The sequence below is a fragment of the Vitis riparia genome, chromosome 8 (assembly GCF_004353265.1).
Source record: "Vitis riparia cultivar Riparia Gloire de Montpellier isolate 1030 chromosome 8, EGFV_Vit.rip_1.0, whole genome shotgun sequence".
NCBI classification, from domain to species: Eukaryota; Viridiplantae; Streptophyta; class Magnoliopsida; order Vitales; family Vitaceae; genus Vitis; species Vitis riparia.
Window position 1 is genome coordinate 11,591,927 of NC_048438.1, and position 120,617 is coordinate 11,712,543.

General features: G+C 34.8%; 10 protein-coding genes and 1 pseudogene across 12 annotated transcripts; 6 read left to right on the forward strand and 5 right to left on the reverse strand.

Moving 5' to 3' along the window:
- Positions 1–2,470: 2,470 nt before the first annotated feature.
- Positions 2,471–3,808, forward strand: LOC117921037 (bifunctional pinoresinol-lariciresinol reductase 2). The gene is made up of 4 exons (XM_034838793.1): positions 2,471–2,811; positions 2,892–3,132; positions 3,239–3,442; positions 3,540–3,808. The coding sequence occupies exons 1-4, from the start codon at positions 2,482–2,484 to the stop codon at positions 3,701–3,703; spliced, it is 939 nt and encodes a 312-aa protein (XP_034694684.1). The 5' UTR covers positions 2,471–2,481; the 3' UTR covers positions 3,704–3,808.
- A 2,925-nt stretch (positions 3,809–6,733) lies between these two features.
- Positions 6,734–8,490, forward strand: LOC117920619 (annotated as a pseudogene).
- Positions 8,491–10,808: 2,318 nt separating this feature from the next.
- Positions 10,809–25,155, forward strand: LOC117920877. Its single transcript, XM_034838549.1, has 13 exons — positions 10,809–11,251; positions 11,334–11,368; positions 11,467–11,548; positions 11,663–11,741; positions 13,577–13,660; positions 13,746–13,924; positions 14,120–14,176; positions 15,054–15,213; positions 19,203–19,443; positions 20,492–20,599; positions 21,828–21,953; positions 22,150–22,201; positions 23,859–25,155. The coding sequence occupies exons 1-13, from the start codon at positions 10,958–10,960 to the stop codon at positions 24,009–24,011; spliced, it is 1,650 nt and encodes a 549-aa protein (XP_034694440.1). The 5' UTR covers positions 10,809–10,957; the 3' UTR covers positions 24,012–25,155.
- Positions 25,156–26,621: 1,466 nt separating this feature from the next.
- LOC117920187 (probable E3 ubiquitin-protein ligase RHC1A) lies at positions 26,622–29,552 on the forward strand. Of its 2 annotated transcripts, none has more exons than XM_034837572.1 (2): positions 26,622–26,744; positions 28,171–29,552. In XM_034837572.1, exon 2 carries the CDS (start codon positions 28,256–28,258, stop codon positions 29,195–29,197), a length of 942 nt encoding a protein of 313 aa, XP_034693463.1. In that variant the 5' UTR covers positions 26,622–26,744; positions 28,171–28,255; the 3' UTR covers positions 29,198–29,552. The 2 variants fall into 2 exon arrangements, with proteins under 2 accessions (XP_034693463.1, XP_034693464.1); XM_034837573.1 differs by lacking the exon at positions 26,622–26,744 and adding an exon at positions 27,041–27,249.
- Positions 29,553–30,698: 1,146 nt separating this feature from the next.
- On the reverse strand, positions 30,699–34,548 carry LOC117920188 (nascent polypeptide-associated complex subunit alpha-like protein 1). Of its 2 annotated transcripts, none has more exons than XM_034837575.1 (4): positions 34,425–34,548; positions 32,472–32,546; positions 31,429–31,569; positions 30,699–31,296 (listed from the first exon to the last, which is right to left on the reverse strand). In XM_034837575.1, the coding sequence occupies exons 1-4, from the start codon at positions 34,482–34,484 to the stop codon at positions 30,964–30,966; spliced, it is 609 nt and encodes a 202-aa protein (XP_034693466.1). In that variant the 5' UTR covers positions 34,485–34,548; the 3' UTR covers positions 30,699–30,963. The 2 variants fall into 2 exon arrangements, with proteins under 2 accessions (XP_034693466.1, XP_034693465.1); XM_034837574.1 differs by having other exon boundaries at positions 31,429–31,556; positions 32,459–32,546.
- A 598-nt stretch (positions 34,549–35,146) lies between these two features.
- Positions 35,147–48,058, reverse strand: LOC117920184 (transcription elongation factor SPT6 homolog). The gene is made up of 17 exons (XM_034837569.1): positions 47,879–48,058; positions 47,702–47,788; positions 46,809–46,938; positions 46,645–46,732; positions 46,378–46,531; positions 46,141–46,264; positions 45,782–46,028; positions 45,486–45,686; positions 45,274–45,399; positions 44,793–45,179; positions 44,600–44,710; positions 43,702–44,481; positions 42,731–42,872; positions 41,473–42,650; positions 39,229–39,438; positions 38,193–38,694; positions 35,147–35,936 (listed from the first exon to the last, which is right to left on the reverse strand). The coding sequence occupies exons 1-17, from the start codon at positions 47,910–47,912 to the stop codon at positions 35,461–35,463; spliced, it is 4,977 nt and encodes a 1,658-aa protein (XP_034693460.1). The 5' UTR covers positions 47,913–48,058; the 3' UTR covers positions 35,147–35,460.
- Positions 48,059–49,783: 1,725 nt separating this feature from the next.
- LOC117920186 lies at positions 49,784–69,411 on the forward strand. The gene is made up of 10 exons (XM_034837571.1): positions 49,784–49,985; positions 57,467–57,689; positions 57,783–57,940; positions 58,040–58,185; positions 62,788–62,850; positions 62,954–63,046; positions 63,382–63,543; positions 67,730–67,821; positions 67,939–68,108; positions 68,789–69,411. The coding sequence occupies exons 1-10, from the start codon at positions 49,901–49,903 to the stop codon at positions 69,103–69,105; spliced, it is 1,509 nt and encodes a 502-aa protein (XP_034693462.1). The 5' UTR covers positions 49,784–49,900; the 3' UTR covers positions 69,106–69,411.
- Positions 69,412–76,071: 6,660 nt separating this feature from the next.
- LOC117920185 (E3 ubiquitin-protein ligase Arkadia-like) lies at positions 76,072–81,920 on the forward strand. Its single transcript, XM_034837570.1, has 5 exons — positions 76,072–76,526; positions 78,681–78,793; positions 78,900–79,268; positions 79,681–80,494; positions 81,368–81,920. Exons 1-5 carry the CDS (start codon positions 76,301–76,303, stop codon positions 81,436–81,438), a joined length of 1,593 nt encoding a protein of 530 aa, XP_034693461.1. The 5' UTR covers positions 76,072–76,300; the 3' UTR covers positions 81,439–81,920.
- Positions 81,921–87,299: 5,379 nt separating this feature from the next.
- Positions 87,300–88,628, reverse strand: LOC117920620 (aspartic proteinase CDR1-like). The gene has a single exon (XM_034838224.1). It carries the CDS (start codon positions 88,626–88,628, stop codon positions 87,300–87,302), a length of 1,329 nt encoding a protein of 442 aa, XP_034694115.1.
- Positions 88,629–91,914: 3,286 nt separating this feature from the next.
- Positions 91,915–93,267, reverse strand: LOC117920621 (probable aspartic protease At2g35615). The gene has a single exon (XM_034838225.1). The coding sequence runs from the start codon at positions 93,265–93,267 to the stop codon at positions 91,915–91,917; it is 1,353 nt and encodes a 450-aa protein (XP_034694116.1).
- Positions 93,268–97,522: 4,255 nt separating this feature from the next.
- Positions 97,523–99,437, reverse strand: LOC117920622 (aspartic proteinase CDR1-like). Its single transcript, XM_034838226.1, has 2 exons — positions 99,378–99,437; positions 97,523–98,242 (listed from the first exon to the last, which is right to left on the reverse strand). The coding sequence occupies exons 1-2, from the start codon at positions 99,435–99,437 to the stop codon at positions 97,523–97,525; spliced, it is 780 nt and encodes a 259-aa protein (XP_034694117.1).
- Positions 99,438–120,617: the final 21,180 nt, after the last annotated feature.

Genomic DNA, 120,617 nt, shown 5'->3' on the forward strand with positions numbered 1-120,617 from the left:
GAATTTATTTTCTTTAAGAATGGAAATAAAACTAGAATTTCCATTTTGAAATTTTATGGATTTATTTTAGATTAATTTCTTATCAAAATTAAGTGATTGTTATATTATGGTGTTTTGTGAGTAAAAATTCATAAATTAAAAAAAATAGATTAAATATTTTTTTTTGAGAAATGAGAAAAAATGGACAAAATAATTATAATTGGATTTTTTTTCTTGATAATAACTTTATTTATGAAAAATTCATTTCTTTTCCCAAATTTACAAAATTGAGTCAATATAATTTGTTTTTAAGACAAGAATTATCTAAAATTTTCCAAATGAAGTTGATGAAAACAGGGTTTAAGTAGTGCAACAAAGTTAAAATGTTAAAAAGAGAAGGAAAAATATTCATTCAGATAATAAGTTAAAAGTTTTCACTTTTTTTTCATTAAGACAAAATTATGTTATAAAAAATAAAAAATAAACTACTCTAAAAATATCTTTAAAACTCGAGTAAAAAATAAGTAAATAACCCCTGTGTTTTATCAATCTTTAAACACACCCTAAAGTGTTCTAGATGACATTTAGATGATGTAAAGGAAAGTAATCTTTTCTAAAAATAATTAATTTTTATTCAAAAAATTATTTGAATTCAAGTTTTTTCTTTCTTTCTTTCTCTAGGGTTGTAAATTGGGTGTGTTGGTCGGGTTCAATTTGATTTCAACCCAACAAAACCTTCTAACATTATTATTCTAAGCTCAAGTTGATCAGATTAATCATGTTCATAATTCAAAATCAATCCATTATGTTTTTTAATTTTTTTTGATATATTTATACCAAAATTTAAATAGTAAATAAGTATATATATTAAAAACAATGAAAAAGTATATGATATGACATAATTTGATTTTTTTTTCTTAAAAATCTAAAAAAATAATGAATATTATTGTATAATATAATATATATTATAAATATTATAAAAACTTCCAGACTAGACATAGGTTGTTTGAATCTTGATTTGAATTCAACTCAAATTGAGTTAATTGAAAAGACCAAATCAAAGTCCAATTTGAGTATCATAAACGAGTACCCAAATTTTCCCAAATACTAGGTTGGGTTAGGTCAATCCATTGGAATTTCACCCATACTTTGAACATTCCAAATAAAAAAAATAAAAAAATAAAAACTTTTGAAGGAAAAAAAAAAGGATTATCTAGAAATTGTACTAATGTACTGCAAATCAATCAAAATTATAAATTTATCCCACGACTTTTCACAAAATCAAAATTCGTGTCTAAAATGAAAGTATTCTTTGAAAGTTCATGTTAATTGCGACACAAGGTTCTAATGTTTCTGAGAAAGCAAAGCTTATGTTGCATCAGAAGTGGCCCTAAAGATACTGCAGGTGTAAAAGGGCTGGACTGGGCTCAAGCTCTGGTCCATTTCTCTGCACCTGGTGGGCCTCTAAGCCTGGCTGGGAATTATATTGGGAAGCCAGTACCCTTTTATGAGGAGGGAGCGACTCCCGCTAGGAGCCCTAGCAAGGCTTCTTCGGGGATGAATCCGAGCCCAGGCCCAAAATTTGGGGGCCATGGCCCAATTAACTCCCTAACGGATGCAATTTTGACAAAATGTAGACACAACCATCACTCCTTGTATAATAATAGTTGAAAGTCTGCCGCCGCCGCCACCACCACCAAGGGGCACCACCACCTTGGTGTGGAAGGTGAGAAGCTCAACCACCACTGTTACCTCCATGTGGAAGGTGGAAAGCCCAACAAATTACACAAACTATACCCCGTTATCAAAGAAAATTTCTTTGCACAACTACTCTTGTGTAACAAATTCAAACTTTTCACGACTCCCCCAATCATTCACTGCAATGTCACCAAATCACAGACCTCTCTTCTTTAAATCCTCTAACATTCAAGACAGCAAATGCCTGGAAAAAGGGAGGAAAAACTTTGATAAAACATAGGTTTTTTTTTTCCCTCAGAAATGTCGGAATTAAGCAAATAATCTTAGAAGTTAAAATGAGTGTGGGGCAGTGACTAAAAAAAGAAGAATGTGGATGAGCAGAGAGGAATTAGAAGGAGAAGAGTTGTGTTTAAATAATAGCTTGGTTTTGAAGATAAAGCAACAAGCACCTCAACCAACAGTTAGCACGGCCAAGGTTGCCTCCCAAGCCAATCTTCAACACTGCAATTGGACCCGAATATGCATATAAAAATCATTAATTCTAGGCAACAGTTTACTTCAGTGCTTAGTTTATTGCTAACAAGTAAAGTATTGTGTGGGAACTTAAAGCTACAAAAATCAAACATAAGAACAACAGAGAGCCATGAGGGACAGAAGTCAGAGATTAATATTATATAATAGAGCCACGAGGGGATTTCCTTTGAAGCATTTCCAGAGGGATTCAAACATATAGGCATTATATAAAGCCATGGGGGAGATGCCTTTCAACACCACCACTAAAGAGAGAGAAAGAGAGAGAGAGAGATGGAAAAGAGCAAGGTACTCATCATAGGAGGAACTGGGTACCTGGGGAGGAGATTGGCGAAGGCAAGTCTAGCTCAAGGCCATGAAACATACGTTCTCCAAAGGCCGGATATGGGTGTGGACATTGAGAAAGTCCAAATGCTGTTATCATTCAAGGAACAAGGAGCCCGTCTAGTGTTGGGTTCTTTCAATGACCACCAGAGCCTTGTTGACGCCGTGAAGTTGGTAGATGTTGTCATTTGTGCTATATCCGGTGTCCACATCCGGAGCCATCAAATCCTCCTTCAGCTCAAGCTTGTAGATGCCATCAAAGAAGCCGGAAACATCAAGGTACAACATATGATAATATTGTAGCTAACATCTCTACCACATTTATAATATCTACCAAGCCATATATTGATATGTTGCAGAGATTTTTACCCTCTGAGTTCGGCACTGACCCTGCAACAATGGAGAATGCCATGGAACCAGGGAGGGTGACATTTGACGACAAAATGGTAGTAAGGAAAGCGATCCAAGATGCTGGGATCCCATTCACCTACGTTTCTGCCAACTGCTTTGCTGGTTACTTTCTTGGTGGCCTGTGCCAACCTGGAAGCATCCTTCCTTCAAGGGATCATGTGGTTTTACTAGGAGACGGCAACCAAAAAGGTGCTTGTACAATAATCTTTGATTTTTAGATATATACCATACCATATATATTTGAATCAATATTATTGCAGAATTCCATTTAATATTTCTCATGAAAATGTGGCAGCCATCTACGTGGATGAAGATGATATAGCCATGTACACTATCAAAACCATAGACGATCCACGAACCCTGAATAAAACACTCTACCTGAGGCCACCCCAGAACATCCTTTCCCAAAGAGAAGTCGTGGAGGTCTGGGAGAAACTGATAGGGAAACAGCTCCACAAGTCCTCAATCTCCAAGGAAGAATTTCTAGCCACCATGAAAAGTAATTATCAAGCCTTTTCTCTTTATACCAATCTTACGTGAATGTTAATTCAAATTAATGTTTGCCTAATTCCTCTATTGTTGTTGATCCAAAACAGCCCAAAATTATGCAGAGCAAGTGGGATTAACCCATTACTATCATGTTTGCTATGAGGGGTGCCTTGCAAATTTTGAAATAGGAGATGAGGCAGAGGAGGCTTCTCAGCTTTATCCTGAAATCAACTACACTACTGTTCATGAATACATGAAAAGATATCTGTGATCCCCAACATGTTTGCTCTACTTGCTGTTGAACCCTGTAATGCTTCTCTCTATGAGTCTATCACAATAAAGACTGTTATGTTATGATCATGTATTTGTACTTGAATCTGTTGGGTTTTTTTATTAATCGTCTCAAAAAAGTCTGAGAATTAATATGCATGTAACTAATAAGCATGCAAATTGGAAAGGAGGTGGATGAGAATCATTTTAATATCAAAGCTGTTTGGTGAATGGGAATTATTCAGAAATAGATAGAAGAAAATGGAGAAGAAGCAAGAAAGTGATTTTTGGAGGAGACTTGAGTGGATAGGATATGTAGGATTGAATCAGTGGTGTTTTCAAGCTCCTCATATTTTAAGCCCAGAATCAAATTTGATCAGAGATTTGGTTAATTCTGCCTACTGTTTAAATTAAGTAAATTGCTTGTAAAATGCAAAATAAATTTTTGAAGAATTTTCAATCATTTTTTTTTTTTGTTTATATTATATTTTTCTATGTTTTAATTGATTAATTTATTTTCTTTCAGGAAAAGTGATGAGAGTGGACATGACATGCATTTATAATTTAAAAAAAATATTAAATACTATATTATAATCAAGTTGTGGTTTTGATAATATTTTTTGTTTTTAAAAAATAGAAAATAATTATTTTATATCTTTAAAATTTATTTAAAATTTAAGGTAATGAAAATTTATTAACACTCTTTTTTTTATTAGTTTTTAAAAGCTATTTTCTTTTTAAAATAATTCTTAAAGATTTTTATATTTATATAAAAGTTATTATTATTTTTTATTTTTGAAAACAAAATCAAAATTAAACCAAAAGGGCACCTAAGATTTCACATTCAATAATTTTTTAAAACTTTTATAAAAACTCAAAAGCAATTAAAAAAAAAATCATGTTCCATACCTCGTTTTTACTTTGTGTTTTTAAAATTTGGTAGCAAAAATTAGAACAATAAAGCTATCCAAATTTGTTTGTACTGATCGTTACTTACCACTCACCCATATTATAAAACGTTGTTTCATATTTTGTTTGTCAGTTTGTTTGTTTTTGCCTTTATCAAATCTATGATAGCAAGTCTTTCACCGGTACACTTCGAGGAATCATCAAAACTTCAAAAGTTTTCTTCTATTTGTTTTAATTGTTAGTGCAGGAGAGTGGTTAGGGAAGGTATTTGTTTTAATTGTTAGTGTGGAAGAATGGTTGGGGAAGGTCCTTATTTTATTATGGATGTATATATCACATCCATAATCTATATATGTATATATATCACAATCTAACCAAAATTTGAGTTGTTAGATTGTTGCTAATAAAATAACAAGATTTTAAAATACAAAGTTAAACATAAAACATATCTTTATAAATTGCATAACCTCGTATATCCTTATCATCCACCCTTAAGATGGGTTTTCGATAGAGGCACCGATTTTGATGTGCAGTTGTCGAAGGCATGGTTGAGACATTGGTTTGGTGAGCACAACACATCAGCGAGTTTGGTTAGAGGAGGAAATATGAGAGACTCAAAGCTCTCCATTTTGGACCTTATTGTTAGAAATAGAGCTTTTGAAAGTATAAAATAATGTAATAAACCTTTTAATTTTATTATTTATTAATAAATTTTGAGTAGGGTCATGACATACAATCTTGCAAGTGTTTCTTATTTTATTTTATTTTACTTTTTTATATTTCAAGGTTGACCTAAAAAACACGTGCAAAATAGATATCATAAAATACTTAAAAACAATAATTATCATAAGCTACAAAGTTGTTAATTATTTTTCCTTTTTTTTTTTGTGACAAACAAATACCATTTTAGAACTTTGTTTTGGTGAATTATTAAAGTATTTTGTAATTTAATTTTTGTACATTTTGAGCAATTTTAAATATTATAATTGTTGTAAGTGATATTTCACTTTGACAATTATTGTGAGTAATTTTGTAAATAATTAATATATACATAAACTATTTATAGACCTCATTAACACAATTTCAATAAAATAAAATTTTAAAAGTATAAAAAAATAAAAACACCTTAACATTGAAAGAAAATTAATAAAAAAAATACTAACCTTAGAAAAAAAGCAAAAAAAAGTGAAGGTAAAAAATAAATATAGAAAACAAAAAGAACCCATTAAGCCTTCAGTAATTGAGTGATGTGTGAAGTTCATCTTGTCCAATTACCGACTCTTATCATAGTTTAAAGTCGCGGTATCGGTCATTGACTTGGGAGGTCTTGAGGCACATCTGTCTCGGTATCTCGGATCTGTATCGGGCGATACGCAAAAAATTCTAATTTAAGAGCTTAATTAAAATAATTTTAAAAAATTATGAAAATTATTTTAAAAAATTAAATACAAATAAGTAGAGTGAAAAATTAATAAAATAAACTTCTATTATATTAAAATTATTCAAATTATAATAAAAGCATACTTTTGAGATGATTTAAAATAATATTAAAAATCTCCAAAAATATTTTAATTTAATCACTTGATAATAAATGTTTCTTGTTGAAGATGAAAATAATAAAAAGTAATTTTTTTTATAAAAAATTGTTTAAATTAAATATTTTGAATTTAAAAATATATATTTTTAACTATTAAAAAAATAAAACTATTATTCATCTTTAAAAAAATAAATATAATTTTTCTTATAAAATATATTCATTAATTTTAATTTTTATATAAATATTCATTTCCTATTTATTTGATATAAGTCTAATATTCATTATTAATTTTTCATCATTATAATTTTCATCAAATTATTTAAAACTCAAATTCCCACTAAATACTCATTATCTACTTAAAAAATAAATACATATTATTTAAATCCTAAATCCTCACCTATTTATCAAAAAAAAAAAAAAAAAACTCAAATCCTCATCTATTAAATACTCATAACCACCATTGATTGGTCAAACACCCATTTCTCCCTACAACCAGCTCGTACGTCCACTTTCTCTCTTCTCCTACTTCCATCGGCCACCTCACCGTCGTTCTCCGTCGATAACAGCGGTGCTGGAGTCCGCCTCATGTCGCTCAATTCCATCTCTGGCAAGAACTTGGGGGATCCGACCGGCAACTACAAGATGCAGTCCATCTCTGTTTCGTGGGTTTTGATCCTCTCATCTTCTCCACCATTTCTACTCCAATATTACTTTTTTTTTTTTCCATTACTAATAACCCAAATAGCTTAGTCTCAACATGATCTTGGAGTTGTCTCAACGTTTCCATGAGATTCACTCTTTCAATTCAACTGAGTTTGTTCATCAAAATATCCAACTCGGGTATCGGTCCGGTACCGGCCATGGTTGAGGCGGATACGACTCGACCGAGTCGTACCGGTATTGACCGAGAGTTCCCCCTCCATTCCTCCTTTATGCCCCAATCAAATTATACCCGTAAGATTTCTTCACACCTACCAAATCCCAAATCCACTACATATTTCTAGAACATGTGAAATTCACATTAAAGGAAATCGACACTAAAGGGTGGGAGAAAGGAAAATGAGGTCTTAACGTAAGCTTTCAGCAAAGAAAAAGATAAACAGAACTATAGATCATTTTTTTCCATCAACATGATCCAACTTGCCATCTATTTGTTGGGCAAAAATAATTAACGTTTGAACTTTGAAGTAGTATCAGAGAGATGGAAAAAAGCAAGTTCTGATAGTGGGAGGAACTGGGTATCTGGGAAAGAGATTGGTGAAGGCAAGCCTGGCTCAAGGTCACTCCACATATGTTCTCCAAAGGTTGGATGATGCGGTTCACATTGAAAAAATCGAACTCCTTCTGTCATTCAAGGAGCAAGGAGCCCATCTGGTGTCTGGTTCCTTCGACGACCACCAGAGCCTTGTGGATGCTGTCAAGCTGGTAGATGTTGTTATCTCTGCTATCTCAGGCGTCCACCTCCGCAGCCACCATATTCTTCTTCAACTCAATTAAGCCCGTGGATGCCATCAAAGAGGCTGGAAACATTAAGGTAATTTAACTTAATTTACTTAATTTAATTTGATGGTTTCCGGCCATATGATCATCTGATCATGTACATGGGTTAAGGCTGTGGATTAATATGGTGCTGTAGAGATTTTTACCCTCTGAGTTCGGAACTGATCCTGCAAGAATGGAGAATGCGATGGAACCCGGGAGGGTGACGTTTGATGACAAGATGGCAGTGAGGAAAGCGATCCAAGAGGCTGGGATCCCATTCACTTACGTTTCTGCAAACTGCTTTGCTGGTTACTTTGTTGGTGGTCTGTGTCAACCTGGTGGCATCCTCCCTTCCAGGGATCATGTGGTTTTATTTGGAGATGGCAATCGGAAATGCATTTTCGTTGATGAAGATGATATAGCCATGTACACTATCAAAACCATAGATGATCCACGAACCCTGAATGAAACACTCTACCTTAGGCCACCCCAGAACATCCTTTCTCAAGGAGAAGTTGTGGAGATCTGGGAGAAACGCATCGGAAAACAGCTCCAAAAGTCTTCAATCTCCAAGGAGGAATTCTTAACAGAGTAAGTACTGTCTCTTTTTGTCTGTATATATACCATCTTCTTAACTCAAAATATTGCCTGATTCATTAATTCCTCTATTAATTGTTTTTCATCCGATCCAAACAGCCCAAAATTATGCAGTGCAGGTGGGATCAACACATTGGTATCATGTTTTCTATGATGGATGTCATGCAAACTTTGAGATAGGAGATGGAGCAGAGGAAGCTTCTCAGCTTTACCCTGAAATCAAGTATACTACAGTCCATGAATACATGAAACGCTACTTATGATCCCAACCATGCATTGAGTTAAGGCTTCTTCGATATTTCTCTGTTTTGGCAAAAGGATTTTCAATATTTAATGTAATGCTGTGTTCTATTTGTATTTAAATCATCAACCTTTTCTTTCCGTTGAGTTGTTGGTTACCAAAATAAAAGTTTCAGAAATGCATAATTTGTGTTGTGTCAATGGTTTCAAAATATCTCATATTTCTCAACTTCTTGTATCCATACCTTGAACCATGAGCAGTATTGCTCCACTACGTATCTTTATTCCCCACTTCTTGTATTCACACCCTGAACAATGAGCAATATTGATCCATCAGGTATTTCCTGTTCCCCACTTCTTGTATTCACAACTTGAACCACAAATTTTCTCATTCCAATTCATCTATGGGCATTTCGGTTATTTCACCACCATAGATTTTCATCTATGGGCCTTGATTAATTTTCACCATCATAGATCAAACATCTATAGGCGTTTCAGTTTTCATCACCATGGATCAGACATCTATGAGCATTTCAGATTCACCATTATAGATTTTCATCTATGGGCTTTGATAAGTTTTTATCACCATAGATTTTTATCTATGGGCATTTCGGTTTTCACTACCATGGATTTTCATCCATGGGCATTTTAGATTCACCACCATAGATCAGACATTTATGAGTTTTGATTAGTTTTCACCACCATGAATTTTCATCATTGGGCTTTCGAGATTATCACCTTCGTTTTTTCTTATATCTTTATCAATCTTGTATAATCTCTATAAGTTTATCTCAATCTCATGTACATATTTACAAAATATTGGCTCCATTTATCCTATTTAATTTCATCAAATTCGGGATGTGATATGGGTCTAAAGGATGAACAAAAATCCATTTTTTGATTTATTTCATCTATTCCATGATCGGAACATGAAGGATACATGTTACATCACAATTTTGAATCAGAAGAAAGATTTCAAGAAATGATAAATCGATTTAGATTTGGTGTATCATAAGAACCTTTCATAACATAGAATATTTATAAAGTTATTTTTAATAATTTTCCTTATTTTATAAGAAACTCTAATATTATAATGATATATAAAATTAGGAAATATTTTATACAATATTTTTTATAAAAAGAAATTTTACTAATTAAGAATTTAACATACTTCCCAACAATTTATTCTATGACATAGAATCAAGCCGGAAAGGTAAGACGAATGGTTTGATAATAGGCTTTGTGGTAGAGATGGAAATAAATGGAGCTATAGCATGAAAAAAATTAGGATTTTCTATTTGATAGCAAAATGGAAATAGCCTTGTTTAATAAATGTTTTTAAAATAATTCTCTATTTTGAAAAGAAGGAAAACTCCTTTGATAGCTAAAAAACAAAAAAGCAATTTAATAGAAGCTTACCATTTTTTTAAAAAAATATTTGTGTATAGTTTTAAAATTTTAAACATAGTCCCGATATTTATATAATATAAAAAAATGATAAATTTTTTTTATAATAATTTTAACCTTAAAATGTAAAATTGTATTATTAAATAAAAATTTAATCACTTCATTTAAATAATGTATTTATATTTTTATGAGATATCAGGTATAAAATTTAAAATTTTAAAAATATCATATAATAAATATAGGATCAAATTTATAAAAAAAGAAATTAGCTATAAGTATTAAGATGTCACGTCACTTAAACACATTAATTAGAAATAATTATTAAAAAAAAAGTGAATTAAAGGATCAAGAATCAAATCCCAAAAGTGTTTTGGGCCTATTTGGTAATATTTTTTAAAATGGTTTTTTATTCTGTAAATTTAAAAAAAAAAAAAGAAAAAGAAAAAGAAAAACATATTTAATAATAAAAAAATTATTTTCTATTTTCTGTTTTTATTATTAACAATTTTTAATTATTTCATATTATTTTCATTTATTTTTTGATAAATATTTTAAAAAATAATTATACAAATATCTATAATGATTAAAAATAAAATATAAAATATAAAATTTATTTTAAAAATTTTAAAAATGTTTTAAATTTTCAAATAAATTTTTATTTTATAAAATATTGTAATAATTTAAAAAAAAAATGGTTTTCGGAAACAATTACCAAGCAACGCTTTATTATTTCACCACTGTATTAGAGACTATACCTTAAAATTTGATTTGAAAGAACCTCAGTCCTAACCCCCTATGTTATCGCTCTCCCACATCAAAACGCCGCGTTTTGAGTTTCACCGTTTTTCCATCAGACCAAAATGATCTAGTGGGCCCCGCTTGATGATGGGACCCGATTCTCCGTTCTCTGTTTCAGATACGAAGGGGAAAAAAAAAAAAATCCGAAGACAGAAGCCCTAGGTTGGGGGGATTGGGCTATGAAATTGTTCCTTGGAGGACTCCGGCGATCGTTCACTTCCCTCTTCTTCAGTTCCGTCAATTCACCATTCCCTCCAAAACCCTTACGGCTTTCAAAGTAGTAGTATGAGCTTTGCTCAGCAGCCTCAGCCCGGTGCCCTATTACATAGCACGATGCAATCCCATCCTGAAAGCAACGGTTCCCAACTTCTCCACGGTGGGCATCAAACAGCAGCCGATGGCATTGGGCTCCGATCTCTGAATCAAACTGGAACGGCCGAGGCAGTGCCCATGCACCACTACGACCAAATACCCCAAGAAACATCCGCTAGTTTCGGTTGGGATAACCGTGTTTCTGGAAATGATCGTAGTATGGGCGACATCGAAACTGCCGCTTGCGATGCCGTGCTGAGAGAACAGGTTTGTGGTCTGAAGTTGGTGGGTTTCTAGTTGCCCAATTGGATTCTCGTGTTATTAAATGGTATTTATTTGCGAATTTCAGGAAATTGCCACTCAAAGAATTATACATAGTCAAAGGTTAGTTTCAAGTTTCATCTTTTAATTTGGTTCTTGAATTGGGAGGTGAAAAAGGTGATGGCATTGATCTAAATGTTTTTTTTTTTTGGTGGTTTTAGGCAAGCCAAAGGTGAAAGTGAGCCTTCTATGGATAACACAGACATTCTATCGGGCAGACGCCATGACCCTAATGCTCTAAAGGTGTGTATATTGGTGTATCTCCTTGAATTGTATATTCGATTTATGTTGTTTATGGTTTCAACTTTTCTTTTAATGTTTCCCTTGCGCTTATTCAGCTCATGATATTTTTCATAGGAGCATTTGCTAAAGATGACCACAGAACATCGTGCAGAAATGGCCTTAAAACGTGGAAAGTCTACACTTCGTGAGGAAGGTTGATTCTCATTTCTTTCACAACACAGATTCCTTGGATTATATTTTCTTTGTGTTTCTACCTATCAAAAATATTTTCTATGTGTTTCTGGCCAACTGTTGTTCTCTTGATTTGTATGTTCTCACAAAAATCCTTATCACATTGCTATGTGTAAAAAATGGCTTGGTTGGTACTTTTTTTTTTTGATAAGTAAACACACATATATTAGCAAAGGCAAACGCCGCAAAGTACACAGGGAGTAAAATAGAGTTAATATGATTGACATGCTTCAAGCTTGCATCTTGACAGAAGTCCCTCCTAGGATATTTTTGTCGTATATAAGAGAAGCAGCAGGACTATAAACCATCTGTTTTCGCTTTGCCTTTATACGTTAGCATTGTGGCATATAATATTTTTAGAAGCAGCTTCAAGTTGGGTTCCTTCTTTTGCCATTTCATGTACTGACCATCAGTTTTAGGTTTCTGTAGACCAGGGAGAGCCAAAGTGGTATGTTTTTCATTGTTCTTGCTTTGATTTGGAGCATATGGGTTGAAAGAAAGTGTGGAGTTTCAGAAAATTATAACCGAGAGTAGTTATGTGGTGAAAGAAAGTTGCTTGTCTTAAGTTAGAAAATGGCTTAAGCCAGAAAAAGTGTAAGTTAAAAAATAAACAATTCTAAAAATGGCTAAAGTCTTAAAGCAAGTTGCTTTAAGACTTCAGTCAAAAAATTAACAACACCTTTTTCATATTAATATTACAACTTAAAGTTAAAAATAATTTAAAGTGATAAGTCAAAATAATTAACTTTTCCTTAACCCTAGATATCCTTTGCCTTAATAACCCATGTTTCTTTTCCCTTGTTTTTCTTTCATAAATCCTGTCTTTAATATCAATAATGGTGAATAGCCCTTGAGGCTTGGCTTAAGTGGTAAAGGGATGGGGAGGGTTTGTGGGAGGTTTCAAGTTCAAGCCCCAATGGGGACAACAAATTTACCTATAAAAAAGAAATATCAATAACAGTATATATATCAATTTAATTGTTTAGAAAAACTTTTAAATTAGTTTTAACAAACAATCTTAATACTTAAGAGTAAGAATTAAGTGATATGTTTTAAGTCAATAACTTAAGTATTATCTAACTTAAAATTATCTTTAGTTATTTTCATATTACATATTAAGTTTTACCAAATGCCCACATATTTTGGGAATAATAAATTCTATTAGAGCTAAGGTTCTTGATCCTTAAGAAGATTTTAACTCTTAAGGAAGCCAATCTTTTGGGGCATTCCATGTTGATAAGGGAGGGGGACAGATGACTACTCCACTATTATTAAATAAATTATAAATAGGTGGTGATTATGCTTAAGCTGTTGACTTAAAGAGTAGCCACAACGCTTAACGACTTGTGGGGTGATTGCCTTTGTTGGATGGCCTTATTCCCAAAATAGATGCCATTATTTCTTAACCCCAAATTGTGGCAGTCACCACCAGCCAAAAAGAGGTGGGAGAGGGAATGAGCATAAAACATCTTAAGTCATGTTGGATGGTCTCTCACCTTGTGGGAGTGGTTGTGAATCTGTTGCTTATTGCCTCTGTTGATGGAGGTCACCACCACATGGGGTCTGAGATCTGTGAGTGGAGAAGTGGATTTCCTAGCCAAAAGGAGGTGCCACAATGCTCAAGGGATTTAGGAGGCATTTCTATCCTCACTAGTTGTGATTTCTGAAATGGTGTTTATGTTATAATTCCCCCATTTTTTAAACTTCCCCTTTTCCCCCTTGCTTCCTCTCCTGAAGCACGTCTCTTCCATTTACTTGTTCTAAATTACTTTCAATGAATTCTTTGCTTTCTGTCAGGTAACATAGAAATTGGAAATGGGTATGGTGTACCGGGTGGAGGTGCTTATTATGGTGCTTCGAGGTCCAACATTGCTATGCCCAGTAAGCCTGAGGAATACATATTGGTTCTTTTCTCTTTTGGTATTTTCTGAGATGAGATAATATGTTTTATATTTCAATTCTTCAGAAAAATTTGGAATTGGAGGTAATGAAGGCCATAAAAGTCCTGAGATTAATAGAGAATCTGAGGAGAAATCTGAGTCTAAAGAGTTGCCCGAGTATCTCAAGCAGAAGTTGAGGGCAAGGGGCATTCTTAAGGATGACACAGCAAAAGGGGATCCTCACATCAACACATTTAAGGCCATGGTTAGAAGTAGCATATTCTAATCAGCTAAGCTATTTATAGCTTCTAAAATCTGTCAACTTCCTACAATTGAACCTAATTTACGCCTTCTAGTTGTCAAAATCTCTGTTCACTGTGTAACTTGTGCCATTTGATTGCATCTTTTTGTTTGCTTCTGCAAGAAATCTTCTTTAATGACTTGTAACTTTGAATTTCAGAAGTTGGAAGCTCAGTCAACTCAAACCACTGCACCGGCGAAGCTTCCTACTGGATGGGTGAGTTTTAGTTGTTATATATGTCTTCCTACTTTTATTTCAGGGCCTTATTGGTGCACTTTTTTAATCACCTGAGATCTGTTTTGGATTTTTAAAAAACCCTTTAATGGAGTGTTTGGTTGTGACACTGAAGCATTTGAAAATAGAAGAGGTTTTGTGTCTAAAAGTTTTTTTAGTAAAGTTAGGGTTGACATTCTTTTGTAGGAGAGTTCTCAGGAAGGGATTTAAAAATTTGAAATCTGTTAGATATTTTATATAGCAACCTCTTCCTTACTCAAATCCTTTTGGAGAAGCACTTCATTAGAAGCTACGGCTGAAACAGACTAGCCCTTAATTTGTATTTGACCGGAATAGCCAACAGATCTTATGTGTGGAACTATGTGGATGGAATTAGGCATCTTGGATGACTGATGGACTCTTATGTCTTAACACATGTAGCTATGATGTTTGTTTCTGCTTTATTTGAATTTCTCAAGGTTTCCAATTGTCACTCAAAATTAATGATGATCTTGTCAGCATCTTTCTGTATATTCATGCAAGAAACTGGATTTTGTTGAATTTTTGGTCAGCAATTAAGTTTGCCAGTTTTTTCTAATTGTATTTGATTGAAGATATATTTCTTATTTTTATTTTACATTTTGGTTAATTGAATGCTTAAGAAAGAAATATACATTTAAGACATGACTTGATACAAAGCTATTGGTGGAGGATTAATGAATCTGTCTTTTTCCCTACAAAGTGGGGCTAGTGGGTTTCATGTTATACAAAGAGACAAGTAAAATAAATAAAAGTTGTAACCCTTTTAGAAAACTTTTATTTTTATTATTTACTTGAATGTATTTCATGCTGTCTTTAAATTCTGTGATGCATCATGTAGGTGGAGACAAAGGACCCTGCAAGTGGTGCTTCATATTATTACAATGAAAACACTGGGATGAGTCAATGGGAAAGGCCTGTTGAGACTTCTTTTAGTTCACAACCTCCATCTCCTTTATCTCTTCCAGAAGATTGGGAGGAGGCATTAGATGTAACAACGGGTAAACCATATATATCTCTATCTTTCTTATGATTTTTTCAATAAAATTGAATAAATGGACAACAGAACATAAAAGAAATTTATATATGTGTGAGAATCAGAAGAAACAGCCTCCCTTTGTTTGATGCACCTCAAACTGGATGGTGATTTCTCAGTTACTGTTTGGGCTTGAATGTAGAAAGGGAGCATGCTAGATATATGATCATATCACTAGGAAGATTATGGATGGGATAGCCTCTTTGAACATCAATATGGATTGAGTGCATAAATGAGGCATAGTGAGGCTAATTTCTTGGCTCAAAGAGGAACAATTATTTTTATTTTTTTGATAGACAAAAGATTGTATTAAGAAGTGCAAAAAAAATGGGGGCGTACCCAATGCATACAAGCAGTATACACAAAAAAACAACCCAAGCACCAGAAAAGAAAGAAGAAGCCTAGAAAAGAGTAAGACTAGCCACAATAAAGAGACTTCAGAAAATTCAGATGAGAGGGGATCTCCAAATCCAGCAACTGTTTGGATCACTCTACAAGGGATCTGAAAAAGAGAACCCTCAGCCTTTGGTCCAACAATTCTTTGTCTTTGAAGGATTATGTGTGAGCACTTTGGAGGATACATTTACCTGCTTGGATATGGTTTTGGGCTTGCAGTTCAATGGTTTTGCAGCCTTTTATTTGTTTATTTTTATTTTTCAAATTTACTTTCCAAAGTTGGACACCTTGCCATTTCTTGTTTCTTATAAAACATGAAACACAAAAATTGCATTTTTTGTTGAAACATCAAGCGAATTATTGGAGAGTGTTGTTACAATGTGTCTTAAGCATGCTTTATTAGATCCAAAGAGGTTACATATTATTGATTAGTTCAATTTTTATCCCGTTATCATCTTTTGGTGAAATAGGACATACTGTTTGTCAAGCTTCTCAATGGTTTTCTATTAGTGACTGATTGCAATATAATATTATTCAATTAAAAAACAAAAATGAATAGTTGTTCCCCAAAATTATTTTTAAATAAGAAGGTTGTGTTATCATAGAAATTAGTGTAAGGCACACATAAACTGCTTGGGAAATCTCAGTCTAAATGCATATGACAAGTACTCTTATTTAAATTTTTTTGTTGGCTTCTATTTTTAAATTTTAAACTTGCAAGAATGTGAGGATGTGGTGGAGAGAGGGGGTCTAGAGAGGGATGATATTTAATGATGAGGGGGCAGCAATTGACAGTACATATGAAAGGAAAACCATTTTGCATATCCATGAAGCACATCTCAGGTTTCTTTTTAATAATAAAGTACGGATAATTATTTAGGACAATGGATGAGAAAACCCAGAGGGAAAATTCCTTATTTTTGACACACAAGGTTGTAACTGTTGAAGGGGATGGGCGTTCTTTCAAACACAAATAAAACAATTTGATGAAGTTAAAGTGAATGGTGAAAAATAAATAATCCAAGTTTCACCAATCATTATGGATATCCTGTTTATAGTACCTCTGTAAGAGGGAAAAGAAGATCTTCTGGTTTCCACCATTTAATTTTCTATGGAAGATAGAGAAGAGAAGAAACATGGTCATTAGAGGAAAAAAGAAGTCCATTGGAAGCCTAGTGGCACTTTTCCTTCCAAAGTGTGTTAATTCGAAGAGAAAATTTGAACAGGAAGTTGTGTTTCCTCCAAAATGGGGTGATTTTGGAGAGGGAACTTGTACATGAATTTGAGTATGATGTTTCTGTTCAAGGTATAACAGCTTTACAATAGGGTTGGGGTGGCGCCCTTCCTTTCTCTTACTTTTGTCCACTTTCTCGTAGGCAAACTGAAGAAAATGGGAAAATTTTCATGTTGTTCCTTCTCTTCCTCTTTTTAGTAATGATCGAGCAGTGTTAGATTTATCAAAGACCACGGTAGGCAATACTTGGTGTGGAAACTAACAATTCAGCTTGGTTCATCAGGGTCATGGGATTGTTCGTTAATATCATGACAAATGTATTCCACTGTGACTTTTCCGTCCACAATGGGTTGATGTGAAGAGAAAATTGGAAGTTGTACATGTATTTTCTCCTTCAAAGTGGGATGATTTGGAGCGAGATACTATACAGAAATTTGACCATAGTATCTCTGTTCAAGGTATAATGCCTTACAATAGGGATTGGGTTGGATTCATCCTCTCCCTTCCTTTTTCCCCACTTCCTCTGAAAGACAAACTAAAGAAAATGGGCAAGGTTCTTGTGTATTTTCTTATCTTCTTTTGAGTAAGGACTCCAATGAAGTGTTACATTTGTCTGAGATAATAATGACAATAGTTGATGTAGAAAGTACAGTTCAACTCAAAGGTTTATCAGGGTCTATGGGATGTTTTGTCAATGTCACAACAAATGTATTTGAAAAGCCACAGGAACTAGAAAACAGGATGTTCCTTCTCTTTATTATTTTTTTTTCCTGGTCAAGATAACTATTTGATTTACTGAAAGTGGAATAGATGTACAGAATGTACCTGAATACAGTCAAAGAAAAACCATGAGCTGAACTGTTTATGCAAGATGTAAAAAGTTAACTAATAACCCTAAGATTCCTTGGTCAAAACTCAAGCAAAGGTCTTCACTTTTGGCCAGTAGACTAATAGGTTCAGCAAGATGGGATTGGGAAAGTTAAAAGTTATGTTGATAGTATGCTATGACCAAAAAGACCTATCATTGTTTACATGATTGTCATGAACTACTTTTATCTTAAATTTCATGTTTTTTAAAAGATTATTTTTTTTGTCACTTGGTGCTTGAAGTGTCTATAGTTGATATGAACATGGAGAACACATCTAAATCTTGGCAATAAATGACCTTGCTCCTTGAGGGCCACAACTGTTTTGTGTATGATCTTGTTAAATTAGGCACAAATGTAAAGTGAGTTGAGAAAAGAGAATTGCAAACTCTATTTATTGTGGTTTGATAGTACATCTATACATACTCTCCTCAAGCTTCTAACCGAGTGAGGATTCCACTAAACTTCAAGGTTCCAATGGACCTTCACAAATACCTCAAGTGATCGACTTCACATGAAAACATTTCTCACAAGAAGAAAGGATGGTTAGCTGAACACTCTCAATCCTAGTGAAGCAAAATATCCTCACAATACAATAGAAACTAGGATTGACTTGAAGGTGCACTTATGGTTGGCAAGTTTTGAGAATAAATGCACTAGAATGAGTTTTGAATGAGAGAGACTAGTATTGTAAGCAAGTTAAAACTCAAGGTTTTGTTATGCATAAATACTCTTAAACACCTCAATATATAGGTCGAGCAACTAATTTGACCAGTCTAGTCGTTGTGCATTAAATGCACTTGCAAGTGACAATTGGGGTTGTAGACCTGAACTAGTTGAGCAATTGGTCGAGGCTCCTGCCTCAACCACTTAAAGCAAGCTATACCGGAGGTTTAGGGTGCACAAAATGCATCTTGACCTAGGCTCAACCAGTTCCACCCTTCCTCAACCGATTCCACCATAAGTGAAGCAATTTTGGCCGAATCAAGGTCAGGAACCTTGAAAAAGCTTCTTTAAATAGACCCTTTAAAGCATATTTTGGAAGAATTAAGGACAAGGTTTGATAAAAAAACATTATATTGTCCAATTGTATGAAGATATGATCAATTTATAATCAAGAGAGGATGATTTTTAAAAGTCTTAAGTGCATGAAAAAATTTTAATGACTCAAGTGCTCCAAAAAATACAACCTTACATTGGTTCCTAGGTCTTCTTAAGTCTTCAATAAGCTCAACTCTCCATTGACAAGAATCTTCTATTTGAGTTGCTTGAACTTTCTTTAACTTTCAAGAAAACTTGTAACAATTAACTTGATTGAACCAATAGTAACTTTAACCTTGTTTTGTTATCATTAAAACTTGATTAGGAGAACCCTTGGGCTAACCTTACGATATACCAAATTCTTTGCCACACCTTTCTTTTCAACCACTTCTTAAAACTCTTTTGCTTCCTATACAGGTCAAAAATATTACTACAATAGAAAGACCCAGGCATCACAGTGGGAGCCCCCTAATACAGTGCAGCAGGTCCCTAATACAGTGCAGCAAGTTGCCTCAGGACACTCTGGCAACATGGTTTTCAGCAATGCAGTTAATGGGAATCAGGATGATCGGTCAGCCATGCTCAAGAGATGCATGGGATGTGGTGGTTGGGGAGTAGGCCTTGTGCAGATGTGGGGTTACTGCAATCATTGCACTCGGTATAGTGATGCCTTGTTCTTCACCAGAAGCAATCTTTTTAGTGGAATTCTTTACTATGCCCTTTTTTCTATAAATGTATGCAATTTTACAAGAAAAAAATTAGATTTCAACTAGAGCGCATTTGGAGCTGGTCTGTTTATAGATTGAACATGCCTGCATGAACCGATGCAAATTGCAACACAGAAATAGGAATCAACAAGGCCCTTGAGGTCTGTCTCAAGTGGCTAATCAGGGGGCTACTAGGTTCATTTCCATGTAAAAGGAAAATAGGTACCTGTCAAAAAGGGGGGAAACCAAGAAATAAGAATAAGGAACTATAGACATGGTGGAAGGCTCAAAGAAGAGCATGGGTTACTGGGCTAGCAATATAAGTCCAGCTGATTGCCTCCAAGTTTGGTTTCAAATCCATTTAAACATAGAGAGAACTCAACTTGCTTCTTTATTCAGTTAAAAATCTTTAAATTGTGGTGTTTCAAGATTTATGATTGATTATCAGATTGCAGGGAGATTGGAATAGCAAAATAATGGAAATCTTGTAATAACAGTCACTCCTTTGACAAAGGTCTTACCTTAAGAATCTTAGTGACATATCCAAGGACCTAGAGTATCATCAAACAAGAGAGAGTTGGTTACATCAGAGTGCGAGAGGATTGGAAAAGCAAAAATTATAGAATGTTATGATAACATAATCACTCCTTGGTACAGGTCTGACCTCAAAAATCCTTCTTTTATTTTTTTGGATACGCAAAAGAATGAAATGCATTAAAAGTGCCTGAAAAGGACACACTAAAATACGTCTGACCGCAAGAATCCTAGTCACATCCTCTAGGGCCAAGAGCATCATTGTTGGGCAAGCGGTGTACTAACACAAATTTCTATTGTGTTCTGATGGGTTGATCTTATTTCGATAAAAAAAAAAAAAACATTTTCATGGGTTGATCTTATTTCAATTAAACTTTTTTTTATTGAAGCATATTGGTACTTGTGTATGTTTTGTTTTTTCTATTTTAATTTTTAAATTTTATCTAATAGCTATTTCAAACGCAGAGTTCTCAACCTTCCTCAAAGCCAATACTTGGCATCCAGTTTGCAGCAGCAATCCAGAAGTAATGTGAATATCAAAGGAGATTCAGAGAGAAAGCCTTCTAAGCAAAGGTATCCTATCTTCTGTTGAAGCATATATTTTGCTTAAATGGCTGGCTTTTTGAGAACCTAAAATACACTTAAAAGTTTTTTTGAAACAATCATTTTTACATCTATGCCTGATCTGCAAGTATAACCTTGCTTGAATTTCCACCTCTTCCCCTTCTTGAGGTTTGGATGTGGAAGAAAGGATCTCCATTCCAAAGGGATCAGGCAAAATTAAGATGGTAGTGATCTTCTGCTTCGCTGGAAGTTCTAAAACTATAGGACTGCACTCTTGATAATTTCTTCATTAGTATTCCTTTGTTTTAGTCAGAAACAAGAATATTATTAAAGAAAGGAAAGATTTCAAGAGCAGAGGAGAATTTTCCTTGAGAAAAATATAAACAAATAACCAAGTGGATCAAAAAAACAAAAGCAGAACCACCACAAATGGGAATTGACTGAAGACTTAAGGTTGAATATATTCCCTGAGGGACAATATGAAAAGAAAACAAATTACCAAGGGCACCTCATGGGTGAGCACTCTTCATTCGATTGGGCTAAAAATTTGTCTGGAGAATGTGCTTCTTCCAAGCATGTAATTAATTGACTGAAGCAATATCCTTCAGATGTCAACAGTGTCTTTGAGGATGGAGACTTCCAAGAACTTTATATGCCTTCTCTGACCAATTAATTACATTGTAACTATTATCCTTAAATATGTTACTGATATTTTCCCTGAGCCTCGTTTGGATAAGACAAAAAGGCAGTGATACATGATTTTAATGGTATTCACTACCAGAAGATGCAGAGAACAAGAAAAATGCATTGTTTTGGGTCTTACCAATACTTGGCCTGAGGTTTCCTAGATAACTTTTTTCAAAGAATTGTACTTGTTTGGAGTCCTATAGCCCTGAGCAGGACACAGTTGGGGCTCCAGAATTTGCCACCATAGTTACTTCTCACATTTATATTCTTGAAAAGGAATATTCACTGCCACCATGCTTTTAAAGATGGAAGAAGTTTAAGTAGTCCATCAAAATAGAGTGGAGGAAACTTCACTGCTTGAATCTACTGCCCAAGTCCTTACTCTATCACTCAACTAATAAATGGAAAAGCTGAGGTTGAGAAACTCCTCAGGCATCCTTTTTCTTTTGAACTAATAGATGGTGTGTGAACTGGAACCTTCTTGGAGCTTCACTTTTGCCAATATATATATGTACATTCTGAACCGATTTGTCTCTCTGTGGGTTTCCAGGTCCAACTTAAAACCCCCAATAGGAAAAGGCAGTAAAAGGGACAGCAGGAAACGGGCCTACACAGAGGATGATGAGTTGGATCCCATGGATCCAAGCTCTTATTCAGATGCTCCCCGGGGTGGCTGGTATGTCATATGTCTCACTCAACTAACTTTTTTTGGCACTAGCACTGTGTGTGTGTGTGTGTGCGCGTGCGCGCATGTGCATGTGTGTGTCTATATATATTTATATATGAACTGCACAGTTACTGCGTTTTGGCCTACATAAGATTGAGGAAGGTTTTAGTAGTTCACTATTGATTTTATGTAATGCTGATTGTAGGGTTGTAGGGCTGAAAGGTGTACAGCCACGGGCAGCCGATACCACAGCCACGGTAAATAAATTGATTTTTATGAGTTTATTCCTTTGAAATGACTTGAAATACGTTGCTCTTCTTCCTGTTTGTAGCAGACATGTCAAGAGACCAGATTATACATAGCTTAATTTCTTTTCCTTGCGTATGCTATAAGCTAAACTAAAGTTGCCTTGCAACTTAAATCTTATTTTTAATGGGGATGAAAACATAGGCAGCTTATTTTCTTTTCAGAAAATATATGGAAACAATCCAGAAGTTTCTAAGGAACAGTTAGGAAATGCTTGGAATATTCCCCAGGAAGTGTTTCAGAAACATAGGAACATTTTTTAACTTCTGGTTGAGAACTTCAAAATTTATAAAAAACATGCTTCCTTTTTTTTTTTTTTCTAATGATCCAAGAACTCCTATTGCAAGTTTATTTGTCTTTTTTTTTCATACTGGCTACTGTAGTGGCAATGTTTTGCATCCTGATTGGTGACATGGTCAGAAGTGAATATAGGCATTTGGTTTTGCATAGGAACCAGGAAGAAGTACTTTAATATATCTATCAGCAAAAGCAATAGGAAAATCTCCAGAAACTTGTTAGCTGTGAGAATCTGAACTTTGGTAGAGTGGAACCTCTTCTTCCTCACATCTGCAGTGGAGCAGAATGAAAAATAGCTAGAAGTTCTGCTTTCTAGTATTAATTTGTTTTCTTAAATGGAAAAAGGGTGTGTTTGATGAAATCATTTTAATGGAATAAGCAATAAGATACTGACTTGTCGCTTGAGTTCTTCAAGTTCCAACAAATTGGCAAAGAGATTTTTTTTGTTCCTTTTCTCTACTGTAAATTGGTCAAAGTTATAAATTGTTCTTGCTAGCCGATTTGATAGACCCTGCTTATTCATATGGTCTAACAGATTATTAAGGTTAAAACTTCATATAGGGTGTGTGCATACATATTCCAAGCATTGAAGTGTAGGACCAGAAACTATGGGCCAGTTAATATATCTGTTAGACACTGTTTGTCTGCTGCTGTCAAGTATGATTTTAAACTAGAACTTCCATAGTGTGCTATGAGTTGTGATCTGTCCAATAGTTTGCACATGTTTTGCAAGCATAGAAGACTAGGATCAACACCCATTGGTCAGTTAAGACATCTGCGTGAATGTCGTTTTGAGTTTTGGCATGGACAATCTCATTGGTAGGGCCCATCCAATGGCAGATGATTTTATGCTTCCAAACTTCTCTTTATTTCAAACAATGGTCCACTTACTATTTTTCTGTTGGGCTGTAAAAAAAAATGAAATTTATATTAAAGAAGAAAAAAGAACTACTGGACAAGAAGTATGTTCAAGCAAGGAAGAAAAAGGAATATGTAGAACCTTGAACATTAAAGGTAAACAAAAACTACCATCACAATTAGATGGGAATGCAAGATGTTCAAGCAAGGAAGAAAGAGGAAAATGTAGGGGAACCTTTTAACATAAAAGATAACAAAAGCTTTTATCATAATTAGATGGGCATGAGTCAAATGACGTTTCCTCTTAATCCTCCAATATATACACACACATAATGCATGCATGCACATGCCTGTGGTTTTTTTAATCTTTGCCTTTTAGTTGAAGCTTACTGTCTGACCATAAAGAGGATGCTATGCTTCAAAGTAAAACATTATTGTTTCTGTGGATTTCAGGGTCCCCTCTTTCAGCAGCGTCCATATCCCTCTCCTGGAGCTGTCTTGCGAAAGAATGCTGAAATTGCTTCACAATCAAAGAAACCAGGGTCTCATTATGCGCCTATATCCAAGAAAGGGGATGGAAGCGATGGACTTGGTGATGCTGACTGAGAATCTCAACTATGCAAATGTGCAGTCATTAGCATCTTTGATTCTGCAGCATTCATCCAAGCCGTGTGAATTGTTTGCCCTTTGACCAAGCACAGTATACCATAGTTTACCCTATTGTCAGCTGCACAATACGCTCTTCAATGCATGGAAGAATTTCACTCTTTACCAGAATCAGAACCGTTGAGGAACTGGATGGCTGTTCAAGTGAGAAACTTAATAGGGTGACTTTCTAAGAAGAAGCTTGAACCAATGTGAAAGTGGTTTTTGTTGATGCGGCTATGCATTTTTGGCTTCATAAGCCCAATTTCTGCAATGTTGAAATCAGATCTCTTCAGCATATCACTGTGAGCTGGGGCAGGATTGTAAGTGGTTTTGACATGTAGAAAGAAGGGAGTATACCGAATTGACTATTTTTAACTGAAAAAACAAGTAGGGCAACCTTTAAAGAAGTCTGTTGTATTTACCCTTAAAGTTTGATAGCTATTCTATGATTTTGGGGGCCTTCTCCTTAGAATGTGTTCTTTTACCCTAATAGTAATAAATTGGTAGTCCTGCTACAGCAGTAAGATTTGTGTCTTTCTAGATTAAGAGGGCATGTAGGTGTTCCATGATTGTAAAGTATTTTGGGGTTGTATTTAACGGATTAACTTGTGGTTTCATCTGGGGATGAGATATAAAGACTTGGGAGCATTCCATGTGCATTCCGTCGGTCTTCAGGTTTAGCCTCTGAGTTCTGCATCCTAAATTCAGATTTCCCTCTAGGGCAAATGGCCCTTCAATAATGTCTAGTAGGGGTTTTAGTCCCCAGTGGAATACGCCATTCCCCAAATGCTAAAAGACTTTCCTCCTTGTCTAGATAAGTATTGTTTAGAAAGCAGTAGGCAAATTTAGGTCGGGTAAAAGAACCCACTGAGATATCTAAGAAAAGTTATGATTTCCCAAACTGCCATCATCTGGAGCCTTGGGTGTAAACACATTTGTTGGAAGTAAAAGCCTTTGAGTGAGAAATCAGCCTAGATGGAAATGCTACTGCACCATTTGGAAGTATGTATAACCAGTTTGGGAGAAGAGCTCAGGAAAGAGCTGCATGTAAGGTTGGTGATTCTTTTGATGGTGGAATACAAAAGAAGAGTGGCTACATTGAAATGTCGGTTCTTAAACCTGCTAGCTTTTGGTTCGGTCATATTGTTTTTTTCTCATGCAGTCTACCCATGCCACCTAAAGTAAAGAGAGAGTTCTATGCAGGGCAAAAGTTTTTCAAGGGTCTTTTGAGTTTGGAATTTGTTATTGAACTTCATGGTTTATCTTTGCTTCATATTTTTTTCTTCTTATCCATTTAATATTGTAACAACATATTTTTCATCAACAAACATTAAAACAACCCGGATGTTTAGAAACATTTTCTATTTTTTATTTTTAAAAATAAAAATATAAAATGTTCTAAACATCGGGGGGTAAATTCAACTTTGTGTGGGCAACAACCTTTACCCACTTCACATCAATAGGGGGGGGGGAATGGAGGGTGAACGAATGATGGGTGGATTAACAACAGTACTCGTTGATTTGTTGAAGTGGTTAGACACAGCAAGCTTGAAAAAAGGGGGGTTGGGTTGGTGTTTGGTTAGAGGTAGCTGGATAAAACCAGAGATATATTCATGGGCTTCAACTCGAGATTCTGGTTAGGTCATTAGGAGAATCCGCCGGTGTAGAGGGTATGTAGATGGTCTCCAAGCAACATTATCAAGTGTAGACAAAAAGGCAAGTAGACAGCATGGTTTTACAAATAAGAAGCAAAAAGACAAGGATGCACATGCTCATCACCATTATTGCTTCTGCCTTTTTATCATTTATTTCACACCATATTTGCTACATTCAATAATGCCTTCCTTTTTATCATGTTAAGCTTTACTACTAACATTTACCAGCCTCATACGCCACTTTTGAATGACGGGGGTCTTTTATAAATAGAGAATAGTATAAGAACAAAATGCAAAATTGTTCACGCTCAAGCCTTCCCAGGAGCAAAAGTCAAAATATCGATAGGTTGGTATTTACCGACAGAAGACCACCAATAAGGTGATGACATGTGTATGACTTAAGTTGTACTGTTTTGTATTGTAGTCTCTGTCCTTTGTATCATACATCAATTCTTATTATTTTATATTTTAATCTTATTTTATTATTTTATCATATGGTATTATTATTATTATTATTGATTTGATGGTTGGCACTTGTGGCAAGATAATAACAGACCATGTAGCTTAAAAACAAATTATGGCATCTCTCACCCTCCTCATGGTGAAAGAGACAAGGGCTTAAATAAAATTGGTACAACTTCTAGAAATTAGGCATCTGAATTCCTTTCATTTATTATTGAATTTCTATAAAATAATAATAATAATAATAATAATAATAATGATAAAAGGAAACTCATGGTGAAAAAAATTTTCTATTATGGGCGGGTATGGTTTTTGGTTTTACCTTTCCACATACGCAGGGTAGATACATGTAAAGAGGCGAACTGCAGGGAGGGTATAGTTGGCGCAGTACGCACCACGTGTATTTTAGGACAGCCTGGCCTGTTCCGATGTTTAAAACTCAATTTTCCACTCAAAGCCAGGGTTTTCTAGGCAGCGTCTTCTTCTTCTGCTCTCCCTTTCCTCTCTCCCTCCCTCCTTCTCTCTCCTCACCAGAGCCGCTGGATCCACTCGTTCCTCGCTTGATCTCCTCAAGGTCCCTTCTCAATTCATTTGGCTGATTTCATTCACTTTGTTACTGTTGTTGTTGTTGTAGTTTCGTTTCATGTATAAATTCTGTTGATTTTACCACATTTTTGTGTTTCGTTGATTATTTTATTTATTTTTGTGTTGTATCACTTCTGATTCATTCTCTCTGAAATTCTGTTCGGTTGCTGAGAAAATCTAGAAAAAAGGAGAGATTAAATATGTGAGTTTTTTGTCGTATGTGTTCTTTAATATTTTTGTTGAGGTATGAAATGGTGAAGTAGATCTGGTTTCTTATGTGGCTAGGGCTGTGGGATGAATCTGTAATTTGCCGAAAATAATGTGATCTCTGGGATTGGATGGCCTTGTTTAGGTTTTTTGAATCATTTGCTGTTGAAAATCGATGGGAATCAAATGGATGCGTTTGGCTTTTACATGTCATTTGGAGGTGGAATTCCATATTTCTATCGTGGGTCCATTGAAGAAAATTAGAACTTTACCACAATTCAACAGTGGTAAAATGCTAGCTTTACGATTTTATGAGATGTTTGTGGTTCATATTTTTGCAATTTGGCTGTCTTTGCCTGTAGTAGCCCATGTAGAGGATGAATGTGTAAAGAATTACGTGTTGAAAAAATTGGAATTGTAATTTTTGTATTTCTGTTCTCCCTCTCTCTCTCTCTTAATTTTCGGCCTATGCTGAGATTAAAAGATCTGGAGTTCTCTGCATGACAATTTGCATTTCTTCGTGGGGGAGGGTGGCTCTTTTTGAGGAACACACAACAGATGATCATCCAATATGGGGCAAAATGGATATCTAGGTGTAGAAGAGATTGAAAAAAAAAAAAAAGAATATTAATACCTGATATCCTTTTTCCGGTAGGTAATAAACTTTAAATCCAATGGTAACTGCTTGCGAATTTTTGAGGGAGAATATTATTACCTGATTGCTTTTTCCAATAAGTAGTAAAGGGAGATATTTGATATTTAATTAAAAAATGAAATTTTGCCTACAGCACTGAAAATAATCAGTTTTTTGGCATATCGGGGATTGATTTGCACTTTTATATTGCAACTTTTCCTGGGTGCTATATCCATCCATATAATTATGAAGGGAACCCCAAAATGTATGTTTCATTCTTCTCTATCTGTGTGAATGTGTGTGATTGATCTTGTTTCTGCTGTTATAACTATGAATATCAGGAATTTGACTATTTTCTTGCAAAGATATTATTCTATGTTTTGAATTTCAAATTTGACAAAGCAATTTGTAGATCCATATGTTCTATTTTTATTTTTATTTTATTATTATTATTTTTAATTAAGAAAAGGGGAATTGCAATCTAACTTCATCTCAAAATGTAAGTCTTCTGTAATTATTTTCAACATTTTCTCATGAGTTGTATCTTTATGAATTGACTATTCGTCTTGCTCAGATAACTGTTAAAGGCTGAGGAGTCCTTGAAACGAGATTTGGGTTTTTGGTTTCTAGATTTTGTGGGGAGAGAGGAATAGGCAGAGATGTCGAGTGGTGGGAACACTCATTGGTGTTACAGATGCCGGCGGCCAGTTCGACTCCGAGGCCGAGATGCAGTTTGTCCCAACTGTAATGGAGGATTTATTCAAGAACTGAATGATATGGTGAGTATTAGTCCAATAGATTTCCTTGGACTGGACACTGATGAAGATCGTGACCGTAGGTTCGGAATTATGGAAGCATTCTCAGCTTTTATGAGGCATAGATTGGCAGGGATAAACCAAAACCATGATATCAGAGGGAGATCGGGCTCTGTTCCTGAACACGGTCAGGGGTTCCCATCATTGTTTTTTGGGGGTCAGATTCCTCTTAGGTTATCTGACACTGGAGGAATTGAAGTTCTTTGGAATGGACCCCATGGAATTGGTGCGACACGGGGTAATGTTGGTGACTACTTTATAGGTCCTGGACTGGAAGAATTGTTTGAGCAGCTTTCTGTTAATGATAGACGGGGTCCTCCTCCAGCATCCAGATCTTCGATTGATGCAATGCCCACAATTAAGATCACACAGAAGCATCTTCGCTCAGATTCTCATTGCCCAGTTTGCAAAGACAGATTTGAGTTGGGTTCCGAAGCAAGGAAAATGCCATGTAATCATATATATCATTCAGATTGTATTGTCCCATGGCTGGTTCAGCACAACTCTTGTCCTGTTTGCCGCCATGAATTGCCACCTCAGGGATCGAGTGGTCATAGTCATCAAACCTCAAGCAGTGGAAATAGAAGTAGCAGTTATAGTAGTAATTCCAATGGAAGGGAGAACAGTAGGGATAATCAGGGAAGACGAAGTGCATGGTCGCTTTTGTGGCCATTCCGCTCATCTAACTCTAGTTCTCACCACAACGAAACAGGTGGAAGCAGCTCAGCAACTGTGCATGAAGATATTCACCAACAGACGGGGTATCATGGATGGCCTTTTGATTAAGGTCAGCATGTTTAGAACATGGTTTGCCTCTTTTCGTTTTTTTTTTTCCCTTCCCGTATCTGAGATCGTACTTTACGGTCAATGGCTCCAATCCAACCAACTATTGCTTGGAGGTAAGTGGTTTCAGACCTTGGAGCCTAGCAGACTGGAATCTGTTTGAAGGTAAATGAAAGTCTTTGTGTGTTATAACCTAGATCTTTTCATGTAAATGACCCTCTTTTTGGTGAATTACATCTTTTTCGTAGATGCTTCATGGATGTTGGTCTGATGTTGCCATGAGCCTATGAGAGCTTGTAAGGTTTTTTTAAGGTCTGCAGAAGCCTGTGTTTCTATTTATCTTGTTTTCTTCTTGTTGGATTTTGGATCTACGCATGGTTGGACCTGAAACTGCGGGACCCAACTTGGTTAGCTAATTGGATTTCAAAGAGTCAACATGGGCAAGTCTTAACCCCCCCAACCCCTCCCCCCATCTTCTTCCTTTTTCTTTTTTTTAAAAAAAAAAATTTTCCTGGCCGTTTATTTGTGTTTGGAATGTTCATGGATCCAAGTTGAGTTGAGTTTTGAGGGTATCCATAGAATGGAGGTGAAAAAAGACCTAGAAATTTAACTGCTTTGATTATTTATATCCATGGGTTTTACGCATCCCCCTCTATTATGAGTTTTGGTGGTGGATTATATATAATTGTCTCGAATAATGCGTTGCACGAGTAGACTCAAATTGCTTTTTTTTTTTGTGCAAGATCTTCAGTTTCCTGAAGGCTATTTTTGGTTATTGGAAATTTTGAAAAAAGTGCAGGGAAAGAAAATATAAAGAAAAAAAAAATTTGAAGGTAATGAATTATTTTATATGGTGTTTCAATTTTTTTTTACTTATTTAACTCATCTAAAGATTAAATAATTTAAATATATATATATGTATTTAATTATATTTGATTATCTTTACTAATTTTTTGTTGTAAAATCATTTCTCTAATATTTTTTTTCTTTTTATAATATTTTCCAGAAAGCAAATATAGCCAAAATGTTTGTGCATCATCATAAAGCTGTTTTTAATCCACATGAAAGTATCTGTTTATGATTGAGCTCCTCAACCACAACCCCCCACCCCCAAAAAACCATCTGGAGTTCTACCTAAAGTTAAAGTGACCTACAGCTCAGGTTAGGGTTCAGTTTGGACTGAGCAATGGACTTGGATCGTCTGACTCCAGGTTTAATCCTTGAGTTGTTGCCCTCATTGACCAAGTCACCTTCATAAGTGGGTAGCGCCAGTGGGTGAGGATAGAGTACATAGGTTGGAAGTCTAACTGACGCTATAATATATTATCTGTTTTTAGCGTAACCAGTTCTGAGTCGGCCAAGTTTTGTAGCGCCTGGTTTGTCAAACTCTGTTTTTGCAGAACGGTGTATTTGGGTTGATGGCAATGGGTGAACTCGATTATTTAGAAAGTGCTCTAAACCCTTTCCCAAAATCGATGGGCTCTAAGTTTAACGAATCAATAGATTTGTGGTCGAGCCACTCCAATCATTTCCTTAAATTAGTATTCTGCACCCGTTTAAGCTGCTGGAACAGCCTTGGCCTACTTCAATAATTATCCTAAAAAAGCGCAAATGTAAACAGTGTTTGAAAGAAACCAGAAGGAAAAATAAAGATGAATTTAACATCCAAAAGGACCAAAACTTCAACCTAAAATCCTCCCAAGGAAAAACATAGAAGAGAAAATGTTTGCTGCTCATCTGAACAAGACCAAACCATACGAAATTGAGTCTCAGTTTGTTAGTTCCATGATTGCAGAAACTATGTCCCCATCAGTAGCCTTGAGAGCCTTGACAGCCTTAGATCTTGAAACACCAGCCTGTGTCATCACCAAGTCTATGTCCTTGGGCTCCACACCAGTCTCATCAACCTCTTCATCATCCTGAACCACAGCAGCTGTCTCTGGCTGTGCAGCCGCAGGATGCACATTGGGAGCCTTGAACTGCTCTGCAGCCTGAGTCTGCAGTTGTGAACTCAAATCCTCAATCTTTGCCTCGCCAAATATTACATATGTGTCTGAAGTTGGGCTCTTGAACACATCTGGCTTCGAGATGACAAAGAGAATCTGAATAATAAAAGCCATAGTAAACTGCTTTCAATAGATTGTAAAATAGAAAGAAACCTGATATTAAAGAGGTGACAATAGGCCCAACATGAAAAATAAAAAGTAATCAACAGTGGGCAAAGAGAAACTTACATTCTTGCTTTTTTTTATGGTAACACGACTGACACCTGGAATTGTCTTCATTCCAAGTTTCAACATTGCCTTGCGAGACTTCTTTTCACTTCTGCTCTGCTTTGACCTACCACTTCCATCATCTTGTCCTTCAGCGTCATCATATCCAAAAACTTAGAAGAGCAAAGAATTATACCCAACTTTCTACTCATTGTTCATAAGAATCCAGAGATTGTACAGTAATTTGAATAATTTGGTACCAGATGAAGCTTCATTTTTCTAAAATAAATAGTGCTTCAACAAGCACACCCCCCACCAATATAACAGCAATGGGTGTAATTTAGGACAAACAATCATTTTTAGTACTCAAATTGAGCTTGCATTAAGTTTTTTTTCGACTTGAACTCAATTTGGGAGGGGGCTCAAGCCAGGGTTTGGTTAATCCGAGTCTAAACTGAACTGGTTTAATAAGTTTATTATATTTATAATTATATTCTTCTATTTAATAACATTCATTTTATTTATGTTCTTTCTTGGATTTTTAAGGAAAAATATCAAATTATAATAATATCATTTACTTTTTCACTTATATATATATATTATACAGATTTTAAATTATATAGCTTGATCTATCCAACCAACCCAAACTTAATCCAAGCTTAAAAAAAAATGAGGGTGAGTTGAATAACTTGGGTTAGAGATCGGATTGGTCTTGAGTTGGCTATCAACCCAACTCAACCCGCCCAAGTTGCAACCCTAATACAAACAAATAGTAATAATGGTAAATAAATAAATAAATCATTCCACCCATCTTCTAGATTTGCCCATATAAATTCAAATTTGAATTATGTCACCCATCTTCAAGTATAAAGTTCAAATTCTATGCACACTCTCAAAAATCTCAGATTCGGATTTCCTTACACCTTAAAACCATCCAACCAAATTCATTATTAACATTCATGTATAGCATATGCATTCAAATTCAGGCAAAAGGACCTCAAAGAACATTAAGAAAAATTCTTCCCAATTCACATTATAATAGCACACTCACCTTCAGCGTCATCCTCATCCTTGTCATCATCATCATCATCATCATCATCATCTTCATCATCTTCATCCTCAACCACAGGCTCATCAGGCTGCAACATATGTCATGCACAAAGACTTCAATAGAAATATAGAAAAAAGCATTGGCCCCATCACATTCAAAGCCTGTTCCTGACAAGTTAGTGCCCATTTTGGATATTATTATTGTTTTTTGTTTTTAAAATAAGAAACTTCTATATAAAAATAGAACATCTTTTGTATAAATTTACTTTATGTCATTAAAAATCACTTTCACAACATTTAGAATTTGAATTTGTAAAATTTTTTTGATACCTCAAAATTTTTAAATAGTCTTTCAAACCAATACTTTTTCAATCTTACATAAAAGTTATTACTATTTTCTGGTTTTAAAAACAAAAAATAGGAAGTTTATCCAAACGAGCACTTAATTATTACTTGCTCAATCAGCAAAAGGGAAAAATATATAAAAGCTTCACCAGCAGGAATTGGCGAAGAAGTCTGTAAATTACGAAAAGTGCAAGGGAACATATGCAACAAGTTCAAATTTCATAATTTCTCTTCCCTTCCATGTGCATATTTAGATTATTTAGCATATTAGACCTCATTCTATAAATTGCATACTTTCACAAACTAAATTGGGGCTTATCACATGTCAAATTAGAACATATATAAACCAAAAGCAGAAATTTTCTACATTCCCAAGCCTTCCCAAGATAATTTCAAAACAGGCTAGAGTGATTTATCCCCAAAAATTAGATTTCATATTCATTAGAATTTTTTTGAAGCAGCACAAACCAAAAAAATTAATACATATTTTATTAATAACTATATTTTTGACAAAGGAAAAACCAAATACAACAGGGAACAAAACTAGCCCAATCATTAAAAGAAAAGAAAGAAGAAATCAAAGGAAATGCTGAAAATAGGTATCATGCCATAAGTAATCAGAAATGCAATAAACGGAAATCCAAAGAACTCTCATGGTGTGTAAAGCAGCCCCCTAAAATGTTCACCCATAAATACCTTCTCTCGGCCAAGAACTCTGAAATCCTTGGCTTTTCCAAATCTAACCAACAAGTCAAATATAGCATACAAAGAAACAATCCTGTGAATAATTTATCTAACAATGAACTCATCTTCAGCTGCTCCTCACTCTTCTTCTGAGTAGCAAAGACTCAACTGAGTCTGCTTTGATTGTATGTGTGTGTGTGTGTGTTTTATTTATTTATTTATTTTCAAGTTTTAGTAATGGAACAATAAAATAAAATAAAAAATGAAACTAACTAAATGCCTGAGACTAAAGAAATGATGGTTTTCTTTTAAACTGGTTATTACTGTGATTTTGGAATAGGGAAGGATGGGAAGCAAGCCTCATATTCTATACCTACGAGATCAAATGAATACCCTGTAAGAGTCCAAATCAAATAAGATCATTCATCCACCCAAATAATCATACACTCCCTTTTATAGAGCACCCAAATACTTTACACTTGAGGGACGCTGCTTACTGACAACACAATTTATCAACATTTCCCAACCAGAAAATTAAAAACCAAGAAAGAGGCCTAATCGACAAAACAAACATGCTCACAGGGGGGGCTCCAGCAAAACCCCACCATACAAATAACAGTCTCATAATCATACATTCAGAACTGCCTATCCATTCTTTTCTAGTTTCACATCTGTTACGCAAGCCCCTAAAATCTCCGTTTGGTAGCTCAGAAAACGTCGGAAAATACGAAGAAAAACAAATAAAAATAAAACAACAAAAAAATTTACAAGGAAAAGACAAGAAAAACTTCAATCAATTGACGCCAATACGACCATCAAAGGGATATAACCAAGAAATATTTGTTCTACCGGCATAGCAATTAGGAAAAACACCGACAAAAAAAAAAAAGAGAAATGAAAAAAAGAGTGCAGATGAGAGAGAGAGAGAGAAAGCATACATTAATCTTTTGTTCTTCGAGATGAGCTGCCAAGAGCTCTTCTTGGGTCTGAGCAGTCATGGTGTGTGAGTCGAAGAAGAAGAAGAAGACGAAGACAATAAAACCCTAGATTTCAAAACCCCCTACAATTGAAAATGAAGTTTTATAGGCACGTGTGGAAGCCACTCCGGGTCGGATCGGGTCTCTCACTGGTCCGGCCTTAACCCAATTTAGGTAAAAAAAAAATGATAACAAGATAAAAACAAGAGATAAGTGAAATAAATTTATGTATGTGGGATCATATCATTGATTCTGCTTTTCAATAAGTATGAATGGTATTGAAATTAAAATTAGATTCAAGTTATGCCATAAAATTTATGGATGGGCTGGTCTAGACATGATATATTTTTCCTTTATTTTTTTTGTTTTTGTTTTTCCAGGACAAAGGTGATGAATAAAATGTAGAATGGAATTAGAATTAGGATTTTCAGGGGTTGGGTGAAGATTGGTAAAGGAGGCAATAAGCTCATTCCGTACACCTTTTTATATTTTAAATAATTTTTAAAAAGCAATCATTAGATGTTTCCACCATCCATAGTCCATACCCATCCATCCAAACCCTAAGACCTATTCCTTCTCTATTTTCTGCTTTTCTTTCATCCACCCCCTCCTCTCCCTCTTATCCCTTTTTTTTTTATTTTTTATTTTTTTAATAAAAAAATAAAAAAAATAAAAGAAGGAGCTTTTCCCTGACAAATAGCTTTAATAACATGAACCACAAAGGCGATGGGTTGCTCTACTGCAAGGTACCGAGAATTAAGTGGAAGCAAGACTACCAGTGAATAGGCACGAGCACCAATTCTTGAACAAGCTGATACTCCTACTGCATGTAAAATCAATGATAGATACAAATATATAATTCGGACTTCACTAGAGGCAGAACCAAAATTCCTTTAAAATTGTCACTTCCAACATTTGGGAGTGTAAAGATATTGGGAGCAGGGCCAGAGCTGAGATGTGTTGCTTCACCAGCTGCCTCCAGAGTCCAGACCATCCATTACCAGCTTGTGCCTGCCACGCTTCTCTTAGGTCCACTACCCCATCCAGAATTTCCGGTCTCAGTCCCAGCATCATTTGCACCCGCACCATTCCAACTTCCCCCTCCCCCTCCACCACTGCTTCCTCGGCCCCATCCAGCACTGTCGCTGCCACCACCGCCACCGCCACCGCCACCCCAATTGCTACCACCAGTTCCACTTCCACTTCCACCTGCTCCCCAACTGCCGGGGAAAGATTCTTTGCCAGGTGAGTTTTGGACTTTAGCACCTGGAAAACTGTTCCAACCATCCTCCCCATCCTTGGATCCTGAATCCCATTTGGGAGTACCATACCCCGAATCCTGCCTCTCATTGTTTGCACCATAGCCTCTGTTGCTGCCATATGAACCTCGTCCCCGTCCTCGCCCACCATATGGCCTAGGCAGTCCACTTGGATGTCCATCCCGACCACCACCATTTCTGTAGTCATTTCGGCCTACAAAAACGCACACAGACACAAAACATATTACAAAATTTATATAAATCAAATCAGGACCAAACCCAACCATGTTTGATGCAAATTACATACATAAAGCAAAACAATGGCAACCAATGGTAAACCCACAATAAGAATCTAACACATGAAACACAGGTAATATAACCAAATGAAAAAAGGGAACAATAAGTCCAGCCCCCATTATAGGAGGAAAAGAAAATTTTGAGGGAAAAAAGATCATGTCACGTGATGCAAGCTCAGTGATTGCGCGGGTGAAAAGGACCCTATTTAAAAACCGTTTCTTTTTATTTTTTATTTTTACTTTTTTTATAGACAAACTCACAGAGAAAAAGGCGCCTAAAAGGCAACCCACAGCATATAGGGAGGAGTATACAAGAGGGTGCCAAAAGACAAGAACAAAAAGAAGGGGGATACAAAAACTCATCAACCCTCGTCTAGAACCGAACTAATCAAAAAAGTTGATTAAAGGTAAATGTCTTACATCTAAACAAGACTTAGACCAAGACTAAAAATTACAAACAAATGAATATTTCATCATTTGAATCGAGATATCCTCATTTTCAAAAACTATCATGTTTCTTTCCTTCCAAACCGACCAAAATAAACAAAGAGGAGCTGCTATCTAAGTCTTTCTACGCTTGTTGCCCACAAAAGAACCATGCCAACTGTCACACCCTCGAAAATCACCCTAAAATTTTCACCTGGTGCACGATGCTAAGAACCCTTCCTTAGCCAACCTTCTTTCCCAGCCTTCTCAAAAAGCACACAAACAATAGCAAACCAAAGGAAACAGGGACACAACGAGGTTACAGGAAATCCTTCCCAACTTGTATTATTCTCAACTACAAGATACAAAATTGTTTCCTTGAATCAAAGAGCAATGCTTACATCCCAAGCATTCAAAGACTACTTTCCCTCTTTTTCTCCCTCCTCTCAAGGCTGCAGGAGCCCTTTTAAAAGACTCACCCTGCAGTTTTTCCCTTAGTGGTTATGCAACCGCCCAGAACCGCCCTGAACTACTTGCACAACCACCCACTGTGGGATCCTCCCTAAAAAGTGTCGCGTGGCTCCCTCTCCCTTGGACACGCAGACGGCCCCTTGCGACACGTGGCATCGCTCATTCCACCCGGACAGGAAATTCTCCCTCATTCCACCCGGAATTCTGTCCGGCCAGCGTTCTACCTTATCCGAATGTCTCACAGCCGCAATTCTGTCCGGTCGACATCTCACCTTCTCCGGATGTCTCACAACCGCAATTATGTCCGGCCGACATTCCACCTTCTCCGGATATTTCACATCTGCAATTCTGTCCGGCCAACGTTCCACCTTCTCCGGATATTTCACATCCGGCACCTGCCGCTGGATGAGAGAGGAGGACGATTTAACTTCCCCGGGCAGACATGTCCGGATCCTTCGGTAACGCCTATCCGAAGTGCGCGCTTGACTTGTCCGCGATCCCCACACTTAGCTCCTGGGGTTTGAACCACCAAACCTCTAGGCTTTCCTTGCTTTCCGCCTAGGCTCTCATGGGTGCAAGGCCTACCCATAAGGCCTATTTCTCCGGGTCTGAATCAAGTGGCTAAGGGGCTGACACCAACCTAGAAGGGCATCTCTAACCGAACGTGGAAGGACCCACATCATACCAAACAGTGCAAAACAAGCTCCTACAAAACCCTAGCCTTTGAACAATGGATAAGAATGTGATTAAATTGTCTCCTCTTCAGCACAACAAAGGAAACATCTAATAGCTATGTTCCACCCCCTCCTTTTGAGTTGATCTAGGGTTAGAACCTTCCCCCACGAAGCTTCCCAAGCAAAGAAACCCATAGGAACACATTTGAGAACTGTTGACAAATTCACTTCAGATTCACTTGAAAATCAGTTCAGTAGACAAAGAAACGGACTGGAAGGAAGAGTCCAGCATAAACCAACAAACCAGCACCAATTTACAGGACAATTTACTGATAAATTTGGCAATATTGTTGACCTTTGCACAAAGAATTCAGAAAACAGCATAAACATGTTTCTATGTTGATAAGCATACCAAATTAAATTATAAGAAAAAAATTCAGGCAGCATATTAATCAAGTAACCCTAGGTTACAAGCCATCTTGAAGAAGGTGCAGAACTTAATCAAGCAATTTAAAAGCAAACCAATATACAACAGGACTCTTTTGATTCATCTAAATTGCAATAGCAGAAAATTCAATTGCATCCATGTTTTTGAGAGCCTACCTGTTCTGGAACCTGGTGTGGAAGATCTATCTCTGTCTGAAGACTGTCCCCTCCAGCCACCTTCACTGCTGTTTGCTGAGCCACCCCAGCCACTGCCTACAGATGCTCCAGAAGAACCCCCAGTTGCAGGGCTTCGCATAGGAACCATAGCAGCAACAGATCGGATTGAAGGAGCAGATTCATGCAGGGGATCATCAATATGTCTCTGAAAGTATGCCACAAGCCGATCGATGTCCTCAAACATCCTTTTCCTGAACTTGAATCCCTTCGGATATAGACCTACATACTCATGGTGAGGATTTGAACTCCGAATATAAGTCAGGATGAATGTGCCCGGATGTTCATGAGAAATGCCAAAACAATAAACTATCCTCATAGGATACTCTGATTTCTCAATCCTCAATTGCTCATCAACTTCTGCCTTTGTTCCCCTCCTGAACTTGCGATAACTTAGCATTGCCTTTAAGTGAGTCACTAATGGATCAACATATCGATCCATTACCTACATTTTTGGAAGTCAAAACTGATACATTAGATTTCAGTCCTTGTATGCCAGATGAAGTTAAAATAAATTAATACTAGAACAAATGCTTACAACTCCAACAACAAATGCATGAGCAACAATAAATGAATAAAACAGTATTTTGCTTCAACATAACCACAGGAAGTAATAAAAATTAATTTTTCAAAGTATTTAAAATGTCAATGTTAGAAAGAGTTCACTGAGCCCCCACTGGAAGGTTTGCAACATATAAAATCAGTTAAAAAAAAAGGTCTATTTATCGAGGAATCTAGCACCCATCAGCACCAAATCTTTCACATCTTTCCAAGAAGAATAAGAGCTTCCTACAGTTCCTTTTGCCATCAGGCAACCATTGAACAGATTTACAGCAGAATTTCCAAGAATATTGAAACCCAATGCATTCAGCTCAATCCAATCATCAGTGTTTCAAAGAATTATAAGAGCTTAAGTGTAATTGATATTGACAAAAGGAAAAACCCACTGTAAGCAGATGCTGTAAACAGGTATACTGACCTCGTCCAAATCCTCAAAGGTATCCTCTCCTATTTTCAAGGTTTTCCCAATGCGAAGCAAGCTTGTAATGTCCTTGTGTTCCTTTCCACCTTCGACTATATCTTTGTGCGCATAAACTCCATCATAAACTTTAAGAGTTAATGTCAGAAAAGAAGGCCCACGGGAACTAGGACGGATGATACTTTCGCCTGGATCCTTGTCCGATAGGAACTGTAAAACATAATAGAGAAGTGTTAGGGCTTAGCAAAGTTATTATATAAGAAAATACTCTAAAAATCAAATCCTAATAAGTATTTATAGAAGCAAACAGTATTATTAAAATAAAAATTCAAATCCTAGCAAGCTTCTATAAATAAAAAATCTATTATTAAAAAAAAATTTTAAATAAAATAAAATAAAATCCTAGTGTAATCCCTTCAAGGGTGGTAAGGAATATCCAACAGTTCATGTCAAGTCCGAGCCCTAGGCATCTAGATTGAAAGACAGTCAAATGTTTAGAATTTAAACTTAACCCCAAAACCTGCAAATTGCCATCGTTTGAATGGAACTACCATTTATGGTCTCAAGTAAACAACCCTATTTTCTTGCACACAAGTTTCCTTTTCTTCATAAAAGATCCTCAGAATTCCCACATAATGCACATCTCAATTATAATGCCTGTTAAACACTAATGCTACTCTTTTTTTTCTCCTTGTGTTTTTTTTTTAGATAATGTGGAAACTCCCTAGCCCTGCTTGGAGAACAAGGGAAAATCCTGGGGACACAATCACGTCTCTTTAATATTTTGCATGCATATGCTTTTTTAATCAGAACAGCATCGTTCATGCATGTTGGACCCAAAAATATGAAAATTGATATTGGGAAGTATTGAAGGGTCATTACTCCCTTGTACATTTTTTGCACTACACGGAAAGAAAGGAATCAAAGGTCTTTTGATAATGAGGATCACTCTAATACTGCCCAGAAAAGTTTGTTTCTTAGTAATTTGTTCTCGTGGGTGAAATTGTTCATAGATGTAGGTGTTTGTGTCTTTACTCAATTTTCTTTATTGGTTGGGTCATCATTAAGGAAAAGGGAGTTGTATTTGTGTCTTCTCTTTTTTAGGTGTGCCTTTCGGTGCCCATTGTATACATCCTGTATACTTTAGTGCATTTTTTTTAGCACTTTACATAATTTTATTATTTTCCTATAAAAAAAAAAAAGTATTAAAGGCTTATTTGGAATAAACTGAAAAGCAGGATAAAAAATCAAATGCATTACCAACATCATGAGACTACGCCTTAAAAATCCAGTGCAATGAAAACCATGTGAAGCTTCCTAAAAAATCTACTGCTCACTTAAGAGGAAGAAGAAGAATGAAAATGATGTGAGACTTTGCAGATTTTAGGTGGCTCAGTCATATGCATAGCCTAAACCGAAAAGCAGGATAAAAAATCAAATGTGTTATCAAACAACATCATGAGACCATGCCTTAAAAATCCAGCGCAATGAAAACCATGTGAAGCTTCCTTAAAAATCTAGTGTTCACTTAGAAGGAAGAAGAAGAAAAAAAATGATACGAGACTTTGCAGATTTTAGGTGGCTCGGTCATATACATAGCCTTTCAAATTTCTTTTTCCTCATTTTCCCATTTAATGAAGATTGCATATAGGTTTTTTTTTTTTTTTATATAACCGTGGATGTCCAGGCCAGCTTACGCGCACCTCGACTAATCCACGGGGCCCTAAAGTTAACGACCGGATAAACTCCCAGTGGCCCTGAGGAGACTCGAACTGATGACCATTAGGGAGCAAACCCAAGGCCGGACCAACTGAACTACCCCTCAGGGTTAGATTGCATATAGGTTTTCTTCATTGAGATCAAGCTGAACCACTTAAATTGCATTATCAAGATTGCTGTATTAGCCCTACAGAGCTAGGTTAGCAAGTTATTTTTTTCCATTTGATGTCCAATCCTACTCACTTCTACTCCTTAGCAATCAATCTGTCTGATTCCTTTCTCTGACCTTGTAAGTCCATCAGTGCGGGAATTTCACCAAGAACGCTAACTTCTTTTCTTATCAATATCACATAAAAGAGTTATAAAACATGAATTTTTGAAGTGTGTTGAAGATTCATGATAAAGGTGATAAGAAACTAAATAGACCATCTCTTAATTTCTACTATAACAAAACCAACCTAACCTTCATAATTTAATTCAATCTAGTAAATGCATACTAGAAATTTAACATCATTAAGAACACACCTCCATTGCTTCATCAGCTGTAATATTTTGGAATCGGGGATGAACAATCATCCTTGGCTTGAAATGTTTTTTTGCAAGCTCCTTTTCTTTGCGAGCCTTTTCTTGCTCACTCTGCAAACTGCTCCGATCTTCACGGTAATAGGGATCAAGGTTTGGAGCATTCTGATATCGGTTACTCCTCATCTCACTTTCTTTGCAAACTAGGAACACCTGAAACCTATTCTTTTGGATCGTTTTAATCTTGCATGTGAGTATGTCACCTTCATGCATGCTATCACTCAAATCAGAAATATCCCTCCAATCATCTGAATAATCTTCCTTTGCCAGCATCCCAGTTAATCCAGATTCAAGCATACAAATTGCCCTTTGAGCCTGCACTTTGCGAATTGTTGCTTGAACAATTCTTCCTTCAGCAAGGGTATCCTCAGTTTCTCCAGTAACCATATAAAATTCCTCATCTTGAGTTGGTTCTTCATACTGTCTACGCCAATCCTGAAATCCTTGTATTAGTTCCATTTTGATAGCATATAAAGTCTCTCTTTTATTCTCAAGCTTCTTATCCTTAGCATACTGATCAACATCAAGTGCTTTCAATCTATTAGGTCTGTCTCTAACATGCTCTATTGCCATCTCTAATGCATCATCATCATCATCATTTGCATCATCTTCAACATCTGCTCTATAAACATCTTTAGCCAACTCCTGAGCAAGACCATAGGATTCTGGATGAATTCTTGTATCATCCAACAAGTCAATGATTTGGCTGCTAGCAGCAGCCAATCCACTCCGCCGCACACGCAGAAATCCAGCTGCATTTAGAAACACCTTTTTACCAAGTCCATGCAAGACCACAAAGTCTCTTCGAGTGGAAATTGTTCCAGCTCTTACAAGAGACCTTTGCAAAGATGCTGCCTTTCTGGGTCCAAGCCCAGAAATAAATTGTAAAGGAGAAAACAACCATTCATGGCTTGCAGCCAAATTGATGTCAAGACCCACCTGGTTGGTGGCATCAACCATAACCTGTTCAATCATTCCATACTTCTCATCAGGAGTGATAAAGTCCTCTAGAGAACAAAGTTTCCAAGACAATATTTCCCTCCCTGGTCCACACAGTGTGGAAACCATTGCTAATGGATTTTGAAGATAACGCCCAAGAGCCACAGCCCGCTTGACAATGCCTAAAACACAGAAGAAGATAGAATCACTATAACTTCCCCAAGCCACTCATGAAAGTGAGAACTGATGACTGTGCACTTACCTGACTGTCCAGGTAGTTGGTCAGATGATATACGTGTATTCTCATAAAGATGAGGGAGAGATTCATCTCCATATACAACACTTATCCCATCCATCTCATGGCCAACATCCCTAGGATTTTCCTCCACCATCTTAAAAATGATCTGAGAGAAGCATAGAAAAAACCAAAGACCAATATGATATGAGATTGTATTTCCACAAATGAACAACAAGAAACAAAAATGAAAACTTAATAAATGAACCTAAACAACTTTAATCACTCTGCCACAAACAACATTTATCAGTGCATAACTCCAATATCCAGAAACAAAAGCACCAACCCCTCTCCATTATGCTCATCAAGTCATAAATTACAATGGAAATAGCATGTACTTTGTGCAGGTAAAAAGATGACCTAATAAAGCATGAGGCAAAGTTTAATGAGCAAAATACAGCAAAAATGCATCCATCTAATAAAAATAACAAATCTTGAATAATTTGAGAAATGGTGATGATGATGAGGTTTGGAGGCACGCTTGCTAGTTTTTCTTTCTTTTTTTTCTTTTTCTTTTAAATTAAAATAGAAGATTCCATAACTTTAGATGATGAGCGGGCATTTTTTTTGGTGTGTCTCAGAATAAAATACACCAAGAGCAAAAGCACAAAATACCATTTTCTCAAAGATATGATGTTGTATATAGGAAGTGGAAGCATTGTAAAAGGTAGTTGCATTGAGGCCACCCCAATCAATATTTTCACAAACAGCATAACATAGTGATCACAAACTTGAAACAGCTGGAAAAATAAATAAATTGCCATCCAAAAACTAGAGATTCTCATGCCAGAATAGTGAATAGCAAAGTTAATCATAATCACTTCCACAACTAGGGCCATTATAAAGATGATCTATACTAAGCTAAAGCAAGCATCTGAAAATAACTAATCCCATTAGCAATGGCTCAAAGGCTAAAAAGAAGTAATTTAGGGCTTTACCTCGTAAATATCGTCCTTCAGCTTGTTACAAGACAAATTTACGGCTCCTAGGACAACAACATGCGGTTGATGGTCTGTCATGAATTTCAGAACACGTTGCTGATCATTTTTCTTACGTTGCTGATCATTAACATTTTGAGACCTAAGAGTAAGGGACCCAGTATACAACACATCCAGCACTTCTCCTGATGAATCCAACATCACAAAAGAGGTGGCTGGCTTTCCAGGGCCCCAACAGCAAGCCATGACCCTCAATGCAGCTTCATCATCTGAGCTAACATCATTTTCCTTCCGCTGATATGGAGCCACAGAGACTTTGTTCCACAAAACCTTTCCATATTCCAAAAGTAACCAGTTTTTTGATCTACTGGTCAACAAGGATCTAGCCTCCTTCTCCATTGAAGGCAAGAGAAAACCAAAAATTGCATCCTGCAGAATCAGCTTCCTCTGCTCATTCCATAGTTGAGCAGATTTACTAACACCATCACTGAGATAATAATCATTAGAATCACTTATTAACTTGTTTAGCACATGTTCTGGCAACTTAATAGTAACTTGGAGAAGCTTCTCCTCCTCAGCCTTTTGGATTAGGAGCCACTGTGCATCCTCAAATTTGGTCACTGGCTTTTCACGTAACCACTTAACCCCTGCAAACTGATGGAAAGCATCTATAACCACATTCCCATCAGATGTTGGACTTGTCGATACAACAGCATTATCCATATAGATGCTGCGAACATGTTTCCTGACACATGGCTCACAACTGATCTCAACGGCTGCCTGGAAAAAAACCACATCAAATTGAAAATCAACAAAGACAATATGGATTTATAAATCAAACATCATATGGCAAAACATTTTAAACAGGCAAGTAAGCGAAAAAAGCAAAGCAGCATACCATGTGCCTAGCCCCTTTGAGCACAGCCTGAGGTGTCTCAAACATCGCACATGTGAAATTTGAAGCCATCTCCTCTGGTGTTTCTTTGGCATCTTCCAGCTCATCCATTCTCTAAAATCAAATGAAGTAACAATCTTATTCTTTCATTCAGAAGAATCAGAACAATTACAATTAGAAATCAAAACAAGCATACCATCTTTTCTAAAGATATCTGCAATCCAAATTGTTCAGAGCTATAGCCAAACTTGTTTGCAACCTCCCATAGGCCAGCCTTACTGCAGATGCTATATTGTGACTTTCTTTTAGGTCTCTTATATTGTCCTTCATCAACACCAACCTCACCAGGAGGAAAATGCAAATTAAACTTTGAGTCAGCATCATCGACCTCTCTTTCTGATTCTGCAGCCTTGAGTGACTTAATAATTGATTCAAAAAGTTGCTGGTTCAAAGAGAGCCTTGTTTCATCATATATTCTCCTAGATTCTTCTTCAAAACGTCTATTGTAATATGACTGTAGAGCACTCTTTCGCTTCTGAAGAAGCAGCCACTTTCTGTCCAAGTCCTGAATAGCCCAAAGTACCTGCAAAGGATCATATTTGGCAATTATTTCATTTTAAAAGTTCATTTAATCCCCATGTTAATATAGTTGCTACTAGTTTAGTTACATGTACTACCTTGTGCCACTTTAGCTTAGGTGTTTTCTCAGGGTTATCTAGATTCCCATCATCTGCTTCCAGTTGATCTGGGTCTTTCAATAGGCTTAGGCACTCCTCCTTTCGGTACATTGCAATAAAAGGGACCTAGAGAAAAGAACGAAAGGTGGTTATACTAATATAAAAAATTGATACAAAAAAAAAGGTTATTAATCATGTAAGCAAATACTAACATCTAATTTTTGCACGTGGACCAAGTCCAAGAATCTCATAATGTCATCCTTGTTTATTGACAGATCGTGACCTGCTTCAGATGTCCCTTTGCTTCTCAACAAAGGAACCATACCAGTTGCAAGCTGATTAAAAATCCAATTGCACTCTTCTTCTATACTGATTTCATCAGTTGGAGGAGATCCAGTGCTTTCCTCTAATATCTACAGAGAAAATAAGATAAAGAACACAAATTCATGTCAAGGAACCTAGGTTACATCTGGAATAAAATCATAAACCTTAAGAAGCATCAAACAACCTGCATTCTTTCCGGAATATCAATCTCCCGCATCCGATCATCCTTCTCTGTCATATATTTTTCAGAAAGAATAATTGGTTCAAATTCATCTTCAAGCCTTCTTTCCCTCCACTCTCCAGAATCTAACCCTTGTTTGCGGAGCTGCAGGAGTTCATCAACATCACCAAATATTTCATGTGCTTCCTGCAAGGCAGATGATGAAACTCCTGGTGCTTGCCTAGACTTCTTTTTGTTAGGTTTTCTCCTTCTACACATAATTTGATTGACAGGTTAGTAGCAATTTCAAAGTAAAATACATGCTTAACTACATATGCAACCAATTACACATATGCATCAAATACACATCAAGGAAAATTTACCTCACTGGAGCACCATGCTCATCAACTTCTTCCTCTTCCACTATGAAGTCTGCCATTTCATCATCTTCACCAATGTCCCCATCCTCTTCAAATTGTTCCTCTTCAGCAATATCATCAATTGGTGCTGCAGCAACATCAATAAAATTAATGATAAATTGGATCTGAACAATAAAAGATATAGGAAGAAAGATATTTTCCAATAGGCAATAAAGAATTTATTTTTTTAAAATTTATCACCTTCATCATCACCAAATAAGCTCCGCTTAAGCTTCTCCTCAGCAGTCCTTCCACTCTTCCCACTTCCATCAAACTCCTCCTCATCAGAAAAACCAGAGCCCTCCCCCCTAGTGTCCCTTTGAGCTTTTTTCAGCCGCTTGAACCTTTTGCTCTCCTGACAACAATTCCAAGTGAGAACCTCAAAAATGTGAACAACAATGAACCAATCAAACAAAAATAATGTATTTCATTAAAGAGAGCAACCAAAGGCAACACCAGAAAACTCACCATTTTTGGGCGATGAAAGCCTGTAATGTTATTATCCTCAAGAAGCTCATAGTCATCTTCATCCAGAACAAAATTCTTCTCCGACTCTCTATTATGGGTGGCAAACAAAATTATTAAGGACAACTTCTTACCTAAAAAGATAGCAGGTCACATAAAAGAATTACCTTTTCTTTCTTTTTTTCTTCTTCTGCCTCTCCTCGTCACTGTCTGCTCTTTCTTCTTCTTCATCCTGTTCTTCTTCATCAACATCATCTACTATAAATCCATCCTTCTCATATTCATCCTGCCCTTCGTCTGCTCAGCAACAGATAAGGTAATTAAATATTCCGTACCTACCCATCTGAAAAGATAAGTACTCTCGAAGCTAAAAATATAGCGAGTTCCTTAAAAATCTAAATCGAAGAGTGTGAAAAATACAAACAAGAAAATAATACAATGGCTTTCAAAAGCACCTCCATGAAGCAAGAGTATTGACAGGATAAGAGTTATTTACAGAGCATAACATGTACAGACATAACCTGCGTAACCATACCCACATCATCTGGTTGCAAAAAAACCAGTCAAAAAGTCAAATGAGACTAATGTGTTCCCGGTGCAATCTAAAGGACCGTGGTTTAGAACCTTATATTTCTATTCGGTTACAGAGAAAACAGAGGAAAAGAAACGGATAGTTTCGGTCTCATAAAATGGAACTCTTCAAATCTCTAACAATTGCCAAGCAGTTGTTGCAATAAGCACAGCCAAGCATACTTCTTTTTCAGGAGCCAAAAAATCAATTTCCAAAATCCAACATTTGCAGTTCTCTACTTTTTTTACCTTCACACAGCAGTTAACAAAAAAAAAAAGAAGGTAGCTAAAACAATTTCATTCCCCATCGAATCAATCAGAGCCCTAGCGCAAGCACAAAAAACCCTAGTCGAATCATTCAAACTCCAGAAAACCTAAACACAACCGATCCATCGAAATCCCCAAACATAAAAAAAAATAAAAATAAATAAAAAATAAAAATCAAAAGGCACAAAAAATTAATCGCGTGAAACAATAATGAAACTCGCACCATCCTCTTCGTCCTCGTCATCGTCATCGCGACGGCGGTCTTCTTCGTCAAGGGGCTCTCCCTCGTTATCTTCAACCTCAACATCCTCTGCAAAAATTGAAAGAAAACAGCAAAAAATGTGAAAACGCAATCAAAAATCAGGAAAATGCACGAAATTCAAGATTCTAGGGCTCTCACCTTCATCGTCCGAGACCACAGTTTTTCCAGCCATTTTCGGGACCAAAAATCAGAGCAGAGAAACCCTAGCGAAAGCTGAAGCGACTACAAACCCTAAGGTTAGATGTTCCCGGGAGAGACAGAGGAGGTGGGTCTTTGCGGAAGAGAGAAGTGAGGCTTCTCTGCTGTATGCGTTTCTGCGGCTCGTGCTGCGCTTCTTTAATTTGGGTCGGAAATCGAATGCTGTGCCACGTGGAACGTGGGGGGTGTGTACTAATGACCGAAATGACAAAAATATCCTTTTGAGTTGTAGTAATATGATGTTGTCAATCTTTGTATTTATCCTTCTGGGAAATTCTAAATTGGAAAATCGAAATGTCAAATTCTTTTCCGTTCCCTTTTCAATTCAATTTGCTCCTTCCATGCTCATGATCCAATAGTACAGTTCCTATTTTTTCACATTATAAGAAGGCAATGGGTTTATTTTTTATATGATTTTATTTTTATATTGTCCAATCCTCAAAAAATTCCTTTGTCCAAACCGTCCTTAATAAACACACCACATTCGTAAGTGTAAATCGTTATAATTTGCCTACTATTTAAGTAAGATCCTATTTAGATGAATTTCTAAAAATTCATAAACTATTTTTTAAACTTAAAAATAAATTTTATTCAAAAATCATTGAAGGTGAAAACCAAGCCTCAACCTAAGTTGAAGGGCCATCATACCCAAATTTATAATGGTATCGTGCTACAAATATTTTATTTTATTTAGATGATGTTTGTTTTTTTACTTAATTCTAAATAGAATATTAATACTTAATAGTGTTAAATATTATGTTGTTGGTTTTTTTAGTATTTTATTTTTATTAAATATTAAAAAGTAAAGAAAAAACTATATATTTTGATTTTTTTCTATTTAGTAACAAATTTATAATAAGTTATGAAAAAAATAGAAAAACAAACAACCTAAATTTTAAAAATAAATTGTTTTACAAATATTTTATTTTATTTGTTTGTTTTTTTATTTAATTCTAAATATAATATTAATGTTTAATAGTGTTAAATATTAAATTGTTTGTTTTTTTAGTATTTTTATTTTATTAAGTATTAAAAAGTAAAGAAAAACCTATATTATTTTTTCTATTTAGAAAAAACTACATATTTTAGTTTTTTCTATTTAGTAAAAAATTTATAATAAGTCATGAAAAAATAGAAAAACAAACAATTTAAATTATGAAAACAAATTGTTTTCAGCAAAAAGCTAAAAAAAAACAAATACCACTTGAGGCTATGTTTGTTCCCGGAAAATTTGAGGGAAAATGTAAGGAAAAGTGGAACGAAAGAAAAAAATTAAGGAAAATAAAAAATAATTTTAAAATTAATAAATTGTTTTTTCCTTCCTTATATAAGGATTAAATAATTTCAAAATATATAAAATTTTAATTAATTTTAATTATATTTAATTTTCTTTAAAAAAATTATAATAAAACAAAACATGAGAAAACTATTTTATTTTGCATTTTTTTTTATTTCCTTGGTACTCTCCAGGAACGAAACATAATTTAAGGTTTCATTTGATTTTTGGAAATTTTGAAAAAAAAAAGAAAAAAATAAAAATAAAAATAAATTAGATTTAAAATGAATAAATAATTTTTTTTAAACACATTTCATTTTTTATTTAAAAAATTAATTTTATTTATATTTAATTATTTTTATTATTTTTATAATAAAATCAAATACAAATAAATTATTTTATTTTTAATATTTTTCGACAACCAAATATACTGGTTTGACCATTCATAGTGGCACCCGCCCACTTTGATGTGGGTTTTGGGCCTGGGCCCAAACAGACTTCCTTAATAAACAAGTTACGAAGACGAAGGGCAAAAGAACCAAACCGAAAACGGCACCGTCTCATTGCTCAATCCATGCGAATAAAATCCGCGAGAGCGCGCGTCTCTGATTCTCTTTAGCGTTCACTTTTTCAGAATGAGAAACTGAGTGAAGAGGCCCAAAAAATAAAAATAAAAATAAAATAAAATGAAGGGCTCTTCCTCTGCACTTCTTCTCTTCTCCATTCTGATTTTGATGATTTCTTCTTCCAGCCAAGACTCCTCATTCAAAGGTATCGTTTTCTATAAATTTCTATTCTCATTCATCTGTCTTCGTTCTCATTCATCTGTTTTCGTCGTAGATCTGTTTGATTGCCCTGAAAATATAATTATAGGGAAGCTTTTGAGTCGGTTAGGTTGCCGAGTTATAACTTATATACAGTTTTTTTTTTTTTCAAAGCACTAGATACGCTGGAGATAAAGTTCGAAAGTTTGCATTTTTTAATCCTCTGTTTCCTCGGATGGTACTGTGGTTTGATGTGGTGGTCTGAGGGTATCGGTGTTTCTAAACAATTTTATAGCAGAAAAAGAACTGTAAATTTAGGGTTTGTATGACGTTAAATATTTACTTATTATTTATTCTTTGCTTAGATGCGGGGGTTTGCATCCGTGGTCGCATGCAGTTAAGAGTTATGATAATTGAAACTCCTTTTTATTGTATTTTTCTTAGGCTCCGTTTGTTAATTATTATCCTGGAAGATTTTTGTGGAGATGAATATAAATTTTCAGAGTTGAGACTTTGCATGCAACTAGTAAAGTAGACATCATTTGATAAATGAAACCAGTAGAGAGATGTTTTCTCATGAAATAAAAGTTGCATTGTAAATATGGAATCTTGATTTGACTGATTTATTTAAAATATAGAAGCGAAGTGAACAAGTTATTATGAAATTTGATTCAATAAGTTTATTCTGAGTAATTACAAAATAATTGTCTAAGTTTTGTTGTTTAAGCTAAGATTTGGTTGGTTGGGGGAGGTGGGATGCTGTAGTTTAATTGAAATGCTTTTGTGGGAGTAAGGCTTAATTGTGATAGCAAATTAGTGTTTAGACAAAGTAGTGGACTCCCTTGGGTTATTTGTAAATTTGATGCAGGGAAGGCATGTTATATTGCAAGTTATCTCTTTTTAGAAAAATGTGTAGTTGTTAAGGAGGATGGGATATGTATAGAGAGAGAGAGAGAGAGAGAGAGAGATGGAGACGTGGGTATTGATTTCAATTTCTTCATCTTAATGAATGGTAGCTCCCAAAGTTGATGAGATCACTATCTTGTTTTGCAAGGCCAATCTGTTGCTCCATCTAGGATTTGAACTAGTTTTGGGACTTGGAATTAGTCTTAGTAAGAGTGAGCTCATTCTAGCAAGGAGTGTGTAGTGAACTTAACTCATATGTCTTTATGGGTCGGTTGCAATAGTGGATCCTTGTCTTCTACTAATTTGTGTGCCTCTAGGTGCATTTTTAAGCCATCCTATGTTTGGGTGTCTATGGAAGAAAGGTTGAAGAAGAAACTTTGCTATAAAAATGGCAATATTTGTCAGAAAGAGGGAGACTTACACTTCTAAAGAACATCTTTAAGTTTATCAATTTATTCTTTGTCTTCCTTCAAGATTCTAAGTAGAGTAAGGAAAAGAATGGAGAAGTATTGACATGATTTTCTATGGGGAAATGGGTTTTTGAGGGGAAAATTTACTTGGTGAAATGGACTTCTATTTGCTTTTCAAAATCTAAATTGGGGGAGGAGGGTGGGGGCGCTGCACTTGTGGAGGGGTTTGAGGTGTAGAAATCTTTCTCTACTTGATTCAACATTGTTTGGAAAATGGTACTACATGTTTTCTATGGAGCATAATAACTTGTAAAGAAGAGTCATTATAGGCAAGTATGGGGAAGTGGAGGGGGTTTGGTGCTTTAGGATGGGAAGGGAGATGTATAGGATGGGTCTTTGGAAAGCCATTAGTTATGTATGGGATATCTTTGTTAGAACTATACTTAAAGTAGGCAATCAAAGGAAGACTAAATTTTGGCATGATGTGTGGTGTAGGGAGAACCAACTTAAAAGGAGGGAATGTATGATTCCAAATAGATGCTATATGTGTAAAGAAGAAGAAGAAACAATGGATCATATCCTCCTTTACTACTTGAAAGCGGTAATATTGTGGCAATTGAACTTTACTCTATTTGGAATAGAGTTGATACACTCCTTAATAAAGAAAGTCCTTTTGAGTTGACATGAATGTTTTGTAGGGATCAAGAGGAAGAAAGCTTGGAGAATTTCGCCTTTATACCTTTTTGGACCATATGGAAGAAGAGAAATAGGCGAATGTCTAAGAATACCAAAAAAGCATATTAAGCACTCAAACAATCATTTATGTATAATTTTTGGAATGGGCTAGAGTGTACATAGAAGTTGATTCCTTGTCCATGTTAGACTTTATTGACTAGTTGAGCTCTATATAGTGGATGGGGGTTGTTTTTATGTACCCCTCTACTTGGTTTTGTGGTGCTTTTGTATACACTGTTTATTGTAGTGTGCTCTTATGTTTGGCACTATTAATACAATGAATATTTACCTATCAAAAAACAAAGGAAGGGATCTCTAAAGGATCAATGACCTCACCTTTATGTTTTAGCTTTACATAGAATACTTGGATTGCGGATTTGTGGGTGGAAAGAAGAGGGTACTTGGTTATTGGTTGCATCGATTCAAAAGGAGCATTTAGTACTTAACACATGTGTAGTCTTTTTGCAGCTTATCCATCTTTTTGGTACTAATAAGCAGAATTGTGAGGATAAGTTGTTTTGATGAGAAGCAAAAAAGGGTATTTTACCTGTGAAACCCTTCTATTTTCTCTACACTCAGGAAGCTCTCTCTTTCTGCTCTAAAGAAATTTAGCTTCAGTGACTCCTAAAGTGTACCCTTCTTTTGGGGAGGCTAAACAGGGGAAGATTCTTACCATGAGATTCTTTTATTTTTCTCTATACTCAGGAAGCTCAATTTTGTGTAGGCTCCCACAAAAAATTAAGCATGCTTTAGAAGGGGTCCTTTTAGCTAAATTTCTTACCATTGATAGACTTATGATTAAGAGGTGCTCTCTTTTGAATGGATGTTGTATGTGTAAAAGTGAGGAAACAACTAATGGAATCCTCATTCATTTTGCTCGTGTGGCATGTTAGCTTTTTGAGAAGGAGAGCAAAAAATAAATGTGCTGTTTTGCTCGTTTATGGTTATTTTGGTGAGTTTGGAAAGAGAGAATGGATCGACTTTTGAAGTTTGAAGTTGTCAAAATTAGCATTCAAAGACCACTTCCTCAAAACATTTTTCTTTTGGGTGGAGGGTGATGGGAGCAAGGTTCAAAGTATCAATCAAGTTGTAGTTGTATCTTGAGTGGCCATCGCCCAAATGTGTTTGAGATCCATTCTAAGATTTTCGAATTCCAACAATGAATTGGTTGGTACTGTTTTCATGGCCAAGTCATGACTGATACATTTTAGTCATGGTCAACTTGTCCCATGCTGTCAAACTCGTACAACTTCTAAAGCCATACTTGCCTGACTATGGATTGTCAAGCAATCGACTCTACTAGATCCAAGTTTTGATAATTCTTTCAACCATATTCTTACCATGGAAATTATCATTCTGCTTTCTATACTCATCTTAAGACCGATGATGATAAGTTTAAACTTTCTAGTGTGTATCATTAAATGTGGGTTGCATGGAATTATTTTCTTTTTAAGTAGAAAAACAATTCAACTTGAAATTCTTCTATTTTGAATTTTTTATTTCATTGTAGACTAATTCAAACACATGCCTATATGGTGTTTTAAATTGAAAGAAAGTCAAATATGATAGGTGTTCTTTTTTGTTTAGGACCTCTAGATTTAGCGATTGATTTGACAACTTTGAACTATGGATGGAAGGGAGAGGTCTTATTCCTCTTTTGTGGATTTCATTAATTGTTTTGGTGTGTGTACCTATCAAAAAATATATAAATAAATAATTGTTTTGGCGTGTGGTAGACTGCACCTTGGCCTATTGTATTTTTTTTTAATTTTTTTTTTCTGGTGCTTCCTTATGGTGCTTTTTGTATACTGCTTGTGTATGTGGGTGCCCCCTCTTTTTTAGCAGTTTTCTATAATAATCCATTGAGCTATCAGATTTTGGGGTAACATTGTGCCCCAAGCCTTGCATATAATGTTCACACATTTGCCTACAAGGCATCTCAAAAGTACTTTGCCTTAGCTATAGTGGATATTGGTAGTAACACTGAAGCAAAAGAAATAATCGTCTCAAGCTTGTCTTGTGTGCACCGAGCCTTGCATATAAAGTGCACACTGTGTGCCTACAGAGGTGCCTCAGAAACACTTTGCCTGAGCTCTAGTGAGTTGTGCTGATGTTTGCCTCACTGCACCTGGATTCTTTTTTTCGCCTAGCCACACCTCAACTATTATGGAATGATTATCATCAAGTCCTTTTACAGTTGTTGGAGGCCACCAGTGTGTATGAACTTTTTTCAGCTGGGAGAGTTTGGTGCTCACTAGCTTCATTTAGGTTGCCTGCTTTGTGGGAGGATCTGTGAGAGATGTTGTCAGTTGATGGCTGGGTATTGGGCATCCTTTTCATCATCAACAGGTTGGTTGAGTGCTTTGGGTGCTTATGTGTTCCTTATTTGTGAACTACTGGGTCATGGCTATATCCATGATTCCATGATAGGCCCATTTTGTCGTTGGTTGATCAAAGCTGGAAGTTTTGGTTAGTTTGTTTGAAACTGTGCTATTTCTTGTCTTCTTTGGTATACTAAGACAGTGCACAACAAGGTTTTCCAAGACTAAGGACTTTCTGCTCCTTTTTATGCTCACTTTGGTCTGAGGCAAAGCTGTTTATAATAGAATGCCCTCAAACTTTGGTGAATTTTATAGATTGGTTGGGATCATTGTAAGGTTTTTGGGCCTTTTGGGTTTGGGTCTTTTATGTGTCCTTGGCCTTTTTTGGTGGTGGGGGTATAGGTTTGTATACTTTGCATAGGTTGTATTCCATGAGTCGCTCCTTTGGCGTCTCTTTATAAATGAATTTTCTTTACTTATCAAAAAAAAAAAAAAAGACTAAGGACTTTCTGATTTCTGTGGTTGAATCTTAAATCCATGTACTTGTAAGCTTCCTTTTTAAGCTTTGTTTGGAGGTCTTGTTTTGTGATTTTCTTAGATATGTTTAAGTTCCATTAATGTGTTTGTTCTGCTTTCCCTTTCTTATACCTTATGTTTACCTCGGTTTTTCCATTTCTCCTCCTAATGAAATGGATATCTATTCATTTTTTATTTGATAAAAACAAATTTAACTTTTATATATTGTAATTAGGTTTGCTTAATGTGATGTTAGAGGTTATTTATTTATTTTGATAAGTAAATAAGATTTCATATATAAAAGAGACGCTAAAAAAGCGACTCAAAGTATACAATACCTATACACCCGCCTTCAACAAGGCCAAAAGACAAAGAAAACCCAACACCACAAACCTACTTAGAACCCAACCAATCAATAAAATTAGCTATAGTTAGAGGGCAATCATCTATGAACAACTTAGTCTCAACCCAAAAAGTAAGAATAAAAGAGTGTTTCAGTCTCTGAATTGACAACGAATCATCCTTGAAAGCCAATCTATTCCTCACCTTCCAAACCGTCCAGAAAATGTGAAGAGAAGCAGCTCTCCACGCCTTCTTGCGTTTTTTGCCTAGGAAAAAACCATTCCAATTTAGAAGGGTCTCTCTAACTGAAGAAGGCAAGACCCAAGGCACCCCAAATAAAGTAAAAAGTAGATCCCATAACACCCTTGTTCTTGAACAATGAAGGAGAAGATGGTTTATGTTCTCCTCTTTCTCAAGACATATAAAGCATCTATTTGCCAAAGCCCATCCTCTTTTTTGGACCATATCCAAGGTTAAGGCTTTGCCCCACATAGCCTCCCATGCAAAGAAACTAATCTTGGGCTGCACATTCACATTCCAAATATAGCTTGAAGGAAACAAAGATGAACCACCCGCTTCAAGGGCTACATAGAGAGACTTGACCGAGAATTTACCACTCTTAGTTTCAGTCCAGGACGCCATATCCTCCACATCCTCAATAGCTCTCTTACCCTGTAGCTTCTCCAAAAATCTTTCTGCCTCCTCTACCTCCCAATCATTGAACGCTCTTAAAAAACAGGGGTTCCAACCCCCCCAGCCCCCCTCAGCCAAGGGGTCCCAAATATCTACCACCCACGCTTCCTTCTCAACAGTCAAAGCAAAAAGAGAAGGAAAGGACATACATAGAGGAGAATCCCCACACCATCTATCCCTCTAAAAACTCACCCTTCTCCCATTACCAACTATGAAAACCTACCTATCGCTCACCAACTTCCAATCCATCCTTATTCCTTTCCACACCCCATACCATGAACCTCTCTCACTTCCCAAGAGCATCAACCCCCTCTATCTTCTCCATACTTCCTCTAATCACTTGATTCCACAAAGCCTCTTTCTCATTTGTGAAACGCCAATTCCATTTAGCAAGAAGTGCCTTGTTGAGAAGGGAAAGGCATTTGATCCCCAATCCTCCTTTCGACTTACTTAAACACACCAACTCCCATCTTACTAAATGAGGCTTTTGCTTCAAATTGCCCCCACCCCAAAGGTAGTCCCTTTGGATTTTCTCTAATCTCTGTCTACCTAAGCTTGGTAAGCACAACAATGACATTAGATAGATGGGTAAATTCGATAACGTGCTTCGAATAAGAGTCGCCCTTCCTCCCTTGGATAAATATTGTCTCTTCCACATGGCTAACCTTCTTCGGAAGCGCTCTTCCACACCATCCCAAACTGTAACTGACTTAAAAAGAGCACCCAAGGGCATCCCCAAATAGGTGGTTGGAAGACTACCCAGACTACAACCAAATTCTCAAGCAAGATCATCCATATTCTCTACCCTCCTTACTGGAATGAGTTCACTTTTTTCCAAATTTATTCTCAATCCCGGAGCAGCCTCAAACCACATAAGTAGCCAACTGAGATAAGTCAACTGATCTTGTGAAGGTTTACAGAACACTAGTGTATCATCAGCAAACAACAAGTGGGAAATTAGGACCCCTTCTTCACTTTGACCCTTCACCCTACAACCTGATAAGAAATCTCCCTCTACGGCCCTTTTGAGGAAAGCACAAAAGACCTCCATAGCTATGACAAAGAGGTAGGGGGAAAGGGGATCGCCCTGTCTCAAACCCTTGGAGCTTTGGAAGAAGCCCGTAGGGGTTCCATTGACCAACACGGAGAAACTTGCAGTGGATATGCACCACTTAATCCACTTGATCCATTTCTCCCCAAAATCCATTTTTTGCATAACTGTGAGAATAAAATTCCAGTCCACTTTATCATACACCTTCTCTATATCCAGTTTGCACAAAATGCCACTCTCATTGTTCTTAAGGACCAAATCGATGGTTTCATTAGCTATTAACACTGCATCTAGGATTTGTCTACCTTCTACAAACGCCCCTTGAGCCTTGGAGACCACCTTTCTAACCACCTTTTTTAGCCTATTGGCTAAGACCTTGGCCAGCCACTGATGTTAGAGGTTATGTTATGGAACTTGCACTATTTTGTTCATATCTTGTTATTTATTTGTTTCTCATCACATTCTATGGATTTGTTTTAATATTTGAAGTTTATATTACCTTTTGAAACTGCAGGTGTTGGCCTAGGAAATCCAACTTTAGATGTCATTCCATCCACACTTCCCGGGCATTTATCCAGTCGTGGTTCTAAAGATGTTTTATTGTGTGAACGTGTCCAAGTTGCTGGTCTGTCAAGATTGAAACTTGGGCATTATGCAAGTTCATTTAGGGTTACTGTGGCTCCATCTGTAGTAATACCTGAGAGATTACACAGCAAAATTCTGGTTTGTTTCCATGGGTAAGTGAAATATCTTGGAATCTCTGGTCTTTGTATGCTCCCTTTAGTTCTTTTTGATGTAGAGTTGTCACACTTCTTTTTTTTTTTTTGCAGGAATGCTTCCCTTGGATCATGTCAGTGTGAAAAGGATGAATGGAAAACTAGTCAGAAGGGACTTTGGAACTTTGTCATGTCACCTTATGAGGACCGATATGTTGATGTGAAGTTCATTGGTGAAATATCTGGTTCTGTCACTGTCTCAGTTGAAGAAGGTGAGCCATTTTCTCCTCATGACTCAGTTTGATATTCTGTTATGCTCTATTATTTATCTTAGATGTTTGTTTTGGGCCTTCAATATTCACTTTCTGCAGATTTTCAAAGATGGCGCCTGTTTTGCCTTGCATTGGGATTTTTCTTACTCTTGCTAGCACCAGTTGTCAGCAGTTGGGTTCCCTTTTATTACAGCAGTTCAATGGCTATTGGGATTTTGCTTGTGATCATAATCCTTCTTTTTCAGGTATTTGAGCTCACTTATAAACTTTCATGGATCAATAGAAAGAGTTTGTTTGTATTTTTATTTTTTATGCATCAGAAAGATAATTGAAATGTTTGTTTTTCCAAACATGAATCTCTGCAAGATTAGAGAAAAAGCAGGTTAGAGTCTCATAGGTCTACCAACTCCATTTTCAGCTAATCTAACATCAATATTACGACAAGAATTACAACAAGAATGCCTCAAATCTTTCTTTTAGCAGTAATGTATAGTCCAATGTGCTTTAGTTAAGCTTTCTTTATTTTTTCTGAGGCATAAGGAAGCCAGTCAATTATTAGTAATTAACCAGGACAGTATTTTTAAAGAGCACTCAATTTTTTTTTGACTGACTTCATAAGAGGCCAAGTGAGAAACCTTGAAGGATTGAGGGTTTGGTTGTTCTCCTATCTCTGTGAAGAGTATTGGAGTGTCCTTCTTCTGAAAGAGAGATCTAAGAAGCAGTCATTCAAATGAACGAGTGAGAAGCACCTGGTTGTCATGGTATTTCTTTGATTCTTTAACCAGAAATTTTGGGATATTACAAAGAGACAATCTGTTAGGAGTTCACAGAGTTGCATTACAGTGGGGTTTTTTAGTAAGAGTACCACTGCTACCTTTATAGAAATCGTTCCCAAGAAGCGCTCCGCCAACTATTTCATATATTAGGGCCATTAGTTTGGCGATTGGTCTCTACAAAATCATTGTTAATGTTTTACTTAAGCATCTTGAAGACTCAAGAGGTACTACAAGAGCCTATTTCATCCTTATAGAGAGCCTTTATTAGAGAGAAAAGAAACACAGAATGTGCTATGTCTAATGGACTTGTTGATAAGAAACTATGTTTGAGAGAGGAAAGGCAGTGGTCTTTAAAGGCAATTTGGAAAAGCATGTGATGATGTGGATTGGGGTTTTCTGGATCATATTCTTTTTTTAGAAATTTTTGTTCAAATGGAGATCATAGAATCAAGGCTGTCTATTTTGGTTAGATTTTCTGTGTTAGTGAGTGGTTACCTCAAAAGATGGGTTAAGGCATCTAGAGGCACACTTAAGGCAAGATGATCGCCTTTTCTACTTCTTAAATTGTACCTAAGGTTTTAAGTGAATTGATGCTTAGGGCAGTGTATAGTGACATTTTAAAGTTTTTTAGTGGGCTGAAGTTGTATCGAGGTGTCGCCTCTATAGTTTGTGGATATTACTGTATTCTTCCCTAAGCCTGAGCGGAGGATGTGTAACATTAGGCTTAATTTTTTTAGTTTTTGGATGAATTTCAGGGTGCTAAATAAATGTAAATAATAATACCCTTTTAGACATACATGTTTATCATGATCATCTCCTTAGCCTAGCTTCACTCCTAGGTTGCAGGACTCAGATTGGACTCATACTGCTGGGCTGCAGGGAATCTCTTAATCATCTTCTCACATGGTCTCTTTGCACTAGGCTTTTGCAGAGGTCATTTTATGCTTGTTGGAATTGCTTCTATTTCTCCTAGAAGTGTTGTTTACATTATCATTCTCATTTTAGTCTTTGAGGGACAAGAGGGGGTAAGGTTCTTACAGGTGTTATGTGAGAAGCAAGGCTTGTGGTTTTCTCTTACTCTTGGATTCCTTGTTTGGTTAATCAAACAATGGATTAGTTGACTAACAAAGGAGCATCATAGCTAGGCTTAGTTGTTTGTTGTTGGTGTTGTTTTTGTTTTTGTTTTTTCCTCACGTATTAGAAGCAACCGTTTCATAGCCTTGAATAGTAACCAGGTAGAAGGATGAGAAATCCTTTTAGCAAGTACATGGCTGTACAAATCTTGATTAAAAGAAGGAAAGTAGATCTATACTAGTCAAAAGCAACTCTAACTGCACAACTCTTAACTGCACAGCTCTTAACTGCACAGCTTAAGATGGTGACATCAATGCTTAACTCATAGGGGTAAAAAGCCTTGTACTAAAGAAAGAAACTGCATACTTTTCTGCTTTCAAATGTTAGAAAAATCAACTTTTTAAATTCAGAGTTTTTGTTCGTTCCAAAATAGTCCCTCATACTTTGAACTTCCAATTGTTGCAGATAGTCCTCTCTCTAAAACAGCCTTTGTTACATTAATCATTCCTACTCTAAACTTACAATTACTGCTTACAATCCTCTCCATGAAACAGTCTTTCTTCTTCTTACTTTTCCCCCTTTTTTGCATGTGTTTCTTGTGTGTGCGCGCTTTTTCTTTTTCTTTTTTTCTTTTTTTGACAAGAAAACATAATAGAGTAGGCTCATTATGTGGCTTCCGGTTATGTCAAAGGTTATTTCCTTGGAAGAATTGTTTACAATCTTGGGTCACACAATTTAGAATAATAGCCCAACTATTGAGCACATAAATGGTCCCAAAAACTTTTTTTACTTATGGAAAATCTTCTCTTTGTAGATTAGCCAAATTGTTTTTTGGTAGGGAAGCAACAATCTTGCATTTTGGTGAAAGACAAGACACTAGAACTGCAAGTTGTTTAGGGAGAGAGAACATGGTTAAAAGATTTCCAGGTTGCATGTACTAATACCCCTGAAATTTGACCAGTGTCCCATTGTGGTTGTTAAACTAAAAATTGTGTGAATTTTCCGTTTATTTTATATGAATAGTGCCTAGTAGATCCATCTGTTAGTTGATTGTTGAAGAAACTAAGAGAGAACGTGCCTTTTGTACATGATGTGGCATACTGCTAGGGCACTTTTGGAACTTCACATGCATTCCTTCAAATATAAGTAGCTGCCAGCCATGTTACTCCATTCCTTACTCCCATCCCCTTCCATGTGCTCACTGTTTCCTACTCCAACTACTCAACAGTAGGGTCCTCATTAACAATTTGAAACTTTCATTTCAGTGTAGAAATGGATCCATTGTGAGTGAAGGGAAAACAAGTAAATTGTGGGAATAAGACTTGTTTGAAATGTTTTGAATACCGTGATCTATGTTGAAGATGTTACGACACTCTAAGAAATGAAATATTATATAAAACAGAACAAGTTTACATGATAAAAGTGCTTGCACTGAAAATCTAATATATGGGCTTAAGGAAGACATAAATCAATCATTTTCAATAATGAAATTCACTAGAATTACTGGGAGAAAGAGGGGCACTAAAAGCTAAAAAAAAAGTGTGAAAAAGAATAGGAATAAAAGGAATATTACAAGCAAAAAGTTTAAGAATATGGTAAAAGTTTCACAATTAAATTAAAAAACAAAAAACCAAACATTCATTTTGTCACCAATTAAGAATAAAATATATAGAAATAGATTTATGATGCTCCATAACGAAATGAGTGGAAATGAGAACAGCCACAGCCTCTTCAAAAATCACTCACACCCATTGTCCGATTGCATAAACCAAAAAAAAAAAATGAAGAATTAACATTCATAGAACAAACCCATAACCAAAACCTGTTTACTTTTTAAACAAATAAAAATAATAGTGCACTAACGACACACACAATCAAGCACAACCATAGCTTCTTTATTGTTGCCCCATACTTCATATTTTCGTTCTCCATTCTCCTCATCCCTTTTAGCATCCGGGTATAATGTGCATTGAATGCTCACAAGTTGGAAGATCAACCATGGAAAAACCCACGATCATCATTGCTACACATTTTAAGAGGAAATTCAGTCAAAAACACCATTAATGGAGAATGATATTGAAAAGGCTACAAAAGGAGAATGATATTGAAAAAGCTACAAAAAGACAGGTATCATGCTGCTCACCTTTTTGTTGTCACACCTATTGAATATTCCCTTCTTTTATTGATAATCGTTCTTCTTCTTTTTTGGGGGGGCCCTTGCAGGACTAAAACCTGGAACGTCCTACATTCCCACTCTAATCCCTTGCCACTTGAGCTAGGCCTTAGAATATTGTCCTTGGGTTTACATATGTCCTAGAAATTTTTTGTTGGGCAACTTTCTCACCATAGCAATGGATTGATTCCATTCTGACTCTGCTGAAGTGTGACTCCAGTGCAATGAGAATTAATGGAGAAAATTGTGAGTGAAGGATAGTTTCCACACGAAAAATCATTCACTGGCCACCAAAATTCCCAAGGTCAAAGTCTTTCTTTTAAGTTTTAATTTTATTCCTATTCTTATTCTTATTATTGACATATTATTATTATTATTTTATTTTTTTACTCAAATCCATGTTATGCCCAAAATGTCTCCTTTGTTGGTTTCTTAAGTGGTTGACCAACAAAAAGGAATTATTAGTCATTGGTCCTATGATTAGAGGAAAAATGGAATGATTTTTAGTTAAGGGATCAGAGTGGGATGCGCATTGAAGCACAAGAGGCATCGGTACATTTAACCCCAGATTTCTTAAGAGATCTAATTGAAATTTTCCAAACTTAAATCTCCCTCGTTGACTAAGAAATTCTTAGATCTTCCTTAGATGCATTAATTAGTGGATGGTCTTGCACTTTTGCATGGTGATGATGAAGATAGGCTACTTATTTTTGCAATCTGTATCTTTATGGAATCTCATAAAAAGTTACTTTCATTTTAGCATTTTGATTTGCCATTGAATCTTCCAACAGTTCTCATTTTCGTTGTTTTGCATAATGATATAGGGAATGAAATTATTACCCACAGGGAGGAAAAATTTCTTCTACCTCACTATTTATGGATCAGTTGTAAGTCTTCTTTCACTTGAACCTTATGTTGCAAGAAAGTGATTCTCCTATGTTTCATTCCGTATCTAATGCGTATAAACATACTTTCTATTTGATTATTCAGCTTGGAGCTGGTTCTTTTCTTTTACATCAATTCTCAATGCTGGTGAATACAATCCTTGTCAATTTTGGGCTGAGTGAAGAGATGCACAACCCTGTAAGTTCTTGTACCTGATTATTCTTTTTCCTTGTTTCAGTCGAGATAATTATTCTATGCAACACGAAGATATAAGGATTGTCTACTGCAGTTGATCTAATATATTGTTTATTAAAAATATTTAATTTTTATACTTATCAAAAAAAATGTTTAATATTTATCAATTAACAAGTTGTGCATGTGATTTTCTTTTGTTATGACTTGTTGGTATTTCGTCTTATTTTGGGTTAGTGCTGTTTCTGTTAACGATATTTCTATTAACAACAAAAACATGGTTAACAATCATTTTCTTAAACATTGTTAGGTTTTCATTTTTCTATTTTTTTTGTTTGCAGGTCTCCATATTTGCATTAGTAGGTCTTATCCTCGCAGGAGCAGCACTTGGGTACTGGATTGTGCGAAAATTTGTTATTTCAGAAGATGGAAGTGTTGATGTTGGTGTAGCTCAATTTGTTAAATGGGGAATGCGCCTCATTGCTACCACATTTATTTTACAGGTGTGCTATTCCACTCATGTTGGTTGAGTTACATCATAATGTTAGGAAGGTTTTGGTTCAACCTTGTCACTTGATTGTACATGCTCGTTGAATTTCTTTGATTTTTTGTTGTTTTGCATTTTTTTCCACATGCCGATACAAACTCAAACAAAGATATCAGTGTATGTGTTTTTAGAATACTTATAATATGCTTACAAACATATATACTCATCAGGGCGTGGCCTAGTGGTGAGGGTGAGTGCCAGGATGTGTGGTAGAGGCACATGGTCTTGGGTTCGGGAGGTTCATATATATACTTACAAACACATATGTGGCCATGTGGCAACGGGAGGGTCTAATTGACTAGTCCCTCTTGCTCCATCCCATACTGTACAGGATGGGAATCACTTAGGGTTTTGGTACCCACCATAAAAAATGCTATTTGGGCTCCACTTAGTTCATAGAATGAAATAATGGGAATGGGCTATCCATTTGTGGGATGAAAAGATTAGGAATGAACTATTATTCACTAGTTTGGCGATGATAGGTTTCAAAACTATAAAATTCTTTACATTCCCTATCATGTTTGGTGTGTATAGGAGTGGGAATCAAATGTATCCTAAGCTTCCAATAATATCCTTTTTAAGTCCATATAAACCATCTGTGTAAAACCTTCAAAGAAAACTATAAAACATGGCAGAAAATGGTAATCACCTGAAAGCTATTTTCTAAAATTGAATGAGAACAAGGGACGGGGTGGAGGAAAGAATGAGGAGAAGACTTGCCCTTTGGAAAAGACAATACTTGTCTAAGGGCGGGAGAATCACCCTTATTAAGAGTACCTTGGCCAGCATTCCCATCTATCAAATGTCCATCCTTAGAATGCCTAAGTCAGTGGTTAAAAGGCTTGAGAAATTATAAAGAGATTTTCTTTGGGGAAGGGGAAGCACGGGTAGGAAAATCCATTTAATTAATTGGAAGGTGGTGTGTACTCAAAAGGAGAAGGGGGGTCTTGGTATTAGGAGGATGGGGTTACTGAACAAGGCCTTATTGGGCAAGTGGATTTGGAGATTTGCCGTTGAAAAGGATGTCTTGTGGAAGAAGGTGATCGGGGTGAAGCATGGGTTGGAGGGTTGTGGTTGGGAATCTAAGGAAGTTCGGGGGCCCTTTGGAGTGGGAGTTTGGAAGGAGATTTTGAAGGAGATGAGCTGGTGTTGGAATAACATGAAGCTCAAGGTGGGGAGGGGGACTAAGATTATGTTCTGGACTGATCATTGGTGCGGCAATGAAGCGCTGTCCCAAGCGTTTCCCCAGATTTTTGCCTTGGCAGCGTGCAGTAATGAATTGGTGAATGATGTGTGGGACCCAAGGCTTGGCCAAGGAGGGTGGAATCTCAGATTGGCTAGAGATTCTAACGATTGGGAGTTGGAGTTAATAGAAGACTTGCTCTTCTTGCTAAGGGACATTAGGGTAACCCCAGAGGAGGACTCAGTGCTTTGGAAAGGAGGGGATTCTGCCAGTTTTCGGATTTGGGTGGCTTACAATCTGCTAGCAGCCCCTAATCCTCTCGTCTTTCCGGGAAAAAATATTTGGGTGGATAAGGTCCCAACCAAAGTGGCTTTTTTTGCGTGGGAGGCTACTTGGGAAAAAATCCTCACGTTGGATAGGTTGCAAAAGCGTGGATGGCAGTTTCCAAATCGTTGTTTTTTGTGTGGTTGTGAAGAGGAAAATGTAAATCACATTCTTTTACACTGTATAGTGGTTAGGGCCCTTTGGGAAATCGCCTTTGCCTTATTTGGGGTTCAGTGGGTGTTTCCAGAGAAGGTCAAAGAGGCGTTGTTCGGTTGGCGGGGCCCTTTTGTGGGTAAAAAAAGGAAGAAGATATGGAAGACCATTCCGTTATGTATTTTTTGGACGGTGTGGAAGAAAAGAAATAGGTTAGCTTTTAGAGGGGGTCTTTTGGCTATTCAGACTCTTAAGAATTTTTATGTATGTAGTCTGTGGAGTTGGGCTAAGTTGTATAGGGAAGAGGAGTCCTCTTCACTTTTAGGCTTCTTGGAGTGGGTAGCGGTCCCCTAAGGGCTGGTGAGGTGTTCCTGTTTTTGTTTTTTTGGCCTTGTGGCTGCTTTGTATACTTCCTGTATGCGGTGCGGCCTTTCGGCTTTCTTTAATATATATTCTGCCCTCGCTTATCAAAAAAAAAAATTGAATGAGAACAAAACTATGAAATTTATATAATAAAACCAAAGAAATTAATGAACTTTAAAGCATGAATAGATAATTGACAGCAAACTCAGTAAATTGATAGGGAAACAATCTTCATATAATTGTTTCTTTTTTAACTTAAAATGATTTATTTTTAAAAAATAATAAACATTGGGTGAATGTTTTACAAAAATCAACAACTTATATTTCAACCCATGTATTCATGCCAAGTCAAATTTTATTAGTAGCAATAGTAATTTTTCATCCAATAAGAATGGGATACGTAATCAATAAAAGAGAAATGATTGATAGTAGTAAATGTAATGATTTTTAATTAGTAAGAATTCTAAGATAAGGATATATTTGTAGTGATAGAATAAAATTAAGAATCCTAAGTTCATTATTTTGTATTTTTGTGTGATGAAATTAAGTTCTCATTGAAATGTTGTGAAAATATATTTTACAATGAGATTTTTTTTGTCATGATTCATTTATCTTTGTACATATTAAGTTGGAATTGATGTAATAAAATTAATTTGTTTTCTAAAATATTTTTGTAATTTGTGATTTATTTTCTAGAGAAGTTAACAAATTTAGTTTCTGAAATGATAAAATTATATTTATTTTTTAAATGAATGAATGTCATTTTGAGAATGATGATACACTTTTCCCCTAAATTATTATGTATTTTTTTTTTCTGGGACTCATTTTTACAGACCAATGTCTCTTGGTGGGTTCCAACCTCCACATTTTATAGGTGTAGCAAACCTATTGGAATTCCAAAACAAAACACCTTTGTGAATAACCAAACATTTGAATGGGTGGAATGGAATGCAACACCCACCCCATTCATGGACCAAACATTGCCAAAGATTTTTTAATTGTGGTTAAACATGATCTTTCATTTCCATCAGCTTTGCTGTGGGATATGTTGAGAGTAGAATATTATAGGCCACTTGGGTAGTTGTTCATATTATTCCCTTTAACATCTCTCTTTTGACTATAGAGTGAAAATTACTTGATAGTTTAGGCCTGTAACAATTGCTTACAGATGTCACGAGACAAACCCTGTCTGTAAATAGTAGTCTTCCCTCCTTACCGTATGCTCCTTTGTGTATGAAAGAGCAATTCTAGATACATTTGAACCAAATCTTATGTATTTGAGCCGTTAAGTGATTTTATTTAAAAAAAAAAACTTTATATTATTTGTCAAATTATATCTAATGAAAGATCAACTGCAATGGGCCCATCCTGCTATATGTTACTTGCCTATTGCACCCAACTTGGGTTAGTACAGGTTTGTGGAATCATGCTTTTATATTTCAATCAAGGAGGAGGGTTGAGGGTTGCGGTTTTCAGCAGCTCATGTTTGAGTTATGTATACCTCTAGAGATTAAAGGTTAAGGGTTTGTTTGATAACTGTTTTAAAAAATAGTTCTCTATTTTTCAGAATAAAAAAAAAACGGAAAAACTCATGTGGCAATAAAAATGAAATAAAAAACAGTTTTCTGTTATTAAAAACAAAAAATATGGTATTTTCAGATAATATCTTTTAATTGTTTTTACTTGTTTTTTAGGGTGTTTAAAAAATGATTATACAAATATGAAGAATGATTAAAAATAAAGCATTATATATAAAAGTTATTTTTAAAACATAGAGAACATGTAAAAAACATTTCAGGTTAGATCTCCATTACATGTATGCACACAAAGCATGTGCTATCTTTTTGCTCTGTATTCATTTCAGAAGCTGGTTTTATTTTACCCATTGTGTGGCAACTGGCAATTATTTATCTTTTGAACCCACTGTTATTTAAACTGATAAATGATGCTGTAGCAACTGTCAAATTTTTTTTTTTTTTTTTGCCTATGAAAAAAGAGAATGTCTAAAATTTTTTATGATAATTGATGTGAGCATCAAATTTAATGTGATTAAATTATATTCATATATATTTGTACCTAAGTTTATCACTTAAAATAGTCTGATTTTGTACTGTGTCAGAGCACACTTGATACTCCTCTAGCCTTGGGGGCATTAGTTTCTTGTTGGGCCATCTGGATTCTTATTACATCCCCAAAGTGGCGACGTCGAGTGTAAGTTCCAATTATTCTCCTTTTTCTACTCTGATTGAGGCCTTTTATTTCATCCATTCAACATACAAGATTCAATCCAAAGATTGACCATGGAAATGCATCTGTCGTTCCATGCAGGTATAAAAAATATTCAGAGAATAGAAGTCCTTGGGGATGGAAATCTAGACAGGCAACTGCAAAGCACAACCGTGCTGAGTTTCTTAGCAGGTCAGGAAAGACAGTCCCTCGTGGGACACCATGGGATAGCCCAAAGAGTTCATCTGCTTGGTCTGATTCACCGGTTAGAGGTAAAAATATTGCTTTATCCCCACTAGTTTGTTGCTGTTCTTTACCATTATGTTTGTGTTGCTGGTGATGCTAGCCATTGCTTAGAAGTTGATGCATGTGTGCGTTTTCTTTTCACCCTGAAATACATATATACAAAAAAATGTTATGTTCAGAAGAAACTGACTCAGTGCAACCCTAGAAACATTGATATTTAATTGAGTTTGATCATCAATTGAAAGGTTTTCCCTTAGTAAATTGAAGAAGCAAAATAGTATCTGCTCACATGCAACCCTGAGTTAAAATTATTGCAGGTTCCCCCCAAAATATGCCATATTTTGGGGAGGAACATCTTCCAAAGAATGAGTTTTGTGCCCAATAAATGACTTCTAGTAGCCTATTTGCAGTTTGCATTTTGGCTATTGAGATTGGTGATTGAAATTTTCTGTTAAATTAATAGCTCCATCTGAATCTCCAAATGATAACTTGGAGAGACACATGTACCATAATGAACTTCATCACAACTGAGTACTGCCAGGGCAGTTCATCCAGATGCTTACCTTCCAAAAGATTGTGTAGTTTTAAAAAATGTCATTAATATCTCTGTATTTAGGATTTTTAGCAGGGATTGAGGCGTGGCATTTGATTTTAAACATTGACCTCTACTAGGATTATGGCATTTACTTGCTTTTGGCTGTTGCAGGTGTGATATCTAGACACAAAACTAGAGGGATAAGAAATCAACAGGATTACTATTCGACCTTTCACAAGACACCTTCACGAAAGAAGTTCTCGAAGAAGGATTGGGAGGATTTCACACGGGAATCAACTAGACAGGCCATGGGAGACATGGTATCCTCTCCAGAGTTCACTGATTGGATTGTTGAGCATGCTGACCGAATACAAGTCCTTCCTGACGACAGTTCAGACGAAACCATTGGAAGCGGGTCGGATTCTACGGAGGAGACTGCTGTATTGAGTGGCAATCGGCCTGGTTTATTCAAGTGGCAGCGAGTTTAGTATAACACATTCAGGACGCTGCATCCTTTCATGGAAACATCCTTAGGCTGTGGATCCTCCATATTAACATGTAGCATTATGGAAACTCAAGTTCAAATTGTGGTACAGGTTTAGGAAATAGTTTTTTTTTTTTTTTTTCCCTAGGTTTGGTGACTATGAGACCCCCGTCACACTGTTTTGCATCAAACTATAAGCCTCGTGGCAATTTTGTGAAAATTACAGTTAGTGCTCGCCGAATTCTCATTCTTAGACTAACTGTATTCCTTGTAGCAGTTTTGTTAAAATTGCATTTATAGGGTTCTGCTCTCCAAATTTTCATTTTCATAAATAACATGCTTAAGAATCTAAGATGAGAAAAAGGAAATAAGTAAATACTTTCCAATGTAGTTCATTCATAAATACTAATCTTATATTTGGTTTTTGGAAAATTTAAAGAAAACTATGGTTATGTTTGGTTTTTGGAAAGTATTAAGGAAATAAAAAAATATTTAAAAATTGATTTTTTTTATAGAAAATTTTAAAATATATATATAATTAAAATTAATTAGAAATTTATGTATTTTTAAATTATTTAAATTTCATATCAATGAGTTAAAATAAATAAAATGAGTTTGAAGTACCAAATAAAAATAATTTATTGACTTTAATTCTATTTTTTATTTTTCTTCACTTTTTTTTTTATTATATTTCCTCCCTATTTTCTTTTCCTCAAAATTTTCAAACATAACCTAAAAGAAATAAATAAATGAAAATAAAAATTAGATTTAAACTTAATAAATTATATATATATATATATATATATATATTAATTTAATTTTACTTAATCTTTTTAATTAAGGATAAATTGATACAATCCGTAGAAATGAAACACTAATCTGATCATGCTCTTCGTCCTTGTTTTGTGACATTACTAAGATAAAATGGTTTTGTCATGAAAACATTGAACAAGAAAGAAAGAAAAAGAAAACCTATCAAGTGCTAAAGCAAAATGAAACAAACATTCTTACAATATCGCACAAAATAAGAAATTAAGAAACAGTAACAATTACAATTAAAATTAAAATACTTAAATTTTTTTAAAAATAAAAATAAAAGAATCGGTACCACTTTATATAAAAATTGAATAAAAATGAATAAAATTATAATATTTTGGTAAAATAAGCTCATTTCACCTATAACACCTAAGTTGAGATTGGGCCCAAAAAATGAGTTGGAGCCCAATCCTTTTGTGGTCGGTTGATATCTTCTTGTTAAGGTTTAAATAAATCTTCTTTAAATAGAAAACAAGATAGTCTAAATCCATGTATGTAAAACAGTCAACATCAAACTGGTTTCCTTGTATTATCTCAAAAATGTCCCAATAATTTTAGTTTTAGTTGTCTAGTAATTAATTATATTAATGACTATATTTATATAAAACATTAGTTTTGATTATTTAATAATTAATTGTATTAATGATTATATGTATAGAAAAAAGAAAGGGGGGTAATGCCACGTTTGTTTTTTCTTAACAAACTTCAGATATTTGTAGAATATCATTTTTTAAAATATTTTATTTTAATAAAAAATAATATATTTTAAATTTTATTTAAAACCCAATTTATAATTAATAACATTTTTTCATTAATTTTATTCAAAATATATACATTTAAACTTATTCATAAAAAGACAAATATTAAATAAGATTCAAATTAAAAATACGGTTTATTTATGATTTGGTGGACTTTTTGGATGAATTGGTATGAGCACGATTGAACTAAATTCAAAAAGTCATACTTGGTGGAGTGGCCAACCTATCCAAAATCAATTTCCAAAAAGTCCAAAAGGAAGTTTGAAACAAAATAATTTGATTTTCGTATAAAAAGGGAAAAAGTTTTGACTTTTGGAGAACATTGGACGAGTAGAAAGAATTTGTTGACTCAGATTATAGACCTACCAAGAGAGATGTCCTCATAGTTGATGCATACCCACCCACAAAAATCCATTTCTTTGAACACCAGGTACCATATCAAAGTTTAGATTGTGTAAATCATTGAGTAATGGATTAATCATACATTGCAAATTAACTCACATTTTAATTAATCTTCTTTAACGGAAAATGTCATTTCTATTGTCGGATTTGATTTTAATTTATTTTAGAGATAACTCGTTTTATTGTTAGGAAAAATGAAACTACAAAAAGTAATATCCACACGTATTTCATACTTTATATAATTCCTTCAAAATATTACAACAAATGATGTAAAAGGGTTTTTAAATCTATTCATATATTTTTATTTTCATTTAATTTTATGCGATGAAAAATTAAGTATGATTAGACAAAAAGTATGAAGTTATTGGTAGAGTTGGTTTCAATGAGCCATATTTGTTTTTTTTTTCTTTTTTTTTTCTTATGCTCTACCATCTTCGTGTAAATGAAGTTAGTCTTAGAGAAAATTTCCCTAGGAAAGATCCTCGAATGCTAAATTTAGTTTTTTCTTCTTGAGAATTCTTTATTTTATATCAATATGTATTTAAATTATAGGGTTGTTATATTGGAAAGAGTCGAGATAAATATAAAATAAAATGGCTAAGTTATTATTATTAGTATGCATAGTTTAATTTCACCGGAAAACAAGGTTTGAGCCTTATTTCATATGGAAAATGGATTTTGCTTGGTGGGTATAATGTGTCTCAATGGACATCATCATATATTTAAGGAATAATGAGTGCTTGAAATGAGCTTTAGTTGTTAATGCCTTACCATTATAGAATTGATCACATGTCCTTCTTTTAGAGGTAGTTATCAAACATGTGTTAGTAAATGTGTTTGCTTAATTGCATGCCGACAGGGAGGAAATCTACCCCATTGTGGCTTGCCATCATTTGCAATTTAAAGAAATTTGCTCTAAGGTGGTTGAAAGATTGCTAGAAGCTAGACTTTTTAAAAGAGGTTAAGTACCTAGATTGGCTGTCTAATGTGGTCAGAGTGCCAAAAGAAAAAGAATGCAAGATGACTTAAACTCAATGAGTCATGCTTAAAAGATACTTATTCTTATGTTGACACGGTCATGGGTTCACTAATGGGGTTTAAGATGCTCTATTTTATGGATTCATTCTCAAGTTATAATCAAATAATTATGTATCAATCGAAGGCTATTGCTACTAAGCTATGTTGTTTTGGTTAAAGAATATTTAGAGCCACTTACCAAAGACTTGTTGATTTTGTAACTAGCGAGGAAATATTATGGAAGTATACATTGACAACTTATTTGTTAAAACTCATAAGGATATTCAACATTTTGAATACTTGGATAAAGCTTTCGAGATCCTTAGTAAATATAAAATGAAGTTAAATCCTGTGAATTGTACATTTGTAGTAAGATTACGAAAGTTTTTAGGATTTTTAATAATCAAAAGGACATTTAGACTAATATCAAGCAAATTTGAGTTATCCAAAAATTTCCTTTTCCCACATTTGTGAAGGAGGTGCAAAAGATGATTGATCGAATTATTGCATTAAGTAAATTCATCCTGAAAACTATTGACAAATGTCATTTTTCATCAAAATCTTGCAAAGGGGTGGTAAATTTGGATGGGATAGGCAATATAAGAATGCTTTCAAATTAACCTCCAAACTTTACCTTTTCAACACTTGAATTTTAGCTCGCCCTATTAAGGATGAGGATATTTATCGTTACCTTTTCTTTCAAAGGGTAGCTACAAGTGTTGTCCTAATTAGATAATGAAGGTGCTCAACAACTAATTAGTCATCCTTTGCTTGATGTTGAAACACATTATTACACATTTAAAAAGAGTGTCTTGGCTCTACATATGGTTACAAAGAATCTGCCCCCTTATTTCCTAGCCCATAGCATACACGCATTAAGTGATTAATCTTTTCAAGCAATCCTTAATAAGTGAGATTTCTCTAACTGACTCAAACAAGTGAATAATTTATCTAAGTCTCTATGACACTAAATACAATCTCGTAGGCCTATAAGGGTTCAAGTCCTTATGGATTTCATAGTGGAATTGACACTTATTAACAGACTTCCTCACCCCTAAAATAGAGAAGTCTCACATTTGAATGTTGATAAATTTTCTCAAAAAACAAGGTTAATAGTTGGAATTATGCCTAAAGCAACCAATGGTATTACCTTGGAGTAATTGATTAAATGGGTTAATAAGGACTCAGAATATGAGGTTCCCATAAAAGGCCTCCAAATAGCTCGATATTTGATTGTCACTCATCTTAAGTATGCAGTGCTGATTGATAATGAATACCTAGTTATTTGTCTATTGTAAAAAAAAAAAAATCCTTATCTCCCATTTCAAGCAAATACCAAAAGAAAATAACAAGTAAACAAACGTTCTAGAGAACTTGGATCAACTTGAGCAAAGAGAAAAGTATACCACTAAATTTCAAATACATGGTCAAATCTATGTGATGTTTATTTCAACACGCTCCTTATCGGATGAACCTCATAATTTTATATCTTAAAATTAAAAAAACTCCTAAATGACCAGATGAAAATAGTTAAAGTACAATCCTATTCAACTCTTTATATCCTAACTAAATCAAATTTATGTAAAAACTAAAAAGTTGTAAAATGGGTCATATTTTAAGTGCGAAGACCATGAAAAAACTTTATATGTCTTGATTGAAATTCACGAGGGAATATACAAGAATCATAGAAGAAGAAAGTTAACGGTTCACCTAGCCTTACCCTTAGGTTGTTACTATCAACCATGTCAAACAGTGCCAAAAATCATGCAATAAAGTACTACAAATACCAAAGGTTTGCATATGTCTAGCATGTGCTAATCGAGAGCATTCATCCAATCACTAGCCACCGTCTCTTTTGCATAATGGTGAGTAGATATTGTAGGACCCTTACCAATGCCTCCAACTTAGAAGTGTTACCTACTACTAGTTATTGCTTACTTAACTAAATAAATACAAGTAGAGTTCTACACCACAATTTATCCTGATATAAAGAAGTTTATAGATAAAAATATTATTTTCCATTTTGAAATATTGGGAATCATAGTGTTGGAGAATATATCCTTCAACTTTTAATTAAAGTTAATAACTATTTTTTGTAGGGGTCTAAGAATTTTCACCAAAAAAAAGAAAAAAAATGATTTTTTAATATTTGAGTTTACGATAAAAAAAAAATTAAATATAATTAAAATTTTATATTTTCAAATCATTTAATTTTTATATAAAAGAATTACAATAAATAAAACGAGTTTATATTAATACATAAAAATAATTTATCAAATTTAAAATTAATTTTACATGCATCAGACTATTTTTTCGCATTTGAAATTATACATTTCGCTTTAATTCTAACTGTAATTTTAATTTTCAGTTTTATTCCATGTAGAAAAAGAATTTCAATTGACAGCGTGGAGTCAAATTCAAACCCATCCAAACATTAAAACCAACCAAACACACCCCAACCCCAAGGCGGCTTGAATGGATCACGGGTGGTGGCGGTGCCTCCCTAGCCCAAAGACCTTGCATCCTCCGTGACTGGCGCGCCAGCCATCATGCGCTGAGTCCTTTCGCTTTCCGATTTCAAAACCCCTCTTCAACCATCCCTTTATTTTATTTTCATTTTTCAAATATTAATAATAAAAAATGGGGTAAGTTTCTACAAGTTGGTGTAACTTCTCCAAAGTACTAGTTTTACCAACTGATAACTTTTTCCACGTCTTCAACTCTTCAGCTCCTCCGTCTAGTGGTTGATGCATTTAATTTAATTTAATTTAAATTTAATTTAATAAGCTTGATTTCTATATTTTAATTCATCCTTCAGCTACCATAGTTGTTGGCTTGTGTTTTTCTTTCTTTCTTTCTTACTTATTTTTTTGTTAGTTGTTAGAATCAAAATCATGGATCATAAATCTAACTTGAGAATTTCTTGTTGGGTTATCTTATCCACATGGTTTTGGGGCTTTATGAATTTTTGCAACCAAATTAATAAATTGGACAAACAATATATTAATTAGTTTCGTCATTAATTTTTCTTTTAATTTAAAAAACCTTTAAAATTGTTTTATTTTTATATCAGTGTCTTCTTCTAAAATTTGTCTTTGTAGTTAAGAAAAAACCAGTTTCCACATATTCATGTAATAATAATAATAATAATTTAAAAATATTTTTCATTTCATGTTTTTATCGAGTTCAAATATAATGATTACATTTGATTAAAAAATATATAAAATCTTAATCATTTTTAAATGGGTGTTTAAAATTTCTATTTTATAATTTTTTTATATAAGAGTGTATTATAAAAACACATTTTTTTCGTAGTAAAAATAATTTTAAATATTTATTTTAAAAACTAAAAATTTAATAAATTAATTTTTTTTTATCTTTTATAAAAATAATTTTATATTTTATATAAAATTTATTAACGTTTTCTTATTTTAGAAGATTTTCTACATTGAAAAATTTAAGTTGATAAAACATCGAAGCAAAAGTTGGTCATAAGCTATTATTTTGGTTATACATAAAAAATATATATATATTGGTGGTTGGCTTAATTTTATATTTAAATTTTGTGATAGAAAATGATTTATAATTTATAATAATATTTTTCACAAAAATGAAAGAAAAATGTATATAGAATATATATTTATGATTAAAATAGTCTAAATTTAGAAGCGAAGATTTTGGCAAGGATTTTAAAAAATTCAGATAGAAAAGATCATTTCAAAAGAAGACAAGGGATTTATAAAACGGTGTCGTATTAAAGAAAGTAACATTTATTCGCATTTCCACCGTGGTGCAGGCTGTAGTGCGCAGGGGGTGCGCAGTCTAAAAAAAAAGGAAAAACGCACTGTCAGGTGGCCACCACTGCTATCTTCCTGGAGTGTACTTCCCACTTCAATTTTTTTCCAACCAAAAAATTTCAAAAAAAGGAAAAAAAGAAAAAAAGAAATAAATAAAGAGAAAAAAACGGATAAACCACCACCCAAAAGCTTCTCTTACTAAAGAAGTGACTTGCAGAAGTTACTCCACTCTCTCTTCCTTGAAACCCTAAAAAATTATTCAGGCTATCCCACTTTCTCTCTCTATCATTCTGTCTCTTTCTCTCTCTACACCACTGGTTTCAGTCTGAATTGTGAAATGGGGTTGTGCCCTACAAACCTAGGGCACCCTAAGGACAATGAAGACTAGCCTTAGGAGCTTGCATTACACATGGGAAAGGTCGAAGAAGAGCAGCCTCTTCCCTCTGCTATTGTGGTGTCGGAGCCCTCCGACCAGAATGTCGGCAGCCGGTGTCGGATCCGTGGTCGCGTTGGGTTCAGATGCGTACTGGCGCTGCTTCTGGGCGCTGCCGTTATGCTCTCTGCGATATTCTGGCTTCCGCCCTTCTTGCAGTACGCGGATCAGAGGGATCTGGATCTGGATTCGAGGTTCCGAGGTGGGGTTTTAATTTTAGTTGTTTAATTTTTTGGATTCGGTGTTGTGGGTTTTGGTTTCTGGGTGTCGGCATTGTGTGGCAGACATAGATCTAGGTTTTTTTGTTGGGGTTCGGGGTTATTTCTGGTTTGTGGGTTTTTTTTGTTGGGATGTGATGATCGTAGTGGAGTCTTTTTTGTTGCTGAGGAAATGCTGGGGAAGTGAGGACTAGAGGAAATCTAGGAGCATTGAATGGTGTGGTTTATGTTGTTCTGATGAAATGATAACCGAAGCTGCGCAAAGCATATGATTTATGATTTATGAGTTTTGGTGGTGTTATAGGATTTGTGGGTTTTGGGTGGTGCTTGTGTTAGATGACACTGCTGTCCTCTATTTGGTCTATGAGAAAATGTAGGAAAAGACAAGCAAGACGAATTTCAGTCTTATGTTTGTATGAATTTATCCGCCGGGATTTCCATCAAATTTATTGCTGTTGCCATTCCTTTGGCTGCTGTAACATTGTCGGAAGAAAATGGAGTGTTTTCAATCTTGTGTTCTATGTTGAAAATGGAAAACTTACCTCAATTAACCTGCTGGTTGTGTTCCGCTTAGCTGAATGATGGGTTGGCTGCCTCCTTTCCTCACCCCCTTGGATCCTAAAGATTGAAAAAAGAAAAAAAAATGCTGGAGTTAATTTTGTAGTTTCCTTTTACACCATCCTTAGCGACCAGTTGGGGCATTGCCCAGCATTTGATTATATAAAATGCTGCTGTTGTTGATCTTGTTGTTTTAGGATTTGAATTTCTGACTCAGCTAAGTTTCATATTATATTGATATAAACTTACTCTTGTCGAGGTAGGATGGATGCAATGGTGGAAGTGTTCAGTGTGAATTTTAATAGGCAGATGTTACAGAAATGCAAACAAGGAGAACTTTTCTTGATATGATCATGACCATCTTGGGATTTGGTTAATATTCTCATTTTTCAGTTTGATTGTTAGCATAGTATTCATTTATTGTGGATTAATTGGTCTACTGGCATCGGTGTTAAGTGTTACAGTTTTCCTTTTTAGTCAAAGGGAATAATTTTTCTTGATAGGCAATATTTTTTCACTTTTTCCCCCTGTGCTGTAAACCTGGAATGCCCCACATCCCACTCTACCATTTAACATGTGAGTCTGGCCTTAAGGGCAAGTTGCAGTGGAAGTTTATATCGGTTATCTCACAATGTGGGTGAACTGGAGTTTCATTCCTTGGAAAGTTACATTAAATACTTGACTTTCTCTAACCTTTTTCCAAGGGGGGTTGAGTATTCAAAAAATGACACCCGCATTTGTCTTTCTACACTAGAGCTAGACTTTGTCTTTTAACTTGTTTACAAAAATGAGCTAATTGTTAGTTCTAGATGTTCATGGGATGATACTAACAGAAATGCTGACTGATTCTACATGGATTAGATTGCTTTCTGCAATTAATTAGGCTATTAGCTTCATCATAGAGATTGGAGAGGGTGAGGTAAAATATCAAACATTAATTGTATACTTTTCAGGCATATGATTGTGTGTTATCATCTTTCAGGATAGGTTCTTGATGCTAATTATATGTAAATTCTAGTAGTGTTCCTGAGTTTCTTGTTGTGGCTACTTGGCATTGTCTGTATATCATTTTTGTTGCTATCATTATCAGCACCCACTTTTCTTAGGTGGTACTTGATGCCTGTGATAATTATAGCATCAAAATTTATCATGCTTGTCAAATCTTACGCTGTGTGGTGTTCTCTGCCTGTGGTGCTCTTATGTGGCTGTTGATGGGTTCTTTGTTGGAAAACATACACTTTCTCCCTTTGCAATCTGTCAATATTGTTAAAATGTCTAGTTGGAAAACATAAAAAAGATAACAAGTTGATGAAAACTGAAGAAGTGAATTCTTCCTTCATTTGATGTTTTGATTCTGTTACTTCATTTTGAGTATTTCACTATCTTTTGCATTGTCATTATTTAAAATACATACCATGCTATCTTATTTTTTTGATAATATTAAAATACCAATAAATTCGGATTATGGGTTCTGATTTCTAAGTCACAAGTGTTGTACATTCTTGATGCCGTGCACACAGTTCCTAACTTTTGTTATAGTTGTCCAGTGCTTAAGCAATTGATAAAGGTTGTTTATCTAGGTCATGATATAGTAGCAAGTTTCAAAGTTAAGAAGTCAATTTCTTTGCTGGAAGACTATCTATTGCAGCTTGAGAATGACATCTTTGTTGAGATAGAAGGTATCGAGTCCAAGGTATCTGCTTTCTCCATTCCTTTCTGATTATGTACTGTTTATACATGTGTGTGGATTTAGACACACATGCTTCAATTTTCTGCATCTAATTCATTGTTGAAATCAGGTGGTTGTTTTATCTCTAGAACCCTCAGCTGGAACAAACATAACGAAGGTTGTGTTTGCGGTTGATCTGGATGCAAAATCTTCAAGAATATTAACTTCTCAAAGTTTGATCAGGGAATTGTTTGAATCTTTGGTTACGCAACAATCATCTCTACGTTTGACTGCATCTTTGTTTGGGGACCCATTTACGTTTGAGGTGCTAAAATTTCCTGGTGGAATAACAGTAAGCCCTCCACAGAGTGCCTTCCTTCTGCAGAAAGTGCAGATCCTTTTCAATTTTACCTTAAACTTCTCTATCGAACAAATACTAGAAAATTTCAATGAGCTGACCAGCCAGCTGAAGTCGGGTTTACATCTAGCATCTTATGAGGTTTGACAATACTATCTCCATTTCCTGCTAGTCTTTTGAAAGTGTACATTAGAATTACTTTTTGTGTGCCTTTTTATTTTCTGGGTGGGGTGGGTGGGTTTTGAAATATTGGCAATTAAAAAGTTTTGTGAAGGGTGGTGCTTGTTACCTATAGTCATAGAGAAGGATTTGCTGTTCTGTAATCAGAGCTGCTTCTTTGCTCATCAAAAGATGCTCTCAGGTTCAGCAACTCTTATAGACTCCCTTTTTTTTTTTTTTTTATAGGTAAACAAAACAAATACATGAAATGCTCTTGGACTTATGGATATGTATGATTTATGACATGGAAGTTACACTTTTTATTTAATGTAGGCATCTGGCAGTGATAATATTAATTTGTGGTAACTGACGGGCATCATTATGTGTGATGCAGAACTTGTACATCAGCTTGACGAATTCAAAGGGTTCAACAGTGTCTCCTCCAACTACGGTTCAGTCATCTGTTCTACTAGCAGTTGGGAATACCCCCTCGCTTCCAAGGTTAAAACAGTTGGCTCAAACCATCACAGGTTCTCATTCTAGAAACCTTGGCTTGAATAACACGGTATTTGGTAGGGTTAAGCAAGTTCAACTTTCATCTATTCTACAACATTCCCTCCATGGTGGTGCCCCTTCTTCATCACCTACTCCTGCTCCAGTGCCACATCCTCACAACCATCATCACCACCATCACCACCATCACCACCATCATCACAATGCCCATATTGCTCCCACAATCGCTGCAGCACCTGTGCCTGCATCTTGGAAAAGTTCTCCTGCACCTGAGAAAAGTTCACCTGCACCTGAGAAAAGTTCACCTGCACCTAAGAAAAGTTCACCTGCACCCAAAAGAAGTTCTCCTGCACCTGAAAGAAGTTCTCCTGCACCTGAAGTAAGTTCACCTGCACCTGAGAGAAGTTATGAAGCAAGGCCTCCTGGTTGCCAAAATGGGCATAAAAGAAAGTTCACGAGCAAGACCAAAAAGCCAGCTCTATCAGTCCCTACTGTTGCACCAAGGATTTCTCCGCACTATTCTGCGGCCTCACCTCATCCACAGGTGGGCCCACCTGGGACTGTCACCCATGCAGTTCCTGCACTAAGTCCTTTGCCAAGCATAGTTCTAGCTCATGCTCAGCCCCCATCAAAAAGTGAATTTGATGCAAAGCCTCCAGACATAATGCCATCATTTCCACCGTCACCATCCTCATGTAAGTTTAAATTTAAAAGAATGATTTTAGTTCAGCGCTTTTTCACATTCACAAGTGCACATATATTAGCTTCTTATCAAATCTCACTTGCTTAAGACTTATTTTTTTCTCAGTAGCCTTTCTTGTGCATCCAAAATTGGTAAGGTTTACTATTAAATAAGATGTTTCTCTCATGCCCATCATGCTTATCAAATATTAAACTGATTGGAGGTTAAGAGTTTAGAAAAATCATATAGGGCTCTAATAAGAGATTAATTTTTAGGGAAAAATATGAATCTGTGGATTGTATGGCCACTGATCTTGTGTTTCATGCTTTCAAAGATGAAGTTGATTGGGGATTACGTGTCTTCTAAGAATTTTATCATGATGTTTTTAGAAAGATGAGACTTTATTGATTGGGTGGATAACTGATATTTGACTGACTTGGTTTTTAGCAATTATGATGGCAATGAGGAAATCTTCTAATGGTAGGCTTTACAAAATGTGGATTCATATAAACTTAATAAGCAGTATAAAGATCAGATAGGAAGTTCTATCCCAGGTGAAATTGCAATGTTGGAGATTATTTAGATCTGGGCAATCTTATCTTCTGAAATTGTTGTTCGAGTATTCCTTTTGTGTAGGGTATTCATGGAGTTGTTCATGTGTTCTTTAATAATCTGCTTCTTTCTTACAAGCTCTCTTATTGCCTGTTGGTTGTTGAAGCATTATATTTGTTTGTTTGATTGTATTTGCAGATAGATGCTTAATAAATGTAGCACTAGTTTCTTTCTTTTGCTTATCATGGTCTAGTTAGTGACTTAAACCCTTAAAATCAATGCAATGTTTTGTTTAGAAGTTGTCTTTTGGATGCCAATATGCTGTTTCTTGCAGATGCTGCAGGTCTTGTTCCTACTGTTCAATGGGTATTTCCACTATTTCTAGCTTTTGTATTACATTTGTAACGGCAGAGAAGGAGAAGCGTTATGCTTCCTAGTTAAAATGTCTTCTCCAATATTCGATGAAGGACTCGCTTTGTATCATTCAATTCAAATGAGCGAGAAAATTGGAGGAGCTTTGCAAGTGGGAGCAACGCAAAAGGGCGTGCCTCACATCCGAGTGGATATAAGGTGTTTTTGTGCATGTAAATATTTCATCAAAAAAAAAAATCAGTTGGCTGCTGTGTTTTCAGGTCAAAGTCACAGAGGTGGCAGGCCCTTGATGACATGCATTGCCGCTGTTTTGTGTATGATTTTTCTTCTGCAGAAATGTAAGGGGGATAAAACTCAACAAATATATGACACTGCCTTTTTGTTTCTCTTTGCCTCCAAGCCCATCAGGTATGGTTTCTAACCATGAAACCTCCGAACTCTGTTTCCTTCACTAATCTGTTGAACATTGTGAAACTTTGTGTTGCCGATAAATAAGGGATCTTCAGTGTTCAAAATGGGGTTGATAAAACCAAATTGTTATAATTTGTGAGAGAATGAATTATTGGAGGCAGCTTGCATGAAGCTTCATTCCAGAGCATGGTTCTTGAATACCTTATTAGAAAAAGACTAATGTCCAGGGGTGGATGATTAACGTGCTCCATTTAGTAGAAGTGTCATAACCTGCTAACATCAAGTTTACAAACACTTATAACCTAGTCTCCCTCCCTCAAAGGGGGAAAAAAACCCTGAAACAGAAAATGCTGATATGCGTGGAGGTTGCCCAATGGCTGACTGTAGCAAAGGTTACCTCCATCCTCGACCTCAGGACCCAACACAAGATTTAGGACAAAAGGAGCTCGTTTTGACCATGAAAGAGTAGATAAGCCGCGGTACCCTGTCTTTGTTTCTATTGCAATGCTAGGAGAAAATCAATAGCAGCACCAGATCAATTGACTAAGTGCTGAGAAGTATTGGAAGGTTATGTTGGGTGGGCTAGCTTACATCTGCATCTGGTATATAAAATTGCCCATATGATATGGCGATAGTTTTGGTTGGTTGCACCATCCTTGACCTTGACAACTACAAGCATGGTAAAATGAAATGGATCCAAAATAGGGCACCATGTCTTGCGCAACACATTTCCTTAACGTAATTTCAGGAAGTCTGGTCTCCTTGACTTTCATGGGTAGTGCTTGAATATTTAAGCATCCTCGTACTAATGGACCATGCACTTACAATATTGTGAATATTTTGTAGAATTTCTCAAGACGGTTTGATGATGGCGTATAAAGTGTGAAAAGTTAATTAGGTAATTCTACTGTATCAGTTGACTATTTTGCCTTTTAAAGTATACAAATGAGTGCAAGTTTAAAATTGGTAAAGAAAGAAAATGATGAGCAGGTATGAAATAAGCCATGGTGGCTTAAATGCGTTTAAACCTTTATGCTGTGTTTGGAATAGGAAAATGGCAAGGAAAGAAAACAAATGTCCGGTTTTCAATTCATGTTTTGTTCTTTTATATTATGAAAAATATGAAGAAAAAAAAAAGTCAAATGTAATCCTTTTGTCAATTAATATGAAATCCAAAATGATAAATGCATATTTTATAAGTCACATGAAAATCCAGCATGACCCATGAGCCTACGGGCCGATTGTGCCGGTGGGCCATGCATTTTATTAATATTTAATTTAATTTTTCAAATTATTATATTTTCTTAGATTTTATTTTAAAAAAATTATTAAGTGATATTTCTTTTGTTACTTTAAACAATTTAAATAATTATACTTTTTAATTTTTTAAAATTTATGAAGTTTGTAGATATGTTAAATTTTTGCTTTTAAAAATAGGAAAAAAAATCATATCTGAATTTGGCTTTTTCTTTTATTATAAAAATAACAATAAATTTAAAATATTGAAATATAAAAGAAAATGAAATATAGAAAATATAATTCTTTTATTCAACATTTCAACCAATTACTAGAAAAAAAAAATGGTAAGAATTGCATTACTATAGTTTTAAGTATATTCCAACTATTCAATCATTAATTATATGTATTACTTAACCTTTAAAAATAAATTTTATTTAATAAATTTAGAAGAAACAAAAAATGCATAATTCTTCAAATTTCATCCTTATGTTTTTTCAATTCAACTTGTTTATCCATCTTCATTTTTGTCTTTATTGATATCGAAATTGCATAGCAATACTTTCCACACTATGCAATTTTGCATTTATTGAAGTCAAAGAATTCTATGACTTAAACGATAGAGTTTACAAATATAATTAGAATATGTTACATGCAACAAAAAGGCAATTGACAATTGACCTTGCAATCCATGGTTAAGTATGAGTCTGTGGCCTCAGCAAAGTAAATAAAATGCAGGGCCAATAAAACCTAACCATATCCAAAAAACATCTACAGAAAGAGCGTCATGACACTAATCATTTTGTTGTCAAGCAATGTGAAGAACTGAATCGATTTGAACAAAGAAGAAATCTAAGCAAGACTGAGAAGATAATTCTTTTTCTTTGGTCATTTGGCTTACCAGAATCAGATGCAACAACAACAGGCTAAATATGATCTTGAGATACACTGACAAGCCACTAAACTGCTTAACAACTTGCAGAAGATTTAGTTCCATATTTGCAGTCCCATTTGTTGGCAGTTGCAGTCCATTATCCTGATCCAGACAGAATACATGCAAATGGAGATAAGAGTCCTTAAAGCAAGGACTGACTACAGCACATGTTCTGAGACAGTAATTATTTCCACCCTCTCTTCTGAATTTTCCATTAACATTCATACCATAATAATAATAAATAAAAAAAACATCATCAATCATTTGAAAACACTTGATGAATGAGGTGGGTTGGATAAGTCGTCACCCTTCAACCTGTTCTATTTATTCAAAATAATTTTTATCTCCGTCCCAATAAAAAATTAAATGAGGTGGGCTAGGATAGGTATGCAAATCCCACCTTACCCATTTATTTTAGTTATTTTTTAAAAAAAAATTTAAATTACATTAAAATAAATATATTTTTATAAATAATTAAAATTTTATAATTTTTAAAATACCATTTATTTTAGTTTTTTTTTTTAATTTTAAATTACATTAAAATAAATATATTTTTATAAATAATTAAAATTTTATAATTTTTATAACTTATTTTATTGAAAAGTATTTTATTATTATTATTATATATTAAAAATAGAAAAATAAAAATAATCAAGGTGGACAAGAGTCATCCCAGTTAAAAAAATCCAGGATAGAATAAGGCAATATCTGAACCCACCTTGAACTCAAAAAAATTTTAAATTATATTAAAATAAATATATTTTTTTATAAATAATTAAAATTTTATAATTTTTAAAATACCATTTATTTTACTTTTTTTTTTAATTTTAAATTACATTAAAATAAATATATTTTATAAATAATTAAAATTTTATAATTTTTATAACTTATTTTATTGAAAAGTATTTTATTATTATTATTATATATTAAAAATAGAAAAATAAAAATAATCAAGGTGGACAAGAGTCATCCCAGGTTTTAAAAAAATCCAGGATAGAATAAGGCAATATCTGAACCCACCTTGAACTCAAAAAAATTTTAAATTATATTAAAATAAATATATTTTTTATAAATAATTAAAATTTTATAATTTTTAAAATACCATTTATTTTAATTTTTTTTTAATTTTAAATTACATTAAAATAAATATATTTTTATAAATAATTAAAATTTTATAATTTTTATAACTTATTTTATTGAAAAGTATTTTATTATTATTATTATATATTAAAAATAGAAAAATAAAAATAATCAAGGTGGACAAGAGTCATCCCAGGTTTTAAAAAAACTCAGGATAGAATAAGGCAATATCTGAACCCACCTTGAACTCATCTCAGGTTTTAAAAAAAATATCAAACCAGCATATAATCCATTTATTTAAATTTCAAACTCATCACATTATGGGTAGGACGAGATGGATACCCGAAAAAACTTATCCCATTGTCGTTCTTACTTTTGATAATTTATAAAACTTTTCTAATTCATTACTAAAATTGAATTCTTATACTAATACAAGTGCTAGGGCTAGGCAAGTTCAATAAACTTTACTAAAAAAAAATTAATAAACTTTATTTTTCCATAAAAATTTATTTGTTCCTAAAATTATGGTAGCAAAATATGAAATTTATTATGTTGGTTTTATTATTTTTATTTATTTATTATAAGAAAATGAGTGGGATCCTTCTGCTCAGAGCACACATTGTATCCAAAAAAAATCACTGCCAGTGTCCATTAGAACATACACATTCATAGGTGGATCGGCAATGGATAAATTTGCTAGGAACATAATACCATCAGGAATATGAGGGTGAGAGCGAGCTCTTGAGAGCACTGTCCTCCGCAATGCTCTCTGATCCTTTGCGACTTCTGTATGGAGAGAATGGTGAACTAATTTGTAGAAAAACCTTTGGAATTACTGGCAGCAGAGATGCATGGGGAGGATATGAAAATAAAGCAAATCAAGAGCTGCAGATTTTTAACAAAAGCCATTGGCAAAACAAACTAGCATTGATAAAATGCTAAGAAGTGATTGAGAGAATGGAATTACCTACTATATAATACCACATCCAAAATCAAAGTAAATATGGCATCAATGCACAATCATCCACTACTATCATTTTTTCATATTTTATTTTATTATAAAAATATAAAAAAGTTTAATATATGTAATTAAAATTTTATACTAATTAAAATTATTTCATCTTTATATACGTATACAAGTTAAAATAAATAAGATGGGTCTTAGATACGATATAACAATAATTCATTAATTTTAAATTGATATTTTTCATCACTTTTTTTTTCCTATTTTCTTTTTCCCTCTTTTTTTTTTTTTTTTTTCCAAGTAGATATTCCAATCCCTATCTTATTTCCTACCTTGTACCAATATGCATATTTTCTAATTTATACCATTAATAGATTAATATATATATATAATCTCCAAATTTGAAAAGATTGATTAGGAAAGACTTGATATTATTTTATTTTTATTTCCTATCTTTATTTTCCTTTAATTATAAATAAATTCAATGATTTTGATAATGCTGGAGGATATATTAATTGGCTTATAATTTTTAAGATAACCAAAGATTGTAATAATAATCATAAAAAGAAAAGATTGATAAGTCCATAATATTTAGGGAATGAAAATATTATTTTTATTACTAAACTGTTAATGTACATTTCTAACTACTAAAATTGTATTTGATCGTAATTTTAGAAGATGTTTCTAAAATTTTTAACATTTAAATGATAAAAATTTATAGAGTGTTTCTAAATATTCTTATTTTGGTAATTTTTTGAATTTCAAATAAGATTGTTTTCTTTTTCAAAATATAATAGGAGAATTTATTTCAATAAATTAATTTCTTATATCATATTAATTTCAAATGGGAGATACAAATAAAATCATGTTTGAAAACTATAATATCTTAATATTATTATATGGGTTAAGTTTAAATAAGGAAATTTACAACGGAAAATTTTTTTTTTTGGTAAAAATAATAATTTCTTTTAAAACATATTGTAAATAATTGAAATGGTGAAAGATATTTATATAAAAAATAAGTTATTTTTCAAATAAAAACATATGAGAGAATAAATTTAAAAATAGGAGGGATTATTTCTTTATAAATAAAAATGCACTAATGAATAAATGAACATGCATCACTTCCATTAGACTTATTCTCTCCTTGTTCATGTTGAAGAATTGTGTCTTAACTGGAATAAACCAAGTTCTGAAACCTCTCTCTGGGGGATATAACTTTTTTCGACGGAGCTGCTTATAGACCTTCTCTAATTGGAAAATGCCGAACTAGAACCTACAGTCGGGATTGGACTCAATGCTAAGTGTGCTCAGCTCAAGGTTATAACCAAATTTATAGGACTGTTGAGCGAGAGTGCCAATAATGCTTAACCCCTTTCCACTGGTGAATCCTAAGCAGAATAATTCATCGTAGCGTTGCAAAAATATGGACCATCTATCATTCAGAATGCCCGTGCTCTCAAGGTAAAGTACCAAGGTTGGGAAGAGCGGCAGGTCTCTTTCTATTTTTCCTTCAAAACAGTCGGGACTGCTCGTCAGTGGACTAATGTTGTATCCCTTTTTTAGCTTGTCTACCACTGCATTTCTAACCACTTCGTACACCTCTGGCGGAAAAACACTCAGCGTGGAGCCGGAGTCGATGATAACGCCTCCGCTTCCGTCGGGTTTTCTTTCTAACGAAGAAGAATTTATGTCAAGCCTCGGCTCTCCGACGCCAAGACCAATGCCGAGGAGATTGACGTAGTAAAACTCAGCTATCACCATGGGCGTCATCTCACCGTTCAAATACGTAGCATCCCCAAATACGAGAAAGCCCCCCGCATTTGGATTACTAATGTTGCCAAAACAGTAGGCGAATGATTTTGAAACTTTACCAATTGCCGAGAGCTGGGAAACCAAAGATACCAGTCCAGGACCAAGGCCTAGTACCCCGCCGTCACGGTTCGACGTGATGAAATTCAAATTTTGTAATCCGCATCCAAAGCCTACTTGGGCTGTTTTATCTTCATCTGAATAATGTGAAGTGAAGGCGACTTTCTCGTAGGAGAGTAGACCCGACGTCCTGGAGCCATCCGCATAAGCAGTTTGGTATAGACAAGACCCTGAATCACTGCATTGGCCCTCACGTCCGAGACTTACGCAAGGAGGCTCATTGCATAACATTTCAGTATAAGAATTGGATTTGGTCCGATTATAGATGGGATCCTTTTGCTTATAACAAATATCGCAAGGCTCACATTGAATCCAGAACAAGTCACTGCCGGTGTCAAGGACGACATACACATTCGTAGGTGGATTACCAATGGATAAATTTGCTAGGAACGCGAATTTATCACGAATAAGAGGAGGGGGCACAAAGTCCGCCGGCTGCAGGGCTTTTTGTTGCCTGGCCCTTAAATAAGCGTGCCGCGAGAGCGTGCTCTTGAGAGTAGTGTCCTCGGCCAGGCTCTCTGCTTTGACATTCTTGTATGGGGAGGATGGCGAATGAATATGAATAAGATTTGTAGAAAAACCCTTAGAATCACTCGCAGCAGAGATGCATGGCGAGAATATGAATGTGAAGCAAATGATCAATAGCAGATTGTTAACGGAAGCCATGGACAAAACAAGAAGCTCTTACACTACGTACGGACACCCAACCCCATTTTGTATTGAATTCATCAAGGAATTTTGTGTGCTGGCAATTCCGGGTCAAAATTCTCCTTGTGTTTCTCTTATCTCAATCACTTCAAATCCTTGGAAATCGTTCAAGAAGATGGTAAGTGTTCTTAAATTTCTAATAAATATTCTTGATTTAGTGAATTTCAAATAAAAATATCATATCTTTTTTCAAAATAAGGTAATAAAATTTATTAACATTTATTATAATATTAATTTGTCATTGCAAATGAGGAAAATATAATCAACAACGAGAACATAATGTGAATGGTGAGGTGTTTGATATTCTATCAAATATCATACCCATTTAAAATGAGGTTTTCTAAAATGGAGATCAGAAAGAGAATCAAACTAAGGAGGAAAATATTTTTTCTAAAAATGCTTTTGAAAGAATAGGCAACTAAATGTTTTCTCAAAAAATATTACATATGATTGTTTCAGTAATTGAAACTACCAGATTTGGTTCGATCAGGTTGATCATAACAAATATAGCAGGGGGCACATTGGACCCACAGCAACCCACTCCCGGTGTCCATGTGCACGTGCACATTCAAAGCTGGGTCACCAATGGATAAATTTGCAAGAAACGCGATCCTATCAGAAATATGAGGGGCCACGAAATCATGTGGCCGCTTTTTTTGGCTGCCTGCCCCATATATAAGCGTGCCGTGAGAGAGTGCTCTTGAGATCAGTGTCCTCAGCAAAGCTTTCTCCTTTGCGAATCCTGCAGGAAGAGAATGGTGAATCGATATGTATAAAATTAATTTAAAATTATTTCATCTTTATATATATACAAGTTGAAATAAATAAGATGAGTCTAAAATGACACATAACAATAATTTATTAATTTTAAATTAATGTTTTTCACCAGTTTTGTTTTTCCTTTCCTATTTTCTCTCTCATATTTTAATTTTTTTTTTAAGTATGTATTCCAATCCCTGTCTTGTTTCCTACCTTGTACTAATATGATATTTTCATCTTCTAATTTATACCATTAATAAATTAATCCACAAGGATGTCGTAGTTGCAGAAGCCGGGCTATACCGTGTTTTGTACATTGTCTTATTGAGTTTAAAATTCAACAATATACCATTCATACTATATAATTACATGCAAGGTAAATTTTTTTATTTATGGTGTTACTTTTTTTTTTAATGGGAGGGCATGTGCTGTCCGCATGAATGAAGACAAAAAGGTCAATTTCTTAACAAACCCCCGACATCCCGCTTTTCTAGTAGTTTGCCTCATCCTATTTCTTTCTTCCCCTTCGAAACCCTAGAATCCTAATTCTACAAAGTTATTGTTGAAACCCCATATAATATCTTATTTTCAGTTATTCCTCTTTATCAGGAGGCTTCCCAAATTTCCCCCAAAATTTCCCTAAAAACATCAAATCACAATCCTAACCCTAAAATGAAAGCATAACATAAAAATCCTAACTCTCTATTTGGCCAAGTTTTATATTCCCCAAAATTTCCCAAATTTTCTAAAACATCAAAACGAACCCTAACCCTCTTTCCCAACATGTTTCTACCCATTAAAAAAATTGCAAGAGGAAAAAAATACTATTGAATTCCACATTTTCTCTTCTATGTTAGCCTCGTATTAGCTTCCTTTGGATTCTTTGCTTTTGGATCCGGGATCCAACACCAGCAATAGGGAGGTACGGTCAACAAGGGAGAAGAATGTTGGAATTTGTGGTTTTAATATAATAATAACCATTTTGCCCTCACTTAAAAAAATGACACTTTTCCCTCTGTCAAAGCACGTGTCTTTCATAAATATATATATATAAAACGTGAGTAAAAAAAAAAATATTACATGTAATTATATAACATGAATAATACATTGTTTGATTTTAAATTTATGGAGACAATATGCAAAACACAATATAAGTTGGGGGTAAAATATAATAAACCATTTTAAATTATATTTTTCATCACTTTTGTTTTTCCTTTCCTATTTTCTTTTTCCCATTTATATATTTATTTTTTTGCAGTAGATATTCCAATCCCTAGCTTGTTTCCTACCTTGTACTGATATGCATATTTTCATCTTCTAATTTATACCATTAGTAGATTAAACCAAATATGTATATATATTTGAAAAGATTGATCAGGCAAGACTTGATATTATTTTATTTTTATTTCTTAGCAGTAAATATAGAAAGAAGTGAACAACTTATCTTTATTTTCATTTAATTATAAATAAATTCAATGTCTTTGATAATGCTGGAGGATTTATTGTATAAATCTATATTAATTGGCTTATAATTTTCAAGATAACCAAAGATTGTAATAATAATTACAAAAAAAGAGTAATAAGTCCATTATATTTAGGGAATGAAAATATGATTTTTATTACCAAACCAAACCGCTAATGTACATTTCTAACTACTAAAAATCTGTTTGATATTGATTTTAAAAAATGTTTCTAATATTTTTTAACATATGAATGATAAAAAAATTTCAAATATTAGAAAAATTAGAAACGGGCAATAAATATTCTTATTTTGGTATTTCCTGAATTTCAAATAAAATTGTTTTTTCTTTTTCAAAATATAATAGGAGAATTTATTCCAATAAAATAATTTCTTGTATCATATTAATTTCAAATTGGAGATAAGACAAAATCATGTTTGAAAACGGTATATATCTTAACATTAATATATGGGTAAAGTTTAAATTTACTTGGAAATTTATAGGGAATAAAGTAAACATTATTTGATCAAAAGGGTCCTTGTAAACCTAATTTTAGAAATCTAATCCTTCATTTTTTTTTAACCTCATTTTGACAAAAATGTATTCATTGTTTTCTTGTAAAAATAAACTTTTAAAACATGTTATAAATATTTGAAATAGTGAATGCCATTTATGTAAAAAAAAAAGGGTTATTTTTCAAATAAAAACAAGAGAGGGGATAAATAAGAAATACAAGAGATTATTTAATCTTTTTATCTAATTAATTCAAAAAATAATAATATTTCAATAATAGATCATATGTATTAAGAATAACTTTTACAATTTTAATTTGCTTTATAAATAAAAATGCACTAATGAATAAATAAGAGAAATTAAATGAACAGGCATCACTTCCATTAGACTTATTCTCTCCTTATTCAGATTTGTGTCTTAACTGGAATAAAACTAAATGCAAATAAACTGACTTCTGAAACCTCTCTCTGGGGGATATAACTTTTTTCGACGGAGCTGCTTATAGACCTTCTCTAATTGGAAAATGCCGAACTAGGCCTACAGTTGGGCATGGACTCAATGCTAAGTGTGCTCTGCTCAAGGTTAAACCCAAATTTATAGGACTGTTGAGCGAGATTGCCAATAATGTTTAACCCATCTCCACTGGTGAATCCTAAGCAGAATGCATTACGGTAGCGTTGCCGAAATATGGACCATTTATCATTCAGAATGCCCGTGCTCTCAAGGTAAAGTATCATGGTTGGGAAGAACTTCAGGTCTCTTCCTATTTTTCCTCTAAAACAGTCGGGATTGCTCCTCAGTGGCCTAATGTTGTATCCCTTTTGTAGCTTGTCTACCACTGCATTTCTAACCACTTCGTACACCTCTGGCACAAAAGCAGTCAGCGTGGTGCCGGAGTCGATGACAACGCCTCCGTTTCCGTCGGGTTTTCTTTCAAACGAAGAAGAATTTATGTCAAGCCTCGGCTCTCCGATGCCAAGGCCAATGCCGAGGAGATTGATGTAGTAAAACTCATCTATCACCATGGGCGTTATGTCACCTTTCAAATACGTATCATCCCCAAATACGAGAAAGCCCCCCGCATTTGGATCACTAAAGTTGCCAAAACAGTAGGCGAATGATTTTGAAACTTTACCAATTGCCGGGAGCTGGGAAACCAAAGATACCTGTCCAGGACCAAGGCCTAGTACCCCGCCGTCACGGAATCCTGTCAGGGTATTCAAATTTTGTAATCCGCATCCAAAGCCTACTTGGGCCGTTTTATCTTCATTTGAATAATGTGAAGTGAAGGCGACGTCATCGTAGGAGAGGAGACCCGACGTCCTGGTGCCATCTGCATAAGAATATTTGTACACACAAAACCTTTGAGCTGGATCACTGCATTGGGCGTCACTTCCGAGACTTAAGCAAAGAGAAGCATCGCATGCCATTTCAGTGAAAGAATCGGATTTGGTCCGATCATAGATGGGATCCTTTTGCTTATAACAAACATCGCAAGGCTCACATTGAATCCAGAACAAGTCACTGCCGGTGTCAAGGATGACATACACATTCGTAGGTGGATTACCAATGGATAAATTTGCTAGGAACATGATCTCCTGAGGAATAAGAGGAGGGGGCACAAAGTCCGCCGGCTGCAGGGCTTTTTGTTGCCTGGCCCTCATATAAGCGTGCCGCGAGAGCGTGCTCTTGAGAGCAGTGTCCTCGGCCAGGCTCTCTGCTTTGACATTCTTGTATGGGGAGGATGGCGAATGAATATGAATAAGATTTGTAGAAAAACCCTTGGAATCACTCGCAGCAGAGATGCATGGCGAGAATATGAATGTGAGGCAAATGATCAACAGCAGATTGTTAACAGAAGACATGGACAAAACAAGAAGCTCTTACACTACGTACAGACACCCAACCCCATTTTGTATTGAATTTATTAAGGAATTTTGTGTGCTGGCAATTCCGGGTCAAAATTCTCCTTGTGTTTCTCTTATCTCAATCACTTCAAATCCTCTATAGACCGATCTTGCCTTTTACAAATCCTTGGAAGATTGTTCAAGAAGATGGTAAGTGTTCTTAAATTTCTAATAAATATTCTTGTTTTAGTGAATTTCAAATAAAAATGTCATATCTTTTTTCAAAATAAGGTAATAAAATTTATTATAATATTAATTTGTCATTGGAAATGAGGATAGAATCATGATTTGAAAACTAATCTGATATCCAATATTTGGCAAGTTTAAGAACATAATGTGAATGGTTAGAATAGGTGAGGTGTTTGATATTCTATTCTCTTTTCATATATCATACCAATTTAAAATGAGGTTTTCTAAAATGGAGATCAGATATAGTCATGGGAGGAAAGAGAATCAAACCTTCATGAATCAAGGACTTGTTGTTTTCGTGAAATTTTCTATGAATAAGAATGTGTTTGAAAATATTTTATTATTTTTATTTGAAATATTTTTAATGGAAATATTTTTTCTGAAAATGATTTTGAAAGATTCGGCAATTAAATGTTTCCTAAAAAAATATTACATATGTTGTAAAATAAAAGAATGAGAAAAAGAAAGAAATGAAAATAAAAAAAAAAATTCTCAAAGAAAAGTATAATAGAATATTGTAGGAAGAAAACAAAGCAAATTTTCATTAAAGGCTATCTCTTTTATAAGGAGTTACAAAAGATATAGATGATCATGCACAAGTTACCTTACTAGGAAAAACCCTATGGAAAAACCCTAGTGAAGGAAAAATAGTACAATATTCTTTTGGATTATTACAATTACCTTGTTAAAAACTTTGTCAATAAAACCAAGTAAGACAAAAGTTGGACAAAAGGAAAAAGAGTACATCGTAATGATATTCTTATCAATTAGCTCCCCCTCATGTTGACATAATAATATTTTATCTAGTAGTACAACATGGCATGAAGATCTTTGAGTCGACGTATTCTAATGAACTTCTTAAGTATTGTAGTTAACAATGCCTTTGTCTGCTAAATTGTCACTTGATCTTACTCCCTGAATAGCATTTTGATCACTTTTTTGGAGCTGATGATTGTAAAAGAACTTGAGCGATATATGCTTAATTTTGTCACCTTTAACGCATCCTTATTTAATTTGTGCAATGCATGCAATATTATCTTCATATAACTTGGTAGCATTATCTTTGATGGAAGACAATCAACATGTTTCCATTATTTGCTTGATTGATCTCCATGGTATTGTTGTATTACCATAAGAAAATAAATACCTCATTTAAGATAAGCTTTGTGGTGGTATGAAAGATAACTAGCTTCTACATATCCAAACAATTGAGATTTTGATAATTTCAAATAAAATAGACCCATATCATCGTGGTATATATTTAACCCTATTCCAATGTCTCTAAGTTGGTGCTTGACTATATCTTGCAAGCAAGTTAACAAGGACCACAATATCCAATCATATATAATTTACAAGATACATCAATGTATCAAAATAACACTGTAATATGGTACTTCTGGACCAAGTAATTCTTCATTATCTTTTTTAAGATGGAATGAATCATGTTTCACTTCAAGTGAACAAACTATCATCAAAGAGCTTAATGGATGTAATTTACCTATATGAAAGTGCTTCAAGATTTTCTTTGTATATGTTAACTCATAAACTAAGATTTTGCTTGAAAAGTACTCGATTTGTAAGCTGAGGTAAAAAATTTGTTTTCCAAGATCTTTTATTTCAAATTTACTTTTCAAATAGTCAACTATTTTTGTAAGCTTTTCAGGAGTTCTAAGAAAGTTCAAATGTTCCACATATGCTTTAACAATTGCAAATATTCAACATAATGAATATGCATAAAGAAATACACATATACTTTTTGTTTCAAATATTCATTGAAGTAATTGTACCACATGCCTTTGGATTGCTTAATCGATACAAGGATCTTTATAACTTAATTGAGTATATCTATATTGTTTTGAATTAGTTGCTTCAAGTATTTGAAATCCTTAAGGGATTTTCATATATGTTATTATCTAAAGACCCATATAAATATGCAATAATAACATCCATGATATGCATATATAGTCCTTCTAAGACTGCTATACAAATTTGACATTTAAATATGGTTGCATCCATCATAGGAGAATATGTTTCCTCATAATCAATATTAGGTCTCTGTAGGAAACCTTGAGTTATGAGTCATATACGCTTTATGTATTATGATTTCATTTTTCTCATTGCATTTTCTTATAAATACTCATTAATATCCAACAAGCTTGACAACTTCAAGCATTTGGACTACAGATCCAAATACTTTTGTGGACCCCGTATTTTAGCAAGATGCGTTCCCACTCGATGTCGCAACTCGCTTTTTCATTTATTTGGTGAAATTTTGATTTCTTTTAAAAAAGACTTGAAGTTGCCACTTATTTTTGTTTTATTTTTTTTAAGGAAAAAGAAAATCCTAAGTGTGACTCCTTATTTGGAAAAGACAGTTTGTGAAAAACCAAACCTAGGTTCGAGGGTCTGGTTACTTATTGGAAAGGTACGGTAAAGATCGTAACACCCCTCTAAGCCCCTAAAAATAGGTCTCTATTAAATAAGGTGAAGCAAACATAACAATTAACTAGGAAATCGATGAATACCAAAATTATCATAGATCAAAAGTAAATCATGATAACGAATAAATAAACAAAGTGAGAGTGAGAGTGTACCTTGACAACAAGTAATAGTGGGCTATCATGGAAACAAGGTTAGCTTAAGTATAAAATTATCACATGCATATCAAAGAGTAAGATAAAAATCAAGCAATATTTATTAAGCATAACAGTTGACAATCAAAAGAGAAAGCTCATATGTAGGGCTTCCACCAAAGCTCAATTGATTTTGCATAAATTAATCCCACAAATTCCATTGTTTTGGAATTATGAAAATCATATTCATACTTATTTAAAATTAGAAGAAACAAAAGATTATTTGAAAATCAAAGAAAATTTGTGAAAGTGCTTACCTAAAGGAAAATGTAGCAAGTTTATTAAAAATAAGATTTTTTTTTATACCTAAAATCCTAATAAATGATGAAAAGTTGTAGAATTAAAAAAATATTTGAAAATTGGAATATAATTAAAATTATTTGATAAACTGGAGTTTTGAAAATTAGAGTTTTAAAAATTATTTGAAAATTGAACTTTTGAAAATTATTTAAGAATTGGAGTTTTGAAAATTATTTAAAAAAAAATTTTGGAATTTTGAAAATTATTTGAGAATTAGGATTTTGGAAATTAGATTTAAGAATTGGAGTTTTGAAATTAATTGAGAATTGGAGTTTTGGAAATTAAATTTAAGAATTGGAATTTTGGAAATTAATTTTGAAAGAAATTGGAGTTTTGAAAATTAAATTTTAAAGAAATCGGAGTTTTGAAAATTGGAATTAAATTTGAAAGAAATTGGAGTTTTGAAAATTATTTGAGAATTGGAGTTTTGAAAATTAAATTTAAGAATTAGAGTTTTGGATATTAAATTTGAAAGAAATTGGAGTTTTGAAAATTAATTGAAAATTGGAGTTTTAAAAATTGGAGTTTTGGAAATTTATTTGAAAATGGAAGTTTGGAAAATTAAATTTAAAAAATAATTAAAGTTTGGAAAGTTAAAGTTTTGAAAATTAAACTTAAAAATTGGAGTTTTGGAAATTTATTTGAAAATAGAAGTTTGGAAAATTAAATTTAAAAAATCGAAATTTTGAAGAATTATTTGAAAATTGAAGTTTTAAAAATTAAAAATTGAAGTTTTAAAAATTAAATTTGGAAGTTAGAATTTTGAAAAATTATTTGAAGATTAAAGTTTTGAAAATTAGAATTTTAGAAAATTATTTGAGAATGAAATTTTTAAAAATTAAATTTGAAAATTAAAGTTTTTAAAAATTATTTGAAAATTGAAGTTTTGAAAATTAAATTTGAGGATTAGAAATTTAGAAAATTAAATTTTGATATCAAAATATGAGGAAGTAAAAAGGATGATATGTGGTAGTGGAATTGCATGCCAATGTGGCCATGCAAAGTGTGGGTCCGAGTGCAAAGTAGTAGGTTTTGTTGATGCTGGTGGTTTTAACAAGTGAGATTTTTGGGTTGGCATGTGATTTTTTTGCTCAACCGTGTGAACTGGTAATCACAAGCTCCCTCAATGGCCCATTCTTGACCATCAAAAGCAATGACACAATGCCCTCAACAAATAAAACCAAGAACAACAACTGAAACATCTTTACCCAAACACTAGAAACAAGGCTGACTAAAAAAAACTTCAATCTTCCTTCAGTAAACAAGACCCACTTCGCTAAAAATGGGGAATTGAGGCCATGGAAACACAGATTTCGGCACAAAATAATGGGAAGTGAAGGTGAGGATTTCGAAGGCGAGGAGGCCGGAAGGCCAAGACTTAAGCAAAGAGAAGTATACCAACCCATTTCAGTAAAACTACCAGATTTGGTTCGATCATAGAGGGGATCCGGTTGATCATAACAAATATCGCAGAGGGCACATTGGACCCACAGCAACTCACTGCCGGTGTCCATCTGCACGTACACATTCAAAGGTGGGTCACCAATGGATAAATTTGCAAGGAACGTGTTCCTATCAGAAATATGAGGGGCCACAAAATCATTTGGCTGCATTTTTTGCTGCCTGCCCCATATATAAGCGTGCCGTGAGAGAGTGCTCTTGAGATCAGTGTCCTCAGCAAAGCTTTCTCCTTTGCGATTCCTGTAAGGAGAGAATTGTGAATCGGTATGTATAAGATGTATAGAAAAACCTTTAGCATTACTCTCAACAGAGATGCCTGGTGAGGATATGAAAATAAAGCTAATCAAGAGCTGCAGATTTTTAACAAAAGCCATGGACAAAACAAGTATAAGCTTATACTATGAACTGACCCAACCATTTGTGTATGTTTGTATAGACTAAATATATCTGTAGCAAGATCTCAATTAATTAGCTTTGACAAACGCTAAGCCAAGTTATTTTGAGAATAGAATAACTTACACATCCAAAATCAAAGGAAATTCGGCATCAATGCACAACAATATGGGTATTTATGGCATTGAATCATTGTAATCCATTGATAGTTTACTGTTAATCAATCCTTAATTATTATGTTGTTTCCTTTAATGACCCTCTCCCTTAATTAGATTAGTATTCACTTTCTGGATAGCTTGGTCCACTGCATGTAAGCGAAAATAGGGATAGAATAATGAAAAGGTATATCTAATATCCAACATCTCCATCGATAATGTTTCAATCAACCAATGAGAAAATAACTTGAATGTTTAGAATTGGTAAAGTATGTACTTGACATTAATCTATTCCCATGATTACATAATGTTCTAAAAAAATGGCTTGGGATGTCAAATATTGTAAATATTTTATATGGGTTTTTGTAAACAAAGGTGTGGACCCCGTTGTAGACCCCCCCCGAGGAGCTGAGGAGCTCTTTTTATTATTATTTCTTTGTGGCTTTCTGTAGGCCTCTCAAGTGGGCTGCTCTCGGGTAGCTAGATAGGATGAGGGGGCGGCCAGATGGGATGTGGAACAGGAGCCGAGGATGGCTTGCTGAGGAAGACAAGAAAAGAAAGAAAGAAGGAGCAGAGGCTTCGGCTGCAGGGTTGTTGGGAGACTTTTGGAATAGGAGAGCAGTTGGGAGTCCAACCCATCTTGCTAAAGAAGAACATCCTCAGGTATGAATATTATCGATTTTTCCACTTCGTTTCAACTTATCTGTTTTTCTTCTCTTTCTTTGTTGACTATTAGGTGCTATTGGTTGAATGGGAATAGAAGTCCAATGCCATATGTGCATCTCAGCTGAGCTTTAGAATGGTTTGGTGGGGTTATAGCATGTTCAGGTTCATTATTTATTTGGTTCTTATTGAAGATTAATTTAGTATTGTTTCAGATTCCTCATGAGATTCATGTAACCATATCTTGATTTAATACCCGTTTGACTCCACTCACCCAGCTTTCTATACCCAGCTCCACGCCAATCCCATCTCTCGCCACCTTTTCTTTCTCCATGCTCGTATAATCACCATCACTCACACCTCCATGCACGCAAGTCCTTGTTAGTGGCTGGGAGCGGGCAGCAGCTAGGCGAGCCTTCCATTCCCCACAGACCTCGCCGGAGCCGTCTTTGGAGTTCGGCGCTGTTGCTCCGGTTCGGGATGCCTCTCTCTAGGCTGTCGACGGCGGCCTGCTCGCCGTCTTCTTCGGCTGCTCCCGCGGTGTGGTCGACGGCGCCATAAGCGGAGACGTCCACCGGCTGGTGCCGTGGCTTCGAAAGCCACGCATCTCCACCATCCCGGCGCCGCCATCCCTGCCTCTCTTCTACGTCGTTGCTGGTGGAGATATCCTGAAGGAGTTGCCCAGATGGAGAGGATGTTGTTGGGCTGTGAATGAGCTATTGTTTGGTGACGGGCTTAGTTTAGCCCATGATGGCTTTGGGCTTGGGTTTTGAATTTGGAGCCCAGGCCCAAGCCTATGCTGAAGATGATGCCCAAGGCCCACTAGCTTCCTTTGAGATTCAATCTCCCCACCCTAGGCCCATTAAAGGGCTCAATTGGTAGCCATTGTCCTAAGCCCGTTTGGTCCTAAGCCCATCTCTATTATTATTTAAATCTTCAAATTTAATTAATTATTATTATTATTATTATTAGTATTATTATTATTATTAAATCAACTTCCAAAATCTATAGTTTAATTTCCCTATTTATTATTATTATTATTATTATTAACGAATATTATTATTATTATTGTTAGCGAATATTATTATTATTATTATTAGCAGATATTATTAATTTTAATTATTATTATTATTATTATTATTATTATTAACGAATATTATTATTATTATTATTAGCGGATATTATTAATTTTCATTATTATTATTATTATTGTTATTAACTAGTATTATTATTATTATTAGCGGATATTATTAATTTTAATTACTATTAATTATTATTATTATTATTAGTATTATTATTATTATTAAATCAACTTCCAAAATCTATAGTTTAATTTACCTATTTTTATTATTATTATTATTATTATTATTATTAACGAATATTATTATTATTATTGTTAGCGAATATTATTATTATTATTATTAACGAATATTATTATTAGTAGATATTATTAATTTTAATTATTATTATTATTATTATTAACGAATATTATTATTATTATTATTAGCGGATATTATTATTATTATTATTATTGTTAACGGATTATTATCATTATTATTATTAACGAATATTATTATTATTATTGTTAACAGATTATTATCATTATTATTATTAACGAATATCATCAATATTAATTATTATTATTATTGCTATTATTATTATCAATTATTATTATTATTACCATTGTTATTATTATTATCATTGTCATTATTATTATTTGTTCAATTTTTCGAATCTTATTATTATTATTATTATTATTATTATTGTTAATTCAGCTTTTTCAAAATCCTATTATTATTATTATTACCATTATTATCATTTCTATTATTATTACTATTATCATCATTACTATTGTCATTATTGTTATTATTGTCATTATTATCATTAAAATCTATATTCTCGCAGTTTAACCTCCTAAAGTTCATCTCTTATTATTATTATTTCAAACTCTCCAAATCTTATTATTATTATTATTGTTAATTCTACTTTCAAAAATCTTATTCTTATTTTTATTAATCCAACCTTTTAAAATCTTATCATTAATCTTATTATTACTATTATTATTAATTCCACTTTCAAAATTTATTCTTATTTTTATTATTAATCCAACCTTTTAAAATCTTATCATTAATATATTATTATTATTATTATTATTATTATTAATTCCGCCTTCAAAATCAAAATCCTATTTTTATTATTAATCCAACCTTCTAAAATCTTATCATTAATATCTTATTATTATTATTATTATTATTATTAATTCCACTTTCAAAAATCTTATTCTTATTTTTATTAATCCAACCTTTTAAAATCTTATCATTAATCTTATTATTACTATTATTATTAATTCCACCTTCAAAATCAAAATCCTATTTTTATTATTAATCCAACCTTCTAAAATCTTATCATTAATATCTTATTATTATTATTATTATTATTATTATTATTAATTCTACTTTCAAAAATCTTATTCTTATTTTTATTAATCCAACCTTTTAAAATCTTATCATTAATCTTATTATTACTATTATTATTAATTCCACTTTCAAAATCTTATTCTTATTTTTATTATTAATCCAACCCTTTAAAATCTTATCATTAATATATTATTATTATTATTATTATTATTAATTCCACCTTCAAAATCAAAATCCTATTTTTATTATTAATCCAACCTTCTAAAATCTTATCATTAATATCTTATTATTATTATTATTATTATTATTATTATTATTAATTCCACTTTCAATCTTATTTTTATTAAACCAACCTTTTAAAATCTTATCATTAATCTTATTATTACTATTATTATTAATTCCACCTTCAAAATCAAAATCCTATTTTTATTATTAATCCAACCTTCTAAAATCTTATCATTAATATCTTATTATTATTATTATTATTATTATTATTAATTCCACTTTCAAAATCTTATTCTTATTTTTATTATTAATCCAACCTTTTAAAATCTTATCATTAATATCTTATTATTATTATTATTATTAATTCCACTTTCAAAATCTTATTATTATTATTAGTATTATTATCGTTATTATTAATTCAAACCCTCAAAACCTTATTGTTATTATTATTAATTTAACTTTTAAAATCTCATTATTATTATTGTTATCATTAATTCGACTTTCAAAATCTTGTTATTATTATTATTATTATTATTATTATTTCAAAACCTTATTGTTATTGTAATTATCCTTATTATTATTATCGTTATTGTTATCACCTTAGGCCCTTATAATTCCAAAGCCCTTTTTAACCCCTTTCGTTTATCCATATTATTATTATCATTTATTGTTATTATTATTATTATTATTATTATTATTATTATTAAAAATCTATACTCTAGCCGTTTAATTTCTTAAAGTTCATTTCTTCTTCTTATTATTAAAAATCTATATTCTCGCAGTTCAATTTCCTAAAGTTCATTCCTTATTATTATTATTATTGCAAATTCAACTTTCAAGATCTATATCTTTCTAGTTTAATTCCCTAAAGTTCATTACTCATTTTTCTTTGGCAAATTTCATTTTAATTACCGAGGCTCTAATATTTTAAATTTAATTCCAAATACTCTAATCTTCAAATAAACTCCCGGGATCCGGTTTTCACTCGAATAGTTTTAATCTCCTTTCAGTTCCTAAATAATCTTTTGGTAAGCAATAATGAATTCTCCATAGTTCCAAAACACGGGATTTGTGAGACTAGCTCATGAATGAAAAATTGGGCTTTGGTGGGGGCCCCAGGTTTGATCCTTGTTGATCGTAAATCGTTGTGCTTAATGTATTTTGCTTGAGTTCCGTTTGTACCCCGATATGCATGAGCTATATTTTGTATTCATTAATTTTGCACTAATCCCGTTTCTTGATAGCGCATTGTGGCTCGTGGCCGAGGTATGCATCTACTCTCATTCTGGTCAATCTCTATTGCGTGTTTTGTTTCCCATATTGTGCATGATTTAGGTGAGTATCCATTGATTTTTCCTACTGATTGTCATGTCAGCTTCGTTTTATTAGTAGAGACCCGACTTTAGGGACTTAGAGGGGTGCTATGGTCTTCTACCGTACCTTCCCGATAAGTAACCTGACCCCCGACCCTGATCCGGTTTTTCGTAGATCACCTTTTCCAAAATAAGGAGTCGCACTTAGGGTTTTCTTTCTTATTTTGTTTACCCTTTTAAAAATAAAACAAAAATAAGTGGCGACTCCAAGTCATTTTCTTAATCAACAATAAAATCATTTTTCAAAACAAAAATCAAGCTCGCCATTGAGTGGGAAACGCATGAGCCGAAATGCGGGGTCCACAAAATGGCGACTCCGCTGGGGAAGATTAGAGGGTCAAGCTTGAACTTAAAGTGAAGCAAATGTGGCGTTTGGTGAGTCGATCAGTGGGTACTCATCTCTCGATTGCACATTGAGAGTTCTCGAGTTTTCATTTGGGGCATTGACATGTTGATCATGTCGGTTGATTATTTTGATTAGGGATTCTGATATAGCCAGTCTCTTCATGCTTCATTGATATATTTGTTTGAGATATTTGACATTCTGATTATGATGATTGATTCTTCTTAATTGAGGATCCCGAGATAGCTATTTTCTCTGTGATTCATTGCCATATTCGTTGGAGATATTGACATGTTGATTGTATTGATTGCCTATCTTATTTCGCTTAGCATAGTGATTATGATATCTGCCATGATTGTTTTGATCGCCTTGCACGTATGGATTCATTGTTATACATCGTCTGATTTGACATGTCGATTATCTCGATTATATATTCTCTTGATCATCTTTGAGCATGGTGTTCTTATCATTTTTTTCATCCTGATTGTCACGGCTTGTATGTATACATGAATGATATATCCTGTACTCTGCTTGACTGTATGTCGCATGACTCCCCTCATCCTGATGTGATTGCATGAGTTGCGTGTCTATGTGGGACACACACTTATCCCCTTATTTCCAAGTCCCTAATCTCGGTCGACATTGTTCTCCTTGATCTCGTATTTGATATGAGACTTGTTTGCTCTATTTGCTCTTCGACCGAGATAGGGATTAGGAATAGGGTCTAGCGACGGGCTATATCTATGTTTGGGAGAATTCTGGAGGCGGTCGACATATTGATGCTGATTGGAGTCCGAACTTCGAAGACTTGTATAGCCCGGAACTAGGTTTCATGGATATTTGTGCGACCAGTGTGTTTCCTTTTCTGCTCTAAATTCTTAGGGTTTTTGGATGCACCCACACCGCTCACTGTGCACTTTAGTTGACTATTGAGTGTTGAGAGCTTGAGAGGTTTCCCCATAGGAGACCCCCTGGGTTGTCGAGGTAGTGCATGTGTGGAGGTGATGACCACCTTGCATGGAAGCGCCCCGTCTCTTAGGAGGCGTGCAGAGGGTTGCGTACCGCCGGGGGGTATGATCACTTCTGCTAGGGATCTTTAAAGTCCGCCCATTTTCCTTTTAGAGCCACCTTGACCTTGTAGGTTGAGCCATAGATCCTTCGATTAGGATTCCCTCCCTACACGTGGGTGCATCTGATGGCCTTCAGAGTTTTTTTTTTAGTTACAGTTCAGATCCAGTATTCCCTCTTTTTAGTCTCCAATTGAGAGTGCTCGGAGATCGGTGTGAGTTTGAGTATCGGTTGGATCACCTTCCATCTTGTCGCCTTAGTTTGTGTTCTTCGCTTGATGAGTTTAACATGTTTTCTCCCTAGATTTTTCCTTCTCATTTCTTGGCTCGACACACTCCTTTCACTTTGTTGTCACTCACTCGATACTTTGGGATATGTTCATTGATCATCTTTTTACACTGTCCACCCATCACGGGCTCAGTACCTCATTCTTCGTTTGATCCTTGGTTCGATTTTCAACTTGATGCTCATATTTTCATTACAGAAAGGTGAAAAACATATTTTCATATTCACACATTTTTCGAGAGATTCGCTTGGATCACCTTATCATTCTTTTTTTTTCTATTATGGAGCTTGAGTTGAAGGTCGAATCAAGGATATTTTGTTATAGATGGAGTATCGATCTCATGATAGTGTTGTTTTTCACACCTCATTCATTTTTTTGGACCGTTGATAGAAATTCTTTAGTCACATTCGTAGCCATCTCACAGTGGACACCTTTATGGCCTTAGGGTTTCTATCATATTTCCAGTTTTAGATTGACATCATAGGACCATATATCAAATGATGTGTTGTATTTTTTACTTGAGGCGTCTTTTCACTTGCACATTATGGTCTTGAGGCCTGACCTATCATGGAGGATATTGAGCCTATTAGCCTAGGATCAGAGATGTCCTAGGGAGTTTGAGACTGTGACACATCTTCTTATGATCAGAGTCATACCTTGCTCACTTCCCACACCTTGACTCTTGTTTTGACCTACATCCATCCATCGTGAGCTTTGCACAGCATCACCATTGAGACCATTATATGACCTTTCCATCCTTGGCTTTCCTAGCTTTTCATATCCCCTCTCTGATTCGACCAAGTAGAGTGTGAGGAGTTTGAGCCCAAGGTTGATCTTGCATGACGATGGGTTGCTTATGACCTTTCGGTGGCTTACGATGTGAGGATTGGTCGATCGCTTGATGAGACTGTCACTTATTTATCCGTGAGTACAGAGGTTGATATTGTATGACGAGAGTTGGCTTATGATGGGCAGTCGTGCCTGATGAGATCACCATTCACTTTGCTTTGAGAGGATCATCTTTGAGGTTATTATGGAGCATTCAAAGTACGGTTGATACATGATCCTAGAGGGAAGTTCAGACCCAACTGAAGCGGACCTTATTTCATCAGGGAGTTGACCCCAGAAGGCGCTGCATGGTTGATGGATTTAGATGAAAACCGATTCTCAGAACCAACCAATGTGGATCAGCTAAAGAGGTACTATGTTTGAGACCATGGTCGCAGGATGGGTGGCCATCATTTCGGTTAGCCATTACCTTGTTATTCCTTTGTGATACATAGTCCGTTGCTAGCCCATTGAGCCTCACATGCGTATTATAGTCTTTCTTTCTTATCGCCTTGCTCACATTTTCACACTGGGACAGGGCCCTTTAATGTATGCATGCATTGTTTGGGAGTTTCATGAGCCTTGGACCTAGGGGCATGTTTTTCTCATCATCTTTTCCTATCACTGCACCTCTGCATTTTCATCTCATCTTATTGGTTGTGTTATTCATTTCTTCTTCATTATCCTATCTACTATTTGTTTGTCTCATATTCTCTCCACCCTGAGTGGTGAGCCTCCTCAGTTCATCACATGGAGGATAGTCACATCATCTCTACCATTTATCTCGCGGACACTGGTTTAGAGATCCTTAGTTTGAGAAGGTCATCTTGTCAGAGAGAGTTTGTTTGTTACCTTAGCACTTGGGAGTGTGTCCATTTGTTATTGATATCATCTTTGGGGTTCATTTGTTCATGTTCAGGGTACGCGTGTTTGTATATATGTAAAAAAAAAAAAAAAAAAATAAAAAATGAAAAAAAAAAAAACAAAAAAAAAACGCAGGTGTGTATTATTTTTTATCATTGAGTATGTATATTGATGTTTGGGGGTCATTTTTATCGAGTATGTTCGTTATTGGGAGTTCGTATGTGAGCTCTCTGAGATCCCATGTTGTTTGTATTGTTTTGTCATATCTATTTGTGAGAGAGATGAGTGACCTTCTCCTAAGGACTCCGAGTCATTGTCCTTTCCATCATTACATTCATTATTGATGTGGCTTCACTTCATGTTTGATCTGAGTCGATCACCACTTTTCTTCACATATTCATTGTTTCGCTGTCGTTTTTATCGTTGCTTGTGATTCATCTCATTCCCTTCACATCTTATTCCCTCCTTACACCGACCCATCTCGGGTTCGATACTCATTTCGCATCATCATTACACATACCACTATCAGTTCATGTTGCTTCATTTGTCTCCTTATCGACATCATATTCACGTTAGGCATCCTCAGGTCCATGGCTCATGGGGTTCGCTATACATGTTGCATTTCATATATGAGGGCATGAGTTTTGATCATTGGGTATTTGAGCCTAGTTTCCTTTCGTTTCTATCACCCTATCACCTTGGCCTACGTTACGTCCCGTGTCTTAAGACCACCCTGAGGCCATGTGATCAGATGTCGTCTTCGGCAGCCTCTACTTGGACAGGTGATTGAGATCTGGTTGATATTTAGATATCGTCATGCTTCTTCTTCTGGGAGTCGCCTCTTTGATGTGTAGGTCTGATTCAGTTGTGTTCGGATTACCAGGATCGTGAGTTTGATGATGATTGACTTGGTGTCACCTGATTTTTGACCTATCATACCTCTGGTGCCGCACTGGGGCATATCCCATTTCATTTGGAGGTTCATGGATTTTCATGGAGTTGCACGCTCATCCCCACTTACGAGATACACATTGACACGATGTTTTCTTCGTGGAGCCTCTCGGAAGTTACCCAGTTAGGCCTGCACCTCGCGACGCTTCGATGTCATCATGCTTTCCTTCCGAGAGACGCCCCTTTGATCTATAGGTCTGATTCAGTTGTACACGTGGATGACTTGGATCGCGCATTCGATGACGGGTGATCTGAGCTCATCTGGTTCTTTTGACTCATCATGCATTGTGTTTGATAGCTCTTATGTGAGCGATATCTGGGATTGATTCGGGAGCATTCTGATTGTGATGGACCAGGAGTTATGGTATGGCCTTACACTGGGGCATACCATCTTAGAGAGTTTTATTATCGGATGACCATTATGTCGAGGCATACTCTTCTCAGTCGATGACGGATTTTTGAGCCATGTCCCTTCCTGGGAGGATATCGGATATCCTTTTTCACATTGGAGCATGAGACATGATTGGCGCGTTTCATCTGGTGTACTTTACACAGAGGCATACCCCTTTCGGTCCATGATGGTTTCTAGGCATAGTTGTTCCTTGGAGGCGATTAGATTCATTTCCCATTGGAGTACGAGATATGACTGGTTGATTTCTTTGATATGATCACAAGAACATAGCCTTCTCATCATTGTTGACATATTGAGATGATTGGATCAGGACACGGACACAGACACTTATGAGAGCTTGCAGTGAAGCTTAGTCATTTCAGGGTTTGCCCTATACTGGGGCATAACCCTTTCATTGGCGTTTGGTCTTAGAGATACCAGCTTACATCGGGGCATGATCATGTCTGGGCACATTTTTGTTGAGGCATAGCCACCTTGCTTGATCTTTTTCACGTTGAGACATGCTATTTCTTTAGAGGAGGTCAGATACTTTCTTCACATTACCATGATGACTTCGAGGAGCGGAGATTCATTTTGACCATATGATGTATGATTGGCTTGTACTCCTCTCATTGATGTTTGATTCAGAGATGCTTACATTGGGGCATAGCTTACTCATCGATGATGATTTTGTGAGATGACAGTTTATGCCAGACACATACTTCCCAGGGTTTATCTTGCACTGAGGACGTACCCATTTTGAGATGATGCATTCATACTGGAGCATACCTACCTTGCTGATTTTGACGTTGAGACTCCACTTCCTGTTTATGATCGCTGCTCTCGATGGATTATAGAGTCATTGGCACCCTGGGTTCAATCTTCTCGACGTACTTGGTCCGACTTGGGTACCCACTTTCCTTTGTTACACATCCATACATCCCACATTTTGACACCGTTATACCTGTATCCATCCTATCAGAGCCTCACATCTTTTGAGCCCACATATTTCATCGTCTCACATGACCTTATCCCTTTGTCTTGATCAGAGGAGGATGCAGACCAGTCTCGGGTTTTCTGGTTGAGTTTTCACACGCCTTTGGACATTAGGTTCAACATCTTCCATGATAGTAGGGTCTGCTAGATTGTTGATATATTTGTGATGATGTACTCATATTGATAGTTGACATATTGTGTCTTGATTCGCTTACATTTTAGACTTAGAGTTTTGGTCAGTATTTGTTTGATCCATTATTTTAGTTTTGCTTCGTCAGCATAGTTTCGGTGATGCTTGGACTTGTTTTAGCATTTGTTCATTGAGCCTATGTATGTGTTTTTTCATTGCATCATCATTGAGCATATCCCATAGTGTCTTGTTTGGTGACAGTCTGTGTCTTATCTTGGTTACTATTTCACACTGAGGCATACCCCCATCCTTGAGTCCATCAGATCTTTCGCGGACTTTCTCACTGTTCGATCTACTTCTGGATCTTTGCGAGTCGTCATACTGGGGCATCCCCCCCTTTTAGCGCTTTCCTACTGGAGCATTCCCCCCTCTTTGAGTTTAGCACATCCCGTGTTGATTTCATGGTTGTTGGACCCATTTGTTGATCTTTACGGGTTATCACCTCGTTTAGGGCATCCCCCTACGGTCATTTTGTTTAGGGCATCCCCCTACCGTCATCTTGTTTAGGGCATCTCCCTTTGTTTCAGATTTATCACCGCCGTAGGTTTTCATCTATTGGTCTCCTAGTTTAGCGTTTAGGGTTAGCTTTTTGGTTTGGCTTCCAGAGCCATTATTCTTCTAGTTTAGTGTTTAGGTTTAGTTTTTTTTGGTTTGGCTTCCAGAGCTATTATTTTCTAGTTTAGTTTTAGAATTAGCTTTTCGGTTTGGCTTCCAGAGCTTTTATTTTTTCTCAGTTTAGCATTTAGATATCGTCATGTTTTTTCTTCTGGGAGACGCCTCTTTGATGTGTAGGACCGATTCAGTCGTGTTCGGATTACCGGTGTCGTGAGTTTGACAATGATTGACTTGGTGTCACCTGATTTTTGACCTATCGTACCTCTGGTGCCACACTGGGGGCGTATCCCACTTCATTTGGAGGTTTATGGATCCTCACGAACTTGCACGATCATTATCTCTTACTGGATGCTCACTGAGATGTGGACATGATCGTTACCTTACGGAGCCCCCGAGATCCACCCAGCTAGGTCCGCACTTCTCGACACTTGGATGCCATCATGCCTCTCCATCTGGGAAGTACATCTTGGATATATGTGCATGATTCAGTTATGGATTTGGACGACCAGTGTTACATGTTCGATGACAGATGACTTCATGTCGCCCGATTTCTGACCTGTCGTGCATCTGATGCCCATACTGGGGCATATTTACGTTTTGGATGAGATTTACAGATCTTCACGGAGGTTACGTGTGCTACGATAGATGATTTCATGACACTTGTTCTTCGGACCTGTCGTGCACCGGATGCCATACTGGGGCATATTTTCCGTTTCAGATGAGATTTACGGACTTTCATGGAGGTCACATGTGCGACGATGGATGATTTCATGTCATGTTGTTCTTCGGGCTTGTTGCGCACCTGATGCCATACTGGGGCATATTTCCGTTTTGGATGAGATTTACAGATCTTCACGGAGGTTACGTGTGCTACGATAGATGATTTCATGACACTTGTTCTTCGGACCTGTCGTGCACCGGATGCCATACTGGGGCATATTTTCCGTTTCAGATGAGATTTACGGACTTTCATGGAGGTCACATGTGCGACGATGGATGATTTCATGTCATGTTGTTCTTCGGGCTTGTTGCGCACCTGATGCCATACTGGGACATATTTTCCGTTTCAGATGAGATTTACGGACTTTCATGGAGGTCACATGTGCGACGATGGATGATTTCATGTCATGTTGTTCTTCGGGCTTGTTGCGCACTTGATGCCATACTGGGGCATATTTTCCGTTTCAGATGAGATTTACGGACTTTCATGGAGGTCACATGTGCGACGATGGATGATTTCATGTCATTTGTTTTTCGGACCTCTCTTCCATTTCGGAGGATCTTTATGGATCTTCGCAGAGGTCACGCGTTTGAGGATAGATGATTCTGTGCTATCTGATCTCCGACCTATCATACATTTCGATGCCATACAGGGGCATATTTCGGTTCGGATGAGATTTACAGATCAGGAGGGAGTCGCGTGCTTATCCTTATTTGGCGAGATGTATGCAGAGATGATGATATATTCGCTATCCTCACGATGATCCCTTAGGGGAGCCTATCGAGAGCCATCTAGCCAGTTGCAGGCATAGATGATCTGAGCTCATCTGATTTTTTCGACATGTTACATTCTCGATGCCACACTGGGGCATATTCCCCATCTCGATCGAGACTTATAGATCCCCACTGGTTTACATGATCATCCACAGTTATGAGATACACGCCAGGTCGATGTTTGATTTCATTTTGTCCGGATACTCCGAGGAGCCTCTCTTGAGTCATTCAGCCAGATTCGTACCCTTTGATATAGTCGTAATTCCTGAAGGGAGTTGTCTCTGGTGCCTGGATTTTCCGCGTCATCATTTCAGTGGGGTACATATCAGATCTGTTACATGTCCCATTGGTGTTATTCTCGGGTCATCAGGACAGATCGGGTCTGATGCCATACTGGGGCCTATTGCCCTCATTTAGCCTTGGAGGCGATCGTTCTCTCACATATCCGTTACAGTTTCCATCACTCGGCCGAGATATATTGTGTTCACCTCATTGACCATTATTCCTGAGCTCTTCATCGATATGAGCTCTCAGCGGAGCGTCGTTCGAGACTCGTAGTCAGCCATTTCCAGCTGATTGAGATTTGCAGCGGCATGCCACACTGGGGCATACCCCCATCTTTGAGTTCGTCGGATATTTTGCAGATCTTTCTCACTACTCAGTCCATTTCTTGATCTTTGCGAGTCGTCATAGTGGGGCATACCCCCTTCAGCGCTTTTCTATTGGGGCATACCCCCTCTCTTTGGGTTTATTGTGTCTCGTCTTGATTTCATGGCTGTCAGACTCATTTATCGATCTTTACGAGTTATCACCTAAAGCATCCCCTACCATCACCTTGTTTAGGCTTCCAGAGCCACTTCTGCCATATTGTTTAGGCTTCCAAAGCCATTACTGTCACCTTGTTTAGGCTTCCAGAGCCATTACTGTCATCTTGTTTAGGCTTCCAGAGCCATTACTGTCGTCTTGTTTAGGCTTCCAGAGCCATTACCGTCGTCTTGTTTAGGCTTCCAGAGCCATTTCTGTCATCTCGTTTAGGCTTCCAGAGCCATTACTGTCATCTTGTTTAGGCTTCCAGAGCCATTACCGTCGTCTTGTTTAGGCTTCCAGAGCCATTTCTGTCATCTCGTTTAGGCTTCCAGAGCCATTTCTGTCGTCTTGTTTAGGCTTCCAGGGCTGTTACTTTCTAGTTTAGCTTTTAGAGTTAGCCTTTTGGTTTGGCTTCCAAGCTATTGTTTTCTAGTTTAGCTTTTAGAGTTAGTTTTTTTTGTTTGGCTTCTAGAGCCATTATTCTTTCAGTTTAGTGTTTGAAGTTAGCTTTTTGATTTGGCTTCCAGAGCTATTATTTTCTCGGTTTCGGCGTTCGGAGCCGTCATCGCTTTTTAGTTTCGGCGTTCAGAGCCATCACCATGTTTTCAGTTCGGTGTTCAAAGCCATCATCGGCTTTCAGATTGACATTCGGAGTCATTTTTCAGTTTTGGCGTTCAGAGCCATCACTATTTTCAGCTCGGTGTTCAGAGCCTTCATCACTTTTAGTTTGCATTCAGAGCCATCATCGCTTTTCAGTTTTGGCGTTCAGAGCCATCATTTTCAGTTTCGTTATTTTTCAGTTTCTTCTTATTTTCGTGCGTTCAGAGCCATCACTTCAGGCTTCATTTCAGTTTCGGCGTTCAGAGCTTCATCACTTCTTAGTTTGGCATTCAGAGCCATCATCGCTTTTCAGTTTTGGCGTTCAGAGCCATCACTATTTTCAGTTTGGCGTTCAGAGCCATCATCGCTTTTCAGATTTGGCGTTCATCACTATTTTCAGTTTTGCGTTCAGAGCCATCACTATTTTCAGTTTGGCGTTCAGAGCCTTCATCACTTTCCAGCAGAGCCTTCATCACTTCTCAGTTTCGGCGTTCAGAGCCTTCATCACTTCTCAGTTTGGCATTCAGAGCCATCATCGCTTTTCAGTTTTGGCGTTCAGAGCCATCACTATTTTCAGTTTGGCGTTCAGAGCCATCATCGCTTTTCAGATTTGGCGTTCATCACTATTTTCAGTTTGGCGTTCAGAGCCATCACTATTTTCAGTTTGGCATTCAGAGCCTTCATCACTTTCCAGCAGAGCCTTCATTACTTCTCAGTTTTGGCGTTCAGAGCCTTCATCACTTTCCAGTCTTGGCATTCGGAGCCATCATCGTTCTTAGTTTTGGGTTCAGAGCCATCACTATTTTCAGTTTGGCGTTCAGAGCCTTCATCACTTTCCAGTCTTGGCATTCGGAGCCATCATCGTTCTTAGTTTTGGCGTTCAAAGCCATCACTATTTTCAGTTTGGCGTTCAGAGCCTTCATCACTTCTCAGTTTCGGCGTTCGGAGCCATCATTGCTTCTTAGTTTTGGCATTCATAGCCATCACTATTTTCAATTTGGCGTTCAGAGCCATTGACATTTCCAGTCTTAGCGTTCAGAGCCATCATCACTCCTCCGTTTCGACGTTCAGAGCCATCTATATTTTCAATTCCGTTGTTGTCAGGCATTCGATGTCACCATATTTCTTTAGTTTGGCATCCAGAGCCATTGTACATATCCCTTCAGGCATCTTGAGGTATCACCTTTTCGGGTTTTGACGTTCAGAGTCATTCCTTCTTATCTGTATCATTCAGAGTCACAGGCCCCGACATTCATATCCACTAGCATTGCGCATGTTGCCTTCATGGATTTGCATTTATCCTCGTTTTCCTCACCTTGTCACCCCGTGCTTATCGCCTATTTGTCATTTTCCTTTCATATCTCCCTTCTCACTGCTTATGACGATGTCCTTCGAGTTCACGATACGCGTTTCTGTCGTGCTATTGAGCATCCTACCCTTGTCATTCTCATATAGTTCACTTAGGGTAGTCTCCTTCTAGCACATTCTTTCCCGTACTTCAGAGTGGTTCGACCATTACTCATCCTTGATATGGTCTTTCGAGTCACTTCTGGAGACATTCTCGAAGGGAGCCTAGGTCCTCGGTGTGGCTTCAGAGACATTTTGAGGTTTCTCTTTTTCTCTTAGGATTAGAGCTTTTGTGTTCATCTCTTGGCCTGAGTGAGTTCACGCTTCGCTAGTGTCCCTATGGGGGTCTCCTTGGTTCTTCGGTAGAGTTTACTTTATTCCACTCACTATTCACACTTTCTTTTCATTCCAGTATTCATATTCCTTGCACTCGTGAACTCTACCGAAGAGGGGCATATTTGTAGACCCCCCCGAGGAGCTGAGGAGCTCTTTTTATTATTATTTCTTTGTGGCTTTCTGTAGGCCTCTCAAGTGGGCTGCTCTCGGGTAGCTAGATAGGATGAGGGGGCGGCCAGATGGGATGTGGAACAGGAGCCGAGGATGGCTTGCTGAGGAAGACAAGAAAAGAAAGAAAGAAGGAGCAGAGGCTTCGGCTGCAGGGTTGTTGGGAGACTTTTGGAATAGGAGAGCAGTTGGGAGTCCAACCCATCTTGCTAAAGAAGAACGTCCTCAGGTATGAATATTATCGATTTTTCCACTTCGTTTCAACTTATCTGTTTTTCTTCTCTTTCTTTGTTGACTATTAGGTGCTATTGGTTGAATGGGAATAGAAGTCCAATGCCATATGTGCATCTCAGCTGAGCTTTAGAATGGTTTGGTGGGGTTATAGCATGTTCAGGTTCATTATTTATTTGGTTCTTATTGAAGATTAATTTAGTATTGTTTCAGATTCCTCATGAGATTCATGTAACCATATCTTGATTTAATACCCGTTTGACTCCACTCACCCAGCTTTCTATACCCAGCTCCACGCCAATCCCATCTCTCGCCACCTTTTCTTTCTCCATGCTCGTATAATCACCATCACTCACACCTCCATGCACGCAAGTCCTTGTTAGTGGCTGGGAGCGGGCAGCAGCTAGGCGAGCCTTCCATTCCCCACAGACCTCGCCGGAGCCGTCTTTGGAGTTCGGCGCTGTTGCTCCGGTTCGGGATGCCTCTCTCTAGGCTGTCGACGGCGGCCTGCTCGCCGTCTTCTTCGGCTGCTCCCGCGGTGTGGTCGACGGCGCCATAAGCGGAGACGTCCACCGGCTGGTGCCGTGGCTTCGAAAGCCACGCATCTCCACCATCCCGGCGCCGCCATCCCTGCCTCTCTTCTACGTCGTTGCTGGTGGAGATATCCTGAAGGAGTTGCCCAGATGGAGAGGATGCTGTTGGGCTGTGAATGAGCTATTGTTTGGTGACGGGCTTAGTTTAGCCCATGATGGCTTTGGGCTTGGGTTTTGAATTTGGAGCCCAGGCCCAAGCCTATGCTGAAGATGATGCCCAAGGCCCACTAGCTTCCTTTGAGATTCAATCTCCCCACCCTAGGCCCATTAAAGGGCTCAATTGGTAGCCATTGTCCTAAGCCCGTTTGGTCCTAAGCCCATCTCTATTATTATTTAAATCTTCAAATTTAATTAATTATTATTATTATTATTATTAGTATTATTATTATTATTAAATCAACTTCCAAAATCTATAGTTTAATTTCCCTATTTTTTATTATTATTATTATTATTAACGAATATTATTATTATTATTGTTAGCGAATATTATTATTATTATTATTAGCAGATATTATTAATTTTAATTATTATTATTATTATTATTATTATTATTATTAACGAATATTATTATTATTATTATTAGCGGATATTATTAATTTTCATTATTATTATTATTATTGTTATTAACTAGTATTATTATTATTAGCGGATATTATTAATTTTAATTACTATTAATTATTATTATTATTATTAGTATTATTATTATTATTAAATCAACTTCCAAAATCTATAGTTTAATTTACCTATTTTTATTATTATTATTATTATTATTATTATTAACGAATATTATTATTATTATTGTTAGCGAATATTATTATTATTATTATTAACGAATATTATTATTAGTAGATATTATTAATTTTAATTATTATTATTATTATTATTAACGAATATTATTATTATTATTATTAGCGGATATTATTATTATTATTATTATTGTTAACGGATTATTATCATTATTATTATTAACGAATATTATTATTATTATTGTTAACAGATTATTATCATTATTATTATTACGAATATCATCATATTATTATTATTATTATTGCTATTATTATTATCAATTATTATTATTATTACCATTGTTATTATTATTATCATTGTCATTATTATTATTTGTTCAATTTTTCGAATCTTATTATTATTATTATTATTATTATTATTATTGTTAATTCAGCTTTTTCAAAATCCTATTATTATTATTACCATTATTATCATTTCTATTATTATTACTATTATCATCATTACTATTGTCATTATTGTTATTATTGTCATTATTATCATTAAAATCTATATTCTCGCAGTTTAACCTCCTAAAGTTCATCTCTTATTATTATTATTTCAAACTCTCCAAATCTTATTATTATTATTATTGTTAATTCTACTTTCAAAAATCTTATTTTATTTTTATTAATCCAACCTTTTAAAATCTTATCATTAATCTTATTATTACTATTATTATTAATTCCACTTTCAAAATTTATTCTTATTTTTATTATTAATCCAACCTTTTAAAATCTTATCATTAATATATTATTATTATTATTATTATTATTATTAATTCCGCCTTCAAAATCAAAATCCTATTTTTATTATTAATCCAACCTTCTAAAATCTTATCATTAATATCTTATTATTATTATTATTATTATTATTAATTCCACTTTCAAAATCTTATTCTTATTTTTATTAATCCAACCTTTTAAAATCTTATCATTAATCTTATTATTACTATTATTATTAATTTCCACCTTCAAAATCAAAATCCTATTTTTATTATTAATCCAACCTTCTAAAATCTTATCATTAATATCTTATTATTATTATTATTATTATTATTATTATTATTAATTCTACTTTCAAAATCTTATTCTTATTTTTATTAATCCAACCTTTTAAATCTTATCATTAATCTTATTATTACTATTATTATTAATTCCACTTTCAAATCTTATTCTTATTTTTATTATTAATCCAACCCTTTAAAATCTTATCATTAATATATTATTATTATTATTATTATTAATTCCACCTTCAAATCAAAATCCTATTTTTATTATTAATCCAACCTTCTAAAATCTTATCATTAATATCTTATTATTATTATTATTATTATTATTATTAATTCCACTTTCAATCTTATTTTTATTAACCAACCTTTTAAAATCTTATCATTAATCTTATTATTACTATTATTATTAATTCCACCTTCAAAATCAAAATCCTATTTTTATTATTAATCCAACCTTCTAAAATCTTATCATTAATATCTTATTATTATTATTATTATTATTATTATTATTAATTCCACTTTCAAAATCTTATTCTTATTTTTATTATTAATCCAACCTTTTAAAATCTTATCATTAATATCTTATTATTATTATTATTATTAATTCCACTTTCAAAATCTTATTATTATTATTAGTATTATTATCGTTATTATTAATTCAAACCCTCAAAACCTTATTGTTATTATTATTAATTTAACTTTTAAAATCTCATTATTATTATTGTTATCATTAATTCGACTTTCAAAATCTTGTTATTATTATTATTATTATTATTATTATTTCAAAACCTTATTGTTATTGTAATTATCCTTATTATTATTATCGTTATTGTTATCACCTTAGGCCCTTATAATTCCAAAGCCCTTTTTAACCCCTTTCGTTTATCCATATTATTATTATCATTTATTGTTATTATTATTATTATTATTATTATTATTATTATTAAAAATCTATACTCTAGCCGTTTAATTTCTTAAAGTTCATTTCTTCTTCTTATTATTAAAAATCTATATTCTCGCAGTTCAATTTCCTAAAGTTCATTCCTTATTATTATTATTATTGCAAATTCAACTTTCAAGATCTATATCTTTCTAGTTTAATTCCCTAAAGTTCATTACTCATTTTTCTTTGGCAAATTTCATTTTAATTACCGAGGCTCTAATATTTTAAATTTAATTCCAAATACTCTAATCTTCAAATAAACTCCCGGGATCCGGTTTTCACTCGAATAGTTTTAATCTCCTTTCAGTTCCTAAATAATCTTCTGGTAAGCAATAATGAATTCTCCATAGTTCCAAAACACGGGATTTGTGAGACTAGCTCATGAATGAAAAATTGGGCTTTGGTGGGGGCCCCAGGTTTGATCCTTGTTGATCGTAAATCGTTGTGCTTAATGTATTTTGCTTGAGTTCCGTTTGTACCCCGATATGCATGAGCTATATTTTGTATTCATTAATTTTGCACTAATCCCGTTTCTTGATAGCGCATTGTGGCTCGTGGCCGAGGTATGCATCTACTCTCATTCTGGTCAATCTCTATTGCGTGTTTTGTTTCCCATATTGTGCATGATTTAGGTGAGTATCCATTGATTTTTCCTACTGATTGTCATGTCAGCTTCGTTTTATTAGTAGAGACCCGACTTTAGGGACTTAGAGGGGTGCTATGGTCTTCTACCGTACCTTCCCGATAAGTAACCTGACCCCCGACCCTGATCCGGTTTTTCGTAGATCACCTTTTCCAAAATAAGGAGTCGCACTTAGGGTTTTCTTTCTTATTTTGTTTACCCTTTTAAAAATAAAACAAAAATAAGTGGCGACTCCAAGTCATTTTCTTAATCAACAATAAAATCATTTTTCAAAACAAAAATCAAGCTCGCCATTGAGTGGGAAACGCATGAGCCGAAATGCGGGGTCCACACCCGTATTTTCGCTCTATGCGTTCCCACTTCATTATGATTTTTAGAAAAAAAAAACTTAGAGTTGCCACTTATTTTTGTTTTATTTTTTAAGATAAAAACAAAATAAGAAAGAAATACCCAAGTATGACTACTGAATGAAAAACAGGTCTGTGAAAAATAAAGTCTATGTTTAAGAGTCAGGTTCCTTATTGGGAAGATACGGTGGTGAGCCGTAACACTCTTGTAAGCCACGTATATATACTGTTTCTACCAAACGAATTAAGGGAATTGTGACAATTAATTAATTAATTATGAATACCAAGAAAAATAATCATACAAATGAGTATGTACAAGTCAAATGAGGCGTTTCCTAAAACTTAATACTTATTACATAATGACTTAAATTGAATTTAAGTGAAATTATATTTAAGTTATCAATTTAAAACTTATTACTTAATTTTTTACTTTAAGTATCAAGATTGTTTAATAAAATTAACTTAATATTTATTTTAAATTATTACATTGATATATTTATTTTTATAAATTATAATTAAGATAAAAGAGGTTATGAAAATAATTAAGGTAAATAAAGGTAAAAATGTAAAATAAAGATGTGGATTTAATAATAAATTAATAGTTTTTATTTATTACTTAAAATTATTTTTAACTTTAAATAATATTATTAAGTTATTTTACTAAATATATTTAATTTATTTTTCACTTTAAGTGATATCATTAAGTTATTAAATCACTTTAAATTATTAAATTGATTTATCAAAACTTACTTAAAAAGAAAAAGTTTTAGAAGTTAGAATTTCTTTTTGGAGGAAAACATTAAAAAAGTAAAATATATATATATATATATATATTAAAAAAGATGATTTCTTATATTTGAATATTATGAAAATTGAAAAATAAGAAAAAAAAAATATTTTAGAAAGGAGTTAAAAGTCTTTTCCTCCTTATTTCCTAAAAAGAATTGTGAAAAAAAAATGGGAAAAAGTAAATTTCTTGATAATTTGATTTTCATTTCATACAATTTTTTTTTTCTACTGACAACCAAAAGCTTATTGGTATGACTCAAAATATTGAAATATTCAAAGTAGGATGGATTTTAATTTTCTTTTTATTATTTATTTTAAAGCTTTACAAGAATAGTAAACAAAAATAAGAAAATGTAATTTCGTTCCACCGTCACGTGTAACATGGGATTTGAGATCCCAATATCAGAAAGTGTAGGACATTTCACGTGGAGGTTTTTTTAAGTTTTGAACTTTTTTGAGGGGAACAAAATCACCTACGACTGCATCCTTCGTTGTCCTCTGCTGACGCCAACCCCGTATCTTTTAAGGCTATGTTTGGTGAAAAGCACCAAGAAAAAAAAAAAATTTTTTTTAAAAAAAAAAAAAAAAAAAAAAAAAAAAAAAAAAAAAAAAAAAAAAAAAAAAAAAAAAAAAAAAAGATTTTTTTTTTTTTCTCTATTTTATTTTCTTCAGTTTTTTCTCAAATTTTTTGGAACTTAGACCTTTTTAGAGACTCTAATTAAAAATAATGTTATTTATAACAAAATAATAATAAAAATAACTCAGAAGATATGTCCACAAACTTTTAATAAAAAATAATGTTTAAAAACTTATTTTGAAAGTAATGGTTTAGGATAAAATTTTGATATTTTCGGTTTTTTTTTTTAAATAATCT

Coding starts and splice junctions, on each gene's coding strand:
- LOC117920877 (XM_034838549.1), top strand. CDS start 10,958: ATGAGCTTTGCTCAGCAGCCTCAGCCCGGTGCCCTATTACATAGCACG. Junction 13,661..13,745: donor GTCCAACATTGCTATGCCCA/GTAAGCCTGAGG, acceptor TCAATTCTTCAG/AAAAATTTGGAATTGGAGGT. Junction 21,954..22,149: donor GATGCTCCCCGGGGTGGCTG/GTATGTCATATG, acceptor TGCTGATTGTAG/GGTTGTAGGGCTGAAAGGTG.
- LOC117920185 (XM_034837570.1), top strand. CDS start 76,301: ATGGGAAAGGTCGAAGAAGAGCAGCCTCTTCCCTCTGCTATTGTGGTG. Junction 76,527..78,680: donor TCTGGATTCGAGGTTCCGAG/GTGGGGTTTTAA, acceptor TTGTTTATCTAG/GTCATGATATAGTAGCAAGT. Junction 78,794..78,899: donor TAGAAGGTATCGAGTCCAAG/GTATCTGCTTTC, acceptor TGTTGAAATCAG/GTGGTTGTTTTATCTCTAGA.
- LOC117920621 (XM_034838225.1), bottom strand. CDS start 93,267: ATGTCTTCTGTTAACAATCTGCTGTTGATCATTTGCCTCACATTCATA.
- LOC117920186 (XM_034837571.1), top strand. CDS start 49,901: ATGAAGGGCTCTTCCTCTGCACTTCTTCTCTTCTCCATTCTGATTTTG. Junction 49,986..57,466: donor CCAAGACTCCTCATTCAAAG/GTATCGTTTTCT, acceptor TTGAAACTGCAG/GTGTTGGCCTAGGAAATCCA. Junction 62,851..62,953: donor TCACTATTTATGGATCAGTT/GTAAGTCTTCTT, acceptor TTGATTATTCAG/CTTGGAGCTGGTTCTTTTCT.
- LOC117920187 (XM_034837572.1), top strand. CDS start 28,256: ATGTCGAGTGGTGGGAACACTCATTGGTGTTACAGATGCCGGCGGCCA.
- LOC117920188 (XM_034837575.1), bottom strand. CDS start 34,484: ATGACTGCTCAGACCCAAGAAGAGCTCTTGGCAGCTCATCTCGAAGAA. Junction 32,547..34,424: donor TCGAAGAACAAAAGATTAAT/GTATGCTTTCTC, acceptor CATATGTTGCAG/CCTGATGAGCCTGTGGTTGA. Junction 31,570..32,471: donor ATGATGATGACAAGGATGAG/GATGACGCTGAA, acceptor GTTTTTGGATAT/GATGACGCTGAAGGACAAGA.
- LOC117920620 (XM_034838224.1), bottom strand. CDS start 88,628: ATGGCTTCCGTTAACAATCTGCTATTGATCATTTGCTTCACATTCATA.
- LOC117921037 (XM_034838793.1), top strand. CDS start 2,482: ATGGAAAAGAGCAAGGTACTCATCATAGGAGGAACTGGGTACCTGGGG. Junction 2,812..2,891: donor AAGAAGCCGGAAACATCAAG/GTACAACATATG, acceptor GATATGTTGCAG/AGATTTTTACCCTCTGAGTT. Junction 3,443..3,539: donor ATTTCTAGCCACCATGAAAA/GTAATTATCAAG, acceptor GATCCAAAACAG/CCCAAAATTATGCAGAGCAA.
- LOC117920622 (XM_034838226.1), bottom strand. CDS start 99,437: ATGGAGAAAGAAAAGGTGGCGAGAGATGGGATTGGCGTGGAGCTGGGT. Junction 98,243..99,377: donor AGCTGGGTATAGAAAGCTGG/GTGAGTGGAGTC, acceptor AAAAATCTGCAG/CTCTTGATTAGCTTTATTTT.
- LOC117920184 (XM_034837569.1), bottom strand. CDS start 47,912: ATGGCTGGAAAAACTGTGGTCTCGGACGATGAAG. Junction 46,532..46,644: donor GCTTTCATCGCCCAAAAATG/GTGAGTTTTCTG, acceptor AATTGTTGTCAG/GAGAGCAAAAGGTTCAAGCG. Junction 46,029..46,140: donor GAGCATGGTGCTCCAGTGAG/GTAAATTTTCCT, acceptor AATTATGTGTAG/AAGGAGAAAACCTAACAAAA.